Source organism: Amborella trichopoda, chromosome 13 (genome assembly GCF_054954075.1).
Source record: "Amborella trichopoda isolate Santa Cruz 75 chromosome 13, AtrichopodaSantaCruz75HAP2 v2.0, whole genome shotgun sequence".
Taxonomy (NCBI): Eukaryota; Viridiplantae; Streptophyta; class Magnoliopsida; order Amborellales; family Amborellaceae; genus Amborella; species Amborella trichopoda.
The window spans coordinates 7,783,360-7,895,310 of record NC_142348.1 but is presented as its reverse complement, the minus strand read 5'-3'; the positions used below and the strand labels follow the sequence as shown (position 1 = coordinate 7,895,310).

General features: G+C 34.8%; 6 protein-coding genes across 15 annotated transcripts; 3 read left to right on the top strand and 3 right to left on the bottom strand.

Annotated features, from left to right (window-relative positions):
* The first annotated feature begins 1,919 nt into the window (after positions 1-1,919).
* LOC18432547 (BRCT domain DNA repair protein) lies at positions 1,920-12,180 on the top strand. 8 transcript variants are annotated; one of them, XR_016048662.1, is made up of 13 exons: positions 1,920-2,447; positions 2,568-2,693; positions 4,362-4,454; positions 4,637-4,738; positions 5,226-5,491; positions 7,337-7,468; positions 7,615-7,737; positions 8,596-8,689; positions 8,824-8,973; positions 9,266-9,323; positions 9,669-9,907; positions 10,513-10,666; positions 11,392-11,960. XR_016048662.1 is itself a non-coding variant. In XM_088857096.1 (12 exons), exons 4-12 carry the CDS (start codon positions 4,379-4,381, stop codon positions 11,608-11,610), a joined length of 1,461 nt encoding a protein of 486 aa, XP_088713222.1. In that variant the 5' UTR covers positions 1,920-2,447; positions 2,568-2,693; positions 4,036-4,204; positions 4,362-4,378; the 3' UTR covers positions 11,611-12,180. The 8 variants fall into 8 exon arrangements, 5 of the variants coding, with proteins under 5 accessions (XP_088713222.1, XP_088713219.1, XP_088713220.1 ...); XR_016048660.1 differs by lacking the exon at positions 8,596-8,689 and having other exon boundaries at positions 11,392-12,180; XR_016048661.1 differs by lacking the exon at positions 9,266-9,323 and having other exon boundaries at positions 11,392-12,180.
* A 676-nt stretch (positions 12,181-12,856) lies between these two features.
* On the top strand, positions 12,857-20,471 carry LOC18432549 (transmembrane family 220 helix protein). 3 transcript variants are annotated; one of them, XM_088857099.1, is made up of 5 exons: positions 12,857-13,076; positions 13,227-13,472; positions 16,982-17,037; positions 17,182-17,493; positions 20,188-20,471. In XM_088857099.1, the coding sequence occupies exons 3-5, from the start codon at positions 16,989-16,991 to the stop codon at positions 20,256-20,258; spliced, it is 432 nt and encodes a 143-aa protein (XP_088713225.1). In that variant the 5' UTR covers positions 12,857-13,076; positions 13,227-13,472; positions 16,982-16,988; the 3' UTR covers positions 20,259-20,471. The 3 variants fall into 3 exon arrangements, with proteins under 3 accessions (XP_088713225.1, XP_006842714.1, XP_088713226.1); XM_088857100.1 differs by lacking the exons at positions 12,857-13,076; positions 13,227-13,472 and adding an exon at positions 16,441-16,507; XM_006842651.4 differs by lacking the exons at positions 12,857-13,076; positions 13,227-13,472 and having other exon boundaries at positions 14,642-17,037.
* On the bottom strand, positions 13,855-16,658 carry LOC148778997 (putative pentatricopeptide repeat-containing protein At1g56570). The gene has a single exon (XM_088857092.1). The coding sequence runs from the start codon at positions 16,638-16,640 to the stop codon at positions 14,649-14,651; it is 1,992 nt and encodes a 663-aa protein (XP_088713218.1). The 5' UTR covers positions 16,641-16,658; the 3' UTR covers positions 13,855-14,648.
* Positions 20,472-27,524: 7,053 nt separating the features above from the next.
* LOC18432550 (RNA polymerase II elongation factor) lies at positions 27,525-30,520 on the top strand. Its single transcript, XM_006842652.3, has 4 exons — positions 27,525-28,385; positions 28,918-29,014; positions 29,097-29,166; positions 29,302-30,520. The coding sequence occupies exon 1, from the start codon at positions 27,655-27,657 to the stop codon at positions 28,336-28,338; it is 684 nt and encodes a 227-aa protein (XP_006842715.1). The 5' UTR covers positions 27,525-27,654; the 3' UTR covers positions 28,339-28,385; positions 28,918-29,014; positions 29,097-29,166; positions 29,302-30,520.
* A 13,571-nt stretch (positions 30,521-44,091) lies between these two features.
* On the bottom strand, positions 44,092-61,391 carry LOC18432551 (NagB/RpiA/CoA transferase-like superfamily protein). The gene is made up of 10 exons (XM_006842653.4): positions 61,160-61,391; positions 59,447-59,548; positions 56,662-56,717; positions 55,795-55,953; positions 55,575-55,671; positions 52,422-52,564; positions 52,183-52,288; positions 50,597-50,735; positions 50,101-50,369; positions 44,092-44,580 (listed from the first exon to the last, which is right to left on the bottom strand). Exons 2-10 carry the CDS (start codon positions 59,537-59,539, stop codon positions 44,524-44,526), a joined length of 1,119 nt encoding a protein of 372 aa, XP_006842716.1. The 5' UTR covers positions 59,540-59,548; positions 61,160-61,391; the 3' UTR covers positions 44,092-44,523.
* Positions 61,392-96,764: 35,373 nt separating this feature from the next.
* On the bottom strand, positions 96,765-108,538 carry LOC18432553 (O-fucosyltransferase 36). The gene is made up of 4 exons (XM_006842655.4): positions 108,509-108,538; positions 105,208-106,524; positions 97,315-97,564; positions 96,765-97,147 (listed from the first exon to the last, which is right to left on the bottom strand). Exons 2-4 carry the CDS (start codon positions 106,512-106,514, stop codon positions 96,971-96,973), a joined length of 1,734 nt encoding a protein of 577 aa, XP_006842718.1. The 5' UTR covers positions 106,515-106,524; positions 108,509-108,538; the 3' UTR covers positions 96,765-96,970.
* Between the last annotated feature and the right edge of the window lie 3,413 nt (positions 108,539-111,951).

Here is a 111,951-nt window from a genome sequence, read left to right as displayed (position 1 = left end):
AAACCATTACAATATAGACAAAAAAAACTGAACACATCATCACAAGTGCTTTCACTTGGACAATGTGTTTAAATTTTTTATCTAAATTATAATGGTTTCAATTTTTTTTGTATGTTAAGAGTTGTAAGTTAGTTCGAGTGGAAGGATTTAAAAGACAATGAAATATGCTTAAAAAGACGTGATTAGAAGTAATTCGAAAAGATATAGGAACTTATAGTTTCACTGAGGGATGACTTGTAATAGTGCAGAATGACGGATCAGGATTCGTGTAGCCCGAACCCAATTAATTAAAAAAAAAAAAAGAAGTTATAATGACGATGATCTCAATATAAAAACTTACAATGATCATTAAATGTGTGTTATTAATCTAGCTTAAAGTGTTAAAAGTATTTTTTTATATCTGCCAACAAAAGATGCTCGTGACAAGATAAATGATTTAACATCTCCCAACAAAAGATGTTTGTGACAAGATAAATGGTCTAGTACAATTCCATTTTTACGAAAGAAAAGTAGAAACCTCAAAAAGTTCCTAATAAAAGATGCTTTTTAGGAGCTTTACAGGCTTTACAATAGTGGTATATGCCAGCACGCATAAAACTCCTTTGTACAAAATTGGTGGGCAAAGATGAATAAAAGGACCAACAAAACAAAAACCAAACATGCAGGTAGGTGGTCTTCACAAAATTACTCTCCCATACTCCCTTGAGAATTGTTATGTTTTGGTAATTTCAAATGTCTCTATTTATTGTTTTGTGGTTTTTGTATGATTTTTGTATGATTTTTGTATATCAAATCAATTCTAACAATTTCAAATGTCCCTATATCTTTCAAGAACTATTCTTTTTATTGTTTTGTGGTTCCTTCTCAAAGACCATAGAATTGCAACAATTGGAAGCATTTGGGTAGGTTATACTTGTGCTCAGATATAAATTTATAACAAATGCATTTGGTGAGTCGTACCAAGAAAATCCTATTCAAAATAGAGAAAATATCTTTATATCTTTTATTTTTAAGTTTTATATTTCAATAGACTTTAGGTTTCAAAACATATCTTAGGTTAAATTTTTTTTAAGTTTTATATCTTTTAACTTCTTAAGCTAACTTTATCATTTTTAAACCTATTTTATTGCCCCAAACAAATATAAAAAAAACATATCATTTTTAAACAATATTTTTTCTCTATCTTCATGTTATTTTTCCCTAAATCTCTCTACCTATTTTCTCACTCTCTCTCCTCCAATGTCTCTCTCACTCTCTCTCTCCCGTTAGAAAGAGTTAAAGAGAGAGAAATTTGGGAGAATATATCACGTAAAGAGATGAAAAGTTAGAATGAGCATGTCTTTTTCATATTTGTTAGGCGTAAAAAAATAGTTAAAAATGGATAAAATTAGTGAAGGGGTTAGGAGATATATTTTAAATCTTTTGGTCTATTGAGATATGAAAACAAAAAAATAAGGAGTACGAAGGTATTTTTATATGATTTTTGTATATCAAATCAATAAAATACATAAATTAAGGGAAAAGTTTATATAAGGTCGCAACCTTAAAATGTAAACTTACATATGCACTTCAAAAATCCATCGAAAAAGGTTGTTTTAACGTTGATAGACCCTCTAATTGATGATCTCGACATCGAGATGTATGAATGTGTAAAAAAAAAGATTTTGACTCCCAAAAATAATGCATCTTGCATTACATTATCTAGACTCTCTATTTTCAAGATTTTCGTATGTTTATACATCTATATGATTTTATCAATTTGAAATTTAAAATTTAAAATTTTATAATTAGATATAAAAATATATTTTTAAAAAATTTTAAAAATTTTTTACACCAAAATTACATGTTACAATAAAATTTGGAGGTGCGCCTTAATTGGATTGTTTAAGGTTGCAACCGTATTGAAACTGCACCCCACAATTAATGACTTGTTAATACATTCAATTTTGAAGGGTATCACGAGAAATTCTTTCATACTCCAAGGACATTTCAGCAACGGTAGTCTCCTTTTGCAATAAACCGCCCTTCCCCTCTCTCTCTCTGCAACTTCGATTTCCATTCTTTCACTGCAACTTTGATTTCCATTCTCTCTGAAACACGCGTCCAAAGCTCCTTCTCTCTCTCTCTTCTCTTCTCTGTCTCTCGCTCTAAAATATTTGAAAAAAAAAACTTCAGCTTTCTGCTTGGAAGGACTGCTGAGATCGTGAAGAAAACATTAAATTAAGACTAATGGTCAATGCTCTCTTCCGCTACCTCCGCCTACTTTTATCTGCTCGATTTCTTTCCATTTCATAATTAAAGACTGTGTCTTTAAAGGGGTTCATTGATTTCCTCATTGCTTTGGAAGGATAGTTAAGCATTTGAACGGAATTCGTTTGAAATGTTGCCTTGGAATGGTATAAGAATCGGTAGAGAAGTATACAACGAATAAGGGTTTCTTTGATGAGGTACTCGGGTTTCTCAGATTGGTTCTGAATGGAATTAGATTTGAAAGATTGGTTTTGATGGGAGTTAGGTTTTGTTAGGCTGGTTCTCATGTTGTTATACTGGTTTTGATGATGAATTAGAGTCTTCGTCGATGAGCTGCAAGAGGGTGATGGCTTTGTCTCCAAGGTCCGGAACTAAGAGTCTTGATTCGAGCCATAGTGGACCTTTTTCCGGTCTGGTTATATGTGTTACTGGTCTCTCTAAAGGTATGCATAGTCGTTTAAAACTGAGAATTTGAATTTAATGGGTTAGGTAGTTTGTATGAATGTAGTTTTGTATGGCAAATTTGTTGGGTAAACTTCCACTGGGTTCGCGAATTGTTTTTGTTTTTAACTTTATCGTGATAAAAATGTGGTTTTATTGTTATTAAAAGCTTAAAAGAAGTTCAAAATCCATATTTTGGCGTTTGATTTTTCGCTCACAATTTGAATTTTATGTTTTTTCTCTCACTCTCTCTCTCTCTAAAACGTCATGAGGTTCTCTATACATAATTTTTCTAAGGGAAACAGCAAAATTGTTACTTACTTTCTGATATTCTGATATTACCTTTTTAAATATTTCATCTTTTCTTTCTCCTTAATTTTCTGTTATTTGACGAGGAAATGGATATTTAGCACTAAATATTGATATGGTACTTTTTCATTTTTTCACTTTTACTTCACCGTCAATTACCCTTGTAATAAATTATCTAAGAGTTATCTCCTTTTATGGTATACAAATTGGGTTTTGCATTAATATTTTTGATTTTTTTTAAGTATTTTTGGTGCTCTATTATTGTCCTTTGGGAGTTATGGATTATCTTCTTTTTTCTTGTGTGGAAAATTGGACACTTTATTTTTTACGTTGTCATTGATATTCTTATGATTCTTTCGGTGCTTATGGGGACTATTGTCTAGGTTCCAGTATTTCTTGATATGTGGTCTTAAAAACACTAGATGAACAATTTAAAAAAAGAGCAATTTGCCTTGTGCTAATATGTACTTTATATATACTGTTTTTCTCTATTTGTAAGTTTCATTACTTGAATTTTTTCATTCTATGAACATCTATGAGAGGGTGCACTGGATTTTCCCTTGTCTTTTATTATTTATATTTTGTTTAGTTTGGGTTCTGTTTGCTTAGTACTTATATTTGGTGATTTTTTACGGTGTATACTTGATAAAACTAATGGATCCGCTCAGTCCCTTGCATTTTGTTTCTTGTTGTTATTTCTTGAATCCATTTGTCACTAAATGGAAATAATAAATTTTTTTGTCAATTTTTTTATGCAGTTATTGTCTATTATTTCAATTTCTTAGTACTCTGTTAAGTCCGTAGCTGTATATGTTAATTTAACTTTTAAGCTCCAAATAGCTGTGCCCTTATAGTTGTACAGCAAACTCCATGTTAAGTTCTCCTCACATTCTCTAAGTCATGATTTAGATTTTTGAACTATCAACCTTGTTTGAGCTTATAACATCTGTATCAAGTTCCTGAATACATTTAGTTCTGACGTTTGTCGCCTGTAAAGAGATTCATTTTATGTTATTTTTGTTGCATGTGCATCAGCCTTTGGGGATAGATGATTCTTGCTATTGTACCATTTCATGCTCATTAGATGATTAGTCAATGGTGCTCTGATCATCGTCATCCCAATTGATAAAACTGCTGTGTAGAAGTCATTTCCAAGTGCTCCCCATAAAAGAAGAAAACGGTTTTCATGTTTCATGAGTAAATTGTCTGTGTTTTCTCCCACTTTTACCATTCCATTGTATCTTCTCATGTGGAATTTTACTACTTGACTATTAACCTAATTATTTATTATTACACTTTCCCCTTAATGGCTAACTAAAAACTACATTTATTTATTCTTTTGTGTGGTTATTATATGACAGAGGCCAGAAAGCAAGTCATGGCTGCCACGGACAAATTGGGTGGAGAGTATAGTGCGAATTTGCATCCTCAATGCACTCATTTAGTGGTCCAGATATCCTATTAATTTTTATGGGACAGATTTTTGTGACATGCATGCATGCAAACATACAGATATACACACACATATATACATACACACATGTTTGGATGCACATAAGTCATTTGGTTGTTTTGCTTACCATTTTGGTTGGGAAGTTATGTTGGACTATGCACATATTCTTTAACATTGGTTACAGCTTTTGTGGCCGAAAATTTGAGCATGCACTGAAGCACGGTATCAGGAATGGTCTCTCTGTTGTAACTCTCAGCTGGTTCATTGATAGTGTCAGGCAGAACAGTGAGTACTATCTGCTCGATATATATCCCCCCTAACCTAGAGAATGGCTTGTGTGCCTCTCTCTCTCTCTCTCTCTCTTTCTTTTTTTGTTTTTTTTCTCCCTTTTTTTCATTACATTGGTTGCTGCAAATTTCTAGTTGCACTCAATATAGAATTTTCGATCTTTTCTTTTTGATGGGACAGACTCAGATAGTAAGATTCCGTGGTGATTTTCTTTATAAAACAAAAAGGTTATATTATGATTTTCTTGAAAACAAATATTCAATTATAATTATATTCTTATCACCTTGGAGAATGATGGGTTTAAGGTAATGCAATGCGCATTTGATTTTGTTAGCTTGTTTGCTAAAGTTTTACTCCTTTATACTCTTCGGTGACTTAATGACAAGGTATTGGCTTATTACACATTTGTTATCTATTGAAAGCACAAACAATTATGGAAAATGGTTGTTTTATATCTTTAGTGCCTTTTACTTGATTATTGCAGGGAGGATGAGTGAATCACATTACAATGTGAGAACCGTAGTACAATCCGGTTTTCTAGCTGGGGAGTTGAGTCGGCTTGTTTCAATTGGAGACACAGATAAGTCTTGTCTCCCCAATATTGTATATGAGGGCATGATATCATCTAGTACCATTTCAGAAACCCAGCTTCTTTTTCCTGGGAAGGAACATTGCAAAAGTGGTTCTTCTATTCTTGCCGGGCAATGCATATATATTGATCCAGATATTTCACCTGAATTGCATCAAAAGGTGAGCAGCAGTGTCATTATGCACCCGACTGTTTAATAGCTATGATTTTTTTTAAAAAAATTAATTCTAGATTTGAATTTTCAGAGGTTATAACTGCAAAATTCTATTGGGGTCTGTTAGTTTCTGTGGTAAAGCAGTCATTGCAATTTCTAAGGTGTGGTGTTTCTGATCTATCTTGGGTTTGATATTTAAGTTGTGGACAGTTCATTCAACTAACTGATTGACCTTGAAAGCTAGATTTTAGTTGCAGAGACTATTTCATGCTATTGTCGCCCTTACGATATTATAATCTTCCTAAAAGATTGCACTTGTCCATTGGAGGGTTAATCGCAGTCAATTGTTACCCTATTGATATTCTAGGAAGGCTCGAATCCTCTTAATGGTTTTCTATAGATATAGCATATTAAAATGGGCAGAGTCCCTTATTTTGCTACCAGGCTCTGCCATTTATTCTATATGAAACCTTATATGTTCTCAAAGTTGGTTCTTCTTCAACAAAATGAAGTTATTGCGTGGCATGACAAGCAAGGTTTTAGCTTTTCAATTACGAGTGGTTATATCATTTTTCCAAGTCTGGTCTTTTGGGAAGCCATCAGACTGAATCATCATTCTCCTCATATATTTTATGTTAGATTTGTCTGTCAGTCTCCTTACCGACCACAATGGAGTGGCTATTAATGGGCTTCTTAGGCCATCATGCTAAGGCCCAGAAAATTATGATTGCTTAAGGGCCGCATCCATATTGGGTTTGATTGCTACATTCATCCATATTGTATCAAAATGCACAAGACTAGCCTGGAGCTATCGATAACATTATTAACCTTGTATTTACAGAAGTTTCCCAATGCTTTTTTTGTGTATGGGCTTTCATGTGATGTAGTTATTCTCAAGAAATCAAATATGGAAAATGAAAGCACTATTTAGACATGTATTGAATATACGAATATCCAAGATAACAAATGTTACTTAATTTTATTTTGTGGTTTTGATACTTCACGTTTGTCTACATCAGAAAGCAGATTAATTTTTATGAATTCAGAAATCTTCATTTTTTATTCTACTTAGCACAATATTATGCATTAGTTTGTATTCTCTGCAGTCTTTTCCTGTTTGGAGTCTCGCATCAGGTTCTGCAATCTTACTATTATAAAACTGAAAAATTCTGATTGGGTACTCACAATCTGCTTTAACTGTCAGTCTGTTTGACATCTGATATCTGTTGTGAAGTATGCTAGCTTAGTGTCTTTCTTCTTTTGAGATAATAAGGAACTATTCTATTTCATGCATCCATGTTCTGGAAGACGACTATGTACACCATCTAGTCATATGTAACATGTTGGAAAATGATACCCCCCGCCTCACCCCGACAAAAAAAAAGGAAAAAAAAATCTTGTTGAAAAGTAATATTCTGTGAGTGACTCATGTTGATGCTGGTATCTTGGAGAAAGTATGCTATAATCAAATGGATCTTGGAGAAACCAAAGTCTCATTGGGTGGTCATCGCAATCCATTGAAGCTGGATGGTTTCGGGAGAGAGAATCCTTGATGGTGGGTATGACTCTCCTTCCACTGTCCATCATTTTAATGGAAATGATGGCCAATGGTCAGTGGTTTTTCCGTATTTATTTGGATTACATTGTAACTCAAAATTATCTTAAATATGGTTGCTGGCTCTTTCTCCTCGAGGATAATTACATGTTTTTCACCATGTGAGTTTTTTCTTTTCAAATTTTTTCATTAAAAGAGTTTCAGAGCTCTTTTCTACCCATTTAGCATTGATGTTTGATTTTGCAACTTGATGCCACTATTTGACACACTTTAGAGCTTTGTGCAATTTTGCTGTAGATTGTCGAAGCAGGGGCTAAAGAAGGTGCTATTTTTATAGACAAGTGGTTTATCGGTTGCAGTGCTACTCATGTAGTTTGTGAAGGGAATTTATTGCGGAGATATATTGGCTGTGCTAACCATCTTGTTACTGTAAGTGTGGTCTAATGCAATAAATTCAATATTAAAGAGGGGTGATCATTGCAGCCCTTTTCCTCTAATGTATTATTTCCCTTTCAAGTTTCTAGAATTCTGTTGTGAACTCTTCTGATTTGAAATCTCACTAATGCTTGAACCAGCCACTCTGGATATTGAAATCAACAAAGGAGAAGTGTCTACAAAGGCTTGTTCATTTCTCTGCTGACCTAGCTAGGCAGGTCACTGTGATCCTTGATAATGCCCACATTGATCCTCCAATGCAGGTCTTTCTCTATCCTACTCAAACTGTTTTCAAAGTGTTTTGCCAATGCAATCATTTTGAGGTCCTTTGGTAAAATTTCTTTCTGAAAAGAGAATAACAATATTTACACTCTAATCGAATAAACTATTGGAGAACCAAATCATACTGAATTGAGGCAATCAATGTATGAAATGATGGAACACAATTTTGGTTTTTTTCTTTTTTTTTGCTTTTTTTTTTTGGGGGTTGGGTGGGGCGGTGGGTCGGGGTGGGGGGCAGAGAGAGCGAGAGACCCTCCATGGTGATGATATCTTGTTCTGGTCAGTTTCACTCTCTCCATCACTATCCATAATTTCATTGATGAACGATCCCTAGTGGCTACAATTTTCTAGTCTGTTTAATTATACAGACTTTCCCCATGTTAAATATTTGTTCCATGCTTAGCTTTGTTGATTAACTCTTTGGCAGGAATTACCTTTTGCACAAAAGCTTTCTAAGCCCTTGATACTATCCTTAAAAAGAATATATGTAAATAAAGTTTACTCATGATAAAATTAGAATTTCTTTAGTTAGCCTCACCTTTTACTTCTTGTGAAATGCTAACAGGTGTGGTTTGTATAAGGTGTCAACCTTAAACAATCCAATTAAGGCGCTCCTCCAAAGCTCAATGAAAGATGTAATTTTAGTGTCGGAAATTTCAATGATGACCTGAAAAACTACTTTACATCTAATTATGAAATTTAAAACTCAAAAAATGGTACAGATCAAACAGATCTACGAGCACATGAAATCTTGAGAATGGACGGTCTAGATAATGTATTACAAGATGTACCATTTTGGTACCTTAAAATCCTTTTTTTTCCCCCCTGCATCCTTACAGCTCGAGGTCGAGATGATCAGTTAGAGCCGTTTTCACCATTAAAACAACCTTTTTCTGTGGATTTTTGAGGCGTGCCTTTTGTCTACAATTTAAGGTTGCAACCTTATGTAAACTTTTTCCAGTACTAAATTCTTTAGATGGAATTATTGACTAGTTGTTATACGAGGCATCCCTGTGTTTCATCATCTGTTATCTAATCATCATTTTTCTGCTTTGAACTCTTTTCAGGATGCGAAAGGTCATGGTTCCATTCGAAATACCCCACTTTCCATGGAGCCTTTGACGGAAAAAAAGTTACCGGAGCATATTGGAAAGAGGCAGAAAATGATTGAACAGGCCAAGACTGGTGTTAGAAATAGGCGTGGTCACCGGATACAAGTCAGTGACAGTGACATTTTTGAGTTTGAGCCTTTATTCTTTATTCTTTTTTTTTATTGTTTTGAGTTTTCCCTTATATTGGTAACTGAAAGGCAGTTCTCAGATTACCTGTATAGATCATGCAAGTGGTCCAGAAACTCTAAATTGGGGGCAGTCCTTAGACCTTTCAATTTTTTTATTTTTTTAAATGATCAATTAAACCTCGATTATGCATCCTTTTTGCTGTCACTGTCTGATATTTAAACACTGGATAAGGTTAAAATAGTCATTAAGAAATAAATGACGGGTCCAGGTTTGTCTTGATGTCTCAAGTTTGTGGACCACAGACATTACCTGTGCCGGTGTTCAAGGTACCACGTTGATATTTTCCCCATTTCGGATATTGTTCTCTATGCACTATATTTGTTTGTCTGAGTAATCTATCAATCTTATTACAGTGACTTGTGCTGGGTCTTTTGTGAATGTAATTTCTGGAAAGGTTTAAATTTCACTCCTTTATGCCTTTTAAGATGCAATCTGCTTGGCCTATTTCTCTTTTGTTTGTGGATATGTAAACTTTATTCAAAATAACTATTTATGATGAATGAAAGGAAACTAACTAATTGCCTCAATTCTTAAATAAATATTTTCTTCTTGGAGGAACATCTCTTCGGATTTCCCCGAGACGTGTATTAATTCTCTTCTTTGGGTTGCAGTCTGCTGAAGCAGTAATACGTCCATTAACTCCTAGCACCCTTCTGGATTCCATTTGTTGGTCCATTTCAGAGCCATCATTAACTGCTCGAATCTTTATGGACACTTCTGCAAGCCCATTATTTGAGACTGGAACAGAAGATGCAGTTGACCATGCTTCTCTCTTCTTCGATGCTCATGGAGATGGAAGGGAGTCAGAAGCATCGGGAGATGATAATATTTCCCGACCTCTAAGGGAAAGGTATATTCTTTTGTTGTTTTGTAGGTCTCTTAGGGAGAGGTAATCGGATACACCTATTTTGGGTTCAATTGAGGACTCCATCTTAAGCCGTGTGTGACATATGAAGTTCATATTTTTGTTGAATAATCAGCTGTTCAAATTTAGTATTTGTGTTTCCATATTTCAGAGTGATTTTGGCCTAAGATGAATTTGAAACATCAAATTTGGACATTGTTTCAGTTAAAATTTGTCCACCAACATTAAATCAGCAGAGCTTTGGATTTAAAAATCAGAAGAAATCCCATTCGGAAAGAAAAAATGGCAATTATATTATTTTTTTGTTTTGACTAAATATGGTTAGGTGGAAAGAAGATTGAGTTTCTCCCATATTTGGTGAAAATTCTGGTAAAAGATGTGTTTATGGAAAAAATTAAAAAATAAAAAGTCTATTTCTTAGTTCTGGCCAATCTTTGATTAGGTGGACATCAGAATCTGTTTCCAAAATTTTGGTGGATATATGGGTAAAGTGCGAGGTTGTGGATATCTAGTTTGCTTAAGTAAGTTTGGGATTTTTTTTCTGGAAATTAATTCCCTGCTTCCTCTCCGTTATATGATGTTAAATGCAGTGAGAAGAGAGAGGTCATATTTAAGGGTGCATTCCTTACCATATTGTTCCCTGTGGACCGATTTGGCGAAATGGGGCCATCTGCAAGAACATTCTTCTGTGCAGGAGGGTTCTCTCGCTTAAGGATTTTGGATCACATATATGCATTTTACCAGGTATGAAGTTATGAAACCTAATATCCTTGAAATCGGACTGTTTGGTTCAATGCAGATGCCTGTATTATAATGGAATATAAGTTTTGAGCAGCATCAGCATTTTATTTTGGCTTTTTGATGGCTTCTAAGTTGCTCGGTTAAGAACATAATTCATCTTTATACTTTCTCTTTTCCTGGAGACCAAGTTGGTTGCTAATGAATTTTAAAATTCATTAGCCATTGCAGGTGGTGCTTGCCTTCTGATTGACTAATTAAATGGCCTTCTCATTGAATCCTGCATACGCACATAGTGTTGAGTATTGTACCATGTCTAGTATATATGTCATCTATAGTTATCCTTTAAATATATTCAACTTTCAAAGAGTACCCATAAGTTCATCCTGATTCTGTGCCATCCAGAAGATAATTCTAACCTTCACCTTTTAAACTTGGTATTCGTACCAGCCACCTTGAATCCTAAACTAAGAATTCACGGTTTGTGTTGGCAAGATTGTAAATGAGCATTTGTTCATTAGTATATCTTTTCATTTTTAGAAAAATGGGAGGAACTTTTCCAATCTGAAACCCTGCTCTTGCTCTTCTACCGTTAGAAATTTGCTTTTCCCACTGGTCGGTTTTCTTCTAGTTTTGAAAAGTCAGCTCTACAAACATGAAAGTTCAATCATTTTGAAACTCACACTCTCCTCTCTCTCTCTCTCTCTCTCTCTCTCTCTTATCATTTGCAGGAAAACATGTCGGAAGATGAAATAGACGTTGCAATTCACACTGATTCAAGGCATGCCGATAGGCTAAGGTCCATCTATGCCAGCAAAGAATCAATAGAAGAAGGTGTCGTGCCCTTCAAAAGGATAGATTTTCTTGGGAGCCGAAGGAGCTTTGAATTGCTCAAACGTGTTAGTGGAGAAACTGGAAACCATGTATATGAATTGCAGATAGGAGCATGAACGTTTCAGAAAACACGACCAAAATAAAAAAGACGCGAACCTCATGGAGCTAGACTATATTCTTAGTCAAATGGGCAAGATTACCATCTTATGAAATGATGAATGGTGATTCACAAGAAAGGGATATGACTTCAGTGGTGGGTCCTGTGCTCTTCCTGTATCGCCATCTATTAGGGAGGTCCAAGTGGTGGGTCCATGTCTCTCTTTACCATCGTCCATTACGTTGAACAGTGATGACGAAAGTGACTATGGCTTGCTGTAGTCCCATGGGTTATAATATATTTACTCCTATCCAGATTATTGTTAACTGTATCATTAATTACGTAGTGGAGCTCACAAGAAAAGAAAAATAATTATTTGGAGTTTGAGATCTCTGCTAGAGAAACCTAAGAGATTTAACAGTTCTATGTAATTATTGTGACTTTTACCCATCAAGAAAACATAAAGGGAGAAAGGGAGCTGAATTTGGTGTGAGATAACTTGATATTGTAATATGCAAAAATAGTGTCTAGATTGTGTATTTTATTTATGGGAAAAGCTTACATAGAGCCGAGGCTCTAAACAATCAAATTAGAGTCTATCTCAAAAATTTCACTAGAAGACGTTGTTTTGATTCCCAAATATCCTCAAATTGATCATCTCGACATCACGATGCATGGACATGAGAAAAAAAATGGATTTCAATTTTTGGAAATAGTGTATTTTGTAACGCATTTTTTGACCGTCAATTCCAAGAATTTCAAGTTTTCATAGATCTGTCGATCTACACTACTTTTGAAGTTTTAAAATTTATAAATAAAGATGAAAATATATTTCAAGGCTTGCACAAAGATTTCCAATATTAAAACCACATTTCTCGACACTATTTGAAGGTAGGCTCTAATTTGATTGTTTAGAGCCTAGGCTCTATACAAACCGCACCTTTATCTATTGGTTGTTTTACAGCTTGTGAGTCACAATGGATTAAATATAACTTTATCTGCTTCTCATTGAATGTAGCCATTGATATAGTTAAGCCACAATGATTGAGTTCAGATACATCTTACTTCTATTTATCAAAAAAGAATGGCCTGAGTTGTCATGCAACATAGTTCAACAGCTACACCCATTTATAACAAATTGCTTCAGAGGTAAAGCATTGTTTCAGTGAAATGTAACAAATACAGTGATTTTTTATCAGATATTCCTTCAGTTGCAGGGTGACTCCTGACCATTTTAACATCCTTGGTATTTTTTCAAAATGTAGAGGTACCACGGATGTCATTATCTGGGGTTCCTTGCAATCCCTTTGCTCACTGTTCACATATGGATGCCCTGCTAATTCTATTACTCAGACTGAAAACTGGGATTCAAGAGAATGAGCTTTCTAACTAAGAACCGTTGATTCTTGGAAGCTATATACAGGGGAGTGAACTTCACAAGAGTGTACTGCTTGCGGGTAACGTTATGATCCATCTCAATGTATGGTATGTATGCTCAAGCAATACCAATTAAATTCCTCTAATACTAATCCCATTGAACTCGGTCCTTACAAAATGCCCCTGAACTCAAACCCCACCTCACAATGGCATGAAAGAAATCAGTCTCAAAAAATTTCCATGATCTTCATGTTGCAGATTTCGAAGGCGGAGTCAACGTCTCAGCATCACCTATTTTACTATAAAGAGACCATAAGGATGGTCCAGAATCTTTCATATTGATCTTAGAAACTTATAGTGGATGATGTGATCATCGTTCTCCTCTCCACGTCACAAGAAATATGATAGCTGGATCTCTGATGCCACAAATGACGGATGGGCCAATCAGCCCAAGGTCAAAAGCTCAGCATAACTTCAATGCCCAAACCATTTCTTGAGTCTCAGGTACACATCCAATGCTAGTAACTGGTCAGAGCATGATAGAAGGATGTAAATGGAAAACTTACTTAAGACTGTTCCCAGTTCTACTCTTGGGCTAGAAAGATCTTCCCAAGTTTCCAACAACCAATAAAGCAACAAACTTGTAATATTTAGGTTCCCCAAACTTGAGGAACCAAGAATTTGAACTACACACTCCTTCTTAAATTAACAGTTGGAGACTTGCCTTAAATTGAAGGCCAGCCTCGTAAGCCTCCACCAATACCCCGTGTGACAATGTGATCACTACTCTTAATGCTTTTTGCCATGACCAAAGTTTAAATGTTTTTCTGTTTTTTGGAATATGTTGAATGTTGCATTAAGAAAAAGAGTAAACAAAGTACAAGAATTTAGGCAGACCACATACACGGTGCTCTATACAAAACCCTAAAAAGGGGCTAAAATAATGCTCAACATCCAGAATGTAAACAAGAAGTCTCATAGTAACAAAGCAGAAGAGGAGAAAAAGAACTCACATGCCAAGGGAAATAAGAGCCAAATAACCTATCTGTACACTAGACCACTAAAACTTCACTACAATCCCATGCTGAAACCAATCACCCCCAACTGACCTTCCATCCAACTCTACTATTAAATACAAATCCTACAGAGGGCCCGGATGTCCCTTCCAAACTCATCGCATTGTATGTTTCTCCAATATCCTCAAGTGAAACAGCTTAATTTTCTCCCAAAATCTTCAATATCATTTTCCCAAAAACACTTATGTCCCTTATTTAATCTTCCAATCACCAAATTATGTTGCCTCTTCGGTGCACATATTTTCACCCATTTCACTTGTGGAATTTTCCTTTCACACCGCTAGCTTCTAAAGTAACTCACTCTGCATGCTTTCAAACTTCCTGGCAACACTTGTAGGCAACTGATACAAGGGCATGGACTATGTAACAGGTAGTCTAGAGTGGGCTTGAAAAACATAATCTTTCCAGCAAAAGCTGGTAAGCTCTTTTCATTTTGCTATTGGATCCCACAAGCTTTTATTAAGCTTATCGATACAGAGAGCAAGATTCAACAATGATCCCACCCCACAGAGCAACTTGCTAGCCATCTCTTACAACCATCTGTGCCCCATTCTTTTTAGACCATTGTAGCTTGTAAACTAGATGTCCCTTTAGAGTGGCACTCCTACTCCAAGTGCGCCAACAGTCCAAGTGATTTTGATTTGAAATTTTCAACCTTTATGCTCTTGTGCTCCTCTTGAATGAAGCTCCTAAGTCTTGAATCGAGTCCCTTCAAGAGGGACTTGATCTCAGTTATTCTTGGATGTGACCTATCCCCTGCCACAAATTCATGGATCTCGCTCTCAATCTCAATCCAGCTACACCCTGCTTCTTTCCTGATTCCTTGACAATTCATCTTCTTCCTCATAGCCACTGCATCATCCCATCGTCCACGCATAACAAAGATCTTCGACAGCAATACATAAGAGGCTGAGCACTCTGGCTCCAATTCGAAAAGATGTTGAGCTGCTATCTCTCCAAACATGTCATCACCTTGCATTGCACAAGCTCCAAGAAGAGCACCCCAAACTGAAGCCCCTATCTCACCATGTATGGTCGCAACCATCTCCAAAGCCTCGTCTAGCTTTCCTGCTCGACCCAATAGATCAACCATACAACAATAATGCTCATTACCTGGTGTCAAGCCATAGGCCTCTTTCATTAAATGGAACAAACCCCTCCCTACTTCTACCAAGCCAGAATGACTACAAGCAGAGAGAAGTAAAATAAATGTAATATGGTCGGGGGCCACATTTTCTCTCCTCATTTTCGCGAACAAAGTTAAGGCTTTGTTGCCGTGACCATGCTTGCCATATGCTCCAATCATAGTATTCCAGGTCACTATGTTCCTCTCACGCATGCGATTAAATATGATCCAGGCTTTTTCGACACTCCCGCACTTTGCATACACATCAATCATGATAGTTTGAATGACCAAATTGCCTCCGAACCCACCTACAAAGACTTGGGTGTGGAGTTGATCTGCCAAGTGCACTGAACCTAGGTTCACACACGTATTGAGTATACCTACAAATGTGGACTCATTTGGTCTCAAACCCCAATAGCCCATCTCTTTGAACAATCCTATAGCACTTGATTCATGCCTAAGCTTTCCATAAACTGATATCATACAATTAAATGCTACTATGTCTCTTTCTCGCATTGTGTCGAAGGCTCTTTGAGCTTCTCTTAAGAGCTCAAATTTGGCATAAAAATTCACAAGAGAGCTGCCCACATAACAATCTAGACCTTTACCCCTCTTTATGACAAATGCATGGAGCTGCCTCCCCTTTTCCATAGACACAAATCTTATCATATTTGTAACTGTATGGGAGGTGGGTTCAACGCCTTGCAATTGCATCTCCACCATGAGCTCCCAAGCTTCATTCACATAAGCTCTCTCTGCATAACATGCTATCATCACAGTCCATGACACTCTATCTCTCTCCAAAATGTCATCAAAAATTCTTCGAGACTGTGATAACGACCCGCATTTCCCATAGAAAACAACTAATGCACTATTCACAAAAGCATCATAATTTGCAGCCATTTTTATCACATATCCATGAATCTGAAGGCCATAATTTAAATCTTTGATAGCTACACAGGCCATTAAAACAGGCGCTAGAGAGAAGCTATTGGCTTCTATGCCATAGGCCAACATGTTGGAGAATAGGTGAAGCGCCTCGAGCTTGCATCCATGTCGAGCTAGTCCACTGATTAGTATAGAACATACTCTAGAATCCTTATCAGCCAGTTCATCAAACAATTTGTGTGCATAAGATAGGAAACCCATTTTACAATAGAAAAAGAGGAGCTTTTCTAAAAGATTTCTACTTGGAGTCAAGAGAATTTTGATTATTTGAGCATGAGTTGCCTTTCCCTGATTGTACAGGCCTTTTGACGTGCATAGTCGCAGAGAAGAAGCGAGGCCCATAGCATCTGTTACTGAAAGAGGCCATTTCAAAGCTTGGGATTTGTCAGGTGGTGCTTTAATGGGGTATTTCGTGAATAGAGAGAAATTTGGGTGAATTTTAAAATTAGGGTTTTTGGGTTGGTGGTTCTTGGGGTTGCAGGTGTGATTGAACAAAGGTGGTGAAGGTGCACAAAGGTTCATGTCGGCTTGCTGAAAACCATTTTTTCCTTTTAGGCTTTGTGATATTTCATGGTTACCAACATCTAATCTCCACCATTTGTCATTTGGATGGATGCTAGATGTCTTGATTGTGACCCATATACCATACACCACTGTTGTTTAATATACTTTCCCTTTCAGAAATTCATCACAAATAATATAAAAGTACATTAAAAATACTTATAAATTTAATAAACAGAGAAAAACCAATTCTTTGATAGTTTGACTCTCAACCATTTAGGCGCTCGACCTTACAGTAGAGAAAACCCTAGAAAGAAAATGGGGATCTCATCAAAGCCTTCTCTTCTCTTTTCTTCTTGCAGTTTGTTGATGGCTGCCCTGTTTGCTTACTCTGCATCAGTTCAGTTAAATGACCCAGGTAAAATTTGAATTCTAAAACAATAAATAAAAGAAAGGTCCAAACCAGTGAATTTGTAATGGAAATTGCGTTAAAATTCAGATAATTCTCCGAAATTCATAAGAATTTTGTCTTTAATTAATCCCTTTTAGTTTCATTATGCAGATTGGTATTTCTGGTTCTCTCTCTACACGTTTGCAACTTTAGTGAATCTCTTGAAAAGTTGCAGAAGAAGCAGAACCAGTGACATTTTGGCGCCTGTGAGTTTACTGGGTGCAATTATTTTGTTTGTAAAAGTTGTGGTTGAAGCTTTTGCAGATGATTTGTTAGAGGTTTTCTCTTTGGACATGGAGAAAAAGGTAGTGAGAGAAAAGCTGGGAAGTGGGTTCGTGATTGTCTCCATGTTTCTTCATGTGAATGCCTCTTGTAAGCCAGTAAAAAACAAGAGAGAGAAAGTGGGAAGATCCATTGATCTTGGTAAGCTTTCTTATGTTTCCTTTTTTGAAAAGTTTGAACTTTTCATCTAAACAAGATTGAGAGAGTAAGAAAATGTATTTGTACACCTCTTGGGGAAATTATCGCTATGTTAACACCGCTTGGCATAATTAAGGTGCTAATTTCATTATTTAAATGTTGGGGAAATTATTGATGCCCCTAATCTGTACTTTCTTGGTATGTTCCCTCGAACATTGATATAAGACACTATTAACCGTAACATTATTTTTTATGCAACTACCTCTCAATTAAAAAAATACTTTTCTAAGCCAAAATACTCTCATTTGACCCATGTTTCTAAAATATAACACCCAACATGCGTCATTCCAGTATAGAAATACGTGACCAATCCAACTCAAAATGTGTGGAATGGACGTTTGACAAAAAGTGTTAGTTCGACACAGTTTGTGTTGGGCTACCTTTTTACATTACAAATATTGTCGGTCCAATACAAAATATGTTGGACCGGCTTATATTTAAATTTTACCGGCCTAACATATGGTACAACACAAAATGAGCTGTACCGCATATGTTGCGCCAATTCAACAAATTATTCTCATTGGCTTAGGGAGAGTGGGAAGCATATGACCTAAAAAAATAGTATTTTTGTCTAAACCAAGTCAATTTAAAGATGGTATTTTTGTCTAAACCAAGTCAATTTTTTTACTTAGCGGGGGTTAAAAAAAAGAAAAAGGTGTCAGGATTTATAGTGTACTACAAATCGGGGGTGTTTATATTTTTTTTCCTAAATATTAGGGTGATTATTTTAACCTTTATTTCAATACCTACCAAAAAAAATTCAAAATTAATCTACTCAAGATTGAGAACCCCAGGAAAAAAAAATGGTATGTTGATCATCTGACCCTGGCCTATACCTCTTATTACGGTTTTCCAGGAATATGTATTTTCTTACTTAAATCTTTTTAAAAGAGAAATTTACAGAAATATCTCTTTAAATTAATGTTAATAAAAAAATCTCCCTGAGAACTTGAGTACTAGGTTGATTCCTTTTTTCTTCTTCTTCTTCTTTTTTTCCTCCCTATTTGCCGTTACTTTAGATTTTTAAAATCTTAAAGTCTTTCTAGGTTGTTGGACATAGAGAAAATTTCATATTTTTACAATCCGAAGTTTTGAGAACTTTGGATTTTCAAACTTAGAGGCTTGCTAGATGCATAGAAAACTTAAGATTTTTACAATATGAAGTTTAGAAAACTTAGGATGTTTAAGATCCTAAATATTTTTAACCCTTATAAGCACCCGAGAAGAGGTCCAACTATTTTATTACAAATGCTAAACATCAGACCTTCAAGTTAGGGCGTTAGGGCAATGTTATAATTTAAAAAAAAAAGCAAAAAAATTGGGTATGAATGTAATAAGGTAAAGAATTAGGGTTTTTTTAATAACAAAATTTTGGGAGGACATATGTATAAATTACTTCTCAGAAATTTATGGAAATATCTCTTTAAACTTTCGTTAATAAAAAATCCCTTGAAAAATTGAATGTCATGTGTATACCCTGTTTTTTTTCTCCCCCAAACTGCTCCCACGCCAAATTTTCAAAATTTCATTTTTTTTTTTTTTGACAATGTAAATTGGAAGTTCTTCTTGGCTTGCTGGACGCATAGAAAACTTCATATTTTTCCCAAGTTCTTTCTAGAAGTTTTCTTTGGTCTCCTGCAAGCTTGAGCCCTTCGATGCAGAAAGAACTTCAGATTTTCACAATTCAAAGTTTGGAGAACTTCAGATTTTTAAGATCCGAAGTATAAGGTCTAAGTCTTCTAATACAAATGTTAAATTCGAGACCTTTAAGATCTAAAATAGAGGCAACATGGTTATTTTAAAAAAAAAAAAAATACAAAAATTTGGGTATGCATGTATTTTTCAAATGTGGAGCCAATGAAGGATATGTTTGGGTTTACTTTTTCCAAAATGGAAAAAAGAAATGGTATATAAATGGCACGAGAAAACAATGGTTTTACAAACCCTCCCCACGCTTATTTAGGTTTAGGAACACAATTTTCTTTTTTCCTTTGATATTTGCCCATTTGTTCAAGGTTAACAGCATAAAACTTAGTTATTTGTCATTTAGAAATCCTTGTTTCAATTTTTCTATTATAAACCCTTGTTTTGAGTAGGTAAGTAAGAACAATTAGGGTTGTTATCATCATTTCTCTCAAATCAAGTAGTCTGATTAAAATAATAGTTGTGCGCCCCTAGCAGGACTAGCAACAATTACCTCACTTTTTTGTTTTTTTTTTCCTTGTGTATCTTTAATTTATTTTAGTGACCTTGGATAGGTAAAGGTATTTATGTTATTTGGCCCGACCTTTTTAAGTTGGGCCAAATTATGAAAGTATCTGTGCTTCTTCGTGGTTTTTAATTTCGAACGCTGGCAATTTGGTCATTGTTTTGAAGAGTATTTTAGTGATATGAAACTTGAAAAGTAATTGTTATCATACCAAATGTGATGATTTGACGACTTTAATGATTTTTTAAGGTAATTTAGCCATTTTAAAGATACTACGCATTTTTTTTTCCCTTGGATTATCAGGTTTATTAACTAATTTGTGGTTTTATAACTGACTTCTTTTCTTGTTCAAGGCATCTATTCATTCAATTTAACTGCCCAAAAAATCTATTCATTTAATTTACTCTTTACTTGTTTTTGTTCATCAGGGATGCTCTTACTGGTGGTCATAAGCTACGGGCTCTCCTTGGGGTTCTTCTTGTTGGTGAAAGAGATTTGAATTGATCCTTAAAAACGATTAAAATCCTTGTGTTATGGAGTTTTCATATTTTCTAGTCAAGTGAAAAATCCTTTCAAAATTTCATAATGTCTTACCAATTAAGTGATTATGTGTTTGCGTGTGTTAAATTCTCAAGCTTAAGGTTCCAATATCACTGTAAGGATTTTAAAGTAACAATCTTTGAAGTGATATTTAATGATCTCCATTTCTTGATTGGGTTGGTTTTGACGGGTGTTATATTAAAGGCATATATAAATCTGAAACCCGAGCTGGCACATAGAAAATAATAAAAAATAAAGAAATTCATCTGGGTGGCTTCGAATAAAAGTATGCGCTTCCAAGGAGGAAAGTATGGGTATTAAGATGCTAAAAATGATGAATAGTGCGTTGCTAACTAAATGGTGGTGAAGATGTATGAATGAGGATGGACAATTATCAAACTATATTGGAGGAGAAATATGGAAGGGATAAAGAACATAATTTAGTTGCCAAAGGAGTTAGTAGGAAAGGAAATTTGCCTATTTGGAGAGGAACAATAGCTTATAGAGAACTGTTTTTAAGGAATATGCAAATGGAAAAGTTTATATAGAGCGGAGGCTTTAAGCAATCAAATTTGAGCCTACATAAAAAATTTCACTAGAAGAGGTTGTTTTGATTCTCAAATATTTCAAATTGATCATCTCGAGATCAAGATGCATGGACATGAGAAAAAAATGGATTTCAAGTTTTGGAAATAGTGTATTTTGTAATGCAATTTTGGACCGTCAATTTTCAAGATTTTCATCAATCTATCGATCGTCACTATTTTTAAAGCTTTAAATTTTATAAATAAATATAAAGATATATTTTAAGGCTATCACAAAGATTTCCAGTAATGAAACCACATTTCTCGATACTATTTGAAGGTAGGGTCTAATTTGATTGTTTAGAGCCCAGACTCTATACAAACCGCACCCATATGCAAATGGTGGTTGATTATGGAGAGAGAACAATATTTTGGCATGTAGGGGATAGGCCTTTAAGGATACAATTGTCTGATTTCTTTGATAAAGATCAAAGGGTTAAGATGCAGGAGGTGGCAATGGGTAGGGGCTGGGGTATGCATTGGAAAATAATTTGTAGATATAATAGGTTGACAGATGGAGTTAGTCATCAGTCTGTGAATTGTATTTATTAGTAAGGATAAGGTAATTTGGGACCAAATATGAATGGTGAGTTCTCGGTTAGGTCTGATTACGCATTGTTGTTTAATATATACATAGATGGTGGGAACAATCATCATCTTCAAAGTCTTTTATCAACTATTGGGGTCAGTACACAAATTCTGGTTTGCTATTCTCCTCTATTAAGGGTTATACCTTTAGTGAAGGCTACGTCTCTATATATTTTTTCATTATTGCCAATCATACCCTTTTGAGTCTATCTTTTGCCCTTCTTGAGCCAAGAGTTTGGTCATTTACTATATGTATCTAAAATTCCCACGTTGAGACCTTAAAAGTCCTATATGACAATAAAATTCTCAAATTTGGCCTGTCAAGGTCCAAAGTCCATTTACATCGGATCTTCAATGTGTTGGATTGGTGATATCCAAAATCACTTACATAAAGAAATTTTATATTATATGTGATTAAGATTGATATTGATAAGTTTCATAAAAGAAATAGAGATAAAAAAAAAATGAGGACTTTCGGATATATCTCTTGGTTTTGAGATATATGTAACATTTATAAGAAGTTTTTTATTTAGGTAGGTTCCTAATCTTATATATATAAGATGAAAGAGTACAGAATTTATGTGCCCTATTTGGGTCACCATATGAGAAAGATAATTTCCTTTAGAGAGAGAGGCATGGGCCTCCTAAGTCGGAAGTAGTCTCACTGTACCTTCTCTATCTTGTCTTTTAAAATTGCTCCCCTGGGATGGCCGATCTTTCTGACTAAAGGAGAATACTCCCCATAATCAAGCTGGGATGACTGTGGGTCCTCCATTTCCTTACAAGCCAAGACCAACAAGAATTCTGTCTCTTGGATATGATGTTTGAGAGTGGCCATATCACTCTCATTTTCAAGACATGCAATTTGTCTTGTGATCTAAGGCCTTTTTGAAGGAGAACGCTGAAAATCCGAATGAACATACTATCGCAAGAGCAGATCGGTTCTAAGATCTTTTAGAATCGCCTCCGCAAGATCCAACATAGATAAGGGTCTGGAAAGGAGTTTAAGTAATGGAGCAATAGATGGATTCTTTTCAATAGAGACCAGGTCTTCTATCTCCAATACCTCCCTGGCTTAGTGAACTATTGTTTCCATCTTCTTTTCAAATAGACTAGAGTACGAAACATTGAAGTCTGTGAGGTTTGTCATCAACTTCTTCACAAAGAATGGGAACATGGCTAGCTTAGAGAATGAGGCATGACCAAAAAGTTGATAGGTAGCTCTGAGAAGATCACGTCCTACCTCCATAGTGCGGATATCAGAACTATGACCATTAAGTCTCTTGACTTGATCAGGGAAAGGTAATCTCACATATGCCATAACAAGTCCTCCGTGGGTACGCCAATCAAAGGGATGGATAACTTGCCCAGAGTTAGAGGCAATGATAGGGATCAGACCTTCCCTTGGTTCCCCTTGCATTGTAGGGGCAATAATTCTCTCTACTTCTCTTTGAATTGCTAGAGGGATGATAATTGCATCCTTCGGAGTTCGATTCTTTTTATTCCGAAGGATTAAAGCCCTACTTGAGCTCCGAGTGGTCATTCTACGAGGGGATGTGACTGCAAAAGAAGCATAAAAAAAGAGGTGAGCATTGAGCAAGTCAACAATTCAATATGATAAGGGGTTTTCAAATGAAAGAAGAAGAGAAAAGCATCAGGAATTTTGCAGAATTTCGACAACATTTCCCCTATATGTAGAGGTTTGACAAAGAAGGTGTTTGGCTAGTCCAAAACACGAGGGAAATTCTAAAAAATCATAAGTCCGTGGGTCAAATGCCCATCGCGAAAAGTGACCCTGAAGAGCTCCCTTTTCTATCAAAAAAGTACCCAAGAGTGCTCAAAGATGCATAACTATGCATGAAAATGCTTAGAAATGCATGATCATGCTCAAAAGATGCATTATGATACATAACTATGCTTAACTATGCTCAAGTACATCAGAAAATGCATGAAATGCACACCTATGCTTAAAAGTGCTCAAAGGAATTTTAAGATCCATAACTATTAAGTGGAGATGCTGAAAAATGCCAAATTACGATGCAAAAATGCACTTGAAATACAAGGGGTGCGACAAAATCGTACAGAGATGTTTGGGATGCTAAATGTATTACAAAAGCATATGAGAATGTGAGAAAGTTACATGAGAATATGCTTCAAGATGGTCATGGTGTTCACAAGAATATCAGTGACATTCAAAATGCTTGAAAGAGCACATTTGAGGAGCACGCAAAATTTTTTTTTAGCAGTGCTCGATGAAGTGCATACACGGTGCTCAGACATCAAAAAGCATTGAAAAGAAGAAAGCAAGAATTACCTTGGGGGTTAGAAGAACTAGCCATAGTTCCCAAATATGAGCTCTTTGAAGATCACTTTTCACTCTAAAGGGGAAGGCCCTCTCACTCACTCTCTCTCGAAAAACAAAAGACAGGTTAAAAAAGGGGGGTGGGTGAAAAGTGCACCCCATTCCCCCCTTTTTAAACCTTGGGTGGATTCCTATGTCTCTCTCATCAAATCACCCGTCTCTTCTCTTCAAATACTCCCTAACGATCTCCCGTCCTTCTCTCTCTTTTCTTCTCTCTCTTTCATTGAAACTCACGGACCCACGCTTAAGATGGGTCCGTGGGTCTGTCGCTCCTTTTTCTTACAGTCTCTCATCTCTCACCATCAAACACATGGAGATGTTTATTATAGAGAATGGTTCCCACAAAAATTTTGGGTGGTTTTCTTGTTTAGTAAAGAGAAAGTCAGTTTCTCGTTACTCTCGCATCTCTATATGGTGTTGTCGGTAATGGTCTCTAAAAATAAAGATAATGAAAAACGATGTGATGTCGGTCGGGAGAGTGTATTTCAGTTTGTCATGTCTGTGTATGGCTCATCTGAGGTGAACCACATAAATCTCCATATTCTTGCAGTATATATATTTCATGTTTTATTTTTTGTACTTTATAAATCAACCAATCAGGTTTAGAGCTTCCGCGCGCAACACAATGTTAGAAAGTCCACTCACTTTTCGACCTTGAAGGGAGAAATGCTCTACTTTTAAACCTTCATGGTTTGAAATAAAGGTCCATACCAATGGCTTTGGACCTTGAAACTTTCAAGTTCGAAAGTGAATGCACTTAGGACCTGCTAAGATCCAAAGTAAAGGTCCATAGTTTAAAAGCACTTAAGACCTTCTAATATCCAAAGTGAAGGTCTAGAGTATATCTACTTGCTTCGGGCCTAAACCTTTGAGGTCCAAAGTCAAAGCAATTGCGACCTTCAAGGTCCAAATTGATGAGACAGACCCATGAAAGGAATTTTTCAGGACTTCGGCATAAAATGAGGGTATTTTGGAAAGGAAAAAAAATAAAAGAAGCTAATATAACATATATATATATATATATATATATATATATATATATATATATATATATATATATATATATATATATTTATTTATTTATTTATTTTTTTATTTATTGGGTGTGGTTTCCATAAGGTTGCAACTTTAAACAATTCATTTAAGGTGCACCTTCAAATTTTATCATAACATATAATTTTGATGTAAAATATTCTTAAGATTATCTCAAAATCTATTTTCATATATAATTATAAATTTTAAACTTCAAAAATAATTAAAATCAAGTAGATCTATAAATATATGAAAATCTTGAAAATGGATTGTCTAGATAATGTGTTGTAAGGTGCATCATTTCTAGGACTCAAAATCCTTTTTTTTATTTTTTCAGAGTCATTCATATCGATGTTGAAATGATCAATTAGAAGGTTTTTCAATATTAAAACAACATTTTCCAATGGATTTTTGAGGTGCATCCGTAGTTCTACATTTTAAGGTTGCAACCTTATATAAACTTTTCCTATATATATATATATATATATATATCGTAGTAGGGAACTCGAACGTAGATTTATCTTGATTTAACTGCTTCGTTGATTTATTTATTTTTAAGTAATTTGATTGCTTAGTAATTTTTTCTTTTTTGCTCACTTGTCCTTTATAGTTGCAAAATAATTCTAGAGAGAATGCGTGCATAGAAGGAAAGAAGGGAACAATATATAGGAATATATATTGGAAAATTGTTTTATGCGGGCTGGACCGCATTTCTACATATACGTTCCAAAAAGTATAAAGCATCCATCTTAAAGATGATGCAATTAGGTGTTCTATCTAAAAACAATGGAAACTAACGGTCTAAATATTTCCTTAGTAGAATTATTATTTTTAGTATTTAAAATTTATTTATTTGTTCATATTCGTGATCTCCATGTTAGATATTACATGTTTTTAAATATTAAGTCTTAAAATACATCTCAAAAATAGGTTTATTAAGAGGCCCGTATTTCCACATATGCGAGCTTGGCCTCATGGAAACCAGGTCCATGTATAGATGCCATTTATTTTTTGGTGCGGTTTGTATAGAGTTTAGGTTCTAAACAATCAAATTAGAGCATACCTTCAAATAGTGTCGATAAATGTGGTTCTAATGTTGTAAATCTTTGTGATAATAATAAATATATTTTCATATTTATTTATAACTTTTAAAGCTTAAAAAATAGTGCAGATCGATAGATTTATGAAATATTGAAAATCTTGAAAATTGATGGTCCAAAAATGCATTACAAAATATACTATTTTTAAAAATTGAAATCTATTTTTTTCTCATATCCAGGTATTTGATGTTGAGATGATTAATTTGAAGATATTTGAGCATCAAAACAACATCTTCTAGTGAAATTTTTGAGGGAAGCTCTAATTTGATTGTTTAGAGCCTCGGCTCTATATAAATATTTGCCTTTATTTTTTTTATACAAGAAGGGCCTAGTGATTTTTAACTATTAGATTTTAAATGTGGACACTAACAATGAGTCACAAAATTTGAGAATTTTTTTTATTAAGCATTGTGCACAATTAATGACATACTCTTAGCTATTTGATTTTACATATATTTGATTTTACATGTGATGGCTCAAAGAAAGCGTCACCTTTTTGTATAAAAAATATAAACAGTCTCATTTTATACTTTAATTCTTCACTTAAGAATAATACAAATAGGTGCTTTAAAATCTGCAACGGCTCGAAGAAGAATAATACAAATAGGTGCTTTAAAATCTGCAACGGCTCGAAGAATTGGTCAACTTGGAAGATCAATGAATCGCCAATTGATATTGGGATTCAGGGGTGAGAATCAATGAATAAAAAAAAATGAAAAAAATAAAATAAAAATATAAATCATGGAAACGAGTGACTCAGATCACCCGGTTCTCATAGGATTGGCATGTAACCAGCCTAATTCCAGGTTGGAAACTGAGTTGGTTCCTATTGATTCCCAATCTAAATCGGCCGATTATGATGACCAATTTCAAATACTGTTAAGAATGAATGGAATCCATATGACATAAGCAAAAAAAAAAAAAAAAAATTATATTTGCCGGTTAAAAAAAAAGAAAATTGTTTCATGCAAGCCGGACCGCATGACTACATATGCGGTTCAAAAAGTGTAAAGCATCCATTTTAAAGATGGATGCAAGTAGTGGTTCCATTTAAAAATAATGGAAACTAACAGTCCCAATATTTTCTTATTAAAATTATTATTTTTAGTTTTTAAAATTTACATATTTTTTCATATTCATAATCTCCATGTTAGATATTACATGTCTTTAAAAATTAAATCTAAAAATCCATTTCAAAAATAGATTTATTAATAGGCCCGCATTTATACATATGCGGCTTGGCCGCATAGAAACCGGATACTAGAATAAACGTTTTTTAAAAAAACAAATTTCTTCAGACGAGGCCCTTCTCAATTTCGTCATAATTCATGCCTGGATGAAATCGTCATTTTCTTAAACAACTGGGCTCTTTCCCGTAACGTTTTCAATAGAAAAGTAGCCGTTAGCCCAACGGTTATATGGCATTCTATCGTTTAAATTTAAACCAAACCTTCCTCTCTTGCCATAATTCTCTGCGCAATTGTTTACATCTACGAAGCTCTGCACTATCAATCAACTTTTCCGTTTCAATTCACTCATTCATTTGTTTGGGCTATTACTCTTGATATCTAGTTAAACTTTTGCCTGCAGTTTCTTTTGGTTAATTTTTTATTGCAAATTTTGGGTGATCTGATTTTGTTTGGGTGATTTCTTGTTCTGCTAAAATTTGTAAGCTATCTTTGATCTGTAATGGAAGAAGAAAACAGCAAAAACCCTATCAAAATTAGTCCCTTAGAATCTCACATAGTTGAGATCCCAGTTGATGAAGAACATCAAAAACCCCATCTCTCTGCAACTGCTTCCTCAACTCAACACCCACTCCATGAGATCTCTGAAAGTCCAGGACATTTGCTTCTTCTCAAGCTATGGCAGAGAGAAGAAGATCTCTTTGCACATAGAATCGCTATTAAAGAAACCAGAATTGATACCACAAGGCGTGAAGTCTTTCAACTGTGCCTTTTCTTTTTTGCTTTTCATGGCTTCTTCTTTACCCTTCTCTTCACTTCTTCCATCCATTTGGAGAATTCTTCCTGTAAAAAATGGTGGGTTCCTTCCTGTTTATCCTTGATTGCCTCTCTAGTTACAATATGCTCTGTTCAGTACAAGCTATTTAGGTATTCAAAGGTTTTGAAGCAGTTGCAGAGAGAAAGAAGTGACAGTAGGGCTCTTGTTAGGTGCATTCAAGAGCTTAGAATGAAGGGGGCTAGTTTTGATTTGTCAAAGGAACCTCATAGTAGCAAGAGATTCAAGAGTTCAAGTGTAGAGGTTAAGCTTAATCCTATTAGATGGTGTTCTCAGAATCTGGTCACCATTCTTCTTTTGATTGTCACAGGGTTGATTTTCCCTGCCTGTAAGTTTATAGTGTGTGGTTGATTTAGGGTTTCTTTGTTTAATTATGGTCATCAATCAGAGACATCAAGGTAAGAGCACCGAGACTGTGAATCTGTTGTTTATTCAATTTAAATTGACCCTCCTCTATTTCTTCTTTGATTTAAAAATATGACCAGTTGAAGTGTATAGAAATGGTAAATCTTCTGGTTCAAATATTTATTTAATTTTTTTTTCCAGTATTTCAGAATATAAAACCATTGATTAGCATTGTACTACTCACTCCATCTCTATTTGAATTTTTTTTCTTCCAATTTTTATTTAATTTGATCCGTTTTCTCCTTTTAGCATTTTCTTTCCATTTTATTGAAAGGGTGAATTGAGTGAGAATGTAAAATTTGGGGTTTCAAAGATTTCTTTAACTTTTCGGAATTCTGTAGAGTTTAAAACCGTTGATCGTATTTCCTATAATTTTATTACATTTTACTCCAAGAGGAAATGTAAATCCATTGACTGGGTTATTTGCTGTGAATTATACCTTTCAATTGGGTAAGCTAGCTAGCTTATAGTAAATGTGCAAAAATTACCTGAGACTACTGAACCATTGAAGTGTTGTAAATGCAGGTTTATTACATATTTCTAATCAGAACTGAAGAGCTTAGAACAATTGTATACTGGATGGGACAATCACCATTTCACATAAACGTGCGCTTGTTTTATGGTGTGCTCTTTTTCCTTCTATTCTTTTCTTTTTGCATATCTTGAATTGATTTTCAAATGTTGATATTATTCTGGGTTTGCAGTTCAATTTAAATGGATACATGTTCACTGCTATGGGTCTATTCCAGACATCCATGGAAATTAATTTCATTGGTAATTTTTGCTACTTTTTCTCAGCTGAGTTTTGGTTCGTTTTCTCACATTTTCAGTCTCTCTTTTTGCCAGATTTCCTGACAGACACATTGGAAAATTATAATTGTAAGTTTTATGACTCCTTTTCTTTTTCAGTGATTTGGGAGACAGGATATTCTACGTGGGTTTTCTTGATGCCAGCCTAACACATTTGTGGAATGCAAAAGGCATCTGTGGACTGCAAGAGGCATCTGTAGAATGCAAGAGCTCTACATACCTCCCTCTCTCTCTCCATTAGTGGGGGGTGCTTAAGCTTTAATAACTCGAGGAAAAGCCAGAAATGGAAGCTTTGATGGGAGAGGTAGAAATACTGTGCATTTGTAGAATGCAAGAGCTCTCTCTCTCTCTCTCTCTCTCTCCTTACAGGACAGCTTGTGTACCCCTTGTACACACTGTAACTAATTTGGTCCCCCCCCCTCAGTAAACAAGCTGTGTCTATTGGCCGTATCAAGACTTTTTAAGAACCTCAAGATACTGTTTCTCTCTCTCTCTCTCTCTCTCTCTCATTTGGTCTTTCTCACTGTAACTAATTTGGTTCCCCTCAGTATACAAGCTCCGTCTATTGGCTGTATAAATACTTTTTAAAACCTCAATATACACTCTCTCTCTCTCTCTCTCTCACTCACTCACATACAGTTTTTGGTGATAGTCAAAATCACCGCACCTATATTTCATTAACAAAAATTGAGGGTATTATGGAAAAAGAAAAAAGGGGTTTCTTTGGTGAACAAGAATTGGTGAGGGCTAAGGAAGACTCATCCTTTTGAATGTCCAAGATGGAGATGGGTCTGCAAGAGAGAGAGAGAAGCCGGTATTCCCATGGGATTTTTGGGTTAGTTAAGATTCTCAATGTGCTCTTTCTGATAACGGAATAAAAATATTGATAGACGGTGTTGCTTGGTTGGGAGAGTATGGGAAAATCAATGAAGGTTTTATATCGATGTTTAGACTCTCAAGGTGCTCTTTCTGATAGTGGTATAAAAAATATTTATCGACGGTGTTGCTTGGTTGGGAGAGTATGGGAAAATCAGTGAAGGTTTTATACCGATGTTTAGACTCTTGTAACCCAAAATTGTATCTTCCTTGAGATAGTGGATTGCTAGTTATCAAGGCCGTGGATGTAGCCCTATGGGGTGAACCACGTAAATTGTGTATTGTGGTGGTGTGCTTTTTATGTTTTTTTTATTTCTCGCACTCGATTTGTAGTTGTATATCTACTTCATGGGACCATGGTATTTGGGGATTTCCTAATTCTGCAAACTATTTGGCTGAATTGAGTTGAGCAATGATTAATCTTGATTGATTTTTAGTGGAATCTGTAGTGGATTTATGTTTTTTTATTTTTAGCTCTCGATTTGTAGTTGTATATCTACCTCACATTTAACCAATCATATATACAATTTTGGTGGGATCCCTGGTATTTGGGGATTTCCTAATTTTGCAAACTATTTGGCTGAATTGAGTTGAGCGATGATTAAATCTTGATTGATTTTTAGTGGAATATTTAGTGAAACATCAATGTTCATAATCTTGATTGATTTTTTTCGGACGCCATCTACTCTTGATCACTTTATCGGTGAAATCTTTCAAACTCATGCCATGTACACTTTCTGTCCAATATATCTTGAGGGTCAGCTATGGACATAATAAAATTTCAGTTTCAGTTTTCAATATCTCTCATCAGGAATGCAGGCAAATTTCGAACTACAATTGGGAATAACAGCCAGCAAACAAAGCATTGATTTTGGTGCTAACTTGCTTCTCTTTCATTACTATATTGGGCTGATCCAGCCCACATATACCGCCGCTCCTCTTTTGCGTGTCTTCCATGAACAACCAAAAATGTTTTGGAAGCACAACCCCCTCCCTATTTTGCAAGTCAGCCTCAAAATTTTCTTCCCTGCGTGCGCGTGTTCCTGATTTCTTTAAGAGTCTTTGAAATCTTAAAGAACATCTCATATTCAAAGAGTGCCTTTCCACCATGATCTTGGGGAAATAGGCAGTATTTTCATACCTATTTTCAAAGAGTCTTTGATTTCTTAAAGAACATCTCATATTCAAAGAGTGCCTTTCCACCACGATCTTGGGGAAATAGGCAGTATTTTCATACCTTTTATTTTAGCTCTCTGATATCCACCTCATTTGACGAGACTCTTAAAATTCGTCCTACGCCGGTAAATTCCAAGTTTTAGCATTCCTTTGCGTTGTTGGGGTATCCACTGACAAACGCTCTCATCTTTGCTGATTTTAGCTTTATCACTTCACCTTGGCTTTTATTCCCAATATCCTCTGAATATGATAAAATGTGAAAGTGCAATTTTCATTATAGACAAAACGTCATAGTAACAGATAACTCTCAAACCCACGATTGAATGGATGAGATTAGCCTAACAATAAATAGTTATAATAGTAACAAAATCCCATCTTGAATGGGTCTTGAATTTTGAATCAAGTCAAAGTTGTTGTGGGTGTGTGAATTCAAAACATGAATTAAATAATCGTCAAGATAGGAACCAAGTTTCTAATACTCTCCCTCAAGTTGGTGCATGAAGACACGTAACACCCCAGCTTGGACAACAAGTGAAACTACGTGCACGCAAAGGGCTTAGTTGAGATATCTGCTAGTTGTATTCATGATGACATATGAAGCAGAGATGAGGCCAGATTGTATGTTTTCCTGAAAAAGGTGACAGTCCAATTCTACGTGCTTGGTGTTAATGGAAGACTGGTTAGCCGCAATGTAGAGAGCAGCTTGGTTATGATGATGGTGCATGGGCCAAGAGTGAGAAACCTCAAGATCAGCAAGAAGAAGCTTAAGCCATGTCAATTCGCAAGAAGAGATGACCATAGCTAGATACCCTACCTTAGCCAAAGAACGCACCACCACAATGGTTTGCTTCTTGGTGCTCCAAGAGATTGGACTTGCACCTAAAAAAGCAATATATCAAGCAGTAGAAAGACGAGTCATGAGACAACTTGCCCAATAGAGTAGGCTGTGAGCTTTAAGCACTTGCAAATGGAAGTAGAATGCCATGCCTTGAATAGACCTTCAAATAGCGTAGAACCCGTGTGACTTGCAAAGTGTCTATATGAATTGACTGAGCACATGTAATGAATAAGTAGTATCAAGGTGCATAATTGTCAAATACTCTTCCTACAAGACACCTGTAAGAACCAGGGTCGTCAACACCCATCATCAACCTTTAACCAAAGATTTTGCTCCATGGAAATCGGATTGGTTTGGATCCAAAACAACCAGTTTCTTTCAAAATGTCCAAGATATATTTCCGTTGGCTAAGGAAGATACCTTTAGCTGAGCGAGCAACCTCGATACCAAAATAATACTTGAAACCGGCTGCCTTGAGAGAAGTAGGGAACTTGTCAAACCATTGATGAGAGGCCTGCTTGAGGACATATACGACAATGAGATTCTCCCCCTTTCATGTATAACCAGGTGGAGGAGTACTATAGATTTCCTCATGTAAACATTGTTTACATCCAATTTGTGTAAAAGCTAGTTCCTTGCAGAGGCAAAAGCAAGTAAACACCACACGGTAACTAGCATGGCGACAGGTGCAAAAGTCTCATAGCAATCGAGTCTTGCGGTTTATATATAACCTTTGGCAACTAAACACGCCTTGTATCTCTCTATGGATCCATCAGCACGAAACTTAATCTTATACACCCATTTGCAGTCAATGGGATACTTACCAGGTGGTAAGGGTTGTAGGGTCCTGGTTTGGTTCTCTTCAAGAGCCTGAAGTTCTGCAGTCATAGTAGTTCTCCAATGAGAATGCACGATGACCTGTCTAAAACTACAAGGCTCATTATGAGAAAAGATAACAGGAAAAAATTCTTGATGAGGAGCAGAATAAACATCGGCAAGGTAGGGGGCAATAGGGTAGGGTTTACCTGAAGTAGCAAGCCTTGAAGAAAACTGTTTGGAAGCGTGAGACAAGAAAGTGGGATGCTGTCACGGGCTGAACAACAAACATGGTCATTTAGATATATCCTTTGGGGGTGTCATATGGAAGGCGGCAGGCTCTCAAATGATTATGATGAGGAGGTAGGTAATTATCGATTGGTTGTGAAACATCAGAGGGAGATGGATTGGAGTGTGTAGGGAGTGTGGGTTCTGTTGATGGAGATAGTCAATATTTAGGTAGAACGAAGTCATCAACAGCTCCATCATATTGGGCTTTAGGGAAAAATGCGAGGAGGGAGTGGTGGTTTCAGAGGGCAAAGTGGTTAGAAAAGGGAAAATATTTTCATGAAAGATTATGTCCCTGCTAGTGAAAATTTTCTTGGAACTAAGATCATACACCCAGTAGTCTTTTTGTCCAAGTGGATAACCAAAAAAAATACAACATTTTTCTCTAGGTTCGAACTTGTATCTTTAAATGTCATTGTTATGGGCATAACACAGACATAAAAAAACGCCAAGGTGGTCATATTTGGGTTTGCATCGAAGGAGCATTTCATGCAGAGTTTTTCAGAAAGAACATGTTTTTCAAAAGAACATGTGTTTTTCAAAAAGAACATGTGTTTTTCAAAAAGAACACATTCTCCCCAAAAAGCAATTAATAAATTAGCTTGGAAACACAAGGCACAAGCTACCTCCAAAAGGTGATGGTGCGTGCGTTCTGCTATACTATTCTGCTGTGGGGTGTTGACACATGTTTGTTAATGTAATATGCCTTGCTCGTGAAAAATATTGTGTGAAATTAGAAAAGAATTCAGTGCCATTATCTGTTCTAACATGTTTGACATGACAATGGAATTGAGTTTTTAGCATGGGAAGAAAGTTCTTCATGAAAGGATATGTTTCAAGTTTGAATTTTATTAAGTATATCCATGTGCATCTAGAGAAGTCATCCATAATAGTAAGAAAATAAGGAGCTCCCGAATGAGAAGGGGTTGAGCAACCTCCCCAAATGTCACAGTGTCAAAAGGAGAAAGCATTTATTCAAACTCGAAGAAAATGAAAAATGTGTCTAGCCAAAATGCCATACATCACAAAATGCAACAAAACAGGAAAAATATCCAAATGAGATGAAGGTAAACTAGCCAAACTATGTTGGGATGGATATCTCTTCGATGCCAAAGTTTAGAGTTTGAACCACGATGTGCAGGAAGAGCAACCTGTTTTATTTTTCTGTGGCTGAATACGTTCTCTCCGGATTTGCCACAATAATATAGCAGCAACTATTTGTTCCCACAGCACATTCCCAACCTTTCCCAACCATTGTTGATTTTGGGGCTTTCTAATGGATTCCTGCCTGACAAAAGGCTCCCGCAGTCTGTTGGCAAAAAAACCAGAGTGTAGGGATAAAATGATCTATGACTTCTTAGGGCACGTTTAATGTGAAAAACCTCCCACATCATGAGAGAGTTTTTTTTCACGTGACAGTATTTTCACGGAAGCATTTTCATGGCCTTTGTATCTTCCCAAAGCCTAGCACCCCATGTGAAAGCCTGACTTTGTGGCAGGCTTGCAGACTTTTAGAGATCTCATGGTCTACTCCTTTCTGGTTCTATCGTGATACATATGCTGATGTCTCCAAGAATATCGCATCATAAGTGATTTCCTAGATAACATCAAAAGTGATTTTCCATATTCTCTCATCCTTAGTTATTGGTTGATAATAGTTAACGCTCTTCAAAAAAAAAAAAAAAAAAAATATATATATATATATTGGTTGATAATAAATTGAATGTAACTTTTCTAGAATATAGCATCAGAAGTGACTTCCCATATTCTCTTTACTTATTGGTTGAAATAAATTTAGTGCAACTTTTCTAGAATATAGCATCAGAAATGATTTCCCGTACTCTCTCATCCTTCCTTGTTGGTTGATAATAAACTTGATGTAACTTTTCCAGCAACTCCATGTATTATGCAATGGTGTCAGCCATTCTTATACAGCACATGGATGTAATGAACCAGTCTGCACTGCTACAAACCTGCACAATTTTGTATCTTTTGTTGTAAGGGCAGACCCACTTAAGGAACTCCATATCTCTCAACCTTTTGTGATGCGAAAATGGTGTATTTCTCCTTTTCCAACTAACTTATTCCTTAAATAAATGGTCTACAGTGTTCTATTCCCCTGCAGGCTTGAGATGAGGATGCTCTAAATCTTGATGATCTACTCTCTAAGTTGTCTACCATATACTGCTGATATTCTTGCAAATACCTCTACCACTATTTCTTAGAAGGATATTCGCCCTTAATCTTAATCTTTTTAACCCGAGGCCTCAAATTTTTTGGTGGAAATGCCTTGTGCAGCAAAATGGTGAGAACTTTCTTCTTTATTTGATGCCCATCATAACATCCTCATCGTTCCTTCGAAGTTCTCCTGATTTGGCATTCCAAACTGATATGAAGGTTTGATAGATGTTATTCACCCCCTAAATTTTGTTTTCCCAAGTTCCAACTTGACATAAAATCCTTCTAGATTGGGCATTGGTGTTGGTCCCTCTATCAGTGGTAAACAAGCAGTGGCTTCATATGAAAGACAAACTACCTTTTCCAATATAATTCCATTTCACTAGTGTCTCATTTCTGGTTCATATTTTGCCTACGTCTTCTATTATTGCCCACTTCATCAAGTAAAGCTCCACACAACCAAAATACATTCATTGGTCATAAATCCAACATAACTGACATTTTGGGATGAAAACAATGCAACTTCCTCCTCCTTTGGGTTGAAGGAGATCATGGGCTTAGAAGCTAGTGAAACTATCTCCTTGCAGTGGGAATCAAGATGGGTGCCCAGTGAATCGAAGAAATCTCAAAAAATACTTATGAATTGCAGCCCTATCAAAATAAGTAAAACCGCACCTTATACCAAAATAAGAAAATGGAAAATGGTTTGATAGGAAGCCCTATCAAAATAAGTAAAGCTTCACCCCTCATAACTTATTCAAAATTGCTATTCAAGCATTGGAAAATCTTTGCATCGATCATCTCGGCTTGAACATTATGGTAAAAAAACTAGGATTTGAGATGAGGCTTTATTTTGTTTTCATAAAAGCCTTAAAATACACTGACAATAAAAGGCCAAAAGAATGCCACCGTAGGTCATAAAAAAATGGAGATCCACACTCAGTAGTTTATGAACAAAAAATGTGCCATTGAAATTCACATCAGAAACATAGGGTACTCGATTCCATGTTGGTGGAATTGAGGTTATGCTTACTCATTAAACGATGTTTTTTAGTATAAGGATCTAGGTCCTATTAATATAGGATTGAGATCTCTTATTTTCTGGATTAAACTACGTAAACAAGAAACGCCTAGAATTGAGATCCCATGTTTCGGAGCGCCGGAACGAGATCTGGGAAATTGAAGTGACCCCTCCTTAGAAGATCCTGAGATCTGAGTTACTCAAAACCGGCCCTTGTCAGTTCTGGATTAATTCAAGAGTCGTGTATGTTCCAAGTTTGGCTGAGTCAGGCCATGTCTGACTGAATCTACAAAAAGGCTGGAGAATATTCTTCAAAAAGTTGGATTCCAAAAGATGAGACTCAGCCACTTGACTCACTGAGCCGACTTGCCATAGGCAGTGGCCAAGTTTTGGATGAGTCTGAGCTTTAGAACATTGGATAGGAGTGCTAACCTTGTAATTTAAGCATAATTGGGCATATCATCCAAGCATGACAATTGCCAATTACCTTGCAATAATTTTATCTCCATAGAGTACATGGTTAAACTTTAAACTTTCATGCTATGATGCCCACAAGTTACAACAAGATAGAGATAAAATGAGTAATGCAATGAATGACAACATTAATACTTCATTGATATGAGTAACTAATCACATGACAGTTCAGTTCTTTTTTAGTAGTTGCAAAGCTTGGTGGCTTCTTCAAATTAGTTATTCTTCAACTTCTAGAGGGAAAATATCATAAATCGAAATACTATAACATAAAAAGCATATATAATTTGTACATCTCTTTTATTTATTGTCACATGGATGTGGCCTGGCTGAGTTCAGGACAAGTCCAAAGCTCAGAAACTCATTAAGCTTGAGTCAATTTAGAGTTCTAAAATGTTGAGCACGACGACATGAGTATGCATCACTTCAAGTAGCACTCATCCATTAGTTAATCATCGCCATGGATTCAACATATATAGCATACTTTTGGGATGATGAAAAGCACAAGATGCATAACAAATAGCACTATGATACCGCAGGAATTCCGTGAGGCTTGAAGCTTTCATGATGCTCAAAAACAGAACAGTATTTTCATTCTGCTTGATAAATTTAGATACTTTTGCTTTGGTAAACTTCAAATAACAAGGTGTCGGTTTTAACCGCAGAGTCAGGATTATTGATTGTAGTTTGGCTTTGACTGAGGTGTTGGTTCTGATTGTGGTTTCAGTTTGACCATGGTCTTGGTATTTTTTACTGTAGTCGGCTTTGACTGAGGTGCTGGTTTTGATGGTGGAGTTGGTTTTCACTGGAGTCTATGGACTTTTTACTACAATTTAGCTCAGACTTGCAAGTATATGCTTGGATAGGGACATCCAAAGCTTTTTGACTGATTTTGAAGCTTGAAGTCTTCTGCCTGGGCACTTAATCAACCCCAGAAACATTCCCAAAAGCCAACAGAACCAAAATATTTCAGATCCGCAACCCTGGTACTTTAAGAGGGGCATAGAGAATGCAACATACACTCTCATCTTTGTGTCTGGCATTAGTATGTATGCTACCGCGGGCTATAAAGCACATCGGAATGCAAGCTTTGTAATGTGCTCCAGAGCTTGGCCAGTTCCAAATCAACATGCTAAACCCACAGATGTGAACTTTCACCATTTTCTCCTTTGACAAATTCTGGTGCAATAATCATGGTACTCTACCAACCTCCCAAAATATTTGTGATCGATAGGATCATTCAAACTACCTCAAATCAGCTTACTCTATTTATTATATATTCGAGATTTGATTTTCGAGGCATGGATTTGAGCCATTTTTCGAAGTCCAAAACCTTATGAAACTGATTTTCGGGCTTGAAAAATCTAAGGTTCCCTGAGTTGGGTAGAACATCAAATATTGCCAGGGGTAACACTTGTTGGCTTTTTGCGTCCTCGAAAGCCAAACTTTAAAGGATCATTATTATTTGTTCGATGTACACCTTAACTGCCTAACTGATGCTTAATGAAGGTTAAAACCAATTTTGAAAACTTGCCGAGTCGAGCTGGACTCGTCCGATTCGACTAAAGAATCGTCTGCTACTGAGCCGATTCCACGATAAAATTGGGAATCGCCCGGTTCTCTCTGGACATGGGTGATTCCGAATAGTGAATCGCGAGTCTCAACGAAAAAACCCGTATTGTTTGGATTTACACGTGGCAGCGTCATGTTCGTGATACGTGGCCATCTCACTCAGTCGACCCGGAGTAGAATCACGTTCGTGACACGTGGCCACCTCACTCAGTCGAGCCGGACTTGACCGATTCGACTCGAGAATCGTCTGCTACCGAGCCGGTTCCACGAAAAAACTGAGAATCGCCCGTGTCCAGAGAGAACCGGGCGATTCCAAATAGTGAATCGCCCGTGTCCAGAGAGAACTGGGCGATTCTGAAGAGTGAATCGCAACTCTCAACGAAAAACGTTCATGACACGTGGCCACCTCAGGTAACTCACCTCACGTTTGCCTCCCTCGCGTTTCTACACGCGCAATTGAGTGTCAATGACACATGACTTTATAGAGAACCAAGCAACACTTATCCTTCGATGTGGGATAATTCCCACAAAAAATCATTAAAAAAAGATGACAGAATATATATTATTATAGACGCTACTAGAATTACATGTGGTGATGTGGCTGTGTTGACAACACTGATTTTGTGATGTATGTCTTGAGTTCGAACCCCATAGCGTACACCAAAAAAATATTTTGAGTTTGAACCGCTTAGCGCACAACAAATTTTTTTTTTTTAGTTCAAACCCTTTAGCGGACAACAAAAAAATACAAAAAAAATTTTGTTGTCAAAAAAAATAAACAAAGGATAAAAATATTGTTGTAAAAAAATAAAAAAAATATAAAATAAAAAGTTTTTCAAGATAAAGATAAAAAAGATAATACAACATTTTTTTATTTTTCTTGTAAAAAAAATACAAGGTAATATAACAAGTATTTCTTGCAAAAAAAATAAACAAAAGGCATAAAAAAATAAAATATGCTTTGGCAGCATCATTTTTTTATTTTTCTTGTAAAAACAATAAAAAGTAATACAAATCTTCTTCTTTTGTCAAAAAAAAAAAACAAAGATAATCAACAAGTATCATATTTTTCTTGTAAAAAAAAAAAAAAGATAACACAATAAGTATTTCTTGTCAAAAAAATAAAAGGTATTTCTTCATACAACCTAGGAATAAATGGTCTAATTATATTTTTTATTTTTATAACATGATGGTCTTTAACATAAATTTAGTAATATTAATTTAAAGATAGGATTCATACAATGAGGCCATTTGAAATCTCTCTCTTTCTACTAACAATCTCTTCTACTAATTTATTCTAGAAACCTAAAAAATTTAAAAAAATTGGTACACATTCTAATAATTTCTACATTTATAACAAAATCTTTTATTTTATTTATTAACTTTTGTATTATAAATCATGTAGTGTACTATTTATGTTACAATTGTCAATAATAGATTTTAAATTAGATGATATTATAAAATATTTTGGATTTGTTATCATTTATATAATAAAATAATTATAAAATATTATTGGTATATAATATTATAGTTAGTTAGGTTGTAATAATTTGGGTTTTTTTATCGGATTAGGGTTTTCCGCCAATTCGAAATTTTAGTGGCCAATTTTTCATCGATTTAGTCAACTCTTTATTGTAATCCATATATGATTATATACTTAATCTACGATAATTCTATGATTTTTTTTGTGTGATGTAAATTTAATGGTCAACATAAGTTCATACAGGGAAAAAATATCTTAATATTCATAAATCGATGAAAACAATGAAAGTTAATAATGTAGTACCTTCATTTCTTATTGGATTCATTAAAAAAAACATTTATAATAAATTTTAATAATTTTTTTGAATTTTTTTAAGGTTTAATCTGAGCGATTCCGCCCGATATCCAATCCGAATCGCCAATCCTTCGATCCAAATCGATTTTTGAGATGCCTGATCCAGATCACCGATCCATTTTTTAAACCACCGGTTAAAACTGCATAACGAAGGTCAAAATGGATCATTAACAAAAGCAAAGTATGGAGTTCAAAGAGGAACCTAAATGTCCAGTTTCCAAACTAAAAATAACAATGAAGTCTGAGTTCAAAATGGAGCTCAGTGCCCTGCTTTAGTTATGAGGAAGGACTCTCAACTTCACTAAAACAACCAACCAACCCCTTAGGTTTAACATTGGACCTAAAAGCACGAGATGCACGCACTGTATTCGAGGTATTTAACACCCAAGCTTAGATAATCCCAGATGCAATCAGGTGTTGAGAATACCCATAGGATCAAAGTTTGCAAAACCGGCCGGTTAGAATCAAAACTGGCCAGTTCGATCGCTATGGCAGGGTGGCGATTCTGGTTACCACCGGTTTAGTGGTATACTAAGTACTCGGCGTTATCCAAAAAATTTTAGTACAACACCGGCCGGTTGGGCAATGAACTTGCAGCTTTTCCACAAACCGGCCGATTTCTGCTCTCTGACCGGTTATCTTAAATAACGTCCGTTATAACGTAAATAATGGTATAGTAATAAATAACAGCAGTTATTTCGAAATCTAGACCGTTATTTGTAACCGGCATTTTTTAATCCAAATTTTCACTTTTTTTATCCGTTTTCATCCCTTTTTATTGTCCTTATTTGTGATTTATTGTTGTAAATCACTATCTATAATCTATAAAAAAATAAATTTGGATTGAAACATCTAAAAAATAAGAGTTTCTTTGATCGAAATGGTGGATTTTTTAGGTTTTTGAAAATTTCCGCCATTCTTTCAATAATTTCTTTGATACCAAATGGTTCTTGAAGAAATTTGGTGGTTTTGATAGATAATTCAATTATTCATCAGATTTATGTTTCAATTTTTTCAGAAAACCGAATATTAGGGGTTGATTTTGGTCCGAAATGCTGTTGCTGCTCAAAAAACTGCATTCGATAAAAAAAACACAGATTTTTTATCTATTTATTGGTCGTGTCTTATAAAATTAAGTTGTCTATTTTATGATCAATGATTTATCTCTCAAATAAAATCGGTATGTCTATTTATGATTGATTAAATGTTTTATATGGATTTTTTCGTTGCACCATATCATAAAATTCCTTAGATCTGAAATTTCCGCCTTTTTTTCAATTAAATTAAAAATGTCGAATATTTTTTTAATGAAATTTGGTGCGTTTGAAATATGATCGAAGCCTTTACATTGCATGTATGTTTATTTGTTCGATTTTTCAAACATTGAGAATCGTTTCTTGCTCGAAATCTTGCTTGATTTTTTGGGTTTTTTGAAAATCGATTTTTCTAAAAAAACAATACTTTGTTTGATAAATTATGTTTTTTTGATGAATATGGAAAGTTTTTTTTTATTTTTCTTGATAAAATTATTTTTAATTAAATTATGATTTTTTTAATAAAATTGCGTTTTTTGATGAATATGAGAAGTGTTTTTCTGTTTTGCTTAATAAAATTATTCTTTTTGATAAAATTATTTTTTGATGAAATTGATTCTTCTTTTTGATAAGTGTATGATAGTGTCGCTCAATTTTTTTTAGCTCTGTTGTTTTGAGTGCATGTTATAGTTATATTTGTAATGATGGAAATGAGACATTTTGTTTTTTTTAGTGCATGTAAAAATTTTGAAATCCTTATGTTCAATGAAACACTACACCGTCATCTTGTATGTGCTAGGTTCTTTTCTTTTTCGTTGTTCTGTTTTTTCATTTTCTATCAAGGTTTTTGGAAATGTTATAGAATGGCCTTTAAAAGTTCAGCTGATTTTTTAAAAATCGGCCGACTTGGGATCGGTACCGACCTCGATCTAGCCCGATTCCAGAGAGAGAGAGAGTTTTACAATTGTGATCTGAATTTCACATCATCCATCACATTTTGAAAAATTGATTGTTTTTAAAAAAATTCAGTTTTTTAATAAAAAGTTATATTGTTTGATGAATATGTGAACTGTTTTTCTATTTTGCCTAACAAAATTATTATTTTTGATAAAATTATGGTTTTTAATAAAATTATGTTTTATGAATATGGGAAGTGGTTTTCATTTTGCTTGGTAAAATTATTTTTTGATAAAATTATGGTTTTTTAATAAAATTATTTTTATGATAAATAAGGGAAGTGTTTTTCTATTTTGCTTAATAAAATTATTTTTTAATCAAATTATTTGTTCTAATTTTCTTATTTTTTGATAAAATTAATGCACAACACAATGATATGGATATGGTAGATACATATAAGAACAGTTGTGCATTGATTTTTCGTTTTGTTGCATGTCATGAGATGTACTTTTTGTGAAACATGTCTTATTTAACTTCATCGAAAAAGTATTGTATGAATTATAGTTTATCTAACTATATGGAAGAGGTCCTTTCTATTTCTTGTCTTAATTAGTTTGTGTTTTTATTTGATTTAATAGCATCAAGCTACTTTTGTTATTTGCAAAAAATTACGTAAACTTTCATTCCTAATGTGAGCAATTTTTGTTCAAAAGAAACCAGAAAGTCTTACAATATCAGGTTTGGAAGGAATACGTTAATTCTTGGAAGAAGATGTTACATAGCAAAAATATCTTAAAAAAAAATCCTAATATATTTTCATGTACAGGACCATAATATTCAAATATTAATTTATAAAAAACAGTTTCAATTTTTTTTTTTGTAAGATAAATATATGTAATAAAATATTATACACTTAATCAAAGTATTTCTATTTTTTATTTTATTGTTTTGGGAGTTTTTATCTCTTTTTTTAAAAAAATAATCAATTTGTTAGTCTGGTTAACCGCCCCGGTTAGTCCGATTCCGGTTAAAACCGCTCCCAACCCCATGTCCGATTAACAGTTTCAATTCATTTTTGTGAACACTGCCTAGGATACAACCATACCCAGTCAACAGAGTGCTTGACTTGTATGAGTTGCAACGACCAAGAGATGTCATCAAAGAACATTGATTCTGTTAATAATTTACCTAATCAAAGAACATTGATTCTTTTAATAATTAGCCTAAGAACTACTTAGCTTGGGTTGAGCTTTGATTGGTACGAGCTTGATGAGTTTGGGTCGAGAAATTCATAAGTCACAGAGATTTTTTGGTCACCCATGATAGTAAGTCATCAGTCCGCGCTTTGATTGGTACGAGCATGATGAGTTTGGGTCGAGAAATTCACAAGTTACAGAGATTTTTTGGTCGCATGATAATAAGTCATCAGTCCGCACTTAACTGCGGGCAAAGAACTAAATTTTGATATCAAATGGGGTTACATATGAAGGGTATTGGATAACCACAGTCAATTTATGGACAGTTTCAACATATTGTCAACAAAGAAAGAGCGTCGTGTATCTCACATGATAAAGCATCTGAGTGGGAAGAAAAGCGACTTTGTCCCTAAACATGGCTGAAAATCTATAAAGACCTCACGACGGTGATAATCTCAAAAGTTCATCAAGCGGTTCAGCCAACAGAAAAATAGATTTTAGCCCAAAAATCAGCCACAGCGCAACTAAGCCCCCCCAAGTGCGTTTACCCTTAGATTCTAATCCTCATAAATCCAAGGAAGTTCCCCATTTATAAAGCCATGAAGAAGCTTGCCTCCAAGCAATGTGGGACCAAAACCTCTTTCTCGAGCCATATTTTACCTCAAGATGAAAAATGAAAAAGTCCATAATTGCAATAGTACTACTACCACTATCATTTAAATTTGCGTGTGAGAGTGCATCAATTTAGACATCATTTTCAGATAATGTTACTAGGAAGCAGCATTAATAAACAAGTGTTGTTTTGGTTTTCACATTAGTATTTGCTTTTCGGTCTGAAGGTATATTAGCTTCTTTCACAATGGCGCCCATGGGTTCCTTAGTCCAAATAACCCTTTGAAGCTACAGAGGCTGTTGTAGCAATTATCCATTTAACCTGAGAGAGAGAGAGAGAGAGAGAGAGAGAGTTTACATGATCGAGCCGGGGGGAGACTACAACCTGGTTCATGGGGACACCAAAGCCAGAGCATCTTCAATGAACTCTCACGTCATCCAAACAGTGAGATCCAGCTGAAAATCTTGAAGAGTATCATCAACTCCTTTATCTTGTAATGGGTGGGCTACTAGTGAATAAAATCCCTTATCTTGAAATCATTTGCAGAAGCCTTTGTGATGACCCCCTGACCGACCAAATCAATAAATAATGGTTGTTATCATAATATCAAGGGACCAAATCAACATTCAAATATACAGGCACGAAATGTATGTACACTTGAGATATAGATGATATAAGTATGAATTAATGTGTACCGGAATATGGCTGTTTTAAAATGGTTGAATTCTTTAGAAAATACAAAAATCCTAGATGTTCATAAATGTAGATGTGCATGTATCCACACTTGGCTTAGGGAAAGATTTCCTAAGTCAAGGTAAAAGCTACAGCTTTTTCCTAATATTTTGCGCATCATCCTGGATTCAGCTAATGGACTGTGTTTAAAAGAACAATGAAAAAGATATTAAGTTCTACTTCCCTTTTCTGGTACATAGAATGAATAGAGAGATAGAGGTGGTATTCAGATAAAGATTCTATTTCCTTTCTATCTGAAACTTTGGCACAAATCTAAACAACGATCCCATCATATAGATCATCCAATGAAAAAAATAAAAAAACAAAATTCTTGTCTTTTAACAGTATGGAGATTGGAAACTGGCCAAGCATTTGGTTCTCCTTGAAAACGACCTTCCTTTCAGGTAGAGGATAACTATCCAGAAGTTTTCACAACTCCATCATGTATGACGGAATCATCAAAGTTTTGATCTTTTCTAACTCTGTATGTAACTCACTAGACACTCGGGAAACAAAGAGAAGATGTGTACGAATGAGATAACCAGCAACAAGAAGAAGGAAAACGCTTGAATAGAAGAACTCTCGAGCATTTGGTGATCTCAGATGTATCCATAACAATGGAATGGGTGACCCATTATTTTGATGAATCATTTCTTCGAACAGAAGAAGATTCCGTAAACATTTACTCGAAATCTCACTTATCAGATTCCATTGTGGAAGAACTACCTACAATTTTTTCTGAAGAATTGACCATGCCGATATATGCATAATATCATGAAAAATGGATACAAACTTGTGACTGCTACTTATTATCGGCAAGAAGCAAGGGCTAGCCTAGCACGGTACGTTGGCGCATCCGTTTTCTTGCTTGCATTCGTTGGTTTGCTTTTTTACCCTGTAGTTTTCTCACACTCACACGCATCTACAAAGTTTTGAGGTCAAAAACCCCAATAAGGCCCTATATTGCAATGTATGTCACTTGGCCTATGGAAGTTTTTGACATATACGAACATCTCATGCATGCACACACATACATATCAAAATACTACCTGTGGGATGCATGAGTAAATAAAGAATGGGTTTTATAATTTATTGATAATTTAATTTGGATGAGATTATTTAAATGTTGACTATAAATTTAAAATTAATTTGAAATAATTCTGTAGATTTATCAAAAAATTTGTCATGTTAAGATATTCTGAGATTTTTGAGAGTGAGCTTTTCTTTAAGGTTTCATAATTTAACTGAACAGGCTGGTCTGTTTTTGTTATACAGCCATAATGGTTATTGTGAAGAAAAGATGACATTCTTTGCCCAAAAACTAGGAATACGGGTAAAAATAGAAAAGAAAGATAATAAGGAATGTCCAAGAAGAGAGAGAGAGAGAGAGAGAGAGGGCAGAGGGAAGGAAAGAGAGTGACTTGAGAGATTAAAAATCTGTCTCAAGCACTTCTCAACTCTATTTACATTAATGAAGTGGATGAAAAAGACAAAACTGCCCATACAAATAAAATAGGACATAGAGATCCTAATAACTTAAAATGAAAAAGAAACAAAGATAGATAGACTTTTACCCCTCCCCCTCAAGCTAGAGCATAAATGTCACCTATGCCCAGCTTGGAACAAATTGTTCGAAGTAGATTATAACCAAGAGCTTCATGAATCTGCCAACTGATTCTTAGACTTTACATATGAAGTAGACCCTGCTTAATAGTAACCTTCTCTTGAATAAAGTGACAGTCTACTACCATAAGCTTACTTCTCTCGTGTTAAATTGAATTGCTGGCTATATAGGTTCCAACTTTATCATCACAATACATCTTCTGAGGCTCTGCAATTGTAAATCCCATCACCTACAACTTCAACCACGTCAATTCACATATAGCATGTGCTATTGCTCCATATTCAGTCTATGCACTGATCTAGCCACAATATATTGTTTCTTACTTCATTTCACTAGATTTCCTCTAATAAATGTACAATAGCCTGTGGTAGACTGCCTATCAAATGAAGATCCTACTCAATTAGCATCTGAGTTACTCTCAATGGTTAGATGACTATTAGGCGTGTAAATCACCAGTCCACAATCTGGAGCTCCCTTTAAATACCTCAAAAATTCATCGAACAACCCAATGAGGAACCTTGGGAGACTGCATAAACCAACTCATTACACTTTCTACAAAAGCAATATCATACTTAGCGATCTTTAGATTAATCAGCATGGCTACTAGTCCTTTGTACCTCCTTGAATCCTCAAACAACTCCCTTTATCAGCCAATAACTTTTTGTTTAAATCCATAGGAGCACCAAGTAGTTTAGCATCTAACATTCCAGTTTCTATTAACAAATGAGTCATATACTTCTTTGAGACAAGCTAATGCCATTCATTGATCTGTAAACTTCAAATCCTGGAAAATACAGCAGCTGACCCAAATCCATTGTCTGAACATATTGTTTTCGATCTTTCTCATTGCCAAAGATGACAATGTCATTACCATCCTAGAGCCTTCCAAATAACTAAATGATCTGCATGGCTGCGTTGAAATCCGTATGCCACAACAATTTCACTAAATTTCTCAAACCATGCATATGGGGACTGCTTCAGAATGTAAACAGACTTCTTCAACTCACATACCTCATCTCACTCCACCTGAGCAACAAACACAGGTGGTCACTGTATATACACCTCTGCTTGTGAATCACCATGGAGGCAGGCATTCTTGACATCTAGCTGCCACTTAATGAGTTGACCGGGCAGAATCTATACACATAAAAAATTTAGGATTTTTTTTTCCCTTAAGAGAATAGTCTAGGGAATCATCCACGGATGCCCATAAACGTCAAAATCCTACCACGATTCCTCTATTCATCTCGATCTTTAAAGATGAATTGCATAAATGGTTGCCTCACCACACTAAATGCAGATCTATATGAGTTTTTGCATACAGGACCCTTAGGAAACAGCCCTATGGTTTAGATCGAACAGCCTGAAGAAGTAACCCCATCTTTTTTTTGTTTTCCAATACCGCAAACCCCAGGAATCGATCCTAGGTTTTCAGTATAAACAGCACAGGCAGTAGAAAAACAAATATTTAGGCTATAGGAGATAAAGAAAGGATGAAGAGCAACATAAAAAAGGATGAAGAGCAACATAGAAGAATGATGTAGAGTAAGAAGGATCAAGGCATTGATACCATGTCAAAGAAGAGAGAGAGAGAGAGCGAGAGAGTGAGAGAGAGAGAGAGAGAGAGAGAGAGAGAGGAAATGAAGGAAAGAGAGTGATGTAACAGCCTAAAAATACCTCTCAACCCTATTTATATAAATGAAGAAGACAAACAGATACAAGTGCCCATACAAACTGAAACTAGCACATATAGGTCCTAATAACTTAAAATGAAAGAGAAACAAAAGATAAAGAGACTTTTGACAGGGGGAAAATAAAGGTCAAATATCAAATAAGAACAAGGGAAGGAAACGGGTAATCTTTCGAAAAATATACTTCTTATTAAAAATGGTTTCTTTCCTTCATAAAAGTTGTTATTTTCATTTCTACATATCATTTTAATATTTAAAATTTGAAACCCTTAAGAATGGACATTAAGCCATTATATATCAGCCGTTACAAAGGAAATAACAGATATTATTCACGGTACAGACCATGTTTTGCACCCTACCTGTCACCTTTATATAATGTTAGAGGCTGGGCTCGTTTCCTTTATAACAACCATTATTTTGGTTATAATACCCATTTTTTAAAGTCTATCTCTTTGTGGGATTCAAAAAGAGCACAAAACATAAAATATACCATGGGAAAGGAAAATTTCTTTTAGGAAGTGGGATGAATAAGATCATTTTTGCTACTTTGGAGAGTATGGTAATATCTAAAATTAACATACAAAACATGTCATCTTTATGTAGAATAAACACATTTCAGTAGTAGTATGGTTTCAAAATCTAATAGGGTTAAGAAGGCATACTGAGTTCAGGGGAGAGGAACGACAGAGAGCATGCTGCGAGAGTAGAATCAGATAAAAAAGATCAGACCCTAGGTTTTCTATTTTAATCAGCATTAGAACATCTGGGTAACATTTGAGAATTCCCAAAAAATATTTAAGGCAATTACGAATCTGATACATGATTAATCTTCCAACCCCGACTCTTCACTTCCTTTTACCCCCTCCCTTCCTTTTACCCCTTCCCTTGGGCAAAAAGCAGGCATCTGGCTCTGGAGGGCATCCGTAGAAGCAATTCTGTAGGCCCTTTGTTTAGAGCCAAAAAACAGAATATTCAGAGGCCAATATGTCATGCTTGAAGCCCTGAAAAAACAAGGTCAAGGAGTCTGTCATCTTTTGGGCCAAAACCAATAGCTTCTTCAAACGCCTACCCTACACAGACTTCCATCAAAGTTGGCAAGCTTTGTTACACTTCAAACCCACCCATATCCCCAGGGTTTCACTTGGGCCTCCTAATATCGGGTAAACCAAACTTAATTTCGACGGCTGCTCCTTAGGTAACCTAGGCCCAGCTGGGATCGGGCGTATCTACGGGGACCACGAAGGACGAACTCTTTTCTCTTTCTCCTTGTCCATCGGACTCACTGATTCCACTACAGCAGAGGCCCTCGCCCTCCTAGAAGGCCTCAAAACTTCAACCCCTGCTGGTGTTCAAGTCTGGTCATAGAAGGCAACTGCAGAGATGTTATTGCATTGGCTTCTGGCCAATCGGAATGCCCTTGGAGGTTAACGCACACTTTTTATGAAATCTTCTATATATGCAGGGATACGCACATCTCATGGAAGCATAAACAGCTGGAATCAAATGTAGCAGCAGAAGAACTTGCTAAAGAATGAGCAAGCCAACCCCAAGATCCTCATGGAACTCTTTTGGCACCTTTTATTTAGTGGTTCTGTTTTTTTAATTTTGGCTACTAGTAATGTATAGCAATGATGACCACTAATCTCGTTTTGTATAGCACAACCCTGAGAGGGCCTTTTGTATACTGCACCCAGAATGTGGGTGGTCATCTTTTGTAACTTGTACACTGTTTCCCTTAAATACAGAGTTAACAGATTAAAAAAAAACGAAAAAACTTCGAAACCCACATTTAGTGTATTACTAAAGCTACAGTGGGGGGGGGGGGGGAAAGAAAGTAGCTGACATCTAATCAAAATGGACATGTGTATGCATATATATGCGTGTGTAAGTGTAAGAGTAACATTTAATCATGGTGTGTGCGACAGAAGGAGCTGAAGATTGCTCTAATCAAATTGCTTTTGTGTATGTATGTGCGCACACGAGTATATATATATATATATAGAGAGAGAGAGAGAGAGAGAGAGAGAGAGAGAGAGACCTTCTCTGTGATGATGGCTGTTATCAGACTAGCAGGTGTAACATCAAAAGCTGGGTTCCATGCAGAAATGCCATTGACAACTACTTGTTCCCCTTGCCCTCCACGAGCATGAGTCAACTCCTTTGCTGATCTCTCCTCAATAGTGATCTGGTCTCCAGAGGTTAGAGAGAGATCAATAGATGTAAAAGGTGCAGCCACATAAAATGGCACTCCATGATATGATGCCGAGATGGCATGGCTGTAAGTTCCAATCTTATTAGCAGTGTCACCTAAGAAGGAAAAACACAGACATCAGTCAGATCCTATCTTCTTAAGAACTCCGAGACAAAAAAAAAAGGTTAATAAGTAATTAAATACCACCACTTTAGAGGATGGAATTCAAAACTAGAACAAGTACCCAAATCTCTCTCTCTCTCTCTCTCTCTCTCTACCATAAAGATGGGATTTAAAACCAGAATAAATATGTTCCAAGACTCTCTTCCTCTAGCTCTCTCACCATTTGCTGCAATTCTATCAGCACCAACTATGACTGCATCCACACGTCCAGCTTTCATTAGTGCAGCCGCAGCAGAATCTGTTATGAGAGTAGCAGGTATCTTATCATGGACCAGTTCATAAGCTGTTAACCTCGATCCCTGAGTGTTTCAGAAAGGGAAACAAACTCAGTCAAAGTTTTTGCCTTGCATGAAGAACATCAAAACTAGTTTAACAATCTATTAGGTGAATAAATCAGCACCAAGGAAAAGAAATACTATACTGAATCGAAATATAGGGATCGACCCATGAGTGAAATTTGAACAAGACATGCCCAATTTACACGAGTGCAATCCAAATTGCTCTCACAACACTTGGTATCAGAATTAAAAATTTCAAGTAATTCATGTATAGAACAATTTGTTTATAAAAATGTAGGAATAGTGTGGGCATATAAAAAAGAAAACCAACACTTTTTTTTATCATTATGAAGATTGAAGAAGGAATTGATTGAGTGACTAGCAAATAATCCAAGGAGTTCTATTGTAAATTACTTGGATCTGGAACAGGAAGGGTAGACTCCACTTTCATGCTTGAACCATACTATAGTATAAAACGTATAAAACAAGAAATACATGATATGTGGATCACCCGGCAGAAGTAAGATTTGGTTAGCAGGTAAAGAGGGAAGTAAATAAAAAGAAAATAAAAAATAAGGGTCTTCCTCATTCTAAGATCCATAGTTCTTGTAAGAATTCGTTAATCAAAATGGAATATTGAGAAAGAATTTGGTTGGAAGATAAAAAGAAAATTTTGATCATGTATATCCCTTTGAGTTTTGAGATATGAACAGGCAGGATGTACCCCAGTCTATGCCTAGCTTTCGTAAATTTATATTTCTCCAACTAATCGAATGTAATGTTTGTCAACAGCATGCTATTGGAAGCCGCCATGCTTAGCTTGTCTATGTTCGGTTAGGCTCTTTATTAACACAACTATGATGAATGCACAAACTTCCTTTGGCAAATTGAAAGAATGAGCAACCCTTTCTTTCAGCAAGCTGAAAGAACAAGAAGGATAGAGGAAAAATAAAGAAGAAACTAATCCTCTTGCCTCGGCACTTGAAGCAGCAATCCAGCTAGGATGGTTGAATCAATAATTAAATCAATACATGAACTCACACAGACTGCTACACGCAATTCCTGATGGTGACCGCTCAAGTAGGATTGAGCAGGATCGATTCTCCAAGGTATGATGGAGACTCGCCTCACACATACAACATTTTTCACACGCAAGTGAACCATAATTCCTGGGGTCAGCCACAACTCTACATAGTACAACAATGACTCCTAGTACCACCAACCAATAACCATGATATATATCTGTAACAAAAGAAGCATGTGTTCATGTAATAGTTGAAGAAATCTCCCACCCCCCACCCCCACCTGGTCAGCCATAAGGCAGTGATTTCGTTCCCAGGTACACCACAAATGCACACACTATTTACCAAAATTTTGGAGAGGACGGATTAGAAAACACTAAAAGGAGGCAAATGAGAAAAAATGATGTAGCAACTAATAGAAGGAGTGCAAGAGAGAGATGACTTACCTGGTTAACTGGCCGAGTTTCTGTGAAAAATGCTGTTTCTAAGACCCCTTCGGCATGAAGTGCGCGGATAACACCAAGAGCAGTACCATATCCAGCTGTGGCAAGACTGTTGACAAGATACAGTCATAAATGGGTAACAAATTTTTTCTTTTTGACTGTACAAACAAACACTAGAACGAACTTTTTCTGTAAAGGTACTTGAATAAACATCAAGCCTCAAAGAATAAACCAAAAGGTACCTTCCAGTGTTGCAATGTGTTAAGATTGAAAGCTTTTTAGAATCTTTGTGCTGGTTCATAATAAAGTCGGCTCCATGCTTTCCAATTGCTTTGTTTGATCTAACATCATCAACAAGCATAGCTTCAGCAGCTTCAATATAGGCCTGCAAGCAGAAACAATTAAAATGTGAGGCAATTTTTAAGATAGCTAGAAAAAAGAGTATGAAAGAAAGGATTTAGAGAGAGAGTGTGTGCGTGAGTGGGAGAGAGTGTGTGGGCAATAGAGAGAGAGAGAGAGAGAGAGAGAGAGAGAGAGGGAGGGAGGGAGGGAGGGAGGGAGGGAGGGAGAGAGAGAGAGAGAGAGAGAGAGAGGTGTCCCCTACACTAACATGAAAAAACAATTAAGCAAGCAAATCACATTCATTTCCTTAAGGTTGAAATAGCATTAGGAAAGAGGGCCCTCTCCTTTTTCTTTTTTTTGTCCCCTTTCTTTTGCCAAAGTATGCTTTCCCTATTTTCATATGAAATGCTCAAGATATATGTATTCACAAGTTAATATAGCAAGCTTTAGTGACATCAAGCTCAGGATATATATTAAATGCTAAATATCAATGACCAACCTTTATGCATGTGTAAAGTTCTGCAGCAATTTCAGTTAAGAGTCAATAGTTCAGAATGGTCCTCAAACTAACTTGAAAAACACATAGCTGTTTACACCCAAATATGTGATAAATCATCCACTAGATAGGACACATACGCATACACTTTGAAGAGAAGAGGAATGAGAAAAGGGCAAAGTCTAGCCCCTAGCTCTACCTCAAAGAAAGAATTCTTTTAGAAAATAGACATGAAGGTCTAATCAAAACTAGACTTAGGGCACAAATATGATGATCCTTACTCGAGATCTAGCAGCTAGGTGCTGATCTTGCTTCACCTTTTAACAACTGACTACAATTACTGATGAAAGACACTTGAAGATACACATTTTTGTATTTTAAAGCAATAAAAATTAATGGTCTATATCTTAATTTATTAAGAAACAAAGAAAACAATTGAAATTGGCGTCAAATTGCATGTAGACATGAAATATATAAACTAGAGAGTAAAGAAGAAAATATCTTGGCAGGCCATTAGGGAAATCAGCACCTGGAGTAAACCAGAATTGGATAAAAGTGCCAAAGGGAGAATTTCTCTTGTGCTAAACGAGCACTAGGATCATGTGCAAATGACTTGCAAAAGAATGAACTTAGAGAGACAAGTATTGATGGCTTGGATCTACAATATAGTAAGATAGGTGTTTCTCCTCTTAGATTTAGGGTTTTGGTGATAATTCTAAAGTTTGATGGGGCGGGATGGTGTTTAGGCAGTTTTGAATTTGGTGATAATTTTTGGAGACAATTCCTTTGAGCCTTTAGTTAGTTTCTTTGGAATGTGTGCTCCAACTTCCTAAGAGCTTTCCTTAATATCACCTTTGGTTGCTCAATAGCCTCTATGAGGTACAACTGATCAAGGTCCTTTTGTCACCCTCAAGTCATGTTTTGAACTTCATGTCATGTGATTTGTTTGATTTCCACCTAATCCCTTCCTTAGGAGTTTATCCATAATCTAATTAGTAATTGCTCCATGTGTTTCCAAGCTTTGAATAGGAGGCTGTGGACCATGGCACCCTTTACGGTTTTCACCTATGTGTTTTTTTTCTATCAATTTTGTGTTTTACACATGGTGTTACCGTATGCCATTTATGCTTTCACTCGGTGTCCATTTTTCAAACTTTTTTCCTTAGGCTCTTACAGCTTTTCACCATGTTCCTCCTTCCCTTTTTTTTCCTTATTCACATGTAGAAGCACTCAACAGGAGTAGAGACAAGGAAGTAGTTAAGATTGACGGCCAGGAAGTAAAAAAAAGACCGCACTTTAGATATCTTGGTCGATAATCTAGGAAAATTGAAAGATTGAGGAAGATGTTGCACACAGAATTAGAGCTGGCTGGGCACAGTGGAGATGTGCAACTGGAGTTTCATGCGATTGCCAGATACCAATGAAGCCAAAGCGCAAGCTCTATAGGACAACTGTGAGACCGGCTTTGTTTATAGGGCGGAATGTTGCGTGGACAAAAAACAATATACCCATATAATGAGTGTAACAGAGGTGAGGATGTTGAAATGGACGAGTGGTAAAACAAGAAGGGATAGAATTCAAAATGAATCCATTCAGAAAAATTTAGGTGTGGCACTAATAGGTGATAAGATGAGAGAGAGAAGGCTTAGGTCGGCTGGCCATGTGTAGCATTGACTCAATACAACACTTGTTAGGAGGTGCAAGTTGAGTTAGTTCAAGTAGAAGAATTGAAAAGGGCAAGGGGTAGGCCTAAAAGGAAGTGGTTGGAAGTAGTCTAAATAGATATGTGGACTTATGGCCTCACTGAGGGTATGAAGATTCGTGTAGCCGATCCCAATTAATTGGGAAAAGGGTATGATGATGATGATGATATGTATAAGCACTCGAGGTGCATTGCATTGATAAGATCTTTGAGCCCTCTCTTGGTCCTTTATTTTAAAAATCTCTTTAGTGTAGGTGTAAAGCTATCATTATTTTGGGTCCTTCCCAATTTAATAAAATTTACCCAATGGAATCTTCTTGAGTACCAGGTCACTAGCTTTGGACTGCCTTGGAATGACCATTCGTAAGCCCTTTAAATTTTGTTGTAGTAAGCTCGAGCAAGAGTATCCACCTGGGGTTGCCTCTCATCTAATATTTCAAGGCATGCTGAGCAGTCCTCCCTTCTTTGTCGTCCTATCACTGACTTATGAGCCACAATTCAAAGAGAGGGGACCTCAATCTTGATAGGTAAGTCTGCCTCCAGTTAATACACTAGGAGGCAATACAGAGTAAGGCCTAATGAGGTCTTCCCATAGATCCATGAACAACACCTACCTGCTAGATTTATAGTATAATTACATCTCTGTCCTACAGACTAGTTTTGACTGTACCTGCATCTCTAATTTTTAAAAGGTCCGCTTTCTTGAGGTGGATTCTAGGGCTAGAAATTGCCATTTTCTTTTCCCAACTCTTTTGGGTTTAACGGATTTTCAAGGCACTTCATCTAATGATTGAGATGTCTCAGATTTCGCTAAAGAAATCACTCAAACAAGATAAAACACAATAATATATATACCTGGAAAACAGATTCAGCATTTCCATCAGTAGCTGCCTTCAACACTATTTCTTTCAGCCTTGTTGCAGCATCCGAAAGGTTTACAGCTGTGGGTCGACTGCAAATATAATAAATAAAATGAAGAAACTATAAGCAGATTCAGAGGATGGTGTAAAGGGGAAGTATACCACAGACCAAAGAATATGCCAGTTGGTCCACCAATTTAAGTCTTGATATTCACCTGGAAACTAAGTATTCCAACTTCTTGACCAGAAATGAAGCAGCATCAGTAGATGTGCCATCAAAAGATTTCAAGTTGGAGACTTCTACAGCTAGTGAGAGAGCTGCTGATATAGCAATTGCAGGTGCACCACGGACCACCAGGTCCTTTATTGCGATCCTGTAACAATAAATACATGATTGTTAGGAAGATTATTTGGGGACCAGTGCGTTACCAGTAAAGCTCAAAGCAGGACCAAAAGAATTTACTATTGTTTGTACGCCAGAAATTCACAATTCCAAAATGGAGCTGATCAGTTTGAAGGAGCAAATCCACACTCATCAACTTTAAAGTTTGACACAGAAAAATGTAATACCAATGAAATCATCAAACTCACAACTACCAACACTCAATGATATTATAGCAATCAAAATACTCAGTTTAGTTATATAATTAATAACTAAATAGTATTTCCAAGACAAGAGGAGAAGGTGGACACAGAGAAACAATATTGAAAATCAAGGAAAGAAGATGTGATTATCAGAAGACATTAGAAGCACTCATGGAGCATATAATCAGTGCAAACATTTTTCTTCCTTTTTTTTTTTTGAAAGTGTTAACTGTATGATTCATGCAAATATCTTTTTTTTTTTTTCAACCTTTAACTAGGACAGTTACCAGTTATGGAAAAAGAAAGAACCATCAAAGAAAAATACAATACAAAAGAAGCTCAGAAGGACAGCCATCAGTATGAACTTAAATATCCAACATATTTTTATTTTTATTCCCTTGGCAGTGACTAAATCCTACTGAAAGAACGTGATAAACACACAGCTTCTTTTTCAATGGATCATTTGCTTTATTCCAAGAACATAGGCAGCACATTACCATCCACTCTCAGTATTGTTGATATCCAAGTATACAGACTCATGAGGTAGTCTTTGCTGTTAAGAAGTATCAACAAGAAAAGGTGAGTAACTTTCTTTTAAAAAAAAATAAGAAAGTTGAGAACACAGACCACCGGACAAGAAAATTAGATAAAAAAGGAAATAACTATAAATCGCATCAGGTGCATTAAACCATAAGGATCATTAAAAGTCAAAGGCAAAGGATCCAATGTTTTCAACTATCAGAATATACATATATAAATACTTCCTTAAAAAAACGAATAATATATATATATATATATATACACACACACACACACACACACAATCCATTCAAGTGCTAGACCAGAAAATGATATAGCTAAGATGACTTAAGTAAGAAAGAGCTTTTCTTTTTCATACATAATAATGCTAGCAGAATGAGAAAAAGATCATAAGAAAGACAAAAGAGGGAACCCCTCAAGATAAATGATTACGGTGACCTTAAATTCTACAACCCTATGGCATTTCTTAGTCAGACCAACGCAGCCAACCTAGCAATCATCAAACTCAACTCTCTAGAAATATGTTAGCAATATTTTTTTTTTGAGAATGTTAACTTTTGTTAGCATTAATGTCAAAAGAGTGTGGGAAACTAAATCATTTCTCAATTCGGATGCAACGAGTAGAACAATCTGAACAAAATTTGAATTAACAGTCGAGAAAGTATGGCCCTGAAATTAGATAGTTGAACTTTATGCAAGGATATGTTTTCTTTTGATACATAGAATATCCTATGAGACATTGACACCAAGTTTCTGGGGGTCTGAGCACATGTCAAAGCATGGCTGATACCGACATGCATGTTGAAACCTCTAGAAACTGATACGACATGACGAATAAGTGTCCAATACCGTGTCTATGTTTTGAGACAAGTTTTGACTTGAGAATGTTGTGTTTCTTGTTTAAAATGCCAGTTTTCATGAAACTTTTTTAAATTTCAATTTACTTTTAACTTTTTTTACCTAGGGTGTACTTGATGATGATAAGCCGACCCCATATAGTTGGGATAAGGTCCGGATGACGATGATGACCTAGGTTGTATTTGAGCTATTCTTCCAATAAAAGTATGCTTCTTTTTTTTTTAGTCTGGTATGAATCTCTAGCTCGTTTGTTCTTCAATGTTTCGCTTCTTCCCTTCATCAAACCTTACCATGCAAGGTGCATGCATGTGTTTAACTCATATTGTTCTTTTTCGTAGTATAATAGAGATCTCACCGTTTTAGAAAGATCTGGTAATCAATTTCTTCGTAATAGGCTTCATTCTCATGTAAATCTGTGCACCAATGATGTCCGTAACAAGTTCTATGATTAGTATTTTTTTTTTTGTTTTACTCTAACTTTCTTTGTCAATACTAGTATGTATTATAGTCTATCTTGGTTTAGTTTGTGAATATATTTCTTTAGAATTTTTTAATATAATTCATTTGACAATATGTAGTGCTTCCATTGTCCAAGAAAAAAGTATTTAGTTATTAAAAATAAACTCAATTTTCTTGATACTTTGTTGTACTTCAGCCTTTTGTCTTGATTTTTGATGTAGTGAGTTTTGGTTGTCTATGGTACGCACTCTCTATCTTGATAAAAACCTTGACTTGCAAAAAGAGTCAATTTCGTTTGAGAACATGGATGGGAGATTGCACAAACTTTCATTATATGTACGCGGACACACACATACAAATTCCTTTGAATAGCAACTTCTAGTCCTGCATGTGCTTCCAACCATGTGGCCACCTTTAATGCCAAAGGACAGAGTTGCACCTTAGCATTGCATGATGCTCCTAATCACACCTCCAAAACCCATATTTTTTGAGAAGGGTCCAAGGCCCATATTGCCTTTCACCACTCTTATCAAAATTAAGATTGCGGAACCATCAAGCACATCATCTAAACAACTCCAAAACATGATTGTCACATTACCAGATTTCGCGATGCCTTCGGGTAGCCTTTTCCAACATCTATCTCAGTTACTGTTGTACCTTTGAATGTCACATCCATAATATAAGTTGACTTAACATCTCATCATACGGCCTGAATAGCCATATGTGTTTCACGGTGATGTTGCCAAGCCTATAAATCAAACAGTTTTGATGCTGATCTGACTTTGGTTTGAACAAAGGTTTCCCAGTGTGATTAAGATGCCTCTCATCAAACCTTTCCGAATAGATGTTTTATTTTTGCATAAAAAAATAATGCTTGCATTAACATTCACAAGTGATACTATCAAAGCAGATACAATAGAAGTCCATATCATTGAACGGTAGTTGGCTCATTAGCTGAACAAGATTAGCTTCAGTTGCGAGGTGGCTAGCAAGCAATTTAAACTCATGACAAAGTAAATTAGCATGTCCAATAAGACTGATGGACAAGTGAAACCATGATCCTGAGTTCAAGGGAAAGGAGCCCCAATGGTTAAAAGAAGAGTATGTAGGTTTAAAGAACATTATCAAATGCGACCAGTTACTGAAAAGGGTGGAAATCACATCAAGATACCAATTCTTTTCATGATAAACCTTAAAAGTTTTTTTTAGGCACTCATTAATATTAAATATTAATTTTTATAGTTGAAATAAATGATGTTAAATAAATTGACGTATTAGCACAACATGCCAAGACCTATAGGCTATAGCAATTCCTCAAAAAATCTTTTTAGCAACCAACTGATTTCATAAAACATGTATCGACGGCTAATGAAACATAGTGGTTGCCACTAATGTCAACAGTTACCCAACAATGACTTAATATACCTGATCGAGAAGCTCAAGGCGACCAGGTGAGTAGCGAATTGACTGCAAAGAGCCCTCTTCCTTTCCTTCCATTTGGACTGATCCAAGTGCCATATGGAATGCCTAAAAAGAATTATGTAGAGAATGATATTAGCATTATAAAAGCACCACATAAGGATTAGAATATCCACATGATCTACAAGAACTTAAAAACAAAGAACCGAAAGAATGAAACTTAAATAGACAAGAATGGGCTCAAGGCTAGGTAGTCAGGGTGGCAAGAAGCCACAACATGATGTCTTGAGTTCCATTCTACCACAAGTAGGGACTCTTTCCTAATAAACTACCCAAAAAAAAAAAACTTAAATATTTTAACTACTCCAAAAAAAAAAACTTAAACAGACAGCCTGATGGAATTTTTTGGTGCTCATATAAATTGTTTTTTAGTTTATCAAAGGAGTGACTCATTGGCAAAATCAATTGAGTATGGCTAATAGTTTCGTGCATATATAAATTTCAAAATACAAGGAATCAAGCATTAAGGAGACACGACACTGCGAATAGGCATAGAGAAGAATATATTCAAAAAGTTAGATTGTTATCTTTAATTAGTTTCCAAAAGTTAACCTTTTCTAAAAAAAAAATTTATTTTCCAAGGAAATATAAGCTGAGTAAACTAACAACAAATCCTAATGCAAAGAACTTCCCAATTGCATTTAAGAATACCCAGACTCAAGCACGTAAAAAACGTTCTATGGGTACATAAGCATGTGGTAAGATTAGAAAGCACACCCACGTTAGATCCCATCAATTTGAAAATTGGGGGTCACGAATAAGTGAAAAATGGTGACGAAGAGCATTGAAGAACAAAATATACAAAAACATTAAAACCATAAACGTGAAAATTTGAGGGTTACAGAAAGAAATGCTAAAGCCAAGTAATAGAAATAATAACCATAGTAAGAACCAAAAAAAAAAAACAGAAACAAAAACAAAAACTATAAAAGAAAGGAAGTTCCCTAGAAACGGGAACTAGTATGAGAACCAGAATAAAATGGAAAACATATTAGAATAAAATAATGCAAAACAATAAACACTTGTAAGCAGGACTAAAACCCCATAAGATTGATTAAACCCATGAAAGGAGAATTTGGTTTGACGGATTTAATAATTAAAACACAAACAAGTTTGAAATTAAATTGAGAAAGCAGAAGATTAAACAACATCTTTAAGAAGAGAAAAATTTGTAAAACATAGCAGTATCACATTCTAGACAAAGGTTACAGCTAGCAAGTCCTGCTCATATTTTGCACTCAAAACTCAGGAACAAATTATAGCAGCCCAACCAAAATGGAGTTGCGGTCCATTCAATCGTATGGTAAGCCTTCTTTCATACTCACGAACACACCATTTAAACTATAACACAATTACAACAATTCAAAAAGCCCAAACTTCTATTCAAGCAATACCCAACTTAATTTTTCTAGCCAAAATTTCAAATTATCATTAGCTAATTTCCTCCATCATGATCAGATTTGGGATGCAAATTCGCCGAAGTTTCAGGAAGAAAAAATAAATGATTTTGGCCTTAATCCAAATAAAATGCCTAGGAAATTGCAGACAAAAGGGAGAAAAAAGAAGAAAAACCATGTATGTTTAGGCCAAGGCAAAAAGAAAATTTAGCTTAAAATCTACTGAAGCTTTGAACATCATGAACAGATTAATGGAATTTACCTGAATTTTTGAACCAAGGAAAACAAAAACCCCAACTGGCAGGAGCGCGAACTTCGAGAGAAGAAAGAGAGATAAAGAGAGCAATGGTTAGAACAGAGAAAAAGCAAATTATGGGATTTCTTTTAACTGACAGAAAGAGAGAGAGCTTAGAGCAGAGAAAAAGCTAATTAAAGGATTGCTTTTTTCTATTTGAGAGTGAGACACAGATTTTCAATTAATAAGAATCTGCTTCTCATGCCGCCTTTTGACTGTTGTGAGTCATCATTATACACGAAGGGCCGCGCCAGAAAACTAACAGAGTGGCTACCAGCCCGGCGGCGTGGCTCTAACACGTTGGCAAGTCCCCTTTAAAACACTGATTTTTTTTTAAATGTCCGGTTTTTTTAAAAAGTGTCCGATTTATTTTAAGAAAATGTCCGATTTTTTTAAATACTTTTAGAACTCAGAATTTTTCCAAAGATCTTAAAAAAAATCGCATTTTATTTCTTCCCTAGTTTATAAAATCCAATAGTTTATCTTTTTTCACAAAAAAAAAAAATTTCTTCACTACAATTTTATTCGAAAAAATTACAAAAAAACTCCAAGACTATACTATCTATGCAACCTACCCCCACCTTAAGTTTTGCTCTCAGTTTTTTTCCTACTACAAACTTTTTATGCAAATAACCCCCCAACCCAAAAAAAATAAAAAAAGACTAAACTACCCTTAATACTATTTCACACACTTCTCTCTCCAGCAGTAGAACCTGTGAGACACAGCGCTCCGGTAGTAGCAAAGGGCGCTCCAGCAGTAGCGCTCTGTGTAAGGACCGAAATTTCCCGGCCACAGTGTCATGCACGGCGGTAGGAGTATGTTAAAAAGGGGGGCAACACCATTTGTGGTTCCTGGACCAGCGCCGGCTATGAAGAGAGATGGACCAACACTGGCTGTGAAGAGAGGTGGACCAGCACCAACTGTGAAGAGAGGATGGACCAGAGCCAGCTGTGGACCAGCGTCGACTGTGAAGAGAGAGATGGACCAATGGCAGTTGTGAAGAAAGAGATGGACCAGTGCCGGCTGTGAAGAGAGAAAGTAGGTCAGCACCGGTTGTGTTTTGCATGTGCGTAGCGCCGACTGTGTCTTTAACGTGCATGGGTTGTGAGTGCCACTTGTTGAGTCCATGCTATTTTGACTGCCACTTGTCCAGGCTTGGCGCCACTTGGACAGCCACCCCAGCCTCATGTGTACTTAAGCCTTCCCTCTCACCCACGCCATTCATTCTTCCCTCATCTCCTCTCTCTCTAAGGCAAAAGTTTGGAGAAGTCACTATAGGAGGCAGCCATTATTGGAATAAAAGAGGGCTGTGAAAGAAGGTTTGGGGAAGGCACTTTTGCTGTTAAGGTAAGTGGATCCATTACGATTGCATTATAGTCATAAGGATTCATGGATTTATGCTTAAGAGATGAATAATGAAAGTGTATGTGATGCGGCAAATTATTATGCCTTGTTCACCGAAAGTTGGGGGTTTTGTTTTGTGATAAATGTGGAATGAATGCATGATTCATAAATTCTGTAAGAAATGTATGTTTGTGTGTGAACATTGTAAGAGAATAGTTGTTATCAAGTTCTTCACCATGAAATTGAGGTTATGAAACATGTTCTTGAGGTATATGTGGCATTACTGCGGAATTCTAGGACTGTATATGTTTTTGTAGGGGACCTTTGAATAATCAAACAAGGTCCAATTGACCTCAAATCACCGTCATTGGAAAGATATGCAAGCCAAGTAAAATGTTCGTGTTTACCCACTATCGAAATTTTTTATAAAAAATGAAGTTATGTTTCAAAATGTATGTATAGGTCATTGTTGACTGTTTTTCCTGGATTTTCCACAAGCACTGTTGTGGTCACTAAGTTTAACTAACCAAACGATATCCTTTTCCTGTCAAAACTATAGCCATTTGAAAGGTCCTTGAGTGGGCTAAAACTTGCGTGTAGAATTTATTTTGAAATTCTTCTTAGAATGAAAGTGATGATTTATTTTATGAAGATAGGTCACTGTGGATAGTTTCAATAAGACTCAAAATTATTACCTTATTTGGCACGGACCTTTGAACAACCAAATGGAGTTCAAATGTTTTCAAATTGGCTTTGTTAGAAAGATATATGTCTTGTCTTAAAATTTGATTTTAAGATTGTCTCGAAATACTTCACGGTTTGAGCATTATAGTGATACGAAGTAGGTTTGTTCTTTGTTCCATGTGCACAACAGGGTACATCTAGTAAACCCCCATTTCCTTGAACCTCTAAGAGAGCAAATGGGGTCCAATTGTCTTCAAACCAACCCCATTTGAAAGATGGGTGTGTCTAGTATAAAATTTGTTTTGGAACCGTCTTCAAATTCTAAATGGACCAAAAGTTACAACCTTAATTGTGAGTGCACGTCATTGACCATAATTTCATGGAATTGAGCTGCAATGCTTAACTGTGATATTGTCACTATTACTGTGATACTGCTACTGTTACTATGATACTGCCACTGTTGTTGTGATATTGCCACTGTTACTGTGATACTGCTACTAATTTTGTGATACTGGAAGTATGATAATACGATACTGACCCCTACGCAATGGATCACCCATTGGTAGTGGGTACTACTATATTGCTGAAACATTGATATTGTAAGCCATTTTGTGATTGACCACTACACAATGGGGCACCCATTGGTAGTTGGGAATGTTATTCTGTGACACATTGTGGGACTACAAACTGTGATATTCTGTGACTAACCACTACTCAATGGGTCACCATTGATAGTTGGATAACTGGATGCCGGCAATGACTGTACCTCGAACCCCAATGATAGGATTGAGGTCGATAAGTAAACTGAGTGATTGGATGTGTCGCACCCCCCAATTGTTATTAGCACTACGCATTGGGTCACTCAATGGTAGTGTAACGCTCTCTCGCCGAAAGCGCACATAAGAAGGTCGTGTCTTGCAAGGCCTTTTTGCCTATCACATACCCTAAAGCGTACTGGGGATGTATGATAATGTGTGAGGGCATTACAAAGTGGGGCGCCCACTTGTCATTATCCTCTCTCCTGAATAAGGGTAGAGGTTTCAGGCGGCAGGTTTGGCTTAGCCTGAGCAATAGAACTTTTACTTCAGGAGTAGATCTTTCTAGGTCTATGACTGTGATATGTTAACCATACTGTTCTGTCTAAAGTGAAATAATTTATGACTTATACTCTGTGTATTGAACTGTTTTTCTTACTATACTATTAGAATACTGAAAGGCATTCTAGAGGGCTTCCCCTTGATATTTAGTAAATAAGTGTGCTCTACTTACTGTTATCACTGCTATAATAGTTGGGATGCAATGGTGTAGATCTGCTTACTGGATTGTTAGCTCATTCCATCTTTTTTGCATGACTGTAGGGAGAAAGTGTCAATCTCTGAATTGAAGGCGCGTAGCTGTGTTGTGCTCAGGTGGTTGAAGCTTGAAGTCTGAAGAGCCGTCTTCCGAAGCTTTCTATATTATGTTTTTGGTGGTCTTACCACTGTGATGGTTACTTTACACTTTGTATTTTTGGGCCGTTAGTGCCTTGAAGAAAATTGTAAGGACTTTTGGATGTCTAGTGAATGGAAATGGCTGTTCTTTTGGAACGATATCTGTCTTTATGTATAGATTTTAGTTTTACTTCATGGTTTGCTCTTGATTCCACATTTCCATGCGATTGTATCACTCCCACCTGAGCGGCGTTCGCCACCTCACGTAGCGGTCCCGCATCCTTTCGCTCCCGGCTCGTACGGTTTAGGGTCAAGGGGCGGGACACTCCGGTAGTTGTAAAGGGCGCTCCGATAGTAGCGCTGTAAAGGGTGCTCCGGCAATAGCCCTGCAAAGGGCGCTCCGACAGTAGAGCTCTTGCAGTTGCAAAGGAGCTCTAGCAATAGAACTTATGAGACACAACACTCCGGCAGTAGCAAAGGGCGCTCTGACTATAGAACTTGTGAGATGTCAAATCTTGCCAAATTGATTTTTTTGTATGGGAAGGGCATTTTCGTCTAAAAAAAAAGAACTTTTTACTTTGGGGGGTTTTTGCATTGGAAGTTTATTGTGGTGAAAAAAGTGAGAGAAAAGGTTTAGATGGGGGTAAGCTGCATAGATGTATTTTGGGGGTTTGTAATTTTTCCATTTTATTTCTTCATTAATTTAATATTATTGATTTTTTTTTTAAAGATAAGTGCATTTACCTTGGGAGTAAATTAAGAATCTTAATTTAACAAAAAAAATTCTATCAAAATTTTCGTCAATGAATTCCCTTAAAAGACGTGTATGAAAAAATACAAACAATATATTACTAAAAAAAAGTAATTAAAACAATCATATATTAAAAAATAATAGATAGAATTAGAAAAAGAGTAATCTAATGAAAAATCTATAAAAAAAATTCTTTAAACCCATAGCGTCATTATAAAGAGAAAAATAGTGATTCACTGATACTAAAGATTTAGGTAGCTAGGAATTCAACGCAAGATTTAAATTTTCTTAAGCATTTGTTTTTTTTTTTATGCATAGAGAAGTTTGATTAATTTCATATTTTATTTTGTATTTTATTGGTGTATAAAACATAGCATTTTTGATAGATAACTATTTTACATATTTGGGTCTTGGCGTTTTCTTTTAATTAGTTGTAATCCTATATTCAAGAAGTCTTTTTTCCTTTGAAAAATAATCTTATATCTTGGTCCACAGTTCTTGTTATTTGATAATTAGTTATTGTGTGTAGTATTGTTGTTGTTGTTTCATTTTGTACTCCCAATAAATCAACGAAATGTTTTATGATGTGACAACATAGTAAGCATTGTTGCTGGATTTATTGAAAGTTTCAACAAAAAGTTATTTAGTATTACTCTAATAACACTAGTAAGGCTATAAAATTATTATTTAATGGCTTTAGTGTATCTATACAAAGCTGCAAATCATAATCCTACATTTTGTCATCTTCATATATCCGATTTTTTCATTACGTTTCTTGGAACCAAATCCGAAATATTCATGATTCTATAGCTTACCTTATTTTTTGACGATCCATATTTTTTACCAGATTTTTTCCTCCGACTTTTTGAAAAAAAACAGATTTGTTACCGATGTTTTGTAGGGCTGGCAATGGGTCTGGTCTGGTTGGACCCGAACCCGACCTGTCGGGTCTAAAAGTTGGACCCATACCCATACCCGTCGGGTCCAAGGTTTATCATGTCGGGTTCCAAGTCTGGTCGAGTCCATTGCCACCCTCACTATAAGCTTTCTTTTTTGTAGCGTACAATAGTGAACAACATAAAACTAATTTTTTAGGGGGGGGGCAATTAGAGAGAGAGACATTCAAGATACAGAGTGAGACCTATGTCTCCAAGAAACTAAGAAAGGGAAAATTGCAGAGAGGGAGGACGACAATGGGGTTGACTATTTGGGGAACTAGGGGAAGACGAAAATTATTGAAACAATTTTAGGATAGCCTTTGGGTAAATTAAAAATTTGGGTCCAAGTATTCGCCGGGTCGGGTATAGTAGGACCTGTACCCGAACACTATTTGGGTATCCTTTATTGGACCCGAACCTGCCTGGGGGTCCAAAACTTGGACCCATACCCGGACCTGTGTCAGGAATACCTGACGTGTATGGTTCGGGTCCGGGTCCATTGCCACCCCTAATGTTTTGGTATGCTAATATTTTATTATTTCCCGACTCGCTAACTATGCTTGGCCCTTGTGCACATGGGGCTGGTCGAAGCCTAGCCCGACCATCCTGGACTAGCCCTATAGGGTCGCGGCAAGGCCAAAAACAAATAAAAAAAATGAGATTGGGTTGGGCCAAACTGGGCCGGTATTGCTAACCTGTTTTGCAGGCCATCATTTGTAGCCTAATCCCATTATTTTGGGACCCTGCGGACCAAGCCGAGCGAGGCCCAGCCCATTGCCGACCTGATAGAAAATAAATGTTTTCCCTTAACATATGTTCAGCCCTTGAGCTAAGGTTGGGGAGTTCGAGAGCACAAAAGAAGCATGTGATGAGGCATACATTCTATTCTATATCATGTTACATTCTATTCCATATCATGTTAGGGAAAGGATCCACACACCAACTCGTGGTGATCTTCGTCATCATCATCATAGTTTTTATTTTTAGTTAATTGGGGTCAGTTATATAAATCTTGCTCTATTAAAGGTCATACCCTTATTGAGGTCATAAGTTCACATATCTTTTTTGACTAATTACAACTACATTTATAGTCATTACACTTGAACTAACTCGCAAATCCTAACGTGTGTTGTGCTTGGTCGGTACCACACATGGTCAACCCACCTAAGTGTTGGAAATACGACCTATCAGACCCTTTTATCCTAGGAATTTATTTTTCAATAATGGTACAAAAGCCATATTGTATAGTCTATGTGAAATCCCATGTGATTGACATGAGGCAATGCCATATACTAGGATCCACTTTGGAGTTTTTAGGATATTACACTGGAGGGAAAACCCAGTGCTGTGTTTGGATTCTTTGAAAGAATTATATTTTTTATATTTCAAGTTGTAGAAATGCTTGGATGACATCTTATTATGAGAGTCATTAGTGCACTAATGATAAGTTTAGCTCATTGCATAGGATTAACAGTTTGGTGACAACTTGTTAATCCTAATTGGCTGTATTTAAGGAAATTAAGGCAGGAGTGATACTTGGATCTCAACTCCTATAGACCATAAATGTGAGAGTTACAAAATATGGTTCTTTATAAAAAGAGGTTAACCCCTCAAGTAGAAAGAAAGAGAATGATGGAAAAGAGGTGAAGGAGATTCACCAAGAAGACTCTCAAGGTAGCATGTCACCGGATGGCTTGGTCTATAGGTTTTGGTATAGAACCTCAAGTCCTTCGTGCGATTTAAGGACAGATCTTATCGAATTTATTTATTTATTTATTAATTTTTATTATTGAAACTAACAATGGTATCAGAGTGAGATTGGATGCCAACCTGGTAATATTGCTGGAGTCATATTCGACCTGTATAGCTGAGTAATATGTGGTGATATGGAGTGGAGGGGTTTAGCTATACCGTGAAATTCAGTTCGTGTTGTTTATCTTTCCATTATGATTTCCAAAAATGCTTATTTCTCTTTCTTTTCACTCTAGCCTTTACATTCTTCTCCCTCCTAGGTCTCCCCTTAAAGCTAGATCCATGGGATGGGAGCAAGAGCATGTTAAAACTCTTTATTTTTTTAGTGTATCACTCTCTAGACTTGCTTCTTTATTTTTAATTTTTTTGAGCTATTTTCCATCTCTCTTAACATATATATATATATATATATATATATATATATATATATATATATATATATATATATATATATATCTCTCTCTCTCTCTCTCTCTCTCTCTCTCTCTCTCTCTCTCTCTCTCTCTCTCTCTCTCTCTCTCTCTCTCTCTCTCTCTCTCTCTCTCTCTCTCTCTCTCTCTCTCGTTGTGATCTTTTACCTCTCATGCTTATTTGAACCTAATCATAGTGGCCCTTCTCATCTTGAGATTGCTGGTTTAGAAAAGGATTAAAAAGTGGTTATGTTACTTTGCTTGTTGGCTGAAAATAAAATGTTGGTTCATTTGGTTATGTTACTTTGCTTGTTGGTTGAAAATAAAATATTGGTTCATTATTTTTCTTTCCCATTTGATGGAGGATATTGTTAGGAAATCAGTCATGCGTTATGCATTCAATTATTGGTCAACACCAAAACATTCTGAAGCATGCAAAATACATCAAAAGTATATTTAATGCAGCATCACAATTGGTAGTGGTTAATGGATATGACATGCTTGCCTAAGTCAATTGTGTCATAGATCTACTACTTCTTGACACATTTTTAAACAAGTAATGGATATTATATTTAACCTAGGGGCTCTTGACTCACCAGGTTATCCATGTAGATAGTGTTTCCTCTTTAATTAAGTGTCGAGCGGAGAACAATGAACTAGTCCCTTTCCCACTTGATCAGTGCAGTTCAGTATTTACATTATGGAAAATTGATCACAATGATTTCATTGGGGTTTGGGCTTGATGTGAGGTAAATCACTTTGTTATTTTGTATTTTTTGAAAGATAACCATGACGGAAAAACTATATACATGAAGCTGCACCGGTAATGCAGAGAATCATAGCTGCCTACTTTCTAAAAGAGACCAATTAGTGTTATACATGTCCATTTGTTATCATACCTGCAATCCGAACAATGAATGCAAATCAACATGCATGGCAAGTTCTTTATTGCCTTAAAATTAAAATTTGGTAGGTTTCAATTATAAAGTATTTACGGTAAGTTCTTTATTGCCTTAAATTAGATTTTGGTAGGCTTCAATTATAAAGCATTTGTGGTAAGTTTTTTATTGCCTTAAATTAGAATTTGGCAAGTTTCAATTATAAGTATTTGTGGTAAGTTCTTTATTGCTTTAAATTAGATTTTAGCAGGTTTCAACAATAAAATATTTGTTATAAGTTCTTTATTGCTTTAAATTAGAATTTAGTAGCTTTTAATTACAAAGTTTTTGTGGTAAGTTTTTTATTGCATTAAATTAGAAATTTGTTGACATTCTATTTCATCTTGCAAATCAATGTGCAGTCATATTTTGAAATTTAAGTTACTCTCTCTCTCTACCCAAGGATAAGCAAGTCTCTATCTCTCACTCTTCATTATTTAAAAAAATAAAAAAATTATAAAAAAAGGTTGGAAGATATTCCTATTTATTTCCAACATAGTCCTCTAGCAATTATACATATTATGATGAGACAAATATTGGTTTATCAATTTTATTTAAAGCGATACTTGATTTGAAAATTTTTATCATGATAAATGATTATGAATATTTCAAGTTCAACAATATATGTGTGTTGGAATTTTTTTTCTTGCCTTCTACAAACATTAATAATATTTTGTTTAGATTGATAATGTTGTTTATTATTTTTAACCAAATTGTGACTTACTTTTCAGTATTTTTTTGCTTAGTATTCTTTCATTTATTGAGAAAACTAGATTTGTACCCTTGAGGATGTGATGATGAGCTATTATGTTTCGAAGAGATGTAATTATCATTGACAACTTATCATGTTTTGTGTATGTCCATATGACATTAAAAATATTTAACATGTATCATGTTAGATTGAATTATCATATTGGTGATTGTTGTTCATTAGATAGTGGGAGTAAATCATCATTTACCAAATTAGAATTGAATTTGTTAGCTCTATAATTATAAACACACATTAATAAAGTAAGAGCAATTACTGATCTAACATGCTAGACTATATTGAACTAATTTTTGTTATTATGATGACAACCACATATTGAGAATATTGGGAGCCATTATTGAATAGTTTGATAACATCATCGATTTGAAACTTATTGAACATGTCAAAAAGAAATGATATTATATTTCTTTTTTTTATTATTGTTACGGTTGAGACCACTTAAAGATTTCTTTATGTATGTAATAACACCAACAACTTTGTCAAATTATTATTGCTTTTATTATTTTGATCTATGATCCGAATATGAGCTTTGGACTTAAAAACCAGTTGTGGACGACATGTTTAAGAAACAAGCGAAAGCAATAGACCTTTTTTTTTTCTCTTGGCTAAAAGATAGATGTAAATAAAATTTAACGTGTTGGTGAATAATTAGTAAGGTATATGAGAAATCTCATGCATGTAGCATAAAGCAATGTCATATACAAAACCATTTAGGCCAATAAATCCAAGTATGGTATTTGACCACATTGACAGGGTATATGTGAAATCTCATGCAAGTAGCATGAGGCAATGCCATATACAAGGTTGTCGAGGCCAGGAAATCTAAGGGTGGTGTTTGACCAAATTGGCAAGGTATATGTGAAATCCCATGCAAGTAGCATGAGGCAATGCCATATACAAGGTTATTGAGTCCAAAAAATCTAAGTGTACTGTATAACCACTCTGGTAAGGTATATGAGAAATCTCATGCAGGTAGCATAAGGCAATGCCATTTATAAAACCATTGAGGCCAAGAAAACCAAGTGTTGTATTTGACCACATTGGCAAGGTATATTGAAATCCCATGTAGAAAGCATGAGGCAATGCTATGTACAAGAAGTTAAAGGGCCCTTAAGCCAAGTGGGAGATGTTGGAAATATGGCCTATCAGATCCTTTTATCCCCGAAATTTATTTTTCAATAATGGTACAAAAGCCATATTGTATAGTATATGTGAAATCCCATGTGGTTGACATGAGGCAATGCCATGTACTAGGATCTATTTTGGAGCTTTTATAGGATGTTGCACTGGAGGGAAAACCCAGTGTCACTGGAGGGAAAACCTAGTGATGTGTTTGTATTCTTTGTAAGAATTTTTTTATATATATTTTAAATGTACAAAATTATTTAATTTCTAAATATCTTTTATTAAGTTGTAGGAATGTTTAGATGACATCCTATTATGACAGTCATTAGTACACTAATGACATGTTTAGCTCATTGCATAGGATTAAAAATTTATTGACAACTTTGTAATCCTAATTGGCTGTACGTAAGGAAATTAAGGCATGAATTATACTTGGATCTCAACTCCTATAGACCATGAATGTGAGAATTACAAAATATGGTTATCTATAAAAAGATGTTAACCATTCAAGTAGAAAGAGAGAAGGATAGAAAAGAGGTGAATGAGATTCACCAAGAGGACTTTTAAGGTAGCCTGTCACCAGATGACTTGGTCTATAGGTTTTGGTATGGAACCTTAAGTCCCTCGTGTGATTTAAGGACAAATTCGAGTAAGCTGTTTGTCGATTTTATTTATTTATTAATTAATTTTTATTATTGGAACTAACACTAAGTTTACTCTCTCACATCTTATTGTTTATTAGTGCCACACCTAATTTCTCCCTAATAAATTTATTTCAAATTCTATCCCCAACATCTTCATCTTTGCTACACTCATTCTATAGGTATATTGTTTTTTGTGCTCCCTCGGATTCCTTGGTTATAGAAAATTGCAAGAATTATGAGGAGCACATTGTACACTTACTCCCTTGAATAATAATAATAATAAAATACTAGAGGGACTAAGTTTATAATGTGCTCCCAAAAAACTATACTATAGTTGATTTTTGCAAAATATACAGCATAGTTGGCTCTCGAGGGAGTACATTGTATTATTACATCAAGCAGACACTATGCTCCAAAGGGAGCATATACTATGCTTCTTGTTATCTTGGAATACATATTCCCTTTAACAAATGGGTGGTTTGCATAAGTAAGGTGCACCTCAAAACTACGTCCTGAGATGAAATTTTGGTATTGAAAATTATTAAGATAGTATGATAATCTATTTTTATCATTAATTATAAAAAATTTAAGCTCCAAAATCAGATAGATCAACAAACACATGAAAAATTTGAAAATAGACGGTCCAGATACTGTAAGATGTATTATTTTTAGGACTTGAAATCTCTTTTTTCTCAATATTTATACATTTTGATGTGGAGATTATCAATTCAATTCTTTTCCGACATCAAAATAACTTTTTTCGAAAGATTTTAAAGGTGCACTTTAATTCTACATTTTATGGTTTCATGTTTTCTACTTTTATTTTTGTTGGACATTGGTGGAATCGGACATTCACCAAAAACAAATACAAGTTCTCCTTTCCCATTAAACAAACATGGTAAACCACATGAATCAGACATGTCCTTATGGCTTGTTTGGCTCCCTGGAAATAAAAATTCTCTAGCATTCCATGGAGAGTCAGATGACTGAGGGTTCGCAGGGAAGAGAAAATGGTACGGGATTTCAGAAGAGGGTGATGATTAAGGCTCCTAATGGATCAGGCCGGCCCTGTTAATAGGCCTCTAACGGGCCTTTAATGGGCTGGCCCGAAAAAAGCTCAGAAATTTTCCCCAGTGGGCATGACTCGCCCAGCAACCCAAAAATGCCTCTGGCTGGCCAATAATACTTGGCCTTGCCCAATAAGACCCGGCCCGACACATTTAACGCTTTTTTTTTTTTTTAAAAAAAAAAACTCTTTACTCTTCAAGCTTTTTTTATTTGTAGTAAGCCAGAAAGAAAAAAAATTAAGAAAAATGACTTATTTCCATTATATTTACCGTTACGACAAAAATAACGTTTAAATTCCCTTATTACATATATATCTATTTTTTGAACTTCATAACATTTTTTTTAAAATAACAGAACTACCCATTTTCCGTTTTTCCCATACCGAAACTTAAGAAATTTGAGTTTTAAAAAATTCAAATTTATTTTTATTTTTATTTTTTTAAGTTCCTAAGAAATATCTTTTCTTCTCTCTCTATTTTCTTTCTCTCAAAATAGAGCAAATGCTTTCACCATCTTAGCTGCTTATAGTGTACAACATTACCACCCTATATGGATTAAATTCTGAATTCGTAGAGAAACCCTCCTTTTTCATCAAAACCCTGTGCAAGACACACAATTTAACAAAATTATTAAGAAACCCCATATGATCAAGAATGCATGGGCTTCTCATTCAAACTCACAATTACAGTGTTGGCGAAGATTCTCGCAATTCTAAGAATGATATTCATCAGCACAGGTGCATTCTTCCTCCACTTTGAAAGATGGGCGAAAACAAATATTCACATTCACAAGCTATATATTCTTCACTTTTGATTTTGAGGGGTTTAAAATGGTGAAGAATGAGAAGCCTTCTTCTCTTCATCTATAACATGCTCATGCCTTGGCACCACAAAGTACATGAGTATCGATGCACGTATTTGAGAATAGATGCACTGAAGACCGAAGCGTCCTTCTCATTTTTACAATTTCACTTTATTCATTGCAAAGAGCTCCAAGAACCTCGCAGTCACTTCCTCAAGCGCGATTCCGATTCCGATTCCGCTCCATCTTTTGCCTCCATCAATGTTGAGGAGGAGGCACGAAAAGCGTTTGCTTTATTTTGTGAAAGATATAGACAGAGAATTGTTTTTAGGAATTTAAAACAATTTAAAAATATAAATTTGAAATTTCAAAAACCGAAAATTTTAAAGGGATTGTATACGGATGAGAGCATTTATCTTTGATTCAAGGAGTCACAATTATTTATAACCATCCAATGTGAAATCTTAGGTGTGTCACAAAGTTTAACAAAATTTCTTTTGAAGTTTGTGTATGGTCAATAGAATAAATGCAACCAATTTCATATTCAATGGTCAAGATTAATTGTGACCACCTAGTACCAAAGATAAATAGTTTCATGGTATATTTTTCCAATTTTAAATATACTGGTTTTTGAAAAATAAAAAATCGGTAGTTCCATCTTTTTTTAAAAAAAATGTTATGTAGTTCAAAAAACGGATATATCTGTAATAACGGAATTAAAAGGTATTTTTGTAATAACAGTAAATATAATGGATATATAATTACTTGTTTGGAAAAATTATGTAAATATCTGTTATAATTTTCGTTATAAAAAAATACTTGAAACTTTCCGCTATTACACATATGTCTGTTTTTTCAACTTCATAACATTTTTTTTAAAAAAGATGAAACTGCCCATTTTCAGTTTTTGAAAAATCGAAATTGTTTTAATTTTTGGTTTTTCAAAAACTGAAATTTTTTTAAATTTCAATTTTAAAAAAATTGAATTTTAAAAGCTAAATTTTTAAAATATAAATATTATGTATGCCCAAATATTCAAAGTATATGTGCAATTTAATTTTTTTTCAATAAATATTGGAGTTTTTTATGTTATTAAAAATAAAATAAAAATAAATAAATAAATAAATAAAAACCAACGTGGAATGGGCGTGGCTTTTCGGTTATCATACATGAAAAAAAATGGATGTTTTTTATGTTATTAAAAAACAAAAAAAAACACATGATGGAATGTGTGTGGCTTTTTGGTTATCATGCATGCCTCTATACTTTCACGTACTTTCACATCAAGGGTTCAAGTCCCGCCATACACAATCAATTTTTTTTTAATGAAAAAAGACATTTTTTATTATATTAAAAAGCAAAAAAAAGTTATCATGCATGCCTATATACTTTCACGTCAAATGTTCAAGTCCCTCTATACGCAATTTAATTTTTTCAATAAAAAATAGATATTTTTTATTTTATTAAAAAGAAAAAAAAAACCAACAGGATTTGATACTAAACCTCTTAAAGGAAATCATATGCTTTTACATATACACTATTTGTGTAGTAGTGATAAACGTATTATATATATATATATATATATATATATATATATATATATATATATATATATATATATATATATATATATATATATATATATATATATATATATATATATATCACTTCTTTTTTTCTTCTCTTTTTTTCAACATGTCAAGTTGCAAGGAGTAAAATTTGGTTTTTTAAAAACTGAAATTTAAAAAATTTTGGTTTTTGAAAAATTAAAAATTAAAAAAATTTGGTTTTTCAAAAATTGAAAATAGAAAGTTTCATCTTTTTTATATTATTGAAAAGCAAAAAAAGGTTGTCATGCATGCCTATATACTTTTAGGTCAAATGTTCAAGCCCCGCTATACACAATTTATTTTTTTTAAAAAAAAATTGATGTTTTTTATTTTATAAAAAAAAATAAAACCTCAAGGATTTGATACCAAACCTCTTAAAAGGGAATCATATGCTTTTACATGTACCCTATTTGTGTAGTAATAAAAGAAGGTATCCTATTCTATATATATATATATATATATATATATATATATATATATATATTACTTCTTCTTTTTTTCTCTTTTTCTCAGCATGCCAAGTTACAAGGAGTAAATTTTGGTTTTTGAAAAACTAGAAATTAAAAAAATTTGGTTTTTCAAAAATTGAAAATGGAAAGTTTCGTCTTTTTTTTTTTTTAAAAAAAAAATTGTTATGAAATTGAAAAAACAAACACCGAGTAATAACTTAAAGTTCTAGGTATTTTCATAATAACATGAAATATAACTGATATTTATGTAATTTTTTCTACAAATTAACCCATACTAAAATATTTTTTAGAAAATTTAAAACCACTCTCTCTCTCTCTCTTTGGAAAGCCAATCTTTCTTTATCAAATTAATCGCTCTCTCTCAAAACCTAATATCTATTTCTTTTTAAAAACCCAACCTCTCTCTAGAAACCCAATATGTCTCTATCTAAAAACCCAATCTCTCTCTAGAAATCCAATATCTCTTTCTCTCTTTAAAATATCAATCTCTCTTTTTATCTCTAACTCCCAATCCCCCTCCCTCTCAAAACCCAATCTATCTTTTTATCTAAAAATCTATTCTCCCTAAAAAACAATTATAATATGATATTTACTATAAATGTCACATCTATAAAAATTATAGTATTGGTTCTTTACGGGTGCATATCGAGAAACACAGCTTGAAGAAAATATCTGCCCTTCTATTTCCTCTCCGTTGAGACTTTTCACTATAATAAGTGTCGGTTCTCAAGAACCCCTTAGCTTGTGGAACCAGGAATCCCAAATACCGGGATCCCACTCAAGATCGTGTACTCAATTGGCCAAATCCGAAGCAGATGAATACAACTATAAATCGAGTGCGAGAAATAAAGAAAACATAAAAGGCACACAACAATAACACACTATTTACCTGGTTCATCCCGTAGGACTACATCCACGGCGTTGGCAACTGGAAATATTACAATGAAGATTATTGTTTTGGGTTACAAGAGATAATACCTATATCTAAACATTGGTAAAAGACCATCACCGATCTTTTCTTCTAAACCCGCTCTCCGGATTAAGCATCACTGTCGATCAACATCCTCTTTCCCACCGCAATACCACTACTGGAAAAGTAACCTCGAGAGCAACATAGATATTTTTTCTTTCTAGAAATGGAAGTTAACAAACCAAAAACTCATGGGAATACCACCCCTATCTCTCTCTCTCTTGGAGACCCATATCTATATTGGATATCCATTCTCATAACCCCCATAGTAGTTACCCTCAAAGGATGGGTATTATGTCTTCCTTCACCCTTTTATAAATATATTACTTTCTTGTTTTTCAAGAAAGTCAATTTTCTATTTCTCGTAGTACCTTAATCTTTAGAAGAAAATATAGGTATGGTGATTTAGTTATCACCAAAACCAAACAATCTCTACCTTGATAGTAAAATCACCATAATTGCCTTGACAACCTTCATTGAATAGATTTCTTGATTTCTTCATACTTTCCACTATTGTGGACTTTTCACAAACACTTTGCCTTCATATTTGTCCACCTCAAACCATAGATATTTCTTGATTTCTTCTCAATTACCTCTATTGTAGAATTTTCATAAATACTTTGCCTTCATATTTCTCCACCTCAAACCATGTATCCATAAAGCTTCGTCATTTCCCTTTTCTTACTATAAACCTTAGCCCCATACACACCTTGTGCTCTGATACCAATTGTAGGGTTCTCGAGAATCCCTTAACTTGCGGAACTAGGAATCCCAAATATCGAGATCCCCCCCAAGATTGTGTACTCAATTGGCCAAATACTAAGTAGATGAATACAACTATAAATCGAGTGCGAGAAATAAAGAAAGTATAAAAGGCACACCACAACAACACACGATTTACGTGGTTCCCCCCGTAGGGATACATCCATGGCCTCGGCAACTAGAAATTCACTATCACAATGAAGATTACAGTTTTGGGTTACAATGTTAGAGAAAATTAGTGGAGCGCGAGACCAACTCGAGATTAGAGAAAATGACGTGAGGCTGGTGATCGCCGAGCTCATATTTTTTGTGCCCTTTTGAGAGAGAGGAGATAAGTTTTGTGTTTATAGATGGAACTTTATATACCCTTTTTTTTTTTTTTTTTGTTCTTCCTCTCTCAGGCTTCCTTTTTTATATGAAGAAAAAAGGCTATCCGTTATATCTCTCAAAGGGTCTCTGAGAAAAACAAGGGTTCCCTGATCTTAGGGATATACATCCAACGTTAAAATAGATATTGGTTCATGTGAACGTTGAATATGATAAACATATGATTCTTCTCACAATTGTAGGCTTCCCAGCCCACAATTGTAGGTAAAATCACACGAGGCCTTATGGTCATACGTGCTAACATCTCTCACTTGGCCATGACGGCCGAGCGTAATAATCAGTCACATGCATACTCCCACTTTTGAATGTGACATTTAAAAAAATTTCTTGTCATGCGGTTTTTCTCATGCTTTCACGGATATGCCTCTCATAACAAATGTCCATCATGAAGATTCACGATAATGCAGATTTGTCACTCATGAAAAACTTACTGACTTAGACATTTTTACTTCCCATTAAATTAGTGTGCTTAGATAATATTTCAACACTTGGACCTTTAGTTAATGGATCAACGATCATATCTGATGAGGGCAAGTAGCTAATAATTACTTCACATTTCTCAATTACATCCTAAATGTAGTGATATTGAACATCTATATGTCTTCATTTGGAGTTATTTGCTCCACTTTGAATTAATTTAATTGCAGCTTGATTATCACAAAATATTTGGATCGGTCCGTCGATTATTTACAGCTTCAAGTTATCTATGAAGCGCTTTATTCAGATGTCGAAAGTACAAACAGTGCTACATGCAATGCATTATGCTTCCTATGTGTACCTAGCTATACACCATTGTTTCTTGCTAGACTAAGAAACATTTGCCCCTCCAAAGAGGAAAATGTGTCTTGAGGTAGACTTATTATCGTTTTTATCCCCAGCATCTGAATATCCTATAACTTCAAGTTTATCTGCTTAGAAGCACATTTTTAGTTGCTTTGTTCCCTTAATATACCTTAAAATTCTTTTTACTGTTTTCCAATGAGCTATGCATAGATTACTTTGATATCTACTAACAAGTCCTACGGTATAACTCAAATCTGATCTTGTACATTTTATTGCATATACCAAGTTACCAATAGCTCGTGCATTTGGGAACATCATGTTTTTCTTGTCCTTCTGCTAGACAATCCTTTCTAAACAACTTTACTCCCTTTTCAACAGGAGTAGATAATGACCTACAATTTTCCATTTGAATTCTTTTAAGAACAGAGTCAAGATATCTCTCTTGCCTCAAACACAACATTTTTTATTTTCTATCTCTAGTTATTTTTATGCCTAGGATATTAGATGCTTCCCAAATATCTTTCATATCAAACCGAGAAGTTAGCCATGACATAGTTTTATCAATTATTTCTAAGTCATTTCCAGCTATCAGGATATCATCTACATATAATGAAAGTATTGTGAATTTACACCCACTCTTCAAGACATACACATAATGATCCAATTTATTTACTTCATATCCCATCTGTAAGATGACATTATGAAATGTTAAGTACTGTTGTCTTGAATATTGTTTTAAGCCATATAAAGACTTATTTAACTTATATACTGTATTTTCTTGACCTTTAATTATGAAGCCCTCAAGTTGTTTCATGTAGATAGTTTTCTTTAGTTCATCATTCAAGAATGCAGTCTTTACATCCATTTGGTAAAGTTCTAGGTTATAGTATACAACGATTGTCAAAATTATTCTAATGGATATAAACGTGCAACTGGAGAATAAGTGTCGACATAGTCGACTCCCTTTCTTTGGGTAAAACCCTTTTATACTAACCCAATTTTAAATTTATCAATTGATCAATCAGATTTTTATTTTTTTAAGTTCTCATTTAAAACCTGTAGGTTTCCTATCTGATGGCAAATCACATAGATCCCAAACTTTATTTTTCTCTATAGAATCTAATTCTTCTCTCATGGCATTAAACCATTCTTGAGATTTTTGTTTCTTCATAGCATCATTGAAGTCAAAGGGTCATGGATTTCATCTATGTCAATAAGGTTATTTGTCTCCTCACTCATACAGACATAGAAATCATCAAGGTATGATAGAGGTGCTCTAGACATCTTTTGACCATTTAACATTGGGTGTGTGTGTACTTCAACATCATCATGTTGATTAGGGCTATCCATATCCATTGTAGGTAGTGGTTCTAAGTCATCTATGATTTTAAGTGGATTGTCATTATCCACTACATATAGGTTTTCTTCAATAAAATCTTCTAGGAACTCAACATCTTTGATTTCAATGAGTCCCTTATCTTTATGATAAAATCGATATCCCTTTCATCCTTCGGGGTAGCCTATAAAATTGCAAACTATAGTTTTGATTTCTAACTTATTTCTATGCTGATATGGGATTAGGACATACGCAGTCGACCCCCACTTCTTTAAGTTTGATAGATCAGATTTTCTACTTGTCCATAGTTCATAAGGGATAGAATCTATAGCCTTAGTTCGAACCCTGTTAAGAATATACATGGATGTGCCTATTGCTTCTCCCCAAAAGTTCTTCGGTAGATTAGCATGAGCCATCATGGATTTAGTCATTTCTAAAAGGGTTCTATTACACCTTTCAATTAGTTCATTTTGTTGTGGTATATAAGGCATAGTGGTATACGTTTTAATATCATATTCTTAATAATAAGTATTGAAAGCTTCAGAGGTGTATTCACCTCTTTTATCAGTTTTAATAACTTTGATGTTCCTACTTAATTGATTTTCTACTTCTTTTTTATATATTTAAAATTTTTCTAAAGCTTCTGATTTATGGTGGATTAGATAAACATATCCAAGTCTAGAAAAATCATAAATAAAAGTGATGAAGTGTGACATCCATCTATGAGTTTTAATATTGAGGGGCCCATAAATATCTAAGTGGACTACATTCAATAACTCATTAGCTCTTTCCTCTTTATTGATGATTTCTTAGTCATTTTTCTTAACAAGTAATGCTAACAGGTTGGAAATTCGACATTATTTAGATTTGGAATAAGACATTTCTTTATTAATTTATTTATTTTGTCTTTTCATATGTGGCTAAGCCTAAGATGCCAAGTATATGCATCAACAACCATCACACAATCAATATAACCAGAATAAGATGAAATTTTATTATCAACTTTCTTATTTATATGAAGCAGGAACAAGTTGTGATAATCAACTAAGTGTCTCCAAGCATAAATTTGTCCACGCTTTTCGCTTGATACTTTTAATGATCGAAAACCGACTTCAAAACCCTTTCTAATAAGCAAGGGGATAGATACAATATTTCGTCTCATGCAAGGGACAAAATATACATCAGTCAATACAAGGTCGATTGTACCTACATACAACCTACAAGTTACTACACTTAACACATCAGAATATGTGTTGTTTCATATGTAGATGTATTTTCCCAAGCTCTTATTTCTTTAAAGTCATCGAAGAGATCTTTTGAGGTTGTAATATGTCGATCAGCGCCTGAGTCTACCCATCATCATTTGATGTCGTGGTCTGCCATCAAGCACTCAAAAACTACACAAATCACTTCATGCCTCTTGCTTCCACTTCCGTTATTCTTTGGATTTTGTGGGTTTATATTCTTTGGCAAGCGGTTCGTGAAGTGACCTGGCTGACTACATAAGAAGCATTGTGGCGATACTCGTTTAGTTTCTTGGTTGTAGGGCCTAGTTCCTCTATTTTTGAACCTATTGTTTCTCTTATTAAAATTCCCTTAAAATTTGTGGTTATATAACTTGGGTTGGCTAAATTTGGGAGGTTCTTGAGCAAGCATGAGTTCACTCATTTTATCTTTGTTCATATGCTCTTGTTCTAAGGCTAGTTGCATAGGTAGGTCCCCTAATGTAAGAGATTTTGCATTTAACCTAACTGCAATCGTCACCATTCACCATGAAGGTGGAGGACTGTTTAAAATAGTGGAAACTTGCATGCACTCGGGGACTTCATTCCCAGCAATGGCTATATCCTTAGCTATAATGAGCACTTTGTTAATATGTTCCACTACATTATTACCCTCCTTCATCTTAAATGAATTATATTGCTCTAATAGCAATTGGAGGTGTGTTTCAGAGGTTGAGTCATATTTAGCTTTTATTGCCTTTAACATTTTCTTAGATGTTTCATGATGTTTGAAAACCTTAATGAGGTCATCTTGCATAAAAGTTAACATAGATGTTTTTGCTATGAGGTCATACTCTAAAAGATTTTCTAGCATTTTTCTTTCTTCTTCAGTTGGTTTATCACCAACTTTTGGTGAATCTTCTTTTAGTACATATATTATTCTACCTTGGATGAGAAGAAATTTCATCTTCTTCTTCCACATCCTAAAATTATTTCCATTCAATTTCTCAACTTTAGAAAGTTCAGTCATTACAATTCTACTTGCCATTTACTAAGATTTGTGTGAGCAAACTAATTCTTTCTAAGCTCTAAAGAAGCTAAACAAGACACCACAAATTAATATGTGGTCAATATTTCTACAGAGAGAGCCTAGATCAAAGAAGAGATGCCTTAAATTTTTTTTATGAAATAGGCAAGCTCCAAAAATGTAAGCAAGCACTGCAATTATCAAATGTAATCTATAAAAAATTCCCCTTTATATTATTTATCAAGGGTGCAAGAGCAATATCAAAATGTGTGAGCCCTTACAATAAAAGAACAAATATAAAGTTCAATTTCTATATCACTCCAAGACAGTAAGTGCATTAATTGCATTCAAATATAAGCAATAAAACAATAATGGAACAATAAATAATTTTTTTATTTTATAATTTTTGTCTCCCCCCTTTTTTTTCTATAGAAAAATTAGCAATATATAAAGCAACAAAATAGAAAAAAAAAATTGTAGCCACTGATATTTATTGAAGAAGGAAAAAAAAAATTTCAACAGCATGGATAATTTATTTTTATTCACAGAGGCGATTATATCTCTGTGACTCAAAATTCTACCACATGAAATCTAACATATCTATCCTAGTATAATGCAAGAATAATATTGCATGCATTAAATATGTTGATATAAGATACGTGATATCAATCCTTTAAACAATAAATGAATTTATCATGTTGAGAATTTGCACATGCCAAAATATAGCAGTAATGTTGTTATAGTTTTGGAATATGTAATTATAGATATGCTTCCTAAGAAACAGAATACTACAACCTTGTAGCCTTTAACCAATATATGCTTATCAATCCTTTAAACAATACGTGATATTTAAATGGATAAGATTTGTATGATATTAAGTGATAATATCAATCCTTTAAACACGTGTTGATTACGTGCTTATTAATCCTTTAAATAATACGTGATATTTAAAGGAATAAGATTTGTATGATATTAAGTGATAATCAATGATATTCACTTAAATTCACTGCAATAAAGCCAATAGATGTTTATTGAAATTCATAGAGAGAAACCCTTTTCATTGAGAGAAAACGAGGTTGACGAACTCTAAGATCGCAGAGACTAGTGGTTTTCAAGGGCCTGAAATCGTTCACAAAGCCTCTAAAATCGATCAATACCAAAACCCCAAATGGCAAAAAAACACACAAAAATGAAACCCACCCGAAAAAATTCACAAGGTTAATAATTCATAATAAAAAAAAAAAAAAAATGGAACCTGGATTACTCTGATACCAGTATTAGAGAAATTTGGTAGAGTGCGAGACCAACTCGAGATCAGAGAAAAGGTCGTGAGGTTGGTGATCGCAGAGCCCGGATTTTTCTTGCCCTTTTGAAAGAGAGGAGATAAGGAGATAAGTTCTGTGTTTACAGGTGGAACTTATGCGTTCCCTTTTTATAGGAATAAGCTTCCCTTTTTTATAGGAAGAATAAACGCTATCCGTTATATTTCTCAACGGGTCTCTGAGAAAAAAACCAGGGTTCCAGACACAATTATAGGTAAAGTGACGCGAGGCCTTGTGGCCATACGTGTTAACATACAAGAGATAATACATATCTTTAAACATCGATAAAAGAACATCACCGATCTTCCCTTCTAAACCCGTCTCTCAGAATCCATTCCCATAAACCCTAAAAGGTTATCTCTAAATATCGGTAAAAGACAATCATCTATCTTCCTTTCTAAACCCCCTCTCTCTCAGAATCCATTTCCATAACCCCTAAAAGGGTGACCTTTTTAAACCCTTTATCTTAGTCCATTCCCATAACCTTTAAAGGGGTGATCTTCATATGGATATATCCTAATTTTTTTTTAAAAAATATAAGTACAGTGATTTAGCTATTGCTAAAACCCAACAATAAGGGAGACACCTATTTAACTTCTTTGCCACTCATGCTAGAGAGAATTCCAATGGTCGCCACTCATGCTACAGAAATTCTAAGGGTAGAGAGAGAAAGAGCCATTTCACTTGGAGAGCTTCGTTGGACGTTCACTAGCGAGGGAGAGAGATGCTCTTCAATTTGAAGTTAGGATTACAGAGAGAGACATCTGATGTTATTTTTTCTTTTAGCTTGTGGATTCGAGAGAGAGACATGATGTTATTTTTTCTTTTAGCTTGTGGTTGAATTGAAGAAGCTATAGTACTTGGCAGGGCTGATATATTCTCTCGTAACTCAATTTTTTTTTCTCTTAAAAAAACTTATTTTTTTTTACTCTCTAAAAACCCAATCTTTTTTTTAAAAAAGCTATTATCTCTCTACAACCCAATCTCTCTTTCTCACTCTAAAAACTAAATCTCTCTCTCTCTAAAATATGCTTACTACCAAGTAAAATATGAAGACAGAAAAATAAAAAATAAAAAATATATTTTTTAAAAAGAATACGTTTCTTAATAGGCCGTCCAGGGCCCATGCCAATAGAGCCTTAACGGGCTGCTAACAGGCCTCAGGCTGGTTCTTATTGGGCTGGGTCCAAACATTTTTGGGCCTTACCCCAGACCCGGGCCCGGCGCAGTGGCAGCCCTAGACTGATATTGGGGGTGAAAAAAGCTCATTAGCAAGTGATAAATTCTCTCTATATTTAGTTGGAAGATCTTTTTCCTGGAAATGTGGTAAAGCCAGGGAAGACGGGAGGACTCATCCCCCCAGTTTGGATGCCAATGAATGAAAATCATTAGAAATGCCTCACTCTAATGAAGAATATTCTGAAACATATTTTTCAAGGGCTTAAACGAGGCCAAAGGCTAATTGAGAAAGTATTTAATGTTTAAATTCCTTCTTTTGCAAATTCATGATCTTTTTGGTCCAGATTATTGATTATAGAAACTTTGGATTGAAAGTACATCTCTAACATGAATTTGGAAGGGAACTATATTTGAATTGGACAAGATTTAAAACTTTTCCCAACAAAATCATAATTTATTTATGCATTTTTTTTACAATTGACTTTTAAATACTGTAATTGTCTATAAAGAGACTATTTACTTTTTGTACAAAGAGACTAAATTTGAATAGAACAAGATTTAAACTTTTCCCAACAAGATCATAATTCATTTAGGGACTAGATTCCCTTTTTAAAAGAACTAATTTTTACATAAAAGATTGTTTATAAAAAGATCAATTACTTTTTGTACAAGGAGGTCACAATCATTATTGTCACTTAGATTTCAAAATAGGTGGTTGTAAGAGTGTCATTGATTAGACACAGAACTCCAAAAAGAATTTCTTGGACTTCCAGATTCACCCCAAGCCCTCCAATTTGACATCTAATAAGTGAAAATAGTTATGACCTTTTGTACAACAGGTAAACAGTCTTTTGTATACAATCCCTTACCTGAAGCATGAGTTCCAAAATGGAATGTCCAACACCTTTTATGCTCCTCGTCTTTCACGTTTCCAATATATATTAAAACCAAACCAATTCCCGTTGCACAATCCACCAAGCTCCTCAACATACTCCAACTCTCAAATTTTGGAAACTCTTCACATTAGTTCTCTCTTTATCCCTTTCAAGATTTTGAAAACCGACTATTACACCATTCTAGACCCATAAAAATTAGGTGTACATGTTGGATTTATAGGGTCCTATATTGATCCCTACACCAGAGCCTCAACCTTGTACAAACCACACCCTTGTATTAAAATTAAAATCAAATTAGTTAAATACCCACCAATAAAATTAACACTAAAATTCCCACAATTGGGACACGTTGGGACACGAAGCAAATGCTTATGTTCACCGAAAAGAATCAACCTTATACCTAAGTGCATCGTGAAAAGAGCGTGAAAAATCAGCTCATCCACATGGACAGAGAGGGACACTAAAGCATTCCCCTCTGGTTGGAATTCAAGAACTCTCTTTATCCCTTGCAAGATTTTGAAAACCGACTATTACACCATTTTAGGCTCATGGAAACTTGGTGTACATGTTGGATTTATAGGCTCATGGAAACTAGGTGTACGTGTTGGATTTATAGGTCCCATATTGATCTCTACACCAGAGCCTCAACCTTGGACAAACCACACCCTTGTAATAAAATTAAAATCAAATTAGTTAACATACCCACCAATAAAATTAACACTAAAATTCCCACAATTGGAACACCAAAACACTACGCTTATGTTCGCCAAAAAGAATCAACCCCATACCTACATGCATAGTGAAAAGAAGTTAAAGTTATTAGTAACTAACTACCCTATTTTATCATACAATTTTATGATATAGAAGTCAAAGCTATGTTTCAACAATATTTTGTGTTTTAAAAATTTTTTATCATAGAAATTTTTTATAACCTATTTTATATAGGGAAAATTGTTTCATGGGGGCTAGACCACATTTCATGGAGATCATAAATATGAAAAAATATGCGGTCCAGAAAGTGTAAAGCATCCATCTTAAAGATGGATGCAATTAGGTGTTCCATTTAAAAATAATGGAAACTAACGGTCCAAATATTTTCTTACTAGAATTATTATTTTTCGTTTTTTAAATTTATTTATTTTTTCATATTCATGATCTCCATGTTAGAGATTACATGTCCTTAAAAACCAAGTCTTAAAATCCATCTAAAAAATATATTTATTAAGAGGCCCGCATTTCTACATATGCAAGCTTGGCCACATAGAAACTGGGTCCTTTATATAGAAGGAAAAATTTATACAAGGTTGCAACCTTAAATTATAAAACTACAGATGCATCTCAAAAATCTATCGTAAAAAATTATTTTAATGTTGAAAAACCCTCTAATTGATCATCTCGACATCGAGATGTATGAATATGAAAAAAAAAAAAAAAGATTTTTAGTCCCAGAAATAATGCATCTTGCAACACATTATCTAGACTGTTCATTTTCAAAATCTTCATATATTTATAGATCTACTTGATTTTAACCCTTTTTAGAGTTTAAAATTTTATAATTAGATATGAAAATAGATTTTGAGATAATCCTAAGATTGTTTTACACCAAAATTACATGTTATGTTAAAATTTGAAGGTGTGCCTTAATTGGATTGTTTAAAGTTGCAACCTTATAGAAACCACACCCTATATAGAATCTTATGGCACAAAAGTTAAAGTTATGTTTTCAACAATATTTTGTGTTTTACAAATATTTTATCATACAATTTTTTTATAATGAATTTTTAAATGCTTCAGAATAACTATGCCCATTTTCCAGAAAACCAATTTTAAGTCTTCTCAGAGCAATTTCTTTTTGTGATGACATTTTTTTTTAGAATCATGAGAGTATAGTTTCTTAATTTTTAGTTACTATGATAACTTTGTATTTTTTAATAAATTTTATGCTTCTAAAAATCAGCTGCAATAAAATTCCATATTTTAAAAAATAAGAATTATTTCAGGGCCGGATCTCTCCTTAGATATCAAATAGGAGAGGGATTGTATTCTCTCTCTCTCTCACTCTTTCTCTATCTCTCAAGAGTTTAGCTCACACACTTTCTTGTGTGTGTTGTGTTGTTTAGAGACCTCCACCCCTCCCCCTTTTATAATGAGAAAAGGGCCATCTCATTCATGAGGGAGTAACCTCTTCATGAATAGACACCCTTATGACGCATGATGCATGCCATTCATGGGAGGGTAACTCCCTCATGAAGAGGTGCAACCTCTCCCCACCTCCCTTCATGTAATAACATAAGTTAAACATAAAGGGAGTGCGGTTCACTTGGGTGTACCCTCATACTAGGGATACACTCTCATGTATACATCTCCCACACATCTCGTATGTAGGAGGGGTTACATGCCCATATAAGAGTTGTCGTTTATTATCGCGCATCGTGAGTATTATTTCATACAAATGGAAAATGTGGTGTGCGACCTACTAGAGCAAACATTCTGTTAGAAAGAACCATACCAAGCTTCCAACCAACTAGCATGGAACATCTCATCTCTCCAATACCTGCAAAACAAAAATTTCTTCACCTGTCCTAGACCTGATTTGACTACACCTGACTAAATTCTTAACTAATCCCTCATGAGCCCAGCTTAGAAGATTACTTAGCCCATTCGTACAGAATTACTTTCAATGCGAGCATAATGTATATTGTTTTCTTGTGGTACCAAAACAAAGTGTGATATCAAATGGTCTTATCTTACAACATACATTATTCTACTATTCTACTATGACCCCGACCATTGTCTCAGTAATGTCCCAGATGAGTTTCATACTTGACCCTATAGAGTATGCCAAAGTGAATGATCGAAGTAAAAATTTTTAATGCAATCTAAGGTCTATGAGGGCATCATGGGTCACATACTTATTAGCTTTACACAATAGCAAAAAGGAACATGATCATCTTTTTCCAGATGAGTAGGTGTTTTGGTTAATAATATAACACATGTAATATAAATCACACGTCATGGTAGATCACATCAAATGTGCGTCGGAATCCACACTATGCAGGTTATAGTCTTTTCGTGGCCACGCAACCGGTCGTCATCTAGCTCCTCACAGTCACATCCATACGTCAACCTGAACATCCCTTTTTCCCTAGCTACTTGCAGGCTACATGATCTTTGAGACGTCAATTTAAATAGATTATGTCAATTCCCTTATGGAATCTCATCTCGAACCATTGGTTGAAGCGATAAATACACCATGTGTATATCTCATCCTCCAATATCCCAGATATTGAGCATAGCTCGTGCGAGTAGTGAGCTTTAGCTTGCCGACGAATTAAATGATAATCTCTACTGTGTGTGAATTAAAATGCACAAACAATCTATCATAACATGAAATAACATCCATATTTCATTATAATAGTGAACCAAGATCCTTTAAACTCATATGATCTTGAGGCTCATAGTTCTTACATGAGTCTTATGTGCGGCCCTAACAATTGCCTTAGTCAAGGGATCCGCCACCATTTTAGTTGTAGGAATATGAGTTAACACCACCTGTTTATGTGCAATAATGTCTCGAATATAGTGATATCTAACATCAATATATTTTGGCTTTCCATAGTACTTTGGGTCTTTTACAAAAGTAAGTGTTGCAGTATTATCACAAAATACATTGACAGACTCATTACCAATCGTGACAACACCCAAGTTCGTTAGGAATATTCTCAACCATACGGTTTCTTGTATTGCTCCACTACAAGCAATGTATTCAGACTCCATAGTGGAGAGAGCGACACAAAATTGTTCTTGATACACCATGAGACCGCACTGCCTCCTAGCAAGAAGACATAACCTAAAGTCGATTTATGTCCATCTAGGTCTGCTGCCCAATCAGCATCACTATATCCCTGTAACCGTAAAATCGGTTCCTTGAAAACATAGCATTGGACTCAAGGTTCCTTAAAGGTATCGAAAAATCCTTTTCACTACTTGCTAATGACCTTGTCTTGGATTACTCTGGTATCTGCTAAGGAGACCCACTTCTAAGGCAATATCTGGACGCGTGCAGAACATCACGTACATCAAACTACCAATTGCACTTGCATATGAAACACGTGACATTTTGTTCTTCTCAGCTTCTGTCTGCAGACACATGTCAAGATTTATAGTATGCCCTTTCTCAACTGGAGTATCTATGGGTTTTAAGTCTTGCATAAGGAATCGCTCAAGAATCTTTTGGATATATGTTTCTTGTGACATAGTAAGAAACCTTTGAGAACCATTTCGATGTATATTAACACCGAGTATGTAACTCGCCTCACCCATATCCTTCATCTCAAATTTAGAGGACAACCACTCCTTCGTGGCAGTAAGTTGCTCCAGATCATTTCCAATTAATAAAATATCGTGAACATATAAAGACAGTATCTGGATGCTTTTCTTATACTTCTTAATGTATACATAATGGTCTTCTTGAAGCATTTCAAAACCATAAGTCATTATAGCCATGTGGAATTTGAAATACCACTGTCTTGATGACTGTTTGAGACCATATATGGACTTATTGAGCTTACACATTTTGCGCTCAAGGCCAAAGGCTACAAAACCTTTAGGTTGCTCTATATATATATTGACTCTAATTTTCTGAAACTGAATAATAATAATAATAATAATAATAATAATAATAATAATAATAATAATAATATAAAAATAAAAATTAATACTTATATAAAGAAAATGATTTTGAGTGATGGTTAATTATGTTGTTAATGCACCATAGGGGCCATTCGTTTCGTCTTTCCTGATATATTAGGGAGAATGTGGAGGTGGGGAGAGGGGATGGAGAAGACCCTGATCACACAGGGAGTAGGAATGTTGTGGATGGCCTCTCCACCTTCAACTCTTCAACACTATGTAAGTTTCTCTCACACAGACTCTGGTTTGTTAGTTTTTCTTGATTGTTTTTTATTTATAATTTAAAAACTTTCATAACCCTGTCTGAAATTGGCTCTTTTTTACCCCCTCCCCCCACCTTCTTATTTTTTTTATCATTTACAACTTAGACATACCTAGGTTTTCTTTAATGGAACTATGCATATCTTGAGGTGCAATTTTTTATGTTAAGTCTTAGTTTCTGATTTTTCTTTCATATGGTTTAAGCATTCTGTTTTATATGTACATGCCTTGGCGTGCTTCAAAAGTTAGCTTTAATGAGGTTTACTGATATTATAGCCATTAAGCATCGTATGTTATAACCTTTCTACGTGTTTAATTGGTAAGTAATCGAGTTCAAGATTCTGCAATTTGTATCTCACCATCTCTCGACTTTTTGCGTTTTTATAATTTTGAACTTCAGTAGCTACTTGATGTAAAATTAGGGTGACTATGTTTAAATTTCACCATCTTTATACCGCAGCTGTATTCGGTAATGGCTTCATGGTCCGTGCCCTCGCTATTGTCAATACCGCCGGCCCCACCAAGGGCCAGGCAGTAGCCCTCCATGTCCAATCCAACTTAGCCGCTTTTTTTAGGCTCAATATCATAGCCTACCAAGACACCCTCTACGCCCACTCCCTCCACCATTTCTATAGGGACTGTCACATCTATGGCACCGTTGACTTCATCTTCGGTAATGCGGCCGAAGTATTCCAAAATTGTCACTTTTTTGCATGCAGGCCGATGCCGAAACAGAAGAACATGATAACTGCTGATGGCAGGTTTGAACCCACACAAGAAACTGGATTTATCTTTCAGAATTGTACCATTCAAGCCTCTCCCGACCTAGAGGCTGTGAAGGGAAATTTCTCCACTTATTTGGGAAGGCCATGGAGATCACAGGCTAGGGTGACGGTCATGCAGTCCTATTTGGGGATGTCATGAGCCAGGGAGGGTGGCATCCGTGGGGCAAGGAGCCAAAGCAAGATACAGTGAAGTGTGTGGAGTACAAGAATTGGGGGCCCAGGGCAGACACAAAGGGAAGGATGAGGTGGGGGGATTGAAGGTGGATGGGGAGGTGAAGAAAGAGGTGTGGAAGTTCACAGTGGCTGAGTTCATACAGGGGCAGTTGTGGCTGAAGGCTGCCGGGGTGCCCTTCAAGGCAAGGCTATGAGCAAGGTTTAAAAAATCGGTGATGTGGACCGGAACCGGCGATTCGAGTCATGGTTCTATATTTTAATACCTTGGCACTGAGAAGTAAAGAGACAGTGCACTTTGTATCTCGTTATCCCTGTAAGTGGATAATTTGGTTTGTTGCCCTCTGTTCACATTGTAGATAGGTGTAGGGTTTGATTATTTTTGTGAACATTAGAGCAGTGTTTGGTTCTCCATTTATGGGAGTGTTAGTGTCCATGTTACTGGTGGGCATGTAACTATGGATTAAGATGGAATACTGTTTTTGGGAATAAATGAAAAGTAGCTTACTCTTTGCTCATGTAGAAAGTGGATGCATTCCTTTCTTTTTTTGTGTGCTACTTTTTATGTTCCACGTTTGGTTTTATTTTGTATCTTGCATGTTCGATATATGGCTTGTTTTGCAAATTGAGCTGCATGTAATAGGCTGCTTGATATGCTACAAGTAGCATCACCTATCCATTTTGATCAATAAATGGCTGATTTGAATTTTTTACCATTTGAGCATACTTTGATTGACTTGAATGGAGGAATGGTATGCATGAACAATCCTTTGACCCGGGGTTATACTGAGCTCTATGTCACATGTCGATAAGTGTTGACACTTCCACCATGTCGTCGACACACAATAACACGCCACTAACAATTTTCCATTGTGTCAGTTTATGTGATCTTTTTTTAGTATAGTGTCGATACTTTTAATATCAGTGTCGGCATTTTTTTTGTCACAAAATGCTTAACGGTCTTCATGGTTGAAGTAACTTTATCTTATAGTAGGTGCAACAATATATAGTGATTGTATACTATGAGACCATTTATTTGTTATAGAAGAAAGTCACAGCTTTTTTTCTTAGCCATTGCATGTGAAATCTAACACATTAAAATGTAACACAACTCTTGAGAGGGCTTCATACTCAATTAGTGACCAATTAATTTTACATCCAATTGTTGACAATGATTGTAACCTTCATGTATCAAAAATAAATGATTACATCATATATATTTCTTAAGAGTAATGATCATATAAGACCCTCTCCAACTTATGTGTGTAGGACCCCGAAGGATCACCATTAAAGTTGGCACAGATCTTTAGAAAAGTTATCACATGGGTGTGGGACTTTACTTTTTCTATAGGATCGTATATATGCTAGAATGTTAAGTTTTAGTTGTTATTAAAGTATGCACGTGAAACTCTCACCGCACTGTTTGTGTTAATGTTACAAAAAAAAAAAAAAAACCATCTTATTATAAAAATCTCATCACAGTGAGGGCAAACATCTCTCTGTCCATACTTTCCTATGTTTAGAGGAGATAAACCTTATTTTGTATTTATAAAAATATAAATTTTTTAAAAAAATAAATATACAAACATATTTACATTTTAGGTACATTGACACCCATTTAAATAACCATGTAATACTGAGGGGGTTTTACTTGTAGCATATAAGTAGAAGGCTGTTGACTTCCTTGGGTCCTATAGGCAAAAGTTTATATAAGGTTGCATCCTTAAAATGTAGAACTATGGATGCACCTCAAAAATCTATCGAAAAGATTGTTTTAGTGTTACCTCTAATTGATCATTTCGATATTGAGATATATGACTATGAACAAAAATAGAGATATTTGAGTCCTAAAAATAGTACATCTTCCAACACATTATCTAGACCGTCCATTTTTAAGATTTTTATATGTCTATGGATCTACTTTATTTCAACCATTTTTGGAGTTTAAAATTTTAAAATTAGATATAAAAATAGATTTTAAGATAATTATAAGAATATTTTGCATCAAAATTATATGTTATGATAAAATTTGAAGATACATATTTTATATCAAAATTTTATGTTATGATAAAATTTAAAGGTGCGCCTTAATTGGATTGTCTAAAGTTGCAACCTCATAGAAACCACACCCGGTCCTATATCCTCAAATTAATTAATGAAGTAGATAAAGGGAATGGTTTCTTGGTAGCTTTTCCCTTGTCTACCTCCAATATCGTCAACCTGTTTGTTTTTCTTGAAAGGAATATGTCTTTTCTTTTCTTCTTTTTTTTTTCTTTTTTTTTTTCTCTTTTTTCTTTTTTTCTAGTAAATCATCCTTGGGAAAATATTATTTAAGGGGTCATAAGTTATAAATCCTTATAATATAATGGGTGTAGTTTGTGTAAAACCGAGGTGCTAAACAATCAAAGTAAATCACACTTTCAAATAGTATTGAGAAATATGGTTTCCATACTAGAAATCTTTGTGATAGTCTTAAAATATTTTTTCATCTATAATTATAAATTTTAAAGCTTCAAAAATAGTGTACATCGAGCAAATCCATAAAAATTTGAAAATCTTGAAAATTGACGATCCAAAAATGCATTACAAGATGCTCTATTTCCAAAACTTTAAATGCATTTTTTTCCTATTGTCCCTGTATCTTGAGGTCGAGATGATCAATTTGAAGAAATTTGGGCATCAAAACAACCTCTTCTAGTGAAATTTTTGAGCTGCGCCCTAATTTGATTGTTTGAATAAACATTTTCCTAATATAATTAAGGGGGTCAAAATATTTCAATTTACAACATGGCCAAAGTATCTTTTCTCACCAATTGGTCCCAGGGCATCTTTTCATACCAATTGCGAGTTAATTGGTGTAAAAATATTCATATACATAACCACATGAAAGAATTTTTCATGTGAAAATAGTTTTAAAAACATGTTTTCACGCGAATCAAACAGCCCTTGGGGATTATGGGTAACATGCAACGCAGGTCCGGGGGTAGTGCCACTTGGAAGGTGGTGATAATGGGCAACTCCATGGGGGTATTTTACCTCGGGGAATGTGAATCATAATCCGTTGTGATTTCCATGTACAAAAGACAAATGATCGCTTTGTAGATAATCTCATTATATTTATGTTAATATATTATAATAATTATAATAAAAATATTTTAATTACTATAATAATAATATTAGTATTATAATAACATCATAATAATAATTATAATATATTATAATAATTGTTGTCAAATTTTATCATGGTATATAATTTTGATCTAAAATGTTCTTAGGATTATCTCAAAATCTATTTTTATATCTAATCATAAAATTTTGAATTTCAAATATGATTAAAATCAAGTGGATATATAAACATATGAAAATCTTGAAAATGGACGGTGTAGATAATATATTGTAAAATGCACTATTTTTGAAACTTCAAATCTTTTTATTTTTCATGGTCATACATCTCGATTTTTCATGATCAACCAAAAGGCTTTTCAACATTAAAACTACTTTTTCCGATGGATTTTTGATGTGCATCTGTATTTCTACATTAAAAGGTTGCATCCTTATATAAACTTTTAACTAGTATTAATTATATTACTGTTATAATAATAATATTTTAATATTATAGTATACTAATAAGTTAATATTATATTATTATTATTATTATTATATTTTATTATAGTATATTCATATATTTCATAATAATTATTATATATAATAATGACTATAATTATATAATAACTATTGTAATATAATAATAATATCATCAACAAAACTTTATCCCAACTAATTGAAGAGATCGACAATATAAAATTAATAATTAATATTAAAATAATAATTATATTATGTTGTATTATATTTATAATAAATATAATAATATTATTATGATATATTCATTATAATATTATTATATCATGTTAATAATAATAAAATAATATGATATTATTATTTAATTATTATTATTATTGTTATTAATATCATCATCATCATGATCATCCTTTCATCATCGTTACTTCTATTATAGTATTGTATTATAATAATAATATTATTATATTATTACTACTATTGTATTATAACAATATTATTATTATATTATTACTATTATTATATTATAATAGTATTATAATATAATAATATAATATCATAGTAATTAGAATAGAGATAGGAAGAACAAAACACACCTAAAAATCCCACCAAGATTCGTAAGGGCGATAGAAAGACAGCAGACTAACTACTGTGAGTCATGAGCTCACAAAAGACCAGAGAGGATATGAGAATCAGTGATTGAAAAATCGGCCAAATGGTTTCTACTAGGCGGAGTTACTTGGGCTCAGGCCCTTGACGATCTTGAAATGTCTGGAGTTGGATGTCCAACTCAAGGATATTAAAAAAATAATAATAAAAAATCTTTAAAAATAAGAAATTTATTTGGTCTTTTTATGCTTTCTATCATTTTAGTAAAAATTGAAAAGTGTTTTGGTCATAAATACTTACTTTTATATTTTTTTCATCTTTTTTAGATTATTTCAAAAATACCCCCCATCACATGTTGATTTTTTAAAATTTATGTTTTTACTACTTTTTTAACATCATCTTGAAATGTTTTGCATAATCTTACTTTAAACATGTATTTGCTATTTTTTGGATTTTTATAATTTTTTGACCTTTTTTCTCTGCTACAGTACTAAACACTAATCAGACTGAGTTACTCGAACTGGGCCCAAGTAATCAGCTCAAGCCAGGACCAATTACTCGGTTCGAGTCGCACTTTCTAACACTGATGAGAACCAAAGAATGATATGGGCTTTGATACCAAAAGACCACAAAGAAAGAGGTTTCCCTGTTGCCTTGATTTCTCTGTGGTCTTTGTTTACAGTCTCTTCGTGGTCTCTGTTCGTTTCAGTCTATTTTGTTTCTCTGTTCTTTATCACTGCAATCATACTCAGCTCAGTAAAAAAATATTTCTATTTTTTAACAGCTTCCATTTTCCTTAGTTATGTCCATGGAAGTGAGACTGATGATGATGATGATGTCTGTCCATGGAAGTGAGACTTTGTGAGAAGTATATCATTGTAAAACAAAAACTCTTTACACAGGAAGTGAAACACTGAACCAATTGATACAAAGCCAAATTGCTCAATAGAAGCAGAATACACTATCATACAAAAGAAGCGCTATGAAATATACAGGCAATCACACCGAACTGAGGAGAGAGATTCTCAGGTGATTTTGGAGAGAAAATCAGGCATTCTCTTTTTTCACTCCATTTCTGCAATGAAATTGGGTTGCTCACCTTGGCACAAGTACTCATCACAATCAGAAGCCAATTGCCAGTCTTTCCTTAACCTTAGGATGTCGTCTGTGAAAGTTGAGCCGGAAGCTCCAATGAACACCTTAGACAAGGCACAAATCGTCTTGTCGAGCATGGCGTCAACCTTTAGGAAATGAGAACAGTTAACAAACATCAACATTTTCGAAGATTCCCATGATAATAGAGACATAAAGGGGAGAATGAAAAACTAAGCAATCAATTGCCCTGGAGGCAAAAGACTTCTTTATAGTTAAACAATATATATTCTGGAAAAAGGAGACAATTTACTACCTGATCATCTGAGTTAAGGTGGTGCCTTACAAGTAAGGCATCCCATTTCTCCACGGAATTATGAGATGGCCTCTTGACTAGAGGAACAGTCTTTCCATTAACCACGGTAAGCAGCTGGAGGAGATTGGTTTCGCTCTCAGCTGCATCAGTTGAGAGATAAATCACCGGTGTGTCTGCTCTCTGCACTTTCCGAAGAATGCAATCAGCCGCTTGAGGGATTGGAAAGAAGCAGCTCTCTTGTTTTGCATTGCTGAGGTGAAAAAACATTCATATAGTAAGAAAAGCAATTGTTTCATAAACTTGGATGCTACCATCTAAAACTTATTAGGAAAATATAATATTGTCGAAGGCATAATGGAAACCACACTGTAGGGTTCAACACTCTCCAATGAAATGGATGGAAGATAGAGAGAGGGACCCACCACAACAGGACATTACAGAAATGGTGGCCCAACTCTTATTATCCATACAGTAAGAAAATCAATTTTTTCATAAACTTGGATGCTACCATCTAAAACTTATTAGGAAAATATAAAATTGTCAAAGGCCTAATGGAAACCACACCACACTACAAGGTTCAGCACTGTCAAATGAAATGGATGGGAGATAGAGAGAGGGACCCACCACAACAGAACATTACAGAAATGGAGGCCCAACTCTAATTATCCATCAACAGTGATAACCCTAACTGATTATGCTCGTCTTTAGTCTAATGGAGTAGGATACATAAACTATATGAGTAGAACGATATGACAGGCCAGATTAAGTACAGAAAAATGACAGCACAGATTTAAGTACAGAAAAATGCTAACACCAAAGATATATAGAAAAGGGTGCGGTTTGTATAGAGCCTAGGTTCTAAACAATCAAATTAGAGCCTACCTTCAAATAGTGTCACGAAATGTAGATTCAATATTGGAAATCTTTGTGATAGCATTAAAATATATTTTCATCTTTATTTATAAAGTTTAAAGCTTCAAAAGCAGTGTTGATCGACAGATCTATGAAAACTTGAAAATCTTGAAAACTGACAGTCCAAAACTGCATTACAAAATACAGTATTTCCAAAACTAGAAATCCATTTTTTTCTCATGTCCATGCATCTTGATGTCAAGATTATCAATTTGAGATATTTGGGAATCAAAACAACCTCTTCTATTGAGATTTTTGAGGTAGGCTCAAATTTGATTGTTTAGAGCCTCAGCTCTATATAACCTTTTCCCTATAGAAAAACTTTCATGAAGCAGCAAATGAGAAGTTCACTCAGTAGAACGTGGAAACAACGTACCAGAAGCGAAGGTTTTAACAGCAGAAAGTACATGAAACCAACAAATCCTGAATACTGCAAGAGTTGAACTCAGTAGAAATTGGATCCCAAAAACTGTAGGAGGTGCACATTTCTATGAGAATGTAGTGAGGCTATCAAACATTCAAAACGAAAAACGTAGTGGGGCTATCAATCTATCAAGACAAAAAAAGAAAAACTCAACCTGGAGCCAGCAGGCACATTGTCATCAAAAAATTAGAATTCTAGTATAGGTCCCAATACTGAACTAGCCAAGCCCAGTTAAGCATAAGTTATATTTCCTTTCTCTCTTTTGACCATATGCTAGTGGAACCTCTAAAAGAGAGCAAGACATTCGAAGAAGTGTTTAGTGCCTATTCAGATCAGTAGTCAAGAAAATATAAAACTAAATCAAGAAAATATAAAATTAAATCCAGCATGAAAGGGGCATAGGCATTTAACAGTATAAACCATTATATGTTATTTTACTTCAGAGGAAAAAAGAAAATCTATTTATTCATGACAAGATACAAAAAAAAGGACTTTTTACGTCATTTTGGTGCCCAAAGATTAAGACTGGGTTTCAATAATATCTAACCATTAAATCGATTAAGACTGGGTTTCAATAATATCTAACCATTAAATCACATATAATCACACACACAAGACAAATGCAGTTGAAATCTTATATCATGTTATCCTTTTTTCTTTTTAAGTTCTTAGTAACACATAGAGGTCACCGAGCCTGAGTGGCTGCATTGATTCTCCACCATGCCCCACATAGCAGGTAAAATCAGCTTGGAACCACCATTGATAAATACATAAAGAGGTACATGTGGCTTACTCGATCAGGTTTCATGCCCTGAAGTTCTCAATCCACATAATAAATAACTCAAGAAAATTTACTAATATCATAAGAAAATTGAAAATTGAAACAATTATACATACACAATATTGTTTTACCAGGATAGTAATTTGGCATTAAAATCTTTTTTACATCATCAAGCAAAAAGCAACTAAATTTACAAGACATACATGTATAAGAGCTTGAATTTTGACTTCTTTATGTTAAACAGGCCCACTGTTGTTCACAACTTCCCCACCCTCCCTCAATCACCCAGAACACATATATAGGATTTGTTTTTCTTGATAACTCAGTTTCATTCATTACACAATGTTTCGTTCATTAAATGACTAAAAGTCGGCATAAGATAACATTGAAAATATACAAATCAACTACGGTTAAAAGGTGCTCAGGAAGAAATCCTGGTAAGATACAGGGAAATTGTCTTGACAAATCAGATGACTCTTTGGCCAAATGCAGGACATGGGCAAAAAATTTGAATTGATTTTATAGGTGAGTGCTTAAGAAAAAGTAGGATCTATAAATAAAACGATAACAAGACAATGTCAATTAGTAACATAGATATAAGAAAGAAGAAAAATAAAACAATGTCAAAGTGAATAATGTTTTTAACAAAGACACGCACAAGGTAAAAATGCAAACAGAGAATATATGACATGCCCCCAAGAGGGCATGCTATATGTATCCATAAAGATATACTAGTATAAAAAAAATCCTCAATGTATTATTCCATGTTAGGAAATGAGACTTTCTCGATTACCCTTTGTTGCAATGAAACCCCCCACTACATCAAATCTAATACCTTGAAACCAACTTGCCTGTTACTGACAAATCGATCTCAAGAAATCCATACACCCAAGAACCGACTATGGTGTACATTTGAGAAAATAAGATGAAATCAAGTAAGTAAAATAAGAAATGCAATAATACAACCACACACTACAAACCCTAATCCAATCACCACAAACACACAAATATATGTAGTTCACCCTAATCGGGCTACATCCACGGGCAACTGGCAAAGAAACGATTTCATTATCATGGAAGAATTACAAGTTTTATGTGTATGTACAAATTACTTTACAATGGCAAAGAAAAAAACTCAAATGGATTTTTCATACTATAATAATATTATCAATCGACTCATTTCTTTGCTACCTTCGACCAGCGTCGTCGCTGCAAAAAAATGCCCATGAAATCCAACCAAATACAAGGGCACAACAAAACTAGGGTTTGTGCAAAACCCCCAATTTCTATTCCCACAAAACTTCTCTTCATTTTCTTTACAAGAGTTTTCTTTACAAACACTCACGTGATACTCGTCCATCTCTATGCAATGACTTTATGTAACCTATAAAACTCATTGTATAATTGACTAAATTACCCTTGAACAATACGAGAAATAACTTAAATAAAATAAGAGGTGATTTTGCATCATCATCCCAGCAATCTCCAACTTGATGCAAAATTACATCCTCACCTTGCCATCTATGTTCGTTTATTCCTTTCTAGAAGAACCTAGAAAACTTAGCTAATGAAGCTCTCTAGCCCAATAACCTCCATAAACATGCCTTGTTCATCTTCCTTCGTGCTTGTGCTTCTCACGCAAACTCCACCTTCTTTAACTCTCTCTTCCTTGACCTCTTTGAGGCCATGACATCGCTTCATATGCTTTATGACCCTTCTTACACACCTCCAAGCATAACCAGTGTTTGATCTCATTTGACCGGGATCCTTTGCACAAGTCTCTCCCACAAAGCCATGCATATGCCCAAAATCTTGGCATTACGTGCCCGTACTTCTTAATTTCTACAGTAGCCATTTCACTCCATTCCAACATTTTCTTCCTAGGCTAAATACAAGCCAATCAATAAGACCACAAACAAGTGAAATAACAAATTTTATACAAACCATGGCAATGATCAAAATTGAAACTAGAGTTGTATACAATAGTCTAATCACATCGGCACTTCCTTCACCAAATTTTGAGCACTGTTTCGGAATAAAAACATAGGTCCTTCCAGCTTCCCATCCTCTTTTGAAAGCTCCAAATCATCAATTTTTCCACCTCGCCGAATATCCTTACCAAAACTGTCTATCAAGATCATCCATTGCTAAACCATGTACCTGTTGCCGAGTTTTTTCTTTTTCTACAACCAAATTTACGATCAAAACTATGTTATCTGTGGACAAGATAGTTTTGATCTATGAGACACGAAACGACATCAACACAAAGTTAGAACTTTGGAGGGATGCTCTAGAATCTAAATGTTTTAAAATTAGCCAGACTAAGATAGAGTATATGGAATGCAAGCTTACTAATAATAGGAGTAGTAATGAGGAAGTAGTTAAGATTGTCGGCCAATGAATACGAAAATGATCGTACTTTTGATATCTTGGGTCGATAATCCAGAAAAATAAAGAGATTACGGAAGATGTTGCACATAAAATTAGAACTGGGTGGGTGAAGTGGAGATGTGCAACCTAAGTTTTATGTGATCGCCGCATACCAATGTAACTAAAAGGCAAGTTCTATAGGTCAGTTGTTAGACCAGCGTTACTTTATAAGACAGAATGTTGAGCGGTCAAGAAACAACATACACATTGAATGAGTGTACTGAAATGAGGATGTTGAGATGGATGAGTGGCAAAACAACAAGGGATAGAATTTGAAATGGGAGAATTTAAGTGTGACACCAATAGGCAATAAGATGAGAGAAAGTAGACTTAGGTGGGCTACCCATGTGTAGCGTAGACCCAACACAGCACCTGTTCGGTGTACGAGTTAGTTCAAGTGAAGGCTCAAAAAGGGCGAGAGGTAGGCCCAAAAGGATATAGTTGGAAATAATGCGAAAAGATATGGTGACTTATGGCCTCACTGAAAGTATGGACTTTAATAGAGTATATGGCAGACCAATATTCGTGTAGCTGAACTCAATTAGTTAGGAAAAGGCTCTAACGATGATGATGATCACAATTTACAATTGTTTTGCCCAATAATTAATTCAAGTTTTCTTCCTAGACTCCCTTCATCATAACTAGAGCCCCTTTTGAAACTTTGAGCACTCCACCTTGCTCAATAAATATGTAACCGTCCATATCTAGAGAAGAAAATGAAATCAAACTTTTCTTCAAATCTAGCACATGCCCGGTAAATTGTTGGGATGGTGATGCAAAATCACCTTTCATTTGACCTCAGGTATTTCTTGTATTATCCAAAGATATTTTGGTCAAATATATAATGACCTTTATAGGTTACATAAAGTCATTATAGAAAAAGATAAGAGTATCATGTGGGTATTTGTGAGAGAAGTTCTTGTAGAAAAAAAAAAGAGGAAGTTTTTGGGAGATAGAGATTTGAAGTTTTGCACAAACCCTAGCTTTGTTGTGCTCTTGTATTGGACCAGATTTCATCAGCACTTCTTTGCGGCGACAATTTTCGTCGACTGTAGCAAAGAAAGGAATCGATTGATGGTATTATTGTGGTATGAAAAATCCATTTGAGCTTTTTCTTTGTCATTATGAAGTAATTTTTACATACCCATAAAACTTGTAAATCTTCCATGATAATGAAAAAGTTTCCTTGCCTGTTGCCCACGAATGTAGCCCAATTAGGGTGAACCATGTATATTTATCTATTCGTGGTGATTGGATTATAGTTTGTGGTGTGTGAATGTATCTTTGCATTTCTTATTTTACTTTATCTTGATTTCATCTGATTTTTTCCAAATTTACTATACTATATTCGGTTCTTGGGTGTGGAATACCTAAAATCGATTTGCCCGTAATAGGCAAGTTGGTTTTGAGGTATTAGATTTGTCGTACTGGGGGGATTCATTGTGACAAGGGGTTATCAAGAAAGTCTCGGTTCCCAACATTTCACTCTTTTAAGTAGGCACCAATCTTGTGCGCCCAGGTGCGTACTGCTTCAGTAAACGCCCATGACCCAGATCAATTTGAGCCGATCTGACGATCATGGATGTCCGATAGTGTTTGAATTTTAATTTTTTTTTCTACAAATCCAAATCATTTGAAATTTTAGGCGTGTGTTCTTCAAAAATAAATGAATCTACAAAAAATATAAAAAAAAAATTACACGAAATAAATTGACCAAAATACCCCTGAAAAGTTTTGGGGGGTATTTGGTCAATTTTTTTCACAAATTATTTTTTTATATTTTTATTAAGTGTGCCTTGATGAGAATAATGCATGCCTAAAATTTCAAGTGATTTGGATTCGTAGAAAAAAATTAAAATTCAAATACTATCAGACATCCATGAGCGTCAGATCAGCCACAGAATGGCCCAGATTCAATATGGGCCATTCGCATATGGGTGTACAACAGTGACTACCTATATATATATATATATATATATATATATATATATAATCTAAACTTCACAACCCTTCAAATTACAAAGGTTCAAGATAGAGAGAGTTGTGAAGGGTGGTGGATTTATTAATTTTGTAGTTTATTTTTTAAAAAAAGTTACTTTTGTGGGCAATTTTGTAAATTTACTACAAGACAAAGGGTACTTTTGTCATCTCCATAAGGGGTAAAATTGAAATTTTAACTAAAGGATAAAAGCACTCTACAAATAAAGTTCCAGGACACTAACTTCCAAAATACCATTGTATTTTTGTGAAAATTTGAAATTTGCCATTGCTTAATGGTAAAGTTACCAATTTAAATAATTTTTTAATAAAAAGGTAATCATTGTTTTGATAAATACACCCATCACAACCCCTTCTAACTTGAACCTTTGTATTTTAAGGGGTTGTTAACTCTAGACAAACCCATATATATAAAGGATTTAACTTACTAGAATTTCTTGCTAGTCACCTCAGCTACATTATACACCAAGGATACAGATGTAGTGTCATCTCAAGTAAAATAGATATAATTCAAATGGCACTATATACTATGAGACCATTTACTTTTGGAACAAGGAGGTCACAATCATTCTTAGTCATAGGATGTGAAATCTTACAGATTATGCGTGTCACACCATTCGAGAAATTTTATTTTGGACTTCGTGCCTAGCCAATGATACATCCCAAACCACTCGATTTCACATCTAATGGTCCATATTGATTTTGACCTCTTTGTACCAAAATTAAATTGTCTTACCATACATAATTTTAAATCGAACTACATAGTCGTGTGATAGATACAACAGAACATATCCATTTAACTAATGCACACTGAAACATGATTTCCAAATAAATCGCATGTCACTTTCTAGTGTTGTAGTCAGAAGAAAAATTAAGTATTAAACAACATAAGTCCAAGGTTTTTTCTTCCTTTTATTTACAGACAAGTAATCAAGGTCGTAAAGAGAGTTGAATGCCACAATCTGGACCCATGACAACTTTTAGGTAAAACTAAAAGGGAAAGTATAAAATGAGACCATTTACCTTTGGTATAATGCGGTCACAATTAATCTTAACCATTGGATGTGAAATTGGGTTGTTGCATTTATTTTATTGACCAAGTTCAGAGTTCAAAAAAAATTTTCTCGAACTTTGTGATACACCTAAGCTATCAGATTTCGCATCGGATGGTCGTCAGTAATTGTGACCTCCCTATATCAAAGTAAATGGTCTCATTGTATACAATCCCAAAGTAAAAATAAAATAACATTTTAAAAATACTATCTTATCCAACATTTTCTCAAACAACAAAATAAAATTCTAAACATACTCGTATGCCTTCAACTGAAGAAGAAGAATACTAACATACCAGAATTTCAGAAACCCATGTCGTCGAAAGTGTAGAGCCATGAAATTCTCCCCCAAAAAAGTCTGTATAAATCTCTGGGCTGTCAAAATAATAAGCCGGTTTGGTTGAATGATAGTTTTACACTTGTGAGCAACTGGACCACCTGGTTGCATCACCCATTCCTCCTCTACATTGGCATAAAACAAGTCCCCAACCGCCAAAACTTCATCTTTGCAAGAAAACTTCTCAGTTATCTCGCTAACATGGGGATGAGACGGAATTTCATTTTTTAACTTTACATCCTCTTTCCAAGCCACTTCAAGTTTCCCAATTTGGATTCCCAAACCCTTGAGTTTCTTAATATGCTCCTCATCCAAATAACAAGGGGTTGAAGCCATATAACAAATCAGCCGATCGATTCGTACCTTATCCTTCTTTAACTGAGAGAATTCTTCAAATGTGAGTACGGCTTTAACACCCAAGCATTTGTTTATGTGTTCGATATCTATGACCCTATCATATTGGTAATCGAATTTAGGGTTTGGCAAGATCAGAGCTCGACCCAAAACAGCGGCAAAAAACATGTGTTTTTGCAAGCAAATCAAGTGGTTTGACATCTGGCCAGAAACACAAATTGCAAACAAATACGTGTTGGGTTTTGGCTTCCATTCAATGGTTTTCCTCTCCTTTCCGTAGTTCCATTTCCCACATTTACTGTAAGACCCAAATCCATTGAAATACTCGTCAGAGTTCACTGATCCAGATCCATTTCCAAATTGATGAGAAGATAACAAAGCCTGCTCAACTTCATTGCTCAATTTGATCTGTTTAATCAATTCCTTCTTGAATTCACCGAGCGAAATCATTGGCGAGGATTTTTTCTCATTCAAATTATCTGGGACACTAAATGTAGAATTCGAGGAAGAATTTGTAGGCACTGAAGCAGTGGAATTTGATGAAATTTCAGAGCTAGGGTTACTGAATGACTGGTTGAAGAGGCGAAAAAGCCCTGATTTCTGAGTTCTGAGGAGATTCAAAGCCCTAAGCTCTGCTTCTCTCATGAGACTAATCTGAGAATCAATGGGGCTTTGAAAGCAAGAAGAAACTTGGAAAAACCTCGAAAAATCAGTGGAAAAATACAGTAATACGAGGAAGAGAGGGAGGAGAAACGCCAAGAGATACCGCCTGTGCAAGAAAGGGAAGGATTTGAAGGTTTTGGTAACTGGTTCATCAATCTCGAAGCTGGACCGTTGGATCTTGGCTTCGTCTGTGCTCTCCCGATGGATCAGGCGCTCCTGATCTTCTTCATCGTCTGATTCTCTCGCCATCACTGTTGGCCTGAGAAAAAAATACGGTTTTGAGAGAGAATTGGGGTTTAAAAGAGGAAAAAATAGGGATTTCAGAGAATGGGTATTGGTGAATGCTCTGAGAGTGATAGTCGCAATTTGCAAATTTTGCAGGTGCCACAATGTTGGCGATCATACAAAAAGAGAACAAAAGCCTCACGAATAGTGTGTGTGTGTTTTTTTTTATAATCTTTTTTTTTTTTTTTGATAATCTACTAAAGGTTAATATTTGAATAAACCATGGGTTGGATTTAATAACTAAAATCGTTGGCTCAAAGCAACCAGAAACGGCTAAGGTGGGTTTTTTTGGTTGGCAGCGGGGGAGTTATTTTTTTGTGATATATTATTGTAAAATAATTTTAAAATAAGAATGATATTTTTTAATAGACACACGTACCAGAATTAATTTTAATATTTGTCTTTGTATTTTGAAGGGTAGTCAATTTTAAACAAACCTTTTCTTTACTCACTAAAAATCAGATATACACTTTTTTTTTTTTTTTTACTCACTAAAAATAAGATATACACACCTCTTTTTTTTTTTTTTTTTTGTTAAGAGAAAAGATCATAACTCCTAATTAGGTGGTTTAGCCCACAGTTATCGGCATCGGATTGGTCTTCCAACGAGTGATGGTCTGGCCAAAATTGATTCAACAATCAATTGAAAACTAAATATTTAAATATAAAAATATATATAAAATGTTACTATAAAATACATAACGTATTAAAAAAAATAGTATTACACAACATTGGCCAATCGTACCTATCGAAACCAGCGGGGCGCATTTATAATTTTTTTTTTTTTTGTTAATATCTTTTATAGATGCGCTCTAATGAAAAGATGGCACGTACCAAATTTTGTATTCAATGAGAAGATGACGCGTACCAAATGAGAAGATGGTACGCATCAAATTTCATATTCAAAAAAATTGTATTAAAAAAACTAAAAATAAAATACTTTGAGACGTCGGATCTAAGATCAAATGGTGAGTGACTCACTTGATTAAAAATAGACGGCTGGATGGTAGGAGGAACATATAACTTCTATGTTGTAGGGGGAACATAGAAAGCTTTCCAAGTTTATATAGGGCCGAGGCTCTAAACAATCAAATTCGAGCCTACCTTAAAAATTTCACTAGAAGATATTGTTTTGATTCCCAAATATCCTCGAATTCTTCATCTCGATATCAAGATGCATGGACATGATATAAAAATAGATTTCAAGTTTTGGAAATAGTATATTTTGTAACACACTTTTAGACCGTCAAATTTAAAGATTTTCAAGTTTTCATAGATCTCTCGATCTATATTATTTTTTAAGCTTTAAACTTTATAAATAAAGATAAAAATATATTTTAAGGCTATCAAAACGATTTCTAATATTGAAACCATATTTTTCGACACTATTTGAAGGTAGGCTCTAATTTGATTGTTTAGAGCCTAGGGTCTATACAAACCGCAGCCCTTATTTAATGATAGGAAAAGTTTAAATAAGGTTGCAAGAATTAAAGATGCACCTCAAAATCCACCATAAAAGGTTATTTGGATGTTGAAAAACCCTCTAATTGATCATCTAAATATCGAGATGTATAAATATGAAAAGAAAAAAAGATCTCAAGTCCGTGAAACATTATATCTTGTAACACATTATCTGGACCGTCCATTTTCAAGATTTTCATATGTTTATAGATCTACTTGATTTGAACCATTTTTAATATTTAAAATTTTATAATTAAAGATGAGAATAGATTCTCAAACAATCTTAATAATTTTTTATATCAAAATTATATTTATGATAAAATTTAGAGATGCGTCTTAATTTGATTGTTTAAAGTTGCAACTTTATGAAAACCACACCCTTTAATGAAACTCTGTTTTCAAGGCTTGAAGAAGCAAAGAATTTACATGTGAAGGGTGAGTATAGAGAAATGCCAAAGGTACCTTTATTTCCATTTTTTTTTTTTTTTTTCACTTACCTGAAAGGCGACCTTAAATATTTTCCAATGGAAAGATTGAATACTTGTTTAGCACAAGGTCCCAAACCCTCTGTCATCCCCTTCATGCTGCATATCACCAATTCACTTGCAAACACTGTCCCCAACTTCAATGACCTGCAAATTCCTCCCCCTCCATTACTATTCACTATATGAAGAGAGAGAAAGAGAAAGTGTATGTGTGTGTTTAGGTGGTAGAGAGAGCAAGAGCGAGAATGGGTGTTTACACAGGTGAGAGAGAGAAGGTCGTTGTTTAGGACCTTTAGGTAGGCTGCAGGTCTTAATCATTTGTTATGAGAGAGAGAGAGAGAGATTTGGTAGGCAATCATTTGTCATGAACAAATGTGAAAGAATGGTTGATCATATTAACAAATTATTTCCATATATATATATATATATATATATATATATATATATATATATATATATATATATATATGTGTGTATGTGTGTGTGAGATATTTTGAGAAGGGTGCGGTTTTTATAAAACCTAGGCTCTAAACAATCAAATTAAAACCTACCTTCAAATACTGTCGAGAAATATGGTTTCAATACTGGAAATCTTTGTGATAGCCTTAAACTATATTTTCATATTTATTTATAAAGTTTAAAGCTTTAAAAAATAATGTAGATCGACACATTTATGAAAACTTGAAAATCTTGAAAATTGACGGTCAAAAAATACGTTACAAAATACACTATTTCCAAAACTTGAAATCCATTTTCATGTTTATGCATCCCGATGTCGAGATGATCAATTTGAAGATATTTGGGCATCAAAACAACCTCTTCTAGTAAATTTTTTGAGCTAGGCTCAAATTTGATTGCTTAGAGCCTCGGCTCTATATAAACTTTTCCCTTTTGAGAATGTACTTGATTATGGGATTGTATACAATGAGATTATTTATCTTTGATACAAGAAAGTCACAATTACTCGTAACCATACGATATGAAATCTGATAGCTTGAGGGTGTCACAATATTCAAAAAAAATTCTTTTGAAGTTTGAGCTTCGTCAATAGTATAAATGTAGCCATCTAATTTCACGTCAAGATTAATTTTAACCACTTTGTACTAAAGATAAATTGTCTCATGGTATATTTTTCTTTTAATTATTAAGTTTTTTTGATAAATTATTAATTTTAAACTAACATGGCATGTAAAAAAAATTTATGGAGACTAATTTACAAGAAAATCAACATGGAGTATAATGTAGGTAGCCAAAGCCTACATCGGGTATAATGTACGTACCCAAAACTTACAAAATTATATTTTGATAAAACAATTCAATTTGTATAATGCCTACCTAAGCCAATCCAATTTACTTAAAAATTAAAAGAACTAAAGTTAGACAATTAATTTGTTAAAAAATAGAATTTTAGTGAAACATATTATGGTTTCTAAATCCCATTAGATGTAGCAAGACTCTGGGAAACCCAACAGAAAGTGAAGTATGTTCGAGTCATGTGTCATATGAATCGGGGAGCCTGTTGAGTCAGATCGAGCTTTTTTAAAAAAAAAAAAATCAGTAAATAATTCGATTTAATTTGTAGTTCGAGCTTTTGGATTGCAAACATTTCTCTCTTTAACTAAAACTTAAAATTGAACTTGTTGAGGATCTTTAACCCAACCCATTCCCAAGTCAAACCAGGCTATATGTAACACAAACGAAAAACACATACTAAATTTAGGAGACTCGGGCGATTCAGGGTTTTATTTTGCCTTGGATCCCCTATCGCACATTTGATCCAACTTAAGAGATTCCTTGAGTTGGATAGGCGATTTTTGTAACTCTAGGCGGTTAGAAAAATAGTTGGCTTATTTTTCGGTAGTTCAATCGGAATAGAACTTGAGAAATACCATTGTTAAACGTTTGTTAACCACTCAACGCCAAGCCCGATTCCTAAATAATTGAACTTTATGATGATTGCTTTTTGTTTTGGTTCTTGACAAACCAAATGACAATACTTTAATGTGAGTAAATAAAAATTTTACTTATAATATATTCGGAAAAATTTAGGTGTAGCACCAATAAGCAATAAGATAAAAGAGAGTAGACTTAGGTGAGTTGGCTATGTGTGGCGCAGACCTAGTATAAAGTTAGCTCAAGTAGAAGGCTAAGAAAAAATAAAGAGACATCCGAAAAGGATATAGTTGGAAGTAGTGATAAAAGATATGAGGACTTATGACCTCACTGAGGATATAGCCCTTAATAGAGCAAAATAGTGGATTAAAATTCATGTAACTTATCTCAATTAAAAAAAAAAAAACTTTGATGATGATGACATAAAAGTTTATCCAACTTCTCATGAAAAGGACAAATTAACGACTTGGATTTATATCATAATAGTATATACAGTTCGGTGTCTCCATCATTCTCCTTTAAACAAATGCACAACAATTTAAAACATTGGTAAGATGAATTATTGGTTTCTAGGTTAGTGGGAGAAACAAACCATAATAGAACCATAACCAAATTTCAACAACCGTTATGATGGAGCGGTTGGAGCCCTTGAAGGAGAAAGCTTTGCTTTAAAAGGCAAACAAATTATGATCACATGATAGGATGTTAGTAACTAGTATTTGAAAAATCACAATCTCGATAGAAAATCAACCACCTGGATAAGATTTAGTAGGTGAATGGGAATCGTCCAATAAAATTTCTCAAATGGTGTATCGTACTTTAATTTGTAAATTTCCGCATTTAATGGTTAAAAGTAATCATGATCTCTTTGTATCAAAAGTAAATAGTCTTTTAGCAAAGCTCCAAGCGATCCAAACAGTAGAATCAAGTAATTCCCACTTGATTTAAATATTTTTTATTTTTTGTCCCTCCAGCACCTAATACAAGTTTTAAAACACCATTAGTAATGAGGCTTTACCCACCGGTTTTTTTAGGGAGAGGATATTTCTTCCGACCTTATGATATGATGCAATGCTCTAGGACTCACCCGATTCCTTTCTCAGTCGCCCCAAGTTGTGTATACAACTTGAGGCACTAATATATATATATGAAAACTCTTCCCAATGCCTATAAGTAAAAATAAATAGTGATTTCGTTTACCCTCATCACCATCCAAACTTCATCGCATTGTCAAAGTTGTCCGATAGTCTTTCAATTTTCATTTTTTTTTTACAAATCTAAATTATTTGAAATTTTGAGCGTGCGTACATTTTAGTGAGGAGCACCTAATAAAAATATAAAAAAAATAATTCGTAAAATATAAATTGACTAAAATACCCCAAAAATTTTACTGGGGTATTTTGGTTAATTTATATTTTACGAATTAGTTTTTTCATATTTTTATTAGGTGCGTCCCACTAAGATTTAAACATGCACCAAATTTCAGATCATTCTGATTAGTAATAAAAAATAAAAAATTTGAAATGCTACTGGACAACTATGACCGTACGATGAAGTTTAGA

Coding starts and splice junctions, on each gene's coding strand:
- LOC18432547 (XM_088857093.1), top strand. CDS start 2,579: ATGAGCTGCAAGAGGGTGATGGCTTTGTCTCCAAGGTCCGGAACTAAG. Junction 5,492..7,336: donor CACCTGAATTGCATCAAAAG/GTGAGCAGCAGT, acceptor ATTTTGCTGTAG/ATTGTCGAAGCAGGGGCTAA. Junction 10,667..11,391: donor ACATATATGCATTTTACCAG/GTATGAAGTTAT, acceptor TATCATTTGCAG/GAAAACATGTCGGAAGATGA.
- LOC148778997 (XM_088857092.1), bottom strand. CDS start 16,640: ATGAACCTTTGTGCACCTTCACCACCTTTGTTCAATCACACCTGCAAC.
- LOC18432549 (XM_006842651.4), top strand. CDS start 16,938: ATGGGGATCTCATCAAAGCCTTCTCTTCTCTTTTCTTCTTGCAGTTTG. Junction 17,038..17,181: donor AGTTCAGTTAAATGACCCAG/GTAAAATTTGAA, acceptor TTCATTATGCAG/ATTGGTATTTCTGGTTCTCT. Junction 17,494..20,187: donor GGGAAGATCCATTGATCTTG/GTAAGCTTTCTT, acceptor TTTGTTCATCAG/GGATGCTCTTACTGGTGGTC.
- LOC18432550 (XM_006842652.3), top strand. CDS start 27,655: ATGGAAGAAGAAAACAGCAAAAACCCTATCAAAATTAGTCCCTTAGAA.
- LOC18432551 (XM_006842653.4), bottom strand. CDS start 59,539: ATGGCACTTGGATCAGTCCAAATGGAAGGAAAGGAAGAGGGCTCTTTG. Junction 56,718..59,446: donor GCCTTGAGCTTCTCGATCAG/GTATATTAAGTC, acceptor ACTTCTTAACAG/CAAAGACTACCTCATGAGTC. Junction 44,581..50,100: donor CAGCCATCATCACAGAGAAG/GTCTCTCTCTCT, acceptor TTGGTCGGTCAG/GGGGTCATCACAAAGGCTTC.
- LOC18432553 (XM_006842655.4), bottom strand. CDS start 106,514: ATGGCGAGAGAATCAGACGATGAAGAAGATCAGGAGCGCCTGATCCAT. Junction 97,565..105,207: donor CATGGGTTTCTGAAATTCTG/GTATGTTAGTAT, acceptor TTTTCACCTCAG/CAATGCAAAACAAGAGAGCT. Junction 97,148..97,314: donor ACCTTAACTCAGATGATCAG/GTAGTAAATTGT, acceptor CATTTCCTAAAG/GTTGACGCCATGCTCGACAA.